At 36.2% G+C, this 117493-nt stretch overlaps 5 protein-coding genes and 1 pseudogene across 8 annotated transcripts; 4 read left to right on the forward strand and 2 right to left on the reverse strand.

Moving 5' to 3' along the window:
* Window positions 1-1958: 1958 nt before the first annotated feature.
* LOC306864059 (developmentally-regulated GTP-binding protein 1-like) lies at window positions 1959-7846 on the reverse strand. The gene is made up of 9 exons (XM_079407761.1): window positions 7640-7846; window positions 7291-7414; window positions 6973-7148; window positions 6718-6787; window positions 6049-6218; window positions 5341-5471; window positions 5092-5259; window positions 4645-4767; window positions 1959-2333 (listed from the first exon to the last, which is right to left on the reverse strand). The coding sequence occupies exons 1-9, from the start codon at window positions 7676-7678 to the stop codon at window positions 2234-2236; spliced, it is 1101 nt and encodes a 366-aa protein (XP_079263887.1). The 5' UTR covers window positions 7679-7846; the 3' UTR covers window positions 1959-2233.
* Window positions 7847-11710: 3864 nt separating this feature from the next.
* LOC306864229 (small conductance calcium-activated potassium channel protein 2-like) lies at window positions 11711-54591 on the reverse strand. Of its 2 annotated transcripts, XM_079408077.1 has the most exons (8): window positions 53732-54591; window positions 52361-52456; window positions 40618-41036; window positions 39092-39233; window positions 38907-39017; window positions 36488-36615; window positions 16043-16112; window positions 12070-13713 (listed from the first exon to the last, which is right to left on the reverse strand). In XM_079408077.1, the coding sequence occupies exons 1-8, from the start codon at window positions 54476-54478 to the stop codon at window positions 13438-13440; spliced, it is 1989 nt and encodes a 662-aa protein (XP_079264203.1). In that variant the 5' UTR covers window positions 54479-54591; the 3' UTR covers window positions 12070-13437. The 2 variants fall into 2 exon arrangements, with proteins under 2 accessions (XP_079264202.1, XP_079264203.1); XM_079408076.1 differs by lacking the exon at window positions 16043-16112 and having other exon boundaries at window positions 11711-13713.
* A 3721-nt stretch (window positions 54592-58312) lies between these two features.
* On the forward strand, window positions 58313-74414 carry smarcad1b (SNF2 related chromatin remodeling ATPase with DExD box 1b). The gene is made up of 23 exons (XM_079407620.1): window positions 58313-58733; window positions 59168-59288; window positions 60399-60555; window positions 60654-60702; window positions 60873-60970; window positions 63416-63514; window positions 63616-63694; window positions 64466-64881; window positions 64975-65171; window positions 65264-65354; window positions 65443-65542; window positions 66078-66137; window positions 66813-66888; window positions 67250-67385; window positions 67596-67727; window positions 68995-69090; window positions 69294-69411; window positions 69497-69612; window positions 70823-71011; window positions 71337-71455; window positions 73440-73622; window positions 73727-73836; window positions 73920-74414. The coding sequence occupies exons 1-23, from the start codon at window positions 58685-58687 to the stop codon at window positions 73979-73981; spliced, it is 2853 nt and encodes a 950-aa protein (XP_079263746.1). The 5' UTR covers window positions 58313-58684; the 3' UTR covers window positions 73982-74414.
* Window positions 74415-75106: 692 nt separating this feature from the next.
* On the forward strand, window positions 75107-79851 carry LOC306863775 (SKA complex subunit 1-like). The gene is made up of 7 exons (XM_079407330.1): window positions 75107-75188; window positions 75778-75867; window positions 76695-76819; window positions 77094-77197; window positions 77356-77496; window positions 79116-79285; window positions 79535-79851. The coding sequence occupies exons 2-7, from the start codon at window positions 75780-75782 to the stop codon at window positions 79681-79683; spliced, it is 777 nt and encodes a 258-aa protein (XP_079263456.1). The 5' UTR covers window positions 75107-75188; window positions 75778-75779; the 3' UTR covers window positions 79684-79851.
* A 1021-nt stretch (window positions 79852-80872) lies between these two features.
* Window positions 80873-84488, forward strand: LOC306863783 (solute carrier family 2, facilitated glucose transporter member 11-like; annotated as a pseudogene). The gene is made up of 8 exons: window positions 80873-80896; window positions 80968-81066; window positions 81303-81463; window positions 82928-83052; window positions 83139-83262; window positions 83316-83469; window positions 84144-84218; window positions 84316-84488. The product of its transcript is annotated as a solute carrier family 2, facilitated glucose transporter member 11-like (transcript).
* Window positions 84489-91031: 6543 nt separating this feature from the next.
* Window positions 91032-105553, forward strand: LOC306864207 (cytosolic purine 5'-nucleotidase-like). Of its 2 annotated transcripts, none has more exons than XM_079408033.1 (18): window positions 91032-91294; window positions 93503-93576; window positions 93663-93780; window positions 95843-95938; window positions 98879-98970; window positions 99043-99100; window positions 100785-100878; window positions 101474-101527; window positions 101657-101740; window positions 101869-101910; window positions 102031-102132; window positions 103324-103390; window positions 103488-103658; window positions 103742-103793; window positions 104100-104160; window positions 104328-104504; window positions 104666-104752; window positions 104935-105553. In XM_079408033.1, the coding sequence occupies exons 1-18, from the start codon at window positions 91257-91259 to the stop codon at window positions 105016-105018; spliced, it is 1551 nt and encodes a 516-aa protein (XP_079264159.1). In that variant the 5' UTR covers window positions 91032-91256; the 3' UTR covers window positions 105019-105553. The 2 variants fall into 2 exon arrangements, 1 of the variants encoding a protein (XP_079264159.1); XR_013783759.1 differs by having other exon boundaries at window positions 91115-91294; window positions 104033-104160.
* The last annotated feature ends 11940 nt before the right edge of the window (window positions 105554-117493 follow it).

Genomic DNA, 117493 nt, shown 5'->3' on the forward strand with positions numbered 1-117493 from the left:
GAGCAAATACTACATCTTACCCAGTTCGTTGTGCATTTTGTCCCCCTCTTGCACAATACTCTTGGAAAATCTGCTACCTTGAAGGAGATTTGTCCAAAAGGTACAAAAGAAAATTCTAGTGTGCACTGAAACTGTTCTAAGGAGTTCTGTGAGAAGAAAAGAAGAACGGTTAAGACAATAATCAACTTACGCATTTAGGACTCTCACCTCAATCTTGAAGAGGACCATCTACAAGAGGTCTCGCTGAGGACCTTCCAACAGGTTCCCAGAGGGATGGATGTCTTCAAGGTAAATCTTCAAGCCTAGACCAATGCCTCTCGCTTCATCGGTGACTAAGATCATCTGAGAGAGCTGCTGTTCTGAGCTCGGCTTCTGGACTGGACCTGTTAGCCGAACTGAAGGCAAACTGTCCAGGATGTCTCTCCTCCAACACCCCCATACTCCGCCCATCCCTCCGCCCCGCGGGGGGAGGGGGGTCGCACAATATCACCCAGGATAGGTGGTTTGTCGAAGAGAAGTTGCGTGGTGTGGGCCAGGGTACGTGTTATTGCGAGGGGGTAGAGGGTCCAGTTCCGCAATTCATAAATATTAATACAGAGTCCTCCCTCTTGAGGAGGGGGCAAATTCTTTAATTTTGTTAGAGGGGGAAGCGCTTTATTCACTTAATGGCTTTTATTAGTGCCCGGACTTCAACTCTTTCATTAGCTAAAGTGCTGCTATAATTTACAGGGGAAAGTGCAGCAGGGGAAGATGGGTGGGGGAAGGGCGGAGCTTGATGGGTGAGCACTGGCTCCTCTGCCACAGGCATACGTCCCAACCATCTTAAAAAATAGACTCAGATCAATGCCTGAATCTGCCTCCATTTCATCCCCACGAACCCAATAACCCCACCAGAAGAAACGAACAACGGACTTTACGCTTTTGCTGATGCTGCACTTTGAATTCTCATTGATAACTTTCTGCATCTTTCAGTTATGCTTTCTTTCAGACAATTATTTACTGTATTGTCCACATTAGCTATTGTTTTGTGAAAAGGGTGACTAGTAAGAGGCTTTTTAATCTATCATTCTGAATAAGACCAGAACCTTTTTTTCCTTTCAAAAACGAGAACACCAAAGTAGTACCCAGTGCATTGCCTTTTCTAGATGTTTTGAAAAGGTAGATCATTTTGCTGTATAATCTCAACTGAATTATTTGAGAAAAGGTTTGGCACTGCCGCAGCTGCTGAAAGTAGATTGCCCAATAACTAAAAAGAAATTGCAGTCTGAAACAGATGTAAAAAGTCATCACAAATGATCTTTAAGATTTCAACAGCTTCTGACGAATTAATTTCCATGTTGTTTGTGATTATTCAAAAAGTCATTTTAAGTCTTATAGAGATTTTCACATGATTAATTACTGGTCAAGGAATAGCGTAACACTGCTTGAAATACACATATCAACTATACTATTTTATACATTTTAACGAGTATTCCAGGTCTGAAAAAAAAAAATTCTAAATGTCTAGGTTTTCCATGACTGTGGGAAATGCATTTTCCCAAGGTACTTGCACTAGAAATGTTAATTTTTTTAATTGTAGTGTTTTTATATAAACTGAAATGCAAATGCTTTTTGGTTGATTAACCTTTGGAGCAGCTTGCACCCATTGCACATTCATAATGTCAAATGTCCCTAGTGAGTGGGGCAATTTAAGGGCATCAGTGCTTCTGATTGGGTGTGTATCATTCCTTGTCCGATTCATCCACTAAGTGGCCTGGTTATCCTGAGTGATAGATCGTCACAGAGGGGGAGGGTATAATATCCAGCCACTAGACTACTGGATTAAATTATGTGAAGTGCTGGTTACTGACTAGACATCTCAGTTAATTTTGTTCATCAGGTTAACAATGCTAACAATTCAACAAAAAGACCTGATCAAATGTTTGTGTCAAGCATCAGAGTCACATTTAGACAACCATGGATTTGTATTTTAGGTTTTTATTGAAGTTCACTTTGTTTTGCAGCCCACAGATGCACTTAATCTATAACTGCATTCAAGCCGTTGTGATACCGATCCAAGCAAGAGAAGACATTTAATATGCCGAATGAATCTGCGATTTCAATCATACTTTGTCCGAGTCCAAAAATAAAAACAAAGAAACAACAATGGTGCCATGGGAACCTTTGGGGCATTTAGAAATGTTTTATCACTTCTTATGTGAAGTGTAATGATCATGCAAACATCAGAGTTCTTTTATTTCTTGACCAGCTGGATTACATCCTCATCGTCTAGCACATGGTCTTTGCCAACTTTCTGCGGGTTATGCTTCACTGACGACCCCCACACCAATGCACTGCAGAGAGAAGGGAGATATAACGCTAGGCACGTTTCAACACAGGAGTATTGTACTAAAGATTTTACACACATGGTTTAAAATCTCTCTTTACTGACAAGGTATATTTAAAAAAAATCTGCACCAAATTTATTGAGACATGTAATAAACACTTTGGTAGTTTGGTTTAAGTCACTTGAAATAAAAAAAAAAAAATTATTATTATAAAACAGTGTTTCTTTCCATACCACAGTAACAGTTTCTGCCAAAATACTGTAACTACTACAGTCACTAAGAATTAAAAACTGTTGCTAAGACTTTAGACTACATAGAAAATAATGAAATATATAAATGTAAAATATGCTAATTAATTAAACCATACATTAGGGAAACACCATTAAACAGTGACAGATGGAGGCGAGTTGTACAATAACCACAGTAACTATAGCATTTTGGCAGAAACTAGTTACCATAATACATTTTTTAAAGGCATCTTAAATTTGACAGTGTTGATTGGATGTCTGTCCCTTTACAAATCAGTGCTGTTATTGTTAACTAAAACTACTCAAATTAATTTTAACTGAAATAATGTTTAAAATAAAATGCAAATACCAAACAAAACCTTGAATGAAAATTAGAAATGACTTGGTTATTTAGTTATTAAATAACTAAGTTGAAGTAAACTAAATAAATAAAACTAAACTAAATATTAAAAAATGATAACAGGACATAAAATTACTAGGGAAAAACATTTTTTTTTTAAGTGAAAATATAAAAAAGCTAATTCAAAATATTAATAGTATAAAAGCATATGAATGCTTCTATAACAACAGCGTGAAAATTTAATTAATAAAAGACTAAATTTAAGAACAAATCTAAAAGAAATATCAAATATCAATTGATCAAGGTAAGTAAAATGCAATTTCAAGGCTATTTTTAAAATTAAGGCCTCACAGGTTGAATTTAGGAACAAGGCCTTCTCAAAAGAAGGGAACAACACACTGTAACCTTAGAAGGGAGTTGAGAAGTTTAGTGAGTTTACTGTGCTCATGTGAGAAATAAAGATAAATAGTGCTGCAATTACATCAGAGCCTTTCACTATCAGGAATTTAAAGCTGCAGTCCATAAGTTTGGCCTCTTTGTCGCCACCTGTTTGAAAACCTGGAATTGCAGCTCTGCAGAATTATCTTCCGTGCCTGGGGTTGTGAGTTGGCAAGGCTCCAGCGCGGATTAATCTAATGTTTTGAGGAGTCAGTCACCGCACCGGTATGAATATTTACTGTACTTCGCAATCACAGATTCTAGCCTACGTCTTGGAATATGACCCAAATAAGAATTTTAACCATATATTGTCATCTAAACAAGTAACAAGTCTGCCATGCTTGTTCTGCCCAATTGAGGAAAAAAACTACCATAAATCGCGCTACCAATGGTGATTAAATCTAACGATCGGTTAGCTCATATAACATCAAACTATGCAAACTATTATTGTTATACTTTATTCTCAAATTATTAATGTTAACAACATCAGCATTGCGAGACTATGAGTATAGTGTGTATTAGTGTGTAATTTCAATTTCTGTACAGTCTAATCTCACTGTCATGCCATTCGAATTTCATATTAAGAAATTCTTTTAACCCAAAAAGAAAATTATACTAATTTCAAACTGGTTTTCTTTAAAATACAAATCTTTTGTAAGGCTATCCGTAATCAGAAGCACATTTAAAACTGGAATATAATTTAATTTCATTCACATATGTTTCATAAACACAATTCTTTTTGGCTCAATCCGCCATCAAAATGATAAATTTAATTATTCCAGCTGCTGTGAGAGAAGGCTAAACGATCCGGCACCTGCAGGATTCTCACAAGCGATAGCCTACTAGCCGGGAGAACTTCTTTATGTTTACAGACGTGAGGTAATGATGCAGTGCCATGCTCGAATCTCCCGCGAAAACCATACCACTCAAATTAGAAAACATTATTATAAGCTAACCGTTGTGAATCGGGCTAAAGTAAGGCGATAGTTTTGAACACTGGCTGGTTATGTACTTGCTCAAATATTGATTTCGGATCATTTTTAACAAAACAAAAAAGTTATGGACTGCAGCTTTAAATCAGATCTTATTATCTGGATCTCAACACAAATGAACAATGACATACGGCAGAAAGGGAAATCCATAATCACTTTACATTCTAAATGTCTTATGGCTTCAATGCAACCTTTACTAAGTGAAAAGAAATCAATGACATTAACCGTCTCAGTCCATAAGTAAAAAATAAACGTTTAAAAAATACACAGGTCTCCTTGAATGTTTTAAAGTCACTTACTATTTTAATTCTTTGATGAGGTTTTTGTGAATCTTTAAGCAGAAGTCCTCAACAGATGTCTTCCCATCTGGAAGTACTACAGGTGATGTGTAATCAGGAAGCTGTCCTTTTGGCTTTGTGTAGCTGTGAATCATCAGTAAGAGTTATTATACATTCTGCTCTGACTTTATGATACATCTGAAGACGGGCAGTGAGCACTAGACAGCAGAGCATTATGATCTTTTATGGTATATTACGTTTCTGTAAGCTTCACACAGGAGACATTTTCACTCAAAGTGACATTTCAGTATACACCGAGTACAGCAAATCACTTTTTTTTTAAAATTACATTCCTGAAAGCTCTTCCAGAAAGTATGCAACTCAATCATGCTGCATACAAAGATACGATTCACTGACAAAATTCTAACCATGCCATCCCAGAATGCATTGCAGGTACATTTGACTCACATGCGCACTAGATGCAGGTAGTCCCAGAGCTTTTCCAACAGGTCGTCAAAGTTCCAGCGGTGGTGAGCTGAGATCGGCACGCAGTGAGGGATTTTGTAGATAACGTCCAGCTCCTCAATGGAGATCTGGTCGATTTTGTTGAGTACATAGATGCAAGGGATGTAAACTCTGGAGAGGAGAGTAAGAACCATGTGAAAAATCTCTTCTAAATGGTAATGACTGAGTATGGAGGACGTGAAGATGTCCTACCGGTTTCCCTCGACCACATCAATAAGGTCATCGGCTGTAGCATCGCTTCGTATGGTTATATCCGCATTGTGGATCTTGTACTCGGAAAGGATGCTTTTCACAGTCTCACCATCTAGCTCACTTTGAGCACACTAAAACAAAAGCATGATGAAAACTTTCAACATGATTGATCTGATTCATAACACTAAGAAATGAAATTAGCATTCTCCTGCAGGCCTAAGACGTAAATAAAATGGTTTGTAATGAAGAAATGACTTGAACAAGTAAAAAGCTGATCTGCTGTTCCATGTCAACTTCAAATTTCAAATGTTTTTGATTAAATATTTCAAAGACATTTAGCATTTACTTAAATTTTTACCATTTATTATTTAATTAATATAGGAACATAGTCTATTAGATTTTGCCAATTAGTAGTTAGTGCTAGACTAATGCAAATTATAATCAACTGCTTTAATAGAAATATGGTCACTGAAATAAAGTCACTCAATTTCAAAAATATTCCAATAAATTAACACCTCTTGGATTAATTTTAAATTTACTGTTAAATTTCTATGTTCAGACATCTCCAGCTAATATATCATATCAAATCATATTTTTACATTTTATATATGTTCATTTTATGCAAGAAAAGTGACCCAAACTTTAACAATACTTTTTATAAAATTATAAATTTATGCAATAGAGGCTAATAGCACTCTGAAGTCGTACAGTTGCGGTGAAGTTGATTCCGCCCTTGTCTTTCTTCTTGAAGCCAATATTTGGTGGTTGCTTGTTGAGTCGGATGCCAAAACCTTCCAACTCGTGTTCAATGAGCTTCTTGTGTCCGAGAGGCTTCAGAACGTCTAAGACGATCAGGATAAGGTTGCAAGTGCGAGCAACTGTTGGAAGGAGACAAGGTCAGGGAAAGTGAATGTGACTGGTAATACAGCACACTAAAAACATAGCAAATGTGCTAAAAGTATCTTTAACTAACAGTCTGCAAGGAATAGTTGCTGCAAGTAATAATTTGCTGAAAATTTACACACCCTCAGGCCATCAAGATTCCTTCATCAGAACAGATTTGGATAAAGATAAAACAATAGTTTAAAGATAATATCGCCTTAATGATGGATTTGTTTCTAACAAACAAGAAGCTTTTCAATTCACAAGATGTTTATTGATGGACTGGAGTGGTGTGGATTATTGTGATGTTTATATCAGCTGTTTGGACTCTCATTCTGACGGCACCCATTCACTGCAGAGGATCCACTGGTGAGCAAGTGATGTAATGATAAATTTCTCCAAATTTGTTCTGATTAAGAAACAAAATCTGCATCCTGGATGGTCTGAGGGTGAGCAAATTTAATTTTTTTGATTAACTATTCCTTTAATAGTTACCAGCAATGACTTGTCGTCCTCTTCCCTTGCCATCTTTCGCCCCCTCAATGATACCTGGGAGATCCAGAAGCTAATAAAACATAAGAATAATGACATTAAAAATGGTCAAATCTCACCGACTCATTTCCTAAAAATGGTGAAGTCAGGATGTTTAACCAGGAGGAAACACCCTCAACAACCCAATTTTACAGAAAACGCTGCATTCAGTACCATCACTTTGCATGGTATATGATGAACTAGTGCAAAGAGTTTCACCTGAATTTTGGCTCCTTTATAACGGATCACACCCGGTACAGTTGTCAGTGTGGTAAACTCATAGGCAGCTACCTCAGAGTACACACCAGCCAAGTTACTCAGAAGAGTGGATTTGCCCACTGACGGGAAGCCCACAAATCCGATTCGAGCATCACCAGTTTTTGCAACATCAAAACCTGCAAGAAAAACAGGTCGGTGAAAAAACAACGCAGTAACAGACCAATTTAATCACTCAGGACCTCCTCATAATAACAGGAGCATGAAGCTCCAGAGGTGAGATATTGTAGCATCTGTATGTGATGATGGTACAGTACCAACCCTCTCCAGTGCCTCCTCCACTGCCTCCTTTAGGAGTGATGAGCTCTCTCCTCAGTTTGGCCAATCTAGCCTTCAGCAAACCCAGATGATGAGCTGTGGCCTTATTCTTCTGAGTACGAGCCATCTGCAGGACACAAACAATTCAGAAATCCGCATATTTACTATGACAATGTCAAGTCAACAATAGATTTTCACAGCTTTCATTATTATGTAACATTTAAAAGCTCAGTTTATTGAATCTCGAAGTCATTTTTCTGTAATCCAGATGGGTTCACTGTTGAATGGGCTTGGCGCTAAAGTGCTAACGGCTAGTTTTCATATAACGTTATTGGTATTCACGTCAACCCACCTCGTTCTCGATTTCGGCTATTTTGGCGAGTAAACTCATTTTGGCGTTGGTCCTTTCAAAGTCGTCACTTGAAAAAATAAAAACTTGATGTTAATAATCAGTTATAGCTTGTTGGCTCAAAAGCACACCGTTGTCATGCTTTGCCATGAGTTCACGCCACGCTCAGTTCTCGCGATGTTTTCCTCTTCCCGTGTCTGACAAAAGGGCTCCGCCTACTGGTAAGGAGTGAGTACTTACAGTTCTTCTTTTCCAGAGATGTTTCGGAATATCAAGCTTAAAATGTCAAAACAGACAGATACTGAAAAAGTATTCTGATTTTAAAAAAACAACAACAACAAAAAAACTTTTTTCAACAAGGCTATTTTGCTGCATTATGTGCATTGGACATGTGACGCATTTTAAGTAGGAAACTTATAATTGCATTGTGGCTGGACTATCTGGTTAGCAGCAGAGCCGTCGAGAAACCTGTTTGTGTCTGCAAGCTAAAAATGCTGCTTTATCAGGCTTATCAAAAAATTTGAAATAATTATTTAGTCACTATGTGATCTCAAAACCAACCTGGTGTGGATGAATAATGTCCTCATTTGGATAAAAGCGTCTGCTAAATGACTAAATGTAATATAATGTAAACGAATCACAAAAATGTAGGCCTACTATAATATAATTAATATAATGTCAAATGTTTTATACTTATCGAGCGTAAGACAATGTAAAATATAAATACTACATCTTCCAAGTAAATAGCCTACTGTGTTAAGCAAAAATAATTTTGATTGGACAAAAAAAAAAAAAAAGTATCCACCCCTGATTACAATGTGAGTAGGCTAGTCAATTTTATTTATTTATTTTTTCTGTTTTCCAGAAAACCGTACATTTTACAGCCTATGTGACCCTGGATCACAAAACCAGTCTTAAGTCGCTGGGGTATATTTGTAGCAACAGACAAAAATACATGGTATGGGTCAAAATTATAGATTTTTCTTTTATGCCAAAAATCATTAGGATATTAAATAAAGATCATGTTCCATGAGGAAGAATAAATTTCCTGCCGTAAATATATCAAAACTTAATTTTTGATTAGTAATATGCATTGTTAACTTCATTTGGACAACTTTAAAGGCAATTTTCTCAATGTTTAGATTTTTTTTGCACCCTCAAGATTTTCAAATAGTTGTATCTCAGCCAAATATTGTCCTATCCTAACAAACCATACAACCAATGGAAAGCTTCTAAATTCAGCTTTCAGATGATCTGTTATGACTGGTTTTGTGGTCCATGGTCACATACAGTGGATATAAAAGGTGTTTATATCCACCCCTGTTGAAATGCCAGGTTTCTGTGGTGTAAAAAAATGAGACCAAGATAAATCATTTCAGAACTTTTTCAACCTTTAATGTAAACTATAACCTGTATAACTCAATCAACAAACTACAAACTACAACAAACTGAAATCTTTTAGGAAAGGGGCAGTAAAAATAAAAAAATTAAATAATGTGCATAAGTGTGTACACCCTCTTATAACTAAGGATATGGCTGTGTTCAGAATTAAGCAATCACATTCAAACTCATGTTAAATAGGAGTCAGTACACACCTGCCATCATTTAAAGTGCCTCTGATTGAACCCAAATAAAGTTTAGCTGTTCTAGTAGGCTTTTCCTGACATTTTCTTAGTCGCATCTTAAAGCAAAAGCCATGGTCCGCAGAGAGCTTCCAAAGCATCAGAGGGATCTCATTGTTGAAATGTATCAGTCAGGAGAAGGGTACAAAAGAATTTCCAAGTGAAGGCAGCCATCATCAAGTGGAGAAAATCTGGCGCAAAAGTGATATTACCAAGCAATGGATGTCCCTCCAAAACTGATGATAAGATGAGAAGAAAACTGGTCAGGGAGTCTTCCAAGAGGCAGGAACATTAAAGGAGCTGCAGGAATTTCTGGCAAGTACTGGCTGTGTAGTATATGTGACAACAATCTCCCGTATTCTTCATACACCGAACAAAATTATAAATGCAACACTTTTGTTTTTGCCCCCATTTTTCATGAGCTGAACTCAAAGATCTAAGACTTTTTCTATGTACACAAAAGGCCTATTTCTCTCAAATATTGTTCACAAATGTGTCTAAATCTGTGTTAGTGAGCAGTTTGCCTTTGCCGAGATAATCTATCCACCTCACAGGTGTGGCATATCAAGCTGATTAGACAGCATGATTATTGCACAGGTGTGCCTTAGTCTGGCCACAATAAAAGGCCACTCTAAAATGTGCAGTTTTATCACACAGCACAATGCCACAGATGTCGCAAGTTTTGAGGGAGTGTGCAATTGGCATGCTGACTACAGGAATGTTCACCAGAGCTGTTGCCCGTGAATTGAATGTCATTTCTCTACCAGTCTCCAAAGGCATTTCAGAGAATTTGGCTGTACATCCAACCGGTCTCACAACCGCAGACTATGTGTAACCACACCAGCCCAGGACCTCCAAATCCAGCATCTTCACCTCCAAGATCGCCTGAGACCAGCCACCCGGACAGCTGCTGCAACAATCGGTTTGCATAACCAAAGAATTTCTGCACAAACTGTCAGAAACCGTCTCAGGGAAGATCATCTGCATGCTCGTCGTCCTCATCGGGGTCTCGACCTGACTGCAGTTCATCATCGTAACCGAATTGAGTGGGCAAATGCTCAAATTGGATGGCTTCTGGTACTTTGGAGGTGTTCTCTTCACGGATGAATCCCGGTTTTCACTGTACAGGGCAGATGGCAGACAGCGTGTATGGCGTTGTGTGGGTGAGCGGTTTGCTGATGTCAACGTTGTGGATTGAGTGGCCCATGGTGGCGGTGGGATTATGGTATGGGCAGGCGTATGTTATGGACAACGAACACAGGTGCATTTTATTGATGTCATTTTGAATGCACAGAAATACCGTGACGAGATCCTGAGGCCCATTGTTGTGCCATTCATCCACGACCATCACCTCACGTCGCAGCATGATAATGCACGGCCCCATGTTGCAAGGATCTGCACACAATTCCTGGAAGCTGAAAACATCCCAGTTCTTGCATGGCCAGCATACTCACCGGACATGTCACCCATTGAGCATGTTTGGGATGCTCTGGATCGGTGGCAAGAAAAACTTCCAAGCCCGGCTAAATTTAGCAAAAACACGTTTTAAGTTTCCCAAAAAGCATGTAGGAAAATTTGTCATGGTCTGATGAAACCAAGGTTTAACTTTTTGGTCATAATTCTAAAAGGTATGTTTGGCAAAAAAACAACACTGAACATCACCAAAGGAACACCATATCCACAGTGAAGCATGGTGGTGGGTGGCAGCATCATGCTTTGTGGCAGTTTTTCTTCAGCTGGAACTGGGGCCTTAGTCAAGGTGGAGGGAATTATGAACAGTTCTAAATACCAGTCAATATTGGCACAAAACCTTCAGGCTTCTGCTAGGAAGCTGAAGATGAAGAGGAACTTCATCTTTCAGCATGACAACGACCCAAAGCACACATCCAAATCAACAAAAGAATGGCTTCACCAGAAGAAGATTGAAGTTTTGGAATGGCCCAGCCAGAGCCCAGACCTGAAACCTACTGAAAATCTGTGGGGTGATCTGAAGAGGGCTGTGCACAGGAGATGCCCTCGCAATCTGACAGATTTGGAGCATTTTTGCAAGAGGGCAAATATTGCTAAGTCAAGATGCGTCATGCTGATAGACTCATACCCAAAAAGACTGAGTGGTGTAATAAAATCAAAAGGTGCTTCAACAAAGTATTAGTTTAAGGGCGTGCAACCACATTACGTTTTTTATTTTTACTCCCCCTTAAAAGATTTCTGTTTGTTTTTTAATTGAGTTTTACAGGTTATAGTTTACATTAAAGGTGGAAAAAGTTCTGAAATTATTTATTTTCGTCTAATTTTTTACACCACAGAAACCTGGCATTTTAACAGGGGTGTGTAGACTTTTTATATCCACTGTATCTGCTAACTGTTCTATAGATAACCTCAAAGCTAACACAACTCAATACTGCATTAAACAAATAAAACATCAATGTTCAAACAACACACACTTAATTTTATGTTAAATAGTTTCATTTTATTGTTTATATTCATTTTGCATACAGTATTTAATCACTCATAGTTTCTATGTTGGTGAAATAGCTGGATCCACCATTGTTCTGTTGACATTACACCCTGGGATGTGTTGTTGCTGGGCCAGGTCATGAAATGCACCAATATATCCAACATGAACCCATCATATATCTTTAGAATCTAAAGTGCACAGATCTATCAATAACATGCTATCAATAAATGATAGTAAATTATGGTGAACCGGTCATAATCTCACCTACAATAAATAGTCTTATGGTAATCAATTCTTTGCATCAGACAGACATTTGTGTTTATATTATGAAAGACGTGAGACCGATTGATCGGAAAATAAGCATGAGACTTCTTTATTTTGATTTGTGCTGTGGAGTTGTTTGACCTTTAACACCAGAAAACAGGCTGAATTCACAGGGCCATCCCAGAGAAATACATTACAGTACAATAGTACGGCTTACTGGGAAATCTTAAGATCTTCCACGGTACCATCCGTTTCCCTACTTTCTACCCATTTTGAAAGCTTTGGTTCTACATTCCACGTCCACACTCAAATACAGTTCTTTACCACACATCCTTTGAGAAAGACATCCGCATTTGGAGATGTGCTTGTCCTCGTTGAAATACAAAAATAGGCATTTCCAAACATATACAAGATAGTTGCTGCTCTTAAACAGATCTACATCTATAAATAGCATCCGTTAGATCTCGTCTCGTCTTGAAGACCGTTTAAGCATAAAGCACACAGTGAACCGAGAGAGTTTCCCCTCAGCTACTCCATAAAGATACATCAATCGCTGTTGGAACTAATGGAGACGTTGGTGCAATAACAGCAGCGATCTAACATCTACATTGTAAGCACAGTCATTTCAGTTGAGGTCTCATTTGCTGCCCTTGCCTTAGCCTACACAATCATTATCGTTGTACATTCTGGCCATTATCCTATGACTAAAGGTGTCTTTCTATTTGAATGAGCAACTTAAATTCATATTATAGTCAGTAAGCGTTGAAGTGCATTGATAAAAAGTGCAAGTATAGATTCAGATGCATTCATTTCGAGAGGAGTAAATTGTTTGCAACATGGCCCCCGGAATAGTCACTTTTAGAGGGCTTATAACAGAAGATCACTACAGGTGATGCTGTTTCCCAACCTAAAAGATATATGCTTTCCTTTGAGAGTGTAAATCTAGGGTTTTTGCTATTTGGACAGGAAGGGGAGGCATTCCTCATCTGCCCCTGTCTTGGGTTCAGACATGCTATTCGTTCCTCAATAAAGAGTTATTAATGCCTGTTGATTCAAAGAACAGGTCAGATCTCATTCACATATGCAGAGACAGACATTTCGGTAGGAAGCACTAGTCTGGCACTATTCGGTGCCGTTTGAGGTCGTCACATTGCTTTCCTGAATTAAGTCCCCCGGGAGGACTTGCTCACCTGATATCTTTCCATCATTAGTTACTGAGAAAAGTCTCTCTGTGATCCTGTCAACAGAGAAACAGCATCATTTATTGAGGTGTAAAAAAAAATTGACAAGATATGTGTGGAAGTTTCCATTTCAACCGCATTATCCCCGGTAACCTCTGATGTTGTCATCAGAATTTGGATAATACTTTATTGAAACCATAAGGCTTTACAGTAAAATGCAACTTGGCCATATGATGGCGAAAGTCTTCTCCGGAGATGCTGGCTGGGTTGGTAGCTCTAGCTGCTCTCAGAGGAAGTGGGCGGCGCGGTGGAAGACGATCGGCGCCGGGAGACGGACTGCGAGCGGTCGTGGCTGTGTTTGTCATAGGGCTGGAGTTGCACCTCCAGGAAGTCCCGGTGTTGCTGGCTGATCACCTGACTGATGAGGGCTGGAAGTGCCTGTAAGTTGCTGAGCAACGTTTCCAGTTTGGTCTCCAGCAGCGCAATCCTCTTTTCCATGTCCTCGCCCCGCTCGTTCAGGTCCGAGACCAGGTCGTACATGATGTTTTGAGTCTGAGGTGAAGCGAGGGAGAGGTTAAAATTAACAGAGATTCATAAATAATCGGGTGTTGTAAGTCTAGTGCTGCTTGATCAGGTTTTATTAAACATCTTTTAAAAGATGACAAAATCTGTCATGTCACAAAGGACATGTCGAACCCAGCTGCATGTGACAGGTGCTCTAAAAACCACTTGGGTGATGGGAAATGCCCTGATGAGAAATGTACCGTCCATATTTTTAGACATCTCAATTCCCCCTACCAACGACATAAAAGGTCTTTCATGACATTGCATCATGCGCACAAATTTCAAACTCAGACATCTTGTTACAAGCAACTCAGTGTAGGCCTACATAACAAACATTAAAAGACACTAGAAACTTTTATTTTAGCATTGTTATCAACTGAAAATTCACTTTCAACTGCGAGACAATGCTTGCTATTCACTCAGAATTTCTAAGGTGTTGCTATGCATTGCTAAGGTGTAGCGACAGACTGATGATCAGTTTGACCGATACTTCTTTTTACCAATATTCATAATTTTGTCTAAAAGTTTCACCGATATTCAGATTATTGTTAATATTGGTAAAATACAGGTCAAACTGATAATTGGCACTGAATATTACTATAATACTTTTTTGAATATTGGTAAAACCAATATTTTTTAACAATATTAACAAAATTCTGAATATCGGTTAAGTTCAAAGTAAAAATATCACAAAAGTGGAATATCCATAAAAATATCAGTCAAACCATTTTTTGGGCCCTGAACCTTAGCAATGCATAATGCTTAATCTTTTTTTAATATCGAGTCTAGTGATAAATAGCACTATTTGGTGGGGGGAACACTAGAAATAATATTTCTTTACAGATTACTTTACAGATAAAGTAGCTTATTTATTGTGCTATCAGAATATGTTTTCCAAATTATAAATTAGAAATGTGTAGCTTACTAATAACATATTAATAATGATCAATTTATACAGCATTTCAGCGGTCACTCAATCTCTTGTAAGGTGTACTAAGAGTTTTATATTTTTAGCAGATTATTGTGTGGCTGCTTACTTATTTAAATCAAAAAGATAATCACACTTATATTCCGGTCTCTAGAAATGGCTCAGCTTCCTCCTACTACACATCTTCCCTTAACAAGTCACATGATTTGAAACATAATTCATGCCTGTAGTCGGTAACGGTGTGGGATGAGTTATGCAATGTAGTTTAATACTTTGGCTTAGAGGTTTGTTCAAATCTCTCACCATAAGTATGAGCAATAGTGACACTTGTCTTAGCAAACACTACTAAAAATGAAGAAACTGTCTTTAAATAATATCATTATTCTAAAAAGTAACAAAACAACTTGAAAAATGAACAGATCACAGGTGTGGAAACAAAAGTTGCAGACGCACCATATCAGGGACCGCAGGCTTTCTGAAGGTTGCAGAAGCACTGCAGCTGCATTAGTTATTTTAAGCTGCATTATAGGATTCATTGCCACTGGGAGAAGCTGCAACCATGATTAATGTTATACCGCCCTCTGATGGTGAGAGGCAATTACGGCAATGATAAAAGGAGACAGAAACCTGTATGAGTCATATCACATCATGCTCCGCCTCAATGTCATCCTCTCTGGTTTCTTTGGGAGGCGCTGGACAGGAGGGTAATTGGGTAACACTAACTAATGACTCTCACGGCAAAGCCCCGACAGAGGTTGCTGGAATATGACCACTGCAGATGTTTGAATGTCACAGCTCGGGCGTGAGAGCAAGTGTGCGCTCGTGCGAGATGCTGTTCCAGCTGACTCATCAGATCTCAAGTATATTCCTTTCCCAGGTTGCTGTGGGTTTTACAGAGTCAGGCTGGCAGCATGCCTGGTGTTCCCCAAGGCTCGCTCTTTAGTCCGTCTAAAAAATGGCCGTGAGGGAAGTGCAAATGCAGGGTTTCAAATTTATCAGGCTATTTTAACATCTCAGGTATCCCATCAGTTATTCTTTTTTTCTAAGGAGATGAAAGCTTTTCCAGACCATTAAGCAGCATGATGAATTGTTCATAGCAAGAGGGAAATAAATAGCAAAAGTGAACATGAGGACGTTTCGTAAAGGAAATATAATAAATTAACTGACATCAACCATATGCTTAGTTGCTCTTTGCAAGGAAACAAATTATCATTACCACATACTGAAACCATATTGTAGACAAAGAAAAAAAACAAATCAAATGATAAAATCTTGTCTGTTCATTTGACACCTGTAGACTTACAATATATTAAAATTCACACTAAAACACAAACAGACCTCCAAAATTCCGTCATGCATTAGTTAAACATTCACTCAAAGGTATCTTACCTTTGCAAGGTCCACTAGAGAGTTTGCTTGGTCATTCAGCTTGCGTTGCTCCATTTTTACACTTCTTAATCTGAACACAAGACCATTCAGAGTCCAATAGCGGCAAGCGGTCAGTACAAAAATCTTTTGACAGGTTCTCCATTCACAAGCCACACATTTCGGAAGCACTCCTAGGACATGCACAAGACATGAGGAGAGAATGCAGGGATTGAAGGAGGACTGAGGCGCATGCAAGTTAAAACTTCAGTGGGAAGAGGCTGTGGACGAGGAACGTCGCTTCTTTTCTGAAGGATATTCTTTTCCACACCTCTTACAGGAACAAAGCAATGCTTTATCAACATCTGATGGAAATTATGAAAATATAATGACCTTATTGATGCATACAAAAGTACACCTGAAGCTCTGATGAGAGATTTTCTACACTCTCAGAAATAAAGGTATAAAAGCTGTCACTGGAGCGGTACCTTTGCTTGCACCTAAACGGTCCATTTTGGTACCTTAAAGGTACATATTAGTACTTAAAGTGTACATATTAGAACCTAATAGATATAAAAGTGTACCTTTTAGTAGGTACTGCCCCAGTGACAGCATTTGTACCTTTATTTCTGAGAGTGTAGTTATTAGTGAGGAATTGATGATATATTAGAAAACTTCCAAAAATAAATAAATAAAAACCTACAGAGTGTACTTCATATTTATAGTACTTTACAAAATTTAAATGATAGGTCAGTCTCTTCTGGTTATTTTATTACATCAAAATGACTACATCAAGAGGATATTTAGAGTTTATTTTCATATTTAGGGGGGAAATCATGATTGTGTTTACAGTAATATGCTTATCATAGACGTCTATGGGGCCAGGCTTCAAATGTTAAAATATACATTGCACACATAAAATATGTTTTTTACAATTCTTTACAGTGACACTAGTAAAACTGTGTACTAACCTTGTCTGTACGCAGTTATATCCGATATTTCATGACTATGTACAACCACTGAACCCAGTAATGTTCAAATTATATTTGTAAGGGTATGAAATGTGCCATTTAAATATTTTACATTGATTTTTTATGTGACTTACAAATAAGGACATTATCTTTTGTTAAATTACACAAATAAAAATGTACACATAAACCCACAGGGATTTAGACATAAATAAAAATACATAATAAAAAGATCTGCTTGTATCAGTTATTATAGTAAAAATTACATACTATTATATTTTATATATATTTTTGTATTTCCTTTCATTTTAATTTTAATAAAAGTTTTATTAATTTCGTTGCATTTTTTTTTGTGTCTATATAGTTTTTCTTTTTAATTTTCTGCTTTTTATTTTTTATTTTTAAGTAACAAATTGTTTTATGCTTTTAGTTTAATATAGTGAAGTACATACTCGGAATTCGTGCTCTGCATTTAACCCATCCAACATGCACACACAGCAGTGAACACACACCCGGAGCAGTGGGCAGCCATTTATGCTGCGGTGCCCGGGGAGCAGTTGGGGGTTCGGTCCCTTGCTCAAGGTCCCTTGCTCAAGGGCACCTCAGTCGTGGTATTGAGGGTGGAGAGAGCGCTGGACATTCACTCCCCCCACCTACAATCCCTGCCGGCCCAAGACTCGAACCCGCAACCTTTGGATTACGAGTCCGACTCTCTAACCATTAGGCCACGACTTCCCGCGGCATAATATAATAACCCTGGTTAGTCCAGGTGATATGTGAAAATAATGTTCACTTTTTCATAAAAGCATGAAACTTGATACACTTAGTTTGCAGCCCTAAACATTTTCAGAAATGGAGGCATTGTAAAAACACCTTGTGGTTGCCATGGCGACCATTTTACTTTCCGCCACAACCAAATGATGTATTTTGTGTCAAATCTCCTGAACCAAACATGATAACACGGAAAAGGTGATGTCTACCCCTATGTTCTGATGGTCAAGGATTACAATGATACCATATACAGCAACATAAACTGTTCAGATGAAGAGTTAATGGTGAAATCAGCAATGTAAGAAGGAAATAACAGTATCACAGCATTTACAAAAGTCCATAGTATGGCTATTAATTTTTTCTTTCTTTGATAATTAACTAAAATTGTATTCAATAATACATTAAAAGATTGTTTTCAAGAATACTATCATATATTTCAGAGATAGCCCTATTAAAAAATCATTTCAGGTAAGTGTATTTTTCCTTACCTCTCAGGCAGAGTAAGGTAGGCGGTAGTATATTTCCAATACATTCTTGTTCTCTCTCAACAACACTCTTAAGATCACACGCAGACGGCAACACAATCAGGTGAACAGTTAATGGTTAATTTAGTGACTTTATGAGAAGGATTACAATGAAATCTCAGAAGATGCATTATGAAATTTCAGACATATTTCATGTAAACTTAATTTAGAATCACTCTTTGGGGCCAGAGTTGTCTATTATGTTGTCCACAAGGGGGAAGCCAGAGTCCTGCATGCGGGCGAGTATCGCAGGTGAATGGCTAATATTTAATGTAACGGGTGGAATAATATTTATGTGTAGGGTGTGGTGTGGGTGCGGGCCGGACGGTGACAAGCATGAGTGGGTTACGGGTCCAATAACCAAGACTATTTCGATTCAGTCCAGTACGCGCTGAGCAATGGAGCCAATTACGCTGCCACTGATTGACAGTTGTAGTGATTATATTAAAGGGGGCGCGCTTTGCTTTATTTCTGTATTTAATGTATTCATAATTTGAATAAAAATTTTAATAAATGAGTTTTTTCTACCTCATGTAGGAGATTTAATGCAGGGGCGGTTCGGGTCCCAGTTTTTATGTCAAATGGGTCAGGTATAGGATTAAATTAGTGCTGCTGTCAGATAAAGTGTCGGGTGTTCTGTTAATTACTGCAAGTGTTGGATGATCATTTCACCAGCCAGGAAAGGTGAACGAAAATGCCTCTCTGTGATGTTACCACGACGCATCACTTACTTACAGATCTCAGGCTTCTGGAGGGGATGTAGATTGGTAAGAGTGAGGAGGAAGTAGGAGGGTGCTGAGCCTGTGGCTGTTATGTAAACAAAAATCAATGTCTTGAACTTGATGCGAGCTGCAACCGGTAGACAGTGCAGGGAGATAAAGAGTGGTGTGATGTGGGCCCTTTTGGGCTCATGAAGACCAGTCGTGTCACTGCATTCTGAAACATTTGTCGAGGTTTGATTGCGCATGATGGAAGTCCAGCTAGAAGAACACTGCAATAGTCCAACCTTAAAATGACAAGGGTCTGGGCAAGAAGTTGTTCAGCATGCTCTGTTTGGAAGGGCCTGATCCTCCTGATGTTGTGCAATGCAAACATGATCGAGCTCTTTACAATATTGTCCTTGGAGGTCAGCTGGTCACCAAAGAATAATTTTTGATGAACCTAGCAGGATGATGAAATGAATGATGAAGTAGAGTCGGCGTGGCAAGGAAAACGAAAAGCTCAATCGTTGCCAGGTTGAACTGCAGGTGATGTTCCTTCATCCATGCCGAGATGTTTGCCAGGCAGCTTGAGATCCATGCAGCTACTATTGGATTGTCTGGTTGAAACGAATGATAGAGCTGTATGTCATCAATGGTCAAATTTGGTAGGAGAAACCATGTGCTTGTATAATGGGTCCCAGTGATGTAGTGTATATGGTGAAGAACTGATCCCCAAGGAAGCCCTGTGGCCAATTGATGTTCTTTGGATACCGCTCCTCCCCAGGAAACCCTGAAAGACCTACCTGTGAGATAGGATTCAAACCAGAGGAGTGCAGATCCGGTGATGGTAGACAGGATAATCTGATGATTCACAGTATCAAAAGTGGCAGATATAAAAACAGAATAAGAACTGATGTTTTGGAATCAGCTTTCTCTATCTGCAGGGCAACAGTGACCGACAGCAAAGCAGTCTCAGTTGAACAGCCGCTGCTGAAACCTGATTGGTTAACGTTCATTTGGTCATTCCGTGAAAGAAATAGTGTAACTGTGTCTATAAAGGTGTAAACCAAATGGTCCATTCCATTAGAATAACAAAGGAACGGCATTCCTCAGGAACGTCTTGTAGATTGCAGGATCTCCAGCGGGAAGGTTCTAACAGTATTGTTACTAGCCCTTTTGTCTTCAGGTATAAAATTATATCCCACAGTCAGAACTTTGGGAGAAGCTAGGATTCATTCAAGGGTTAAGATTGTTTGAAGGAAGACACGCTAACATCGCTATTGTAGAACTGCTACACAATCAATAAATTCTTCTCCCCACTAAAATTTTGGTCAAGCCTACTTTATTTTTTATATTAGAGAAATCCATTACATTGGTGAGCCACCCAAAAGACTGCTCAGCAAAAATACAGTAAAGATGATGATACATGGGGCAACTTTTTAGGTTAGAACGGGTAGTATGCACTGGCCTGTCTAGACAGATATTGTCTTGACATGAAGTTAAAGTGGACTAATTGAAAAAGAACAACTGCACACTCACTTAAGGATAATAAATAGCCTATGCTTAAGTGAGTGTGCAGTTGTTCAATTAGATCATATTTTTTCCGTCAACTTGCACCTCTATAGGTGTGCGTTTGCTTTGCCTCACTTGCTTAATGAAGTTAAAGTGGATCATAAAGTGTACCCAGTACCCAGAAAAAGCACTATACAAATGTAACGAATTAATAATTAATTAATTAAAATGTTTTATTGTACTACTGAATAAAATATTAGTTAAAGAAAGAAAAAAATTAATACCCATAATATGAACTTTTGTAAATGCTGTGATACTGTTATTTCCTTCTTACATTGCTGATTTCACCATTAACTCTTCATCTGAACAGTTTATATTGCTGTATATGGTATCATTGTAACCCTTGACCATCAAAACATAGGGGTAGACATCACCTTGTCTGTGTTATCATGTTTGGTTCAGGAGATATGACACAAAATACATAATTTGGTTATGGCGGAAAGTAAAATGGTCGCCATGGCAACCACAAGGTGTTTTTGCAGGGGCTCCATTTCTGAAAATGTTTAGGGTCGCAAACTATATACAGTTGGGCAAAAAAGGATTTAGTCAGCCACCAATTGTGCAAGTTCTCCCACTTAAAAAGATGAGAGAGGCCTGTAATTTTCATCATAGGTACACTTCAACTATGAGAGACAGAATGGGGGGAAAGAATCCAGGAAATCACATTGTAGGATTTTTAAAGAATTTATTGGTAAATTCCTCTGTAAAATAAGTATTTGGTCACCTACAAACAAGCAAGATTTCTGGCTCTCACAGACCTGTAACTTCTTCTTTAAGAGGCTCCTCTGTCCTCCACTCATTACCTGTATTAATGGCACCTGTTTGAACTCGTTATCAGTATAAAAGACACCTGGCCACAACCTCAAACAGTCACACTCCAAACTCCACTATGGCCAAGACCAAAGAGCTGTCGAAGGACACCAGAAACAAAATTGTAGACCTGCACCAGGCTGAGAAGACTGAATCTGCAATAGGCAAGCAGCTTGGTGTGAAGAAATCAACTGAGGGAGCAATTATTAGAAAATGGAAGACATACAAGGCCACTGATAATCTCCCTCGATCTGGGGCTCCACGCAAGATCTCACCCCGTGGGGTCAAAATGATCACAAGAACGGTGAGCAAAAAGAACCACACGGGGAGACCTAGTGAATGACCTGCAGAGAGCTGGGACCAAAGTAACAAAGGCTACCATCAGTAACACACTACGCCGCCAGGGACTCAAATCCGTGTCCCCCTGCTTAAGCCAGTACATGTCCAGGCCCGTCTGAAGTTTGCTAGAGAGCATTTGGATGATCCAGAAGAGGATTGGGAGAATGTCATATGGTCAGATGAAACCAAAATATAACTTTTTGGTAAAAACTCAACTCGTCGTGTTTGGAGGAGAAAGAATGCTGAGTTGCATCCAAAGAACACCATACCTACTGTGAAGCATGGGGGTGGAAACATCATGCTTTGGGGCTGTTTTTCTGCAAAGGGACCAGGACGACTGATCCGTGTAAAGGAAAGAATGAATGGGGCCATGTATTGTGAGATTTTGAGTGAAAACCTCCTTCCATCAGCAAGGGCATTGAAGATGAAACGTGGCTGGGTCTTTCAGCATGACAATGATCCCAAACACACCGCCCGGGCAACGAAGGAGCGGCTTCGTAAGAAGCATTTCAAGGTCCTGGAGTGGCCTAGCCAGTCTCCAGATCTCAACCCCATAGAAAATCTTTGGAGGGAGTTGAAAGTCCGTGTTGCCCAGCGACAGCCCCAAAACATCACTGCTCTAGAGGAGATCTGCATGGAGGAATGGGCCAAAATACCAGCAACAGTGTGTGAAAACCTTGTGAAGACTTACAGAAAACGTTTGACCTCTGTCATTGCTAACAAAGGGTATATAACAAACTATTGAGATGAATTTTTGTTTTTGACCAAATACTTATTTTCCACCATAATTTGCAAATAAATTCATTAAAAATCCTACAATGTGATTTCCTGGATTCTTTCCCCCCATTCTGTCTCTCATAGTTGAAGTGTACCTATGATGAAAATTACAGGCCTCTCTCATCTTTTTAAATGGGAGAACTTGCACAACTGGTGGCTGACTAAATACTTTTGCGCCCAACTGTTAGTGCACCAAACTTCATGCTTTTATGAAAAAGTGAACTTATCACCTCAAATTTTGCACATATCATCTGGACTAGGTTCAAATAAGTTATTTTTACAGATGAATTTAGTGCTTTAGCAAAAATATGAGCTTCACATTTTGCTTTTAAACCCTCCTGAATGATTTGCCCCATAGACTTCCATTGTAAGTGTACTGCTGTAAATAGGACAGGCTAATTTATTTTTTTTGGTGGTACTTCACAGCTTGTCCCATAAGAGTCTAATTTGTGTTGAACCTGGAACATTATTTTAAAATAACGACTATGAAATCCGTTTCATATTGGTTTTGTTGTATTTTAAACTGATCACTGTTTACTGTAAGGAAGCTGAGATAAATGGCCTCTGAGAACTGAATACTACATCACACAGCTTTGTAAACCAACCCTCTCACTCAAATCCATACTGTTAGCATTAATTATTCATCTGCTCCATTTAATTAGGTTTCTCAGGAGCTACTTATCTTCACTATACATTAAGTGTTCTCTTCTCTCATTCTCAAGGGCACTGCAAACAGCACTCCTGCGAGACATGTGCAGGTAACAAACATAAATTGCGATTTGCATTCAGTATGCTATGTTTCCTGACTCACAAGGGAGAAACACAAGAAAGCTGTACTCTGTTCTGGGGGAAAGGGATTGAATGACAGCCAGAGATATTTGTAATCATTGCTGAGAAAGAGCACCATTTAGCAATTCATTGTGTGGAGACCGATGAATTAAACGTCGAGTTAAGTTCCCTAATTGAACTCTGAGAGTTTGATGACACAGATAGAGAACAGACAATATGGGCGGCCTCCGGGGACTGGACGGTGATTGGCCCAGATGTAGCAATTTCCGTCTGGGAGAGCTGCATGGAGTGTAGCACATGGATACAAAAGCTGAAATTCGGCTACCAACCACCGGAGTGCGCAAAAAAGCACCACAGAGCAGAATAGAAAAACGAGTGCAGAGTCTGTCCAGAGACTATTGGATGAATAACACACAAACATGTTTAGGTCAGATTTGATTACTAAGCCAGAAACAATAAGCAATTATATTTTGTATACAGAAAATTAACTGTTTTAGGACCATTAAGATTGTTTGGACTGATATTTTCATAACAATTAAGCACGTTTTACCCTCCAGTTCTCATTACTGTAAAACCCTTTATTTCATTTCAACTATAAAGCTTTTTTAAAATTGTTGTATTATATGAAATATATAGTTTTTAAATGTATATTAGATATTTTATAACATAACTTGTGTAAATAAAATAAGTTACAGTAACAGCGATTCTGTTAGAATAATTGTGTTGCCTTTATGCTTATGTTTAATTTATATGGCATTAAAGTATTTTTCACAGTATAAAATTTGTGTGAAGAAAAAATTACTGTAATACATTCCATTGTCTACTTTCTTATAATTCATATTATTCTCAGATATAAATAGCTTTAAATATAATAGTTTAGTTTATATGAATATTTAAATATATATCTATATATTATAATGTAAACTAGCTTATGTAAACAAAGTAGAATGTACATTATAAACAATTATATTTTTGCTTAGTTTGTTGCATTAAAACATTTTATAATATAAAAATAATTAGTTTGAAGATAATTCGAAGCTCTTCAATAAATATCGTGTTTTTTGTTTTGTTTTTTTTGTTTACGTTAAATTCTTTAAGTCATTATTTTTATCCCATTATAGTTATGAGAATCACAGAAGAAAATGTGTTGAATTTTCATTGGGGGGGGGGTTGTCCAAATCTTTATGGTCCTTCAGAATTTTCTTGGAGGTGAAATATGACCAGGAAATCCCCACAGCAAATGCCAGGTACTTCATGTAGACAGATAAAATTGCTTTTTAATTCCTGATGTTGAAATATTGTTTTACAATAAGTATGTCCTAAGAGAATGGCTCCATTAAATTCATATTACAGTTGGATGACCGATAGCGTTTAGAGAGAGGAACTATATCTGATCATTAAAGACAAGAAAAGCTTTTCAAAGCATAGCTAAATTGAATTTATCTGGGGAGCCTCGCATCACATTTCTTCATCTATTGTGCCAATGCTAAAGCAGAGCCGTGCATTTGGCAAGCATCCGGTTTTCACATCAAAGGTCTATTATAGAAAAACTCTAGCCTACACGCTCTACATTAACCGAGCTTCATTCTTAATGCTCCTTCTGTTCCCCGAGATGTGTGTGGTGAACATTAGCTCCTGCTGGGGCAAAGGGAGCAATGCATTTTGGGATAAAAGTTGTCCAGAGGCTCCCTCAGGCACCTGCTGACCTTAGTGTCTGAGAGCTTTTGCTCGCTCGTACAATCCCACTCCAAGGCATCGAGCTGTTTGGGTTTCTTTCTTTCTCACTGCGTGCGTTTTCTTGCAGTCAGCCTGATTCACCACATGCTGGTCTGGGCTGCAGTGAAACAATGTAATTGTTCCTAGCAGCTGAAGCAAACGTTTGCCTCACTGCATAAGCTTCAGGAAATCATTCAGCATGCTGAGCTGAAGATGTGGGGAAACGTCCATTACGACTGGCAAAATTCAGTGGCTGGGCGATTCACATTATGACTAAGGGCTTCATTTGCACCGTTACCGGTCATCCAAGTGGGAAATGAAGGGGTAGTGGTGGGGGAGGGTGGGATATACAGAGACAAATGTTGTTTCAGGAACAACTCGGATTCCATGAGCCCAAAGATGCAAAGATGAAATAGAGCTGAGAATCTGGTCGTAAATGAAAGAGTTCAGGAACGGTCATCGTTTGACTCATGGAAGCAAAGTAAAGTTTTTAATCAGTGGCTGTCTGATTAAACATCCCAAATAATCACATTCATGCAATAATGGAAAGAAAACACCCTCTATCATTGATAACTGAAATTCATTGGATAAAATGGTCATATATAGTTGGTTCAGTTTGTTTGTGTCAGCGCTGGTTTTAGGACGGTGCAGCTGAGAAATGGCTAAAATGCTAATTGAGTGAATTTCACAAAATCTCCAGGTCACATTTCAGCTCAAAATCAAAAGAAAAAAAAAACATTATAAATAATTAAAACAATTTATTAAAATGAAAATTATTATAATTAAAATAAATTAAATATTATTTATCTCATTAAATATCTTATTTAGCTTTTGTCGGACTATGATATGCAGTGCGACATTATTTTCATAATATATTAGCATTTATCTTATTTTATTTTTTATTTATTTTTAAAATTCTCATTATTACTTTAAAATCAAAAGTTGTCATCATATAGACACTTTACATATTAAAACATTTAAATAGTTTGTACATAAGTTTTTAAAATGTTACATATTTAATCGTGTTGTCAAACGATTAATCGCATCCAAAATAAAAGATTTTTGTTTACATAATAGATGTGTGTGTACTGTGTATATTTAAATACACACATGCATGTATATATTTTAGAAAAATATTTTATGTTTATATATTAAATATAATTATACATAATGTAAACAATGTAATTTAAAATAAAATAAAAAAAGCAATTAAAACAATATAAATTCTAATTTATTTATTTTGATTTTGGGGTGATAAACCTGGATGTTTTTGAAAGGTTTAATGAGATTCAGCTAATTAGCAACTGTGTTAAGTTAAAAAGCAACATTTAATGTCCTTGATTGTGTCTAATACTCCATTTGCAAGGTAATTAATTGTAATGAAAAAATAATCTTAAGTATGTGTAAACTTTAAATCATGCTTCGTATTTTACAAAAATATTAATATATAAGTTTTTTAAAGAATGAATTTCACTTTTCAAATAAGGGCGTGTACATTTTTCTGCTCATTAGATAGAAATACAAGCTCTCATTTGCATGCACACAACAGATCTGTATCTAAAGGTGAGGCGAAGACTTACTTTCGAGCTCTATTGCATTGTGTTGACACAAACAGGAAAAAAAGGAAACATAAAATAGACAAATGAATTATCACAACAGATAAAATGTGGCATGATCATTCTGTTCAGATCTCCCTGAAAACTCCATTGACACACAGTCATCAGGTGAAGATTCCGGAAACATTCCAATCTGCTCCACCCACTGACCACCATTGTTAGGCTTGCCAAACTACATGCTACTCATAATTCACAGCTACCACATCTGGCATTCACACATACAGCAGTTTTCCATTTTTAATCCATACTGCTACACCACACTGCTGTTAAAACTCAATTCCATTCATTTAACAAATAAATTTACTCTACAAACAAAAAAACTCAGAATTGATATAAGTGATTCATAACAAACATTCATCACAAAAATTACATTGTGACAAAAATAGCAATGTCACATTACAATGATAAAGTAGCTTGTTACTGAAAAAGCGAAGCTATTTTGAAAACGATTTTGCAATACTGAAAAATATTAAGTTTGTATTGTCGCTGTTCACCTCGCGCAAGTAAAAAGTACTTCAACTTTTTATAAATGTGTCTCTAGACCTTGTGTTTTTCATTACACTGCCCTTGTCTTGTGTTTTTAAAACCCAAAAACATGTTCTTTGTTAATAACCCCTTAAGGTCTGTTCACACCAAAGACAATAACTATTAACAATAATGTTTCAAAAATTGTTCTAATTATATGAAAATGGGTAAGTTCACACCATACCTATAATGATAAGGACACACAGAAACGATATTGTTGGAATCGCTTTTAGAAATTTTTTCCCATCTGATGAACGATAAAAACATTGACAACCAATCAGAATCCATCCAGCTTTAAAGAGCATTTAGGCCCGGTTTCACAGACAGGGCTTTGACCAGGGGTCACCACACTCGGTCCTGGAGGGCCGGTGACCTGCAGAGTTTAGCTCCAACTTGCCTCAACACACCTGCTTTGAGGTTTCAAGTATACCAAGCAAGACCTTGATTAGCTGGTTAAGGTGTATTTGATAAGGGTTGGAGCTAAACTCTGCAGAACACCGGCCCTCCAGGAACAAGTTTGGTGACCCCTGGCTTAGATTAAAGGCCTATCCACACTGAGTGCAAGGTGAAAAAGCTAGGCGAATCGTCGAGGAACGGTGCTTTGACACAGAGCGCGAAACGATTGTTCGTCTTCTGCTAATTCACGCCTGCACGCTAGGTGGCGCCGACCAACAATGCATTTTTCCTGATATGCATCTAGTATATGGATTTAACATCATCCGTTCCACAATATACAGAATTAAATTAAGATAAACAAAGTTTGGTTCTACACCAGAAACACAAACTATGTATAATGCTTACAAGAATAGGCTACATCCTAAAATATAATCATAAGTACAATTAGCATCAAGCTACACTTGAATATGTATGTAATCATTAATGAATTTGCTTACCCACTTTAAACCATCATCGAGTGCTTGTAATAACTTCCGATTGTGATCTATAGTTGATTTTGATTTTATAATAAACAGACACATGCACTCTGTTTAGTAACGCTACACTGCTAATATTTGTGATAAACATCCTTTATTGCTATAAAAATACCATGAGCTGCAAACAAAACACATACAGAAAATATATCGTCATAATCATATGTCTATTTGCTTTCATATTTCATGTGTAGAAAAAGAGTGAACGCGCTCTGACTCATAACACTCGCTCACGTGGAAGAAAATGGACAGTGCTCTACAGATCACATAACTCAGTGGAGAATTAATAGAAATGTTCTTCTGTATAAAGAACATGTGAAAAATAAATCTGTTCTCAAGCACCAATGATAACAAGAACTCAGCATCCACCTTTATCGGTTGTGGCTAGAAGGGATACAGCAAAAACCGGAAGCTAACAATAAATTAAAATTTCTACCTATTAGATTGTGTTTTATTAACGTCTACACCTACCGCAACCCTAAACCTACCCCTTACAATAATGCAAAAATAGTCATTATTGTTGTGTACAGTGTGAGAAAGATTACTTTATATTGATGTGCGCATACCCAGTAGTTTTTGCTGTATGCCTTCTAGCCTTAACCACCTCTATCCGGGATACTCTTCTTCTGTGTTTGTTTACACTGGTTTTCGAAACAGTGCCACCACACTCACCCTTTTGTGCAAAAGCAGCTGCTCCAGTCACAGTCTATGTGGAAGCATCCATAGAAATCTATTGTTTATTCCAGCGTGTCATCAAGTCCAATATTCGTTTAGCTTTTTCGCACTAAGTGTGGAAAGGCCTTGAGCCAGGATTAGGCCATAGTTCAATTAGGACATTTAAGTAATTTTTATAAATGTACTTTACATTACTGGTGTGTGTCTTGAGACAAAACAAAGGCACTGATATCTTTTATGATCAGTCAGTGCAAGTTTCTTTCAGCTGAAACAGCTCAGACTTACATTTTAGTCTAGGATTAGTCTTAAGACTGGTCTGTGAAACCGGGGGTTAAAGCGACAGACAACAAAACAGCAGTGTGCGCTAATAGTAAACAGAGCATTATTATGCATTGATGTGGATGCTAATATAGTTATCGTTATTAGTAATAGTAAGATGTCACAAGGTGGTTGCGGTACTCTCGTGAACACACATGGAGGAAAAACACAGAAGAGAATTTTCTGTTCATTTCTGGCCTTTCCACACTTAGTGCGAAAAAGCTAAACGAATATTGGACTTGATGAAAATGTCTACAATTTTCTGAAGGTTTCCAACAAACCCTGGAAAGTTTCCGGGAAATTTTCCACCCCTTTGCAACCCTAACGCTAATAGTTATTATTTACAGTTAGTTAGATGTTGCAAGGTGGTTTCTACAGCATATCTGTGGTTACAACGATGTTGCTGGATGGTTGCTAGGACGTTCTGAGTGGTTGCTAGAATTTTCAATGTAATTGACCATTTGCAAAACCCGCCCACCCTTATTTACTGTTGCCATGACCGACAATGCCGCTCTCACACTAGTCATGTTCTCACTCAGTGAAAAATACATCGCAGAGCAAAGAGGAAACTGACAAAACACCGACAGAGCAGGTTACTGCTGATATGAAACAAGGTCTCAGGAGCCTCATCTTTTAAATAGAGTCATTTTTTAAAGAAATTCAAACAATAAATACCGTTTTGTGGCTCTTCAATGTGCCGTGACAGATCCCTGTATTGCCTCAGTTTAAACACGTGAACCGATCGTCTTTTTATATATACTTAATGCACGTAATGAACATGAATAAACAAAAGAAAGTGTTTTATTTCAAAAGGACCTGTCATAGTTTAATGAGTGGGAAGATTACATGAAGCGACGCGAGGTTAGCTGCATTGAAAACAGATGAGCGCACGTATATATATATATATATATATATATATATATATATATATATATATATATATATATATATATATATATATATATATATATATATATATATATATATATATATATATATATATACAGCTCCCGATCGGGGCTAAATTCACAGGATATTGTCCACAGAAAGATAAGAGCATACGTTTTAACATTTTATTATTATTTAACACTCAGCATTTAATTTTAGCGCTGCAAACAATGCAAACAGCGCCATTTTCGACCCCTACCAAATTATTACCCCCTCTCGTTGTAATCGCTACCTGATTGCCTAATCCTAACCCCACCCCTAATCTTTACCCCTCCCACACACCTAACCTTAAACCTACCAATACTAGGGGGGTAATAATCTGGCGGGGGTCAGAATTGGGCACAACACCGGACATGACAGGTTTTCTGGTCCACAAAACAAGTACTTTAAAGGAATACCTAATCTTATTGCCGTTACCATGGAAGCCAACAGCAACACAGCTTAACCCTCCGCACATTTTTATATTTAGTTATGTTGAAAAAGTTTCAATTCAGTCGATCATTTTTAACACGTTTTAACATGTATTTCTATGGAGACCGGCCGTAGCTGTCGGGCAAGATGATGGAAAGCAGCGGCGGCGCATAATCTCTGCGTTCTGATTGGTCAGATCTCCTGTCAATCAAGATCTTTGCGAACGGTCAATTGCTAGGGTTTTGTCTGGTTTCTAGAGCATTCTAGGGTTTGCTAGGTGGGTTCTAAGATATTTTAAGTAATTGTAGTTATCTTTATAATTGTTGTCTTTGGTGTGAACAGGCCTTTACTAAAACATGAAGCTCCGCCTCAAACTCACGCCATTGGCTGATGCAGAAGATAACATACTGGACCAGTTTATAAAACCAGCTGTTTTGGGAGCACCACAAATCCGCAATGTTTGCACTCTTTGGATTCTCTACCTTTATGCTAAAAAAAGAGCAACTTCTTACAGAGCACATCAGATTGTGTCTCTTTCTGACCTTCATTAACATGCCAGATGCGCTGTGTGTCAGTCTTGCGCCGTTCGTTTAGCCAATGACACTCTGACCCAAGAGTGCCGATCCTATGGGGTTGGTGGCACAGCAGGTGGTGCATGGGATGCTGCATACAGGCTTGAGTTACAGCTGGCACCACCCACGCAAACCCCACACCCCCTCCTCCCGTTCTGCATGAGCAAACCACGGATGTTCTCTCCCCATCCCCAAAGCCACCATGCGCAACCTTGGTCGTGACGTGCCATCATCATCATCGCCCTGTCAACAGCGCATTTGCTTATCGCAGCCCAGCACCAGAGGACAAACAGACCTCCAAAAACAAGATGTGTTCCTTATTTCCTGTGTGGCCTCGGCATGCGTGTAGGACATCTAAAACATACCTTGGCCTGAAGATGGCCTGTAGATAATTTCAGGCAATTCGCTATTCCAGAACTAATGCATGATAAGAACGGCCTCGATCAGTGGAAATCGATCCTAGTTGTCCTCATTATGCAAAACGGCATGCATTCAGTGTTAAAGGACACACGCCGAAGCCATTAATGAAGACTGAACCAACTGGGAAGTTTCAGATTTGGCCTGCGACGGCAGTTTCCTGTCTTTATGGGTTTGGAATGGAGCCAAGTGCTCTTTAAACATAAAGGACATTGAACAGAATCAGGGGGAGCAAATTAAAGTAGAAGATAGAAAACCACAGGCCTGTTAAGACAGGCACCGGCCGTATCGACGCTCACATATAGTCTTAATGAAGGCATGCGAACACATATACAACCATAAAAACACCAGAACACACACTAATGGTTTTACACAGAGCCGGGAGCGATTTGACCATTAATCTGTGGTGTCGTGTGTGAGCAGTAGCCTGTGGTTTATGCGTCCTGACTGAACATTAGCCTGCTCGCCTGTAGTACCAACATTGCTGCTGCAAGCAATCTCAGACTGTTTTCTTTCAGCTATGTGCCTATAAAAAGAGCCAGGACATTGTGTGACGTTACCCTCAGCATTATTAGCTGTGATGTATCACGCAAACTGCAGCCCGACGGCATCTGATTCCATTTTGGGCAAGAGTGAAATCAGAGGCTTGAATACATTGTCTCGATCGCTATCAACTTTACATAATGAATCAACGTGATTGAGTGGTGAGGAAAAACAGGTTTTTACTTCTTCTGAACAAAAGTTTTCACTACCGTGATGCAAGGGTGTTTGGAGTGGTTGCTAGGGGTTTCAGTGTGATTGCAAGGGGATTGCCGAGTGGTGTAGTTTGGTTTCTAGGGTCCACCTGGTGGTCGCTAGGCTCTAAATGGAAGTTATCTGGGCATTCTGGGGGTTGTTAGGACATTCTAGGTGGTTGCTAGGTAGTTCTGAGTGGTTACTAGGGTTTATCGAGTGGTCGTTAGGAGTTCTAGGGGTTGCTAGGAGGTTCTGAGTGATTGCTAGAGTCTATCCAGCGGTTGCTAGGAGTTTTAGGGATTGCTAGGTGGTGCTGTTGCTAGGCTGTACATGGTGGTTGCTAGTGGTTCTTGGTGGTTACTAGGGTCTATCTAATGGTCACTAGGAGTTCTAGGGGTTTGCTAGGTGGTTCTGAGTGGTTGCTAGGGTCTATCAAGCGGTTGTTAGAGGAGTTCTAGGGGTTTCTAGGTTGTATATGGTGGTTGCTAATGGTTCTGGGTGGTTTCTAGGTGGATGGTGCTGTTCTGTGAAGTTGTTATAGGTCTAAATGGTAGTTGGGGTTGTTTGGGGGTTGATAGGAAATTTTAGGTGTTTGCAAATGGAGGTTGTCTGGGCATTCTGGGGTCGTTAGGATATTCTAGTTTGTTGCTTGGTGGTTCTGAGTGGTTGCTAGGGTCTATCTAGTGGTCGTTAGGAGTTCTAGGGGTTACTAGGTGGTTCTGAGTGGTTGCTGAGTAGTGCTGTGTGGTTGCTAGGTTCTACATGGTGGTTGCTTGTGGTTCTGTGTGGTTTCTAGGGTCTGTCTAGTGGCCGCTATAAATTCTAGGGGTTGCTAAGTGGTTCTGAGTGGATGCTAGGTGGTTAGTGGGTGTGTTCTGTGTGGTGGTTATGGTCTAAATTGTAGTTGCTATGGGGTTTATGGGGGTTGCTAGGACATTCTAGGTGTTTGCTTGGCTTGTTCTGTGTGGTTGCTAAAGATAAAGAGAAGTTGTTAGGACATTGCGAAGTCCAAGAGTTAGTAAGACATTGTAAAGTGATTGCTATGAAATTCTGGGTAGTTAGAATGATGTTGCTAGGTGGCTGGTAGGACATTCTGAGTGGCTGCTAGGGTATTCTGGTGTTTGCTACGATATACTAAGTGACTGGTGGGTGGTTCTACTTGGTGGTTGCTAGGCCGTTGCTAAGTAGAAGGTAGGATGTTGCTAGGGTGTTCTGCATTGTTGCAACAACATTAAGGTGGTTGCTTAGTGGTTTGTCTTAGCAAACACCACCATAGATGCAGAACAAAATGAGGAAAATGAGGTAAATGTTGTCTGCAATTGCGTGTGCAAATTTTTTTTTTGATTTAGCTAATTATGCCGAAAGTACATCTTTCAATAATGAATGTCTTTACGAGCATTGGTTGATTTAGCTAATTATAAAAGAGCAGTGCGAGACACCAAACACAAGGCATTCAATACTCTCATCTAAATGCGTGAAGCAGGACAAATAAATCTTATCGCTGAAAAATTATTTAATGTTTGCTTTATAGCTAGCATTAAACCGGACACAACACTATTGTTATAGAGCAGATGAAAAGTGGGGCAGAGTGATGAATAAACTTCAAATGAGGAGAGAAAAGAGAGAAAGGAAGAGAGAGTCCAACAGAAAGGCGGTGAAACTCGTCCCCTGACACCTTCATGAATAGTGAAACAGGAGTAAAGTACGATAGGATGTGCTCTCCACATCCGTCATGGTTTCCAGTTGCTTTAGAGATGCTCCTTATTCAATATTAGCTTACACGGCCCACAATTACAGCGTCAGCCGTGGACTTCAAATCCACTTCACTGCTTTGATACGGTTGTTCTGAGAGATACACACTACCTGAATTCAGCTCAGTTTAATTACAGTATTTCCTTAGGTCTTGTTGAAGATCATTTTAACCTTTTGGTAGAACGCTTTTTGAATTATGATATACTTTTGAAAACAGTTTTGTATTTAACTCAACAATTAAAAGGCATAGACACTCAAAAATTAAAATTCTGTCATCGTTTACTCAACCTCAAGTTGTGTCAAACCTGCATAAGTTTCTTTCCTCTGCTGAACACAAAAGAAGATATTTTGAAGAATGTGGGTAAAAGATGACAATTTTCATTTTTGGGTGAACTATCCCTTTACGACATTTCTACTACTTTTTTACAATTACAATTATTGTGATATGATATTGATGAGACATTGAAATTCTGTCTAATACAGCAAAGGTAATAATTTCATGGTCGATAACCAGGGGTGCACATAAGTGCTGCGCAGGTGTGCATGCCTGACCAGTGCTGTGTAAATAAGTTCAGAGAGCTGTTAATGTGTTAATTAATCACAGTTTTATATTGACTAACTGTAATGCTGTATAAGATTTCCATTTGAACTGAAAGTATAAATCTAGGCTATAAACGTACATTTCATTCACTGACATGCTTCACTCAGCAGCGCTAAGCCTGGCAGCGCATATGTTTACTTGCCGGCAATCCGCAAAAAATAAAATCTTACTGATTTTAGGTTTGAAAATGATGCTAAATTCATATTAAAAATTAATAAATAAATAAATAAAAAGAAAAAAATAATGTAAATATTAGCATTTTTATACTATAAAGTATTTTTTTTTATTTAATACTCACTTTTATTTTATTAAAGTATTATCACATTTTATTTTATATAAAAAAATAAAGTGCAATTATATTACTATTATTAATCTATTTTTATAGTTATATTTAATGGGTCACACGACATGCAGTATGAGCACCAAACCAAATCACCAGGTGCTCTCATAAGAACCAGACTGAAAAACTGCACCCTGTCGATAGACTGATACATGGCTGATATTAAAAATTGCATACTATTTTGTCTAAACAGATTAAACAAAACACTAAAAACTAGTATCATTTTTTAAACGAGGAATTTCAACATTACAACATACAATATATAAATTAGATATACATTTTGAGATTTATTATGATATTCAACAGTGTTATTAAATCATTACTGAGTTTTAAAGAGTAACATTGAAGTAAGAGTATTTTTCTCTAAATTTAAAACAATCTCCAATAACAGAAGATAACCTGATACAGTTTTTTATAAGTATTAAATATATGCATTAAACTGCTCAAAAAGTGACAGTAAAGACATAAAAAATGTAGCAAAAGATTTATATTTCAAATAAATTTCAAATACATTTTTTTAAATAAATTCACATAAAAGTTATTTTGAACTTTTCATTAAAAACAATCCTGAAAAAAAAATGTATCACGGTTTCCCCAGAAATGATTTCTGAAGGATCATGTGACACTAAAGACTGGAGTAATGATGCTGAAAATTCAGCTTTGATCATTGATTTTAAACTTATTCTATATTTAGAATAATATTTTGTGTAATAATAATATTTCACAATATTACAGCTTTTACTGTATTTTTTTATCAAATTAATGCAGTCTTTGGTGCAAGAGGCAACATTAAAAATATGAATAGGAATAAGAATATCCTGAATGAATAAGAAATCCTACCAACCCCAGACTTTTAAAAGGTAATGTATATAGTCCTGAAGTATTGTACACTTGATACACTAATGTGCTTTACAAACATAAAATGCAGTTTTATATGATTTAGAAGTTTAACACACAACTTATTCTCATTAAAAGACAAAAGATAGTAGAAGATAAACTCTGTTAGGTGGAGAAAAAAAAAAAACTTAAAAAGAAAGTTTTTTTTTTTTTTTTACCATTAATGGGCATCTCAACCATTTAGTGGAGGCTCATAATACAAGGTTTGAAGTGTTTCCTGTAATGTTCTACATTGTATTGCTGAGAAAAGAGTGTTTTGTCTGTGGTAAAGACTCATGGTAAAGTGCTTTATAACCCAACAATAAATAGCCACAATTTCGAGCTAGTATCTCTGAGAGTGGCTGAAAATAAAACATAGTGAAGAATGGTTTATAACCATTTTGCCTTATGGGTTTCCCAGATAATCAGTCACTGGAAGAGAGTGACATTTACAGGGCACTTACGTCCCCTTTTAGATGGCCCATAAATATCAAAAGTGAGACTGATGGGGAAAAAGCAAGTGTCCTGACTTTTCTGAGGGCTGAATTAACTCTATAATGGAAGAACAGAGCATCAATACAACAAATGATACTAAATATCTCAGATCAACAAAACAAATATGGTACAAACTGATTTACCACACAAATGAATCCGTCATCAGCGACTCCTATCCTGGGCTACAGGTGTCAAACAATTCAGAGCTCAAACCGTTTAAGTCTCACTGAAAAACAGGCACACACATAAAGGGCACGAGAAGTCCTCACGGGTCTCCAGAGGTCTGACTTACTGGTGAATGGCTTGAAGGAACTTGCGTTGATGTTTCCTGACTTTGGAGTGGTCCATCTTCCTCACCAGCTTGGTGTTTTTATAAATGAGCCACGTCTCCCTGAGAACATTAGCAGCTGTGTTTTTCACCTGTGGGAGAGTTAGCATTGTAGCATTTAGCTCTCGGTCCTGCTGAGGCTTCCTGGGCCCCGATGTTTGAATATGGCTTACTTGGTTTGCATAATAAGTTTCAATATAGCATAAACTTAGGATATCTACTGGAATAGTAGGTCTAAGATATGTTGTTCTCTTAACTCTCAATGTGATTTAGCTGTGCATTTCAATGCAATAAGTAAGTGGGACAGGGGCTCAGGGACGGGTGCTCCAAAAATGTCAAAACATTACATAATAAACGTTTGACCAAAACATAGCAGATGGGACACTGTTTGGGAAACCTGTTTGAAAAAAATTATAATTTTGGTAACACTGTAGAGATTAAAATTTGGGTTCTGGAAGTAAAAATCCCATTTATTTTCTCATTAGCAACTGATTTTCAGCGATAACTTATAAACCTTTAAAGACAGACCAACTATGAGTTATGAGGTTGTTGATCGATGGTATATGCTTCTGCTGAAGCCATCAGCCCACATTATTCAACTTGTTTTTTTAATAGTGTTCATCAATGTGAAAAACTACATTACCCTTAATTCTGCAAAGAAATCCAACAGAGAATCGTGACAAATGAACTCTCTCTATATGTAACTTATACAGTGCCATTCAAAAGTTTGGGATCAGTAAGATATTAATTTTTTTTTTTTTTAATGGAGTCTCTTCTGCTCATCAAGGCTGTATTTATATGATCAAAAAACAGAAAAAGAAGGAATATTGTGAAATATTATTGGTTTCCTATTTTAATATACTTTAAAATGTAATTTATTCTGCAAAGCTGAATTTTCAGCACCATTACTCTAGTCTTCAGTGTTACATGATCCTTCAGAAATTATTCTAATATGATGATTTATTATCAGTGTTGAAACTGTTGTGCTGCTTAATATTTTTTTTTTGTGATACTTTTTTCTTTGATTCTTTGATGAATAAAAAGTTTAAAAGAAAAGCATTTATTCAAAATAGAAATCTTTTCTAACAATTTAAGTCTTTACTATCACTTTTTATCCATTTAACACATCCCTCCTGAATAAAAGTATTAATTTCTTTAAAAAAAAAGAAAACAAAAAAATTTACTGACCCCAAACTTTTGAATACATTTTTTATGAATATTTAGTTTAACACAAAATTACTATTTTGAATAAAACACTGTTCTTTTTAGCTTTTTATTTATCAAAGAATCCTGAAAAAAGTATCACAGGCCAAAAAACATATTAAGCAGCACAACTGTTTCCAACAATAATTACAAATCAGCATATCAGAATGATTTCTGAAGGATCATGTGACACTGAAGACTGGAGTAATGATGCTGAATATTCAGCTTTGCTCACAGGAATAAATTATATTTTAAAGTAACCTATATTAAAATAGAAAACTGTTATTTTAAATCGCAATAATAGATTTTACAATATTACAGTTTTTTCTGTATTTCCGATCAAATAGATACAGCCTTGATGAGCGTAAGAAACTTCTGTAAAAAAAACATTAAAAAAAACAACAACTTTTGAACGGTATTGTGTATAAAATCAACACCTTCAAGTCAATAGTTTTTTATTTATCTTTTATTTATCGTTATTTAACATTTTTAATTTATGATGTTCGCAATGGTTCATGGGATTGTACTTGTTTCCTTCGCAGTTACCGTACACAGTCTCGTACCTTTGTAAAAATGTTTTGCTTCAAATCAGTTTGTAATGTTGTGGTTCACCTCATAGCTAGTTGGTTCGGTTCATGGCTTACAATCTGTATCTTTGATAAAGACTTTTATAAAGTCCCTATGGAAAAAAGAATGGCAAATATACTTCCAAAACACTAGCACTATATAGAGTTTGGTGTTAGCTTGTTGCAGAGCATTAGCATTAGCATTAAGCCTAAGTTAACGTAATCAGCTAATCGTAAAAGAATATACTTTGTTTATGTGACAAAGCTTATCTGGCTAACCAAGTAAGCCATGCTTGTAGAATGAAAGCCTATTTTTTGACATTTCCAGCCTATTTCACACATTTCTGACAATGTCATAGTTGTTTTTAACATCATTGTTAGTAATCTTCCTCTCAAAAAGCTGAATTTTGTGTATTTTGAAAATCAGGTTTCAAAATACTGTTTTGTAAGCAGCGTGTCACCTTAATACATTCAAACATTTTGTTTATATTTAATAAATGCAACTTATTTTCCTCTTTGCATAAGATGGATATTATTTTCACAGGTTTGCAGACATTAAGAATAAACGGTGACATAAGATGCCAAAAGGCTCATGTTTAGGAGTTCAGACTTACCCTTTTTGTCAGCTGGGTGTCCATCATAAAGTTATGTACATGTTTTTCGGCTTTGGTTAATTCCAGTTTTTTTGCGACCACAGCGACCACCAAAGCAGTGCATCCGGCTCCCTGACAAAATAAACAGCCGCCTTAAGCTTTGAGTCTAAAACAAACCCTACTTTAAGCTGAGATAAAGCACTTACCATAATGCCGGTGAGGAGACAGACTCCTTTCCCACAGTATGTATTGGGGACCATATCCCCATATCCAATGGTTAGAAAAGTTATTGAGATCAACCACATGGCTCCAAGGAAATTGCTGGTTACATCCATGTTGTCATGGTATCTGGTAAGGGTAAAATGGCATTAGAAAAACAACTACAATTACTTTACACCCACCTATGACAGACTTAATTGTAAGTTAATCAATCAGCCGTGAAAATTGTGCTAATTTGTCTCGCATTATACATTTAAGTAGTGCTCGCTCCACCGCAGAAGTTGGACATGCTGTTGTTGCTGTAAGCTAATACTTAATTGGCTAATTGAGGGATCTAGCTGAGTTGGGACACAATTGACTCGGTTTCCAAACCTATTTAACTGCTGTTTAAAAGGTTACACAGCTCACAGAGGCTCTCCAGGTCTGCAACGTGAGAGATTTGATACTCTATAGGGTTTAACAGGTTGAGAGAAAGGCACAGTATCTTTTTTTTCTGAAATTATGCATGTTTGATGCTAATAGCTCAGTTTCTAGAAAATGTGAATATTTTACTTCTATACAATTGTATATAATTGAGAATACATATATATACACAATATCTAATTGTATGCTGTAACCGCGTCGCACCCAACAAAAGAATTGTGTGTCGATCTTATTTTCTAAATTAAATCACCTAGTAAAGTGTGAATTACCACAAAATGAATTTATGAATTTAAATTTGTATAACTAAAATCATATCAAAATAATAAAATATAATAATAATATAATATAATATACATTCTAAAATGTATCTTAACATTTTCTAAAAAAACAAACTCACCTAGTAACTGTAAGTTACCAAAACATGAATAAATGATAACTGTATAATGTAAAAAATATATAAAATATAATATAAAATGTATATATACACATTTTCTAAAATACTCACCTAATAGCTGTGAGTTACCATGCATTTATGACAACTGTACAATTAAAAAAAAAATATATATATAATATAAACTCTATATATATATATAAACTCTATATATATATATATATATATATATATATATATATATACTAAAATATATATATACATATTCAGAAAAAAAAAATCACCTAGTAACGTAAATTGCCAAAACACAAATTAATAATAATCATATAATTAAAAAAAATATATAATCTATTAACAGAATATAATAGAATAGATGTTTTACATTATATAATCTAAAATACATATTCTAAAATGTATATATACATTTTCTTAAAAAAGTAAATGACCAAAACATGAATTCATGATAATTGTATGATGTAAAAAAAAAAAAATCTAATCTATTAAAATTATACATATATTTTTATATAATATAAGTCATGTAGTAACTGTGAATTACCAAAATAACATTACTACTTCTGTGTAATTATTGGTATATATGAATAGTGTAGTTATATTCATACAATGTGTCTTAAAGACCTAAAGATCTCTCCATCAAACCAAACTTCCATAATCTACTGTCAGAGCAACAAAGTGGGCCACCTTTCGCACGCCCTCACAGTCCAGGCGGCGATGATCCACAGAGAAATGGTGAACACCAGCAACACTGTGCCGGGACAGATAGTCATGAGGGTCTTCATGACAAAGCGTGTGTTGAAGTTTATCTTGTTGAGGGCACCGATACTGCGCGACGACGCATCGGTGAAGAGTTTGCTATGCAGCAGCATGACGCGAGCAATGAGGTACAGACGGAGAAACATGGGAATGGACAGAATGATATCCACGTCGGCGTCCGTCTTGGACGGTGCGTAGGAAAAGGCGAGCCGCGCTGTCCAAGTGAAGGTGTAGTTGCCCGGGATGGGGTGTATGGCACACACCAAGATCTCCAGACAGATGAAGAAGATGCGCTCGTAGGTCATGGCTATCCTCCAGTCGTCTGCAGCGTTGTCCACCATGAACAGCTATCAGGAGGGGGAAAAAAAGCACAGGAAAATTAAGCTGTAGAAGCAGGGGGAAAAAAGTCAATTTTATCTTCCAGAAATGCAAAAAATAAATAAATAAATTAGTGCTGTCAAACGATTAATCTTGATTAATTACATCCAAAATACAAAAAAATGTTTACATAATATGTGTGTGTGTACGGTGTATAACTAATATATATATATATATATATATATATATATATATATATATATATATATATATATATATATATATATAAAAAAAAAATACACACACATGCATGTGTATATTTTTGAAAAATTTATATTTTTGAAAGAAGTCTCTTTTGCTTACCAAGGCTGCTTTTATTTTATATAATATATATATACATTTTACATTTACATTTAGTCATTTGGCAGACGCTTTTATCCAAAGCGACTTACAATTGGGGGGATATATATACACATGTAAATATTTTCAAAATATACACTGTGTGTGTATTTACATAATAAATATATACAGTACACACACATATATTATGTAAACAAAACAAAAAAATCGTTTAACAGCACTAAAATAAATAAATAAATATTTTCTAATTAAATGTAAAGAATAAAACAGAAGTAGATTCATTCTTAATTGATAAATTATAACAAATAATATAAAAAATAAAAAAGTTATTTTCTTAAATAATATTTTTGCACCTAAAGTTTTTTTCCTCCCCAAGTGAGAATTTATTCTGTTCACTTTATTCTCCTCACTAACTGTAATTTCAACCTCGGCCTGTCAGCTTCTGCCAAGGTGCACTGCTCACAGGCTTCTCTCACGTGCCAGATACAGCCAGGGTTCTCTCCAATTGACCAGCAGGCTCTGGAACCGCATTGCTTTTTTTCTACTTTTGCTACATAGAAAATCTCCCTCTTTCCCCTTTTCCCTGATCCTATATATATTTCCACACAGTATGGATCTGGTTCGCTTCATAACAGTACAACCGTTACTGTTCACTTTTTCAGCGCCCTTGTTATCCCTTTCAATTTCTCAGCAGGTTTTTCATTTTTACATTCATTTCACATTTTTCTCAAGGAAGAAAACACTGAACTAATGCTGTAACTAAGAAACTCTCTCCCTTGATACATTACTGTAATATTAAAAGTTAAAATTAATATCAGAACCCAAACTATGCAACTGAAATTAATTCAATTTCTATTTATTTTCAGATAAGATAAACACTCAAATAAAACTATGTGGTGTTCAAGCATTTAATATATAAAAATGCATAATTTTGCAGTTTTTAACTTTTATTATATAGGAGGTGCGCTACAAATAATGTTTAGTGAAGTTGTGTTTGCGTCGACAGATCTTGTGATTTAAGAATCAATATCTGTTTATAAAATGAGGATTGATTAAAACATTTCAACCCAGCACTTGAATGAACTACTCATCCCATAACTCATGTGAATCCCATAAATCATGTAAATTAATAAATACAATAGTAAAACATCAATATTCACTTAGTCAATGATTTTTTTCTATAAAAACAAAACATTTAAAGTTTATCGCAAAATATTCAGATATAGCCTATACAAAAATGTAAGCGGTTTGAGGATGTAGGGAAACTCTTTTCATTTGCAATGCTGCTAAGTGCTTTTAAATTGCTTTCTGTTTCCATAGCAACAGCGACTTCTCTGATTGGCCGAGGCCTCTTCAGCATCATGGGTAGTGTAGTTCTTCACTAATAGGGCCCTACGATTTCCGCAATGCAGAAAACGCGGACGGAATCGCAGAAGCCAGACATAAAAATGGAATTTACTGTATAACTCGGAATTTCACGGAATTTGCCAAATTTTGGATGGATACAACAAAAGTAGGTCAGTACACTTAAATCAAAACGGGCTTTAAAAATGTAACTTTTGTTCAACTTTTAATGAATTGCTGTTTAATATTGTTAGTTTCAGGATTTCAATTAATTAGACATGCTTTTTGATTAATAAATTCAATTTAACCATTAAAACAGAGTCTAGAAAAATTCAAATGGAAAAAAATAGAATTCGGAAAGGCCCTACACAAGGAATTCTTAAAAAAGTTGAAATGACACTGATTTTGATACAGCAGCTTCATTTTGCGACATGAAAGGTTTCTGTTAAAAATTGACTTCTCTGTAGAAATAATCAATGGGATTTAACCTCCGGAAGCCGTCTGTTGCGCTCAAGCGTCAGATCTGTTCCTTCCATAACGCTCTGTGCCGATCAGCTGCGGTTTCTTCCTGTGCTTTCAATCACCTCAAGGTACCGACTGCCAACATCAGCGTGAGATATTTCACCAGAGCGGTGCAGTCAGCACAATTCAGAGGCTTCTGCAGACAGACTTTATCCAACGAGACTGTGGCGATCTGATATGAGAAAAGGTGCAAATGATAAACCCCTGATCCAATATGTGCAAACGGCTTTCCTGCCTTCTTACAGCACCGGGCTATTTCACGAGTAATGGGTTTATGCGGCACATAACCGAATTATTCTTTAATATGACTCTTGCTTGAGGCTTTGAGATGCTGCTTCAGTGCTGTCCTGTGGTTTTCCCCTCATGTAGTAGCACACGTATAAAACCTCAACATTTGGACAGTTTAATAGCATTTATGGTCACTTATTTACTCTGCTGGGTCCACCGAATATTGATCATGGGGAAGATGTTTGAATAAATCAAATGACGTGAAACCTGGCAGAGGATAAATGCAAATGTTAGAATATAAACTGACACGCTGCCAAATAACCTTGATTTAGACTGAATTCCTAATCTCTAAATTCATCATTAAGAAAAACTGCTCCACTTCTGGAGGCAAATGAGATTAATAACCCATAATGCATTAAAACATTAAGTAAATCTGAGTGCTGCTTGACCATACAAAAACGTGTTGAGGTGACTTCCAGCACAGTGCTATGCTGATGCTAATAATTCTGAGCAGCACATTGTTATGCTGTTGCTACCATAGATACCACATTCGACGGCACTAGACATGTCGACACATCAACCTCGGAACAGTCAATGTGTCTTCACTCACAGTATAAATCAATGAGTTTTCCAAGATCCCACAACACTGCACAGCCTCTGGTTGTAAAAACCTCTGAGATTTAAACTCTGAAGAAACAGACTAACCATTCATACAAACGGTTTTGTGGTTTTATATGTTCAAACTGTCCATTTCAATCAATGCATCACATCAGATCTCAACTAAAATCAATGATTTGCTTATGTTGTCACTCAAAAATGTTCATATTATATTATATGTCATATTAGTTCTTCAAGGGCCTAAATGGAAAATAAAGATGAATTATCATTCTTTATTAATGAAAAACATTTACAGTTTTACATTAAACTTTTCACACTAAATATACTAAATGCACTTGGCTACAATTTGTTGATGATGTTTACATGACTGAATATTATAGTCATTTTTCAAATCCTTAGTATGAGCAACAATAATTGATGGTATAGTAATGCTTGCTTTGAAATCATCACTAAAAATTTATTTAAAAGTTTTTTTCTTCTTTTTTTTTCTGAGCACTAAATTTCTTCAATGGCAATAATTTTAAGGTTACAATTGTTCAAATTATTTTTTTTCTGAATTTTTATATAATATTTATTTTTATATTTTTAAAGTAATTAAATTTACCATTAAATGTGTGAAGTTTGATTCATCAGTTCATCATCAAAACTATATTAGCGCATAAAGAGATTAAAATAATTAAATATCATTCTTCATTATTCAACTACATTTTTAATAGTATTTTACTTTTTACATTAAAAATATTAAAAGTACTTCATTACAAGTTGAATGTAAAAAAAAAAAAAAACATTTTATAGAAAATACATAAAAATGGAGTTACTGATAGGCCCACTGAAATATTGAGTTATTTTCCCCAAGCTTAATTGAACAATAATAATTTATGATAATAGTAATGATTCCTTTAGCCACCCTCACTATAAATCTTGAAGCATTCGGACAGAAAATAAATCCTTCATGCCTCAAAACTTTGAGTTTTTTTTTTTTTTTTATTTTGCCAAAAGACTGTATGATAAAATTTCCCTTTTAGACTCATGTAGTACCACCTACACATGCTAATCACATGAATCACACAGCCTCAAAATACGAAACTAATCCCTCGCACATGTGAACACAAAACACACACTCCTATAACATATCCTAATTCAAACACAGCAAAAATACATCAAAAACACAGGATTCTACCAAAAATAAAATCAGGCCTCGCGGGTCTAATCACGTTTGGATGTTCCTGTCTACACCGACTCATGACAGAAATCGTAAGATCAGAAGAAAGGGAGATTTTAGACCAGATAAGACACGTCAAGTGTCCTAAAAGGCCTGACAATTGCCAGAGATGCTGTAACATTAACCAGCCTGTCTGTTAGTTTAGGCTGTTGTTCGACTTTCCGTGCAAGTGTAACTTAGACAGCGAAACACAAGCTGCCTTTCCGGACGGTGACAGGCGCTATCTTACTCAAAGCTTAGCAACAACAACAACTACCAACAAACCACATAGCCTGCACAAAGGATGATAAGCGTGAAGCTTTAATTTTGTTTATATGAGGAAAACATGTCACAAAGCCACCGCTGTCAACTTACTAGCTTCAAAACGGAGCAATTAAACATTTAAAGTTATGTAAGGAAACCTACTTGGTAGGTAAAACCAATTATGGTAATGGACGACCTGCAATACAATACTCAAGGGTGCTTCACCTTCAAGCATCCAATATTCCTACCGAGTGCTTGAGCGGGTAGTTCTTGAAAAATGCTGGATTTGACAACAGAGGGGAAGGTGCACATGTAATGGCCTGGTTACGACAGCTAAGGGTCGTACCTGATAATCTCAACAAGTCCGAGAGCATGACTGCGGTGACTCGCTCAACCAAGACGAAACAGATGTGCGAAATATAGATCAAAATAATTCTAAAAATAATAACTGACCAAATATTTAAATTGTATTTTCTTTGAATCCCTCTTTTAAGTAATATATGACAATTATTTAAAGAAATTTGAATATCTGAAATATTGGAATGTTCTGTTTAAAATTATAACACCTTAGAATTTTCTATGGATAAATTACAGTATAGCTGAACGATTTAATCTTTAAAATGATTATTAATAGATTTGGTTTAGTTGAAGATTTTTGACTCATCAATATTCAGCATTTTTCTCAAGTCTATTGACGTCACAGCTTGGTGCATATAAATTGCAATATCATAGAGTGCAGGTAGATTTGCAGTAGTAGCTCCATCACCCCCGGCCTCGTCTAATACAGTTGCAGTAAGTCCTATGAGATACAGCGCTCAGCCCGAATGATGGATGCAAGGCTGACTTTGGCAGAGCATGTGGATTAATGAAAACCGCAATAAAAAACGACCTAAACTGATCAGCGCAACACAAGGTCGATGGCTCTTCTGAAGCAGCCGCACTCAGTGTTGCTTTACCAGACCTGGACTCTGTTAAAACACAGCAACGACACGCTAAACTATCAAACACGTGTCCATACAGGGGGCTTGCTTCTTTTGCTCCTGTTTTCACCTTGCGTCGCCTTGACAAGGGCACAGACAAAGGTTGTCTGTCTTTCTGCTCTTCATCTGTCTAGTAGGCAGCAGGGGTTGGTTACTGGTTTCATAAGAGCTCAATATAACTAATGGAGCATAGCTCAATATTTAATCTGTGTAATGTAGAGAATAGGAACATATATCTTGTCGCTAAGAAAAGAAATCGCTCAATCTCATTAGAGAATTAGGTAGAGAGGTTCAGCACAATTACAAATGAATGCAATGGTTAATTTATGATATCAAAGTGGGTCCTAAGAGGCCACTTTGCTAAGTAAATCCTCAGTTGTAGGTTGCTTTCAGCTTTCAAGTTTCTTTGAAGGAGGACCCGCATGCTTTCAGAGTTTGCATTTGTGTAATTGAAGGCTGCCAGAAAAGGATGACAGCTATTGTATTATTAAATTAACTGTAACCTAATTTAATTATTTTCTCTAGTGGTTTAAATTAAACATACGCAAAATAAAATAATAAAACAAAAGCCACCGTTTCATATGAAATTAATTCCAGCAGTAAAATTGATCAATTTAATTTTAAAACATCTATACTGTAAAGAAAAACTGACCACTTCAAGTCTCTTCTCTAGCGATTTAAATGCAAAATTAAATTAAATTAAATTTAACATTAAGAAACTGTAGAGCCTATTCCTTCTACTAAAACGTTACGCAGAATAGTAGCAAAATGTTTTGGTAAACGAGTGAAGTTGAAATTGAAAAACTTAAATTATTTTTATAATGTTCTGTCTGAAATTATAATCCTTTTTCTACGGACTAAATTACAGTGTAGATGCTCTAGAAATGAAAAGAAATGAAATTGAATTAAATTTTTGCATGCTAAATTTCTTTAAATGATATTTGAAATTATGTAAAATGACTTTATAATGTTTTGCCTAAAATTATAACACCTCAGAATTTTCTAAGAAATAAATTACTGTATAGATGCTGCAACAATTCAAATTATTCATGATATATATTATTATATTTAAATTTTAAATACAATTTTTAAGGAATAGTAGATCCTACTTCTACTAAAACATTGCGAAGAATAGTAATAACATGTTTCAGTATATCAGACAAGAGTGGAGAGATTTGTTTGGGGTTTTTTGCATTTTTTTGTGCACTAAATTTCTTCAAATGACAAATAGTTTAATATATTTAAAATATTGAAAATTATAGATTTTTTTATAATGTTCTGTTGAAAATTACAACACCTTAAAAATTTATCTGAGCTAAATTAAAATATAGATGCTCCGGTAAATTAAACAATTAAATTAGGTTAAATTAAATATTCAATTAAAGTCAAAGCCAGCAGACATCTCAGATTAACTTTATTTAAATGAACATCTTTTACTTTAATTTTATAATCTCTATACTGTAATCCAGCTCAGTGAAAACTCAGGGGTCAGTGGTGAAGGATGGATACGTGACACTCGGCAGTCGTCTCAGGTAGAGTTAGTGGTCACAGAAAAAGGCAGTGCACATCCTCTATAGTGCATCAGCGCTGCTCACGTGCACTCATCACCTGACTCTGCCCTATACATGCACTGACGGTACAAGTGTTAGACATCCCGATTTGTGGTTCAACTGCAGCTAACCATCATATTTCATTGATAAACTGCTGATACAAATGAAGGTCATTGGATAAAAAAAATCGTATCAATATGGCCATGATGTGCATGTATTTATAATGCGTAGAGCCCCCGTCTGGTCCCTTCAGAGAGAAACACATCTCTGGTAAAGCATTCCCATGATTGATGTCCCTCAGAGACTTGTGGGCCCTAAATATTACAGAGAGCACAACTGGCTCATGAATACACGCCGTTATAATTCAACAGTGTGAAAAGTAATAAAACTTCTCAGGCATTTATGGTTGCAGAGCCAGGGCTCTTAATGGCTTTTTGGGGGGAAAAAATTTGCATGCATATTACAAAACAGTGATGTTGTTTCATGCACATGCAGTACAAACACACCCATGTATGTTTCCGTGTACTGTAACAATTTTATGTTGCAATTTGATTGGATTTCAAAAACAAATTGCATGCTTATTTTTTACGCAGAGCAGAAGCATTATTGTATTAAAGGAAGAGTAGGCTACACCCAAAAACGACACTTTTGTCATAATTGATGTTGTTTCAAATCCATACTTTAAATTCAAGTTTTATCTGTGCATGCATTTCCTGGGAGCTGAACTCATGAGCTTGGTGTTGCACTTTTTGAGGAGACTTTTGTGGAGTTTGGCAGAAGCTGGCTGTGGAAATCATTATCTAAATCCATTGTATGGAAACGAGCAGCTTGAACATTCTATCAAACATCTCCTTTTGTGTTTTACAGAAAAATTATATGGGAACAGAACATAATCATTTTATAGATAAAGTGCATAAAAGTGGTTTTTATTCAATTTTTCAGTCCCACTTTATATTAAGTTGCCTTATATGATGTACTTCCATTTAAATTAATCATCTGATACAATGCACTTACATACATGTTTTTACATTGTACTTATATTTTAAAAAATACCTGCATGTAATTGCGTAATTAATTTCTAATTACAGTTATAATTACACTGTTGATCCGTCCCTTACAACTTAACCCACCTTTAACCTACCCATACGAACAAACCTGTCCCTAACCTTACCTGTATCCCACCTCAATAGCAGCAAAAGTGTTTTGCAATACAATATGAACACAATAAGTACATTGTACTTGTACATTGTTGTTAAGGCCACTTAATATAAAGTGGAACCAATTTTACATTTATGGTTTAATTAATTTGAATTTGAATGAATTGATTTTAATTATTTTATTATTTTCCAAGGACTGCCAATCACAATTTTCTGACCATTAGAGCCCTGAAAGAATGAATATGACAGAAAGAAGTGGCATAAATCAATAAATCTTTGATGCTGCATTTCTCCAGCTCTAGTAAATAACAGAATTTTAATTTCTGTGGACTTTTTCTTTTTTAACACTGAGATACAAGAGCCTATCTAGTGAGTTGAAAGGGTGCACTTTCTATACCCTCCTTCTTTTTCATCAGTGCACCAGAATGTTTTATATCTAAGGTAGTTTGTCTGGTTTTGTTGTCATCAGATTGCACGGTTTCTCGTTCCTAATTGACCTAATTGCCTTCACCTCAATGGCCACACTGAGGAAATCTCAACATGGCTCTTTGACATCTCAGTTGGATGGCTGTTCATCACCTGCGGTCTTGGCAAGTACCTAAATTTCTTCTATCCCTGTTGAAGGTCATTTTTTTCGTCTTCTCGTTTTGTCTAACAGTGCATCAAAAACCCTGGAGTCATACTAGATCACAATGCAGAAACCACCTGATTGAGCAACTTCAAAAGTCAAATTTAAGCATGATTCATAATTCATGCAGCCTTCTGCAGCTTTAGTCATTGTCAACGACATTATGGCAAATGACTCACTATTGCTTTGACTTTACCGCAACTTTTTACAAGAATAATTCACTCTGTGGAATACACAAGATGATATTTTGAAGAACGTTAATGCTGCTCTTTTCCAATTAAAGTAAATGGGGATGGATGATGTGAAAAGAGCCAATAAAACACCACAAAAGTAGTCTATGTGAATTCTGTCAAGTCTTATGATGTCAAACCTGGTGTGATGTGTATTGATGCACAATTTTCCAGTAGATACACATAACTAAACTTTGAGAGTAAATGTATTCAGTTTATTGCATGTTCTGAAGTTCTGGTTTTGGAGTTCATGGAGAGGAGCTGCGTGAACATTCTTCAAAATATCTTCTTTTATGTTCTACAGAAGAAAAAAATCATATAGGTTTGGAAGTATATGAAGGTTTGAAAATGATGACAAAATTGTCATTTTCGGGTCCAAAATACTGCTTTCTGGTCACTAACTGAAATCCTGTGTTACAGGATACTATGTATTTACACAGGTGACTAAGAACTAATTTTATTTCCCCTTCACTCTGACCATACACACTATTAACTAATAACACTGTCTCTGTTCTGCCAAAAGCACTATGATCTTGTTGGCACTATGTACTTACTGGCAGTACAAGCTTATTGGTGCTCCTTGGCCTTGTGCTTGATTTATATATTTTGCTATTAACGCAAATATTCGTCAAACCCAGAATATCCACTTTGGTATGATTGCTTCAGCCAAGAAAACTAATTTTCTCATTAGCTGGTCCTTTGATTTTGCCTACAGCTGTCCAAAGCAAATTCCTTTAACCTTTGACAAGGTGCAAAAATCTGATTTTTCATTTGGTCAAAATATAAATGGCGAAAACAGTACATTGGACCACGAAAATGTGTTTTTTGTTAAATTACACCGGTGTGTAAAATGTGCAAACATGCATAATTATTTTTAAGAAGAAAAAAAAGCATTATTTTAAGTAAAAAATAAAATTATGAAATTAGGCTTTTACAGCCATGAAATTCAAAACCCAGGCAACAAACTTGATTCCTGAAATGCATGCAACTCAATGTGAAATTGACACGTCCCTCTGTGATAAAATCCTTTGGACTAATCTGTCCATCCCACAAGAAATTAACAGTGATTTTTCCCTATTGGACAAGCCACACATGGTTTCACTTCATAATAAGCCTGTCTGATTCAATTTGAATTACATATTTGTGTCTATTTGCAAGTTAAATGAAAAAAATAAATGAAAAAATTTCTACAGGATTCCCATACTTTTTGACAACTGGATTAGACTTTATAAAATTATTTTATACATGATGCACATAAAAATGATTTCTGTAATATGAATTACTATTCAATTTTATTACTTTCTATTAGTTATTTTGCTCATTAATTTAATAAGGCCTGCGAATCACAGTTCGTTGAAATTTGCTGGTTTTCCATGACCATGGGAACCCTGAAAGAATGAACATGAAAGATGGAATAAGAAAGAAGTGGAATAAATCAAATAAATCTTTGATGCTACATTTCTCTGGCTGCAGAGTATTTTAAGAAACATCTTGAAGACACATCTTGAAATTTACAGGATTTCATCTTTGCCAACACCAGCTAAAATTCTTAATCTTTTTTGTTAATGCATTACTTAATGCAAAAAAATGCATTACAATGGAGATATAGATGCTGAAATGTATAAAATTCACCAGTAATACAACAATCCACTGATGTAAGGTCACAGGACTGAGTGCTTTCCAAGTACTATAACCATCAAGTCAAGTTCTTTCTCAAATATGGGCAAAAACTGCCTTAAGTGCAGATTTGGACACTTACTATTACCAATATGAAGACATTGTACAGAAAGCCTCCATACTTAATCTATAAACTACATTTCTGTTGAGAGATCACAAGTGCAAGTCCATAGTCAACACAGTTAATAGACTACGAATCTCAGGTTATGCTCAAGTAGATTTCTGTATGATGATATTTTTATGAAGATTAATAAGCGCTTTATTAGGAAAAATGTCCATTCAACCTGGCCTTTTCTATCCAACTAGCTAATAAACTGTGAACGGCTACTGTTAAACAAGGTCAACGAGCCACTGACAGGATTTCATGGCATGATTCGATTAAGACGTGAGAAATGGAGAGGATGCGGTGCTATTGAAGATAATCTGATTGTAATTCTATGGTAATGGGTATCATTTCAAGCACAATGTGTTTAGCATTAGTCTGGAGGGGAGAATGTGTTAAAAAAAACTGCAGAACCGAAAAAGCACCAAAATTAACATGACAGTAAAGTGAAAACACAGTAAACAGCTCTTACTTATTTTTAAAAGCGTTACCTGGATTTCCCTGGCATGATATATGATAATCAACCCAAGAAGAATGATTGTAGAAAGGCTTATCAGGCATTTTAGGGCTAAAGAATACAGTGACTCCTGAAAAAAAGAGAAGAAAAGGACAAATTCAACTCATTTGGATTAGTTGGTTTAAACATACTCTACAATTGCATATTGATTAAACCTGTAAAAATATTACTGAAATACATTAGACTTTTGTGAGGGTTACTCCTTCCTGAAAATACCAAAACATAAGCACTAATCTGAGACCATTATGTAATTTAACTGAAATTTGACTTTAACCTTCCACGTGACGACATAATTTCCTTCATTTTCAACATACTGTATTGACAAAACAATACTATGTCATTTTTAAGACACACTATGATTGATTTTCCTGGTGTTACTCTTACAGGGGAGACACGTGTGGGGATGTGTTCCTCGGAGTGCCCTATTAAAGTCATTCTGATGCAGATAAATAGCTTTTTTGTTCACAGATCAACCATCTAATATAATTTAACAATAAATCGAGAAAATATGAATGCTGTCATTAGGAATCCCTGTGGCAAATTGAATTGCAGTAATGCATATCATCTTTGGGACTTTTATAGATAGAGGTATCAATTATATTACTGTAATTATCTAATTATTTTAAAGTACTTATATAAATAATATAAATGCATTTTACACAAAATAACACAAATATTATTTATTTTTCCAGTAATGTTCCACAAAAAGTAGAAGAAGAAGAGTGCACAATTGACAATAAAAGTAATGACAGGTTAGAATTATTCCAGCAAAAGTTAAGTAATAACTCAATTTGAGTTTCAACTTGATTAAAGTATAACAGCTTGTTCCGGTAATTTGATTGGTCGAGCTTCCCAATAGTGCTGCTAACATTAGGAAGTTTCACTGTTTGCATCATTCCAGTGTTTTCTTTCACGAAAAGAAGCTTGTGTAATTTTTGCATTCATTAATATTAATCGTGTTTATTGAGCTGTTTAAATGCGGCCAAATAAATCACAGCACAAAGACAGCACTCCTGTTTGAGTGATACTGCTTGAATGTGTCGTTCATAAAGAACACGAATTTTAAAGTTATAAAAAAAGTTTTTTTTGTTTTTTTTTTTATATTTGAACAATTTTAGGTAGCTAAACGATTCCATAGGGAAACCCGACGAAGCAAAGCGTCTTCCAGTAAACGTGACCTTGCCACAGCTCTTCATCCATCCATCCAACCGCTCCCCGCACTTTCCAAACTTGTAGTTTTTCCCCTCTCTCTCTCTCTCTCACTCGCCAGCAGGCAGACCGGACTTAATTAATTCTGACCTAGATGGGGGGACCTGCAGGATTTGGGGACTATTAAGTTACGCACCTTTCCGTAGGCTCCCCACGAGAGTTCAGTTTCAATGACCATCACCACGATGCCAAACATCCCAAAGATGAGCGCGTAGTCGCTCAGGCGCTTTCTTTTCTCAAACAGGGCCCTCCTGTGCCCGAGCTTCTGTCCGATGTTCTGGTTCTTCTTTTTGCCCGATTTGCCGCCGTTGTGGCTACATCCACCCCCTCCGCCTCCCCCGTCCCCCGCCGAGTAAGGCATGAGGGTGGTGGAGTTGTTCTCCGTCTTGGAGGCGAGCGAGTCGGATGCGTCCGCCGCAGAGACGGGCTGCAGCGGCTGGGACTCTGAATCAAACTCGTGCAGGTTTCTGCGGGACGAGCTGAGCGGTCGCATCACGCCGCCGTTGTATCTGCAGCTGCTCATGGCTATTTGGGTGTAAGAGTTACTCTCTCTGTGGCTGCTGGTCGGACTGCCCCGAATTTGCTGCCGGTTGTGATCGCGATGAGGATGATGATGGTGTCTGGATGAACTACCATGACTAGAGGGCGTGAACTCGCTGTACTGAGCGCCTTGCCTGGTTGAAGATGAGACGGACGGTGTCCTTAAAGTTCCCAGCGGCGTCCCGTGCAAAGGCTGGCTTTTTCTGGCATCCTCGCAGGTGGAGGAGTTGTTGCAGGTGCAGTGCCTGATGGAGCGCTCTTCCTCCCGTCCGCAGTAGTGCTGCTTATAGTGCTGCTGCTGCTCTGGATAGAAATCGTTCTGCAACTGCAATGGGGTTTCCATCTCAGAGCTGCCGTTTAAAGCAGAGCCCCGTGCAAGCACCCTACCGAGGGGGCGTTGTGATGAGTTACGGGGGATAAAAGCTGGCGCGAGGTTGGACCCACCTCGGCTTCTGTAGAAGTGCGAGCGCGCTTCCGATTGGCCGAGCGACCCAAAACAACTGGGCTGACGTCACGCGGGGAAGGTGGCAACATGCGGTTCAAATGTGCAGGCATTCACAACTCAGTTTACTCTAAATCTTATAGGTCTTTGACTCATAAGGTGGAATATTTTTGAATGTGTGTTTCATAATCTGATGTCATTTTAAATGTAAATTAAATGTATATAGAAATTGTAAATGTTTTTAAAGGTTTTTGTTAATTAAAAAATAAACATTATCAACATGTCAATAATCAAGCAATCATTAAAAAAAAAAAAAAAAAAACAATCACCGAGCTGATCTGACATATGCATACCTTAATTTCGATTCTTTACTGTTCTGTTTCTATTTCTTCACTTGAATTTTAAATATGCACAATTTATATAGTCAAATTGGTGCATAATTAGCTTCATTAATTCAATACTATATGAACTTAATTTTAAATACATACTGTATATACAGTCTGAATGAAACACCAGTCAGTCTTGTTCGCAAGAAGAGAAATAAGGAAGAAGAATTATAAATGTGCTCAAATAAATGACCATACACAATTAAATTTACGCAAAATTACGTTAGCTATTGGAGCTCAGTTCATTCATTTTGGATATGTTCTTTGTTTTCTCTTTGGAGGAATAAATTAAATCTCTCTCGTTGTTATTTGTGGAAAAAAAAATTACACTCTTTCTGGAGGCTGTAGGCATGCCAATTTTAAAGGATCAAATAAAAAGTGAATAATTCAATAACTCACTCATAATACACAAAAGACTTCCACTTGTAATGATGTTACCTGCAGAAAGTACCGAACGCATTTGAATGGATTGTTTTAGTGAACCGATTCAAACGATCCGATTCAGTTAGATGAATCTAAATCGCCACTAGTCACAGTACACGTGCACCTGACTACATGGTTTACTCGCGAGACGAACTGGCTGACTTTAAACAACAGCATAGCACAAAATTATGGAAAACAAACTAGTTAATTTCACAAACTGGTAATTGTCATTTATTAAACACTGCGTTCCTTTTCAATGAAAAGCCTACCATTTACATTGCTGTATGCTATATGCGATATTATTGTACTGTTCGTCTGCTGATGCACTGATAATCAGCCCGTTTCTAGCCATATCCTTATGTAAAGGCATGATTTGAATACAGCACGTGTGAAACAGTCTGCGGTATTACTGCAGTCGCAGCACGTCACCTCGCAGCGTCAGCAGCATCTGAAAACCCTTGTTTTTATTGTTGTCTCGCCTCTTGCCAGCTCGCATCCTTATGAAGCATGATCAAGCGCTCCGGTGCACAGGAATGTTGTCAATCAAATAACCAAGCGCTCACACTCGGGCAAGGAAAATGACTGGATTTATGTGTTGCGATTCGGAAACTAGACACATGAACACAGGGCAGGTTGCATTCAAAGACATGTTTGATGGTTTTATACTGCTGCATTTTTCAGTAGGAAACTAGTTTCTTACATATTTTGTTCAGTTGATATGTCTTCACATGAGTCTTTTGTTTTCATGTAAAACGTAAAAAAAAAAAGAGAGAGAAAGAAAGAAAAACAAGATTTTGGGTTAACTATTAGTCTATTTTATTGTGTATATACATGTGTATATACACTGTATTTATATATATATATATATATATATATATATATATATATATATATATATATGGGCCATTCTACAGAATTGGTCCAAAGTCAGAGTTGGAAATGTCTGCAAATTGTAATATGCAAGGTACACATTTCTAGTACTAATTGTGCAGTTAATTCTCATTTTCAGAAAGTTTTGAAATATTTGTCCTGGTAATTTGCATACTAAAACATACTAAAATACAAAATAATTTGCATAACTGTACTAAAATTTAGTTTATTTCTCCCAAATATGAGATACCTTATGTCAGTACCGAAACCATGAAGACAGGTTTCGGTCGTGACTATTCTGTGGGATAACTCCTAAAAAAACAAAGATGTCACTATACCGAGACGCCACCAAATGTTTCGGAATGACTGTTTCGGTGACAATTTTAGATACTCTTGAACCTAGCTCAAGGATGCTAATCAGCATTAATCAACACAGTTCTGAACAGTGGAACACAAAAAATAAATGTTATGGAATAATTCCCATGTGCTTATTTGCAGAAAAAAAGGTGTTTGGTAGTGACGTTCCTTAAAGTGACACGCAGATTTTTCCGATTTTTAACACATTTACCTCAAAATGATGGGGTCTATCTATATCATGTAGTTATGAGAGAAAGTGACAAATATTTCCTGATCATAAATTTAGGGGTGTAGTTAAAACTAATCTCAGCCAATGGACTGCACTGCTTCAGTAAGGACTTGAAAAATTAGGGACACGTTTAAAAAAAAATAAAAAAATCATAATTTCCAAGGAAAATATAAAATATATTTTAACAACTTTAAAGAATCAAAAAGATACTTTTAAAAAATTGGAAAAAAAATACAAAATTTATTTCAATCTCATTTTCATAAGTTAAAATTTAGGGGTTTGGGACAGCCACCTCCCAATTGAAAGTAAATGATGATTTTATATTGTAACGGGGTGAGGAATCACACGACAGGGAATGCAGGTTAAAGGCCCCGAAGGGTGGCTTTATTTAGGAGTGATGGGCAACAACGGGGGAAAAGGGTCCTTGTGGGTGCTCCAGTGCGGTGAATCAGTGAAGTGTTCCAGTGGGGCTGGTCGGTCACACGCTGCTGTCTGTGGGCGAAATGAGAGGGCGCGTTAGTGCTTGGTCTCATGGAGTAGTCTCCTTGTGTGTGTGGCTTACGTGGCTTGTGTAGCCTCCGCCTGATGAGCCGCAGCAGTGACCGATCAGCCTGTGATGAGGATGGGCAGGTGTTCCTCGCTTGTTTCCAGGGCGACGCTGATGACACTTCGGGACGCTCGTCACAATATATATATATATATATATATATATATATATATATATATATATATATATATATATATATATATATATATGAAGAGTTTATTTGCGAAAACAGATAACTCTTTTCAAAAATCACGTTTTTTATTATGTTATCATGTTTTTATTGTTTTATTGTGTTAGTTAGCTGTTTTTTTGTTTTTGTTTTTGTAACCCAGTCAAAATAACCCAACTGCAGTTTGAGATTAATTGGAATGCACAAGCAAAAAAAAACATGATTTCTGAGAATTGTTAAAACCGTTAAAAAAGTTATCTGTTTTTGCAAATGAACTCCTCATATATATATATATATATATATATATATATATATATATATATATATATATATATATATATATATATGATGAATAGAAGAACACCATTTATTTGACATTATACATGTTTTACTGTCATTTTTGATCAATTTAATACATATTTGATGGATAAAAACATGCATTTCTAATAAAAACAAGCATATACACACATACCCCAAACATCCGAATGGAAGAATATCACGGTTTCTGCATAAATATAAAGTAGCACAACTGTTTTCAACATTAATATTAATAATAAATGTTTATTGAGCAGCAAATCAGCATATTAGAATGATTTCTGAAGGATTGTGTGACACCGAAGACTGGAGTAGTGATGCTGAAAATTTGCATCACTAGAATAAATTACATAATAATAATTAAAATAGAATAATAAAATCGTAATATAGCCTATCGTATCTCTCGCTCGGTCCCCTGTGACTACACGTACGTACCTTCACGGCCACCGTAGTTACAGATGTTACAACCGGCTAGCGTGATTACACTGTTTTCATTCACTAAAAACGTTAGGTAACGTTACAATACAACCGGTAATATATCCCGAAGACTCATAACGTGCAGAGAAATGGTCCGGGATAAACAGGGTTATCTGGTATTTACCGATGGCCGAAGCAATCATTTATTAGCTCGCCGGTGAGACAATTCTTTGTTTGAGAGAAATGCTATTCTTGGCCAAAAATCGGCTCATAACAGTTGATAGATAGTAGATTCGGGGAAGCACGAGTCATTTGTCGACGATTGTATCGATTGAAATGCATGACATGGCGCGTAAAGCTGGATTGAGCTGTTGATAACGCATAAAACTGAACAATGAGGAGAAAGAAAGGAACAACATCCTCAAATCATGTGGATCCCGCGGGTAGGCTGTGATGAGTTTGAAAGTATGAACTTGAGACGAGACCCTGTTCTTGAAATTGATTTAATATTGTTTTATTTAATGTTTTATGTAGCCATCTCACAATGGTTCATGAACAAAAAGCATTAATTGCATCATTGCAAACCAGGTCCCAATTAAGTAGCTATGCAAATATTATAAAAACGCCATCGCTGTTGATTATATTTATATTGATTTACATTTATATTCTATTAATGTCATTTGGAGATTAAAAAAAAAGAAATATGTTGGTTCCTTTTGTCATTATTTACAGTGAAATAAAATTTGTCATCTAAAATATCTGACAGTCACCAACTAGAATATCTGAGGAATATCAGTACAGTGTTGCCAATGCAAATAGTGTAATATGCCTTGTGTTTTTGCCTGATGGGCTCCTGTGCTTTATTGCTTTATTCCAGCAGAGTCAGACACTATCATTCCAGAGACTCCTGAATCCCACCGTCCATCAGGATCAGCTCTCTCCACTGCCCTTTCTGACTCTGATATTGAGATATTAGGCAGTTCCATGATGCCAGTCAGGTCAGTAATCAACTGTAGTGTTTGTGCTTCAGCCCGAGGCGCTGTGAATATAAAATGCTCCCACAATGTAAAAATGTTTATAATCTTAAAAGAAAATGCTATAGTAAAACCAATTAATTGTTTAACTGTGAGTTTATGGTTTAACATTGCATTGAATAATTTTACTGTATGTGTTTTAAAAGGAAAAACTAAGAACTGCCATATAATTTACAGTAAAAAAACAGTAAAAACAAATTACCAGAAATCCCGGTGTCAAATGAAAATATTTTATTTAAATATTTTTGTTATTATCAGTAATGTACATTAGGGTGTTTTGTGTTACATTTTCTGTTATTTAGCTAATGTCGTCCCATTATTTTACATGTCACGTGTTACTCTGATGTTATATTGTGTTTGTGCATATGAGCACTGTCTATATCCGTGTATTGGCCATTTTTTATCAATAGGCTATTTATGATGTACTTGATCATTCATAGTGTGGCTTTTTTTTAACCACCTAGAGTGGTTATCAGTACATTTTAAAGTAAAATGCAGATTTTATTATATAAACATTATATCACTTAAGAGATATATAATAAAATATAAAAATATACAGGCACCAATATGCCATCCTGTAATAGATGAAACACTGTCACTGTATTTTTTACAGTGAATTTCTGGCTTTATTTTTAACCGTAAATTTAACAGGTTATTTAATATTTTTTAAATTGAAATTTAGGATTTTTTTTTTTTTTGGTAAATTTAAAAGGATATTTACGGGGATACAGTGCATGCTTTGAACAACTTGCATTGTATAGTTGTTTTTTTAGTGTTTTTTTAGTGCTGTAAACTGACACTCTAGCTGACAAATCAATAATGTTATTGACTATTTTCATTACCAGTTATTTATTGATTTGATCAAATATATGCAGCCCTGCAAAATTATACAATGCAGAGTGCAAAAACGTCTGCAGGTTCTGTGCATCTGCTTTATTTTAATTTTATTTTTTCTGCCATAAACTGACATTACTGATACTTGTTCTTAGAATTGATAATGAAAAGGTATTTATTTTATCATAGTTACAGCCCTACAAAGTAGTTCAATGGTATGTTTTATACTTTGATATCAAGGCAAGAAGAGCCTGAGAAAATAGTGTTGTCATCTGATGAGATATCACTCTCTGATAAAGAAGTAACTGTGGTGAAGATTGAGAGGATGCCGAAGCACAGCAGAACAACAAGATCTACCTCAAAAGCTCAAAAAACACGACAGAAAGGATCACGTATGGTAAAAGCAAGCGCTTTCTACACCCACTGTGACAATTTTGGGTGCATTCCAGCCATCATTTGGGCTGCATGTCAATAATCATCTCATTGACGTTTTAGGTGACCAATAGTGCGCGCCCCTCACTCCTGAAGACGTCTGGGATGGCAGGTACAGATAAGCAGAGCCACTCCATCAATCTAAACAGCTCCCATGATAAAAGCTCATTGATCGCTTGAATGGCTTCAGTATTGCTGAATCTAGCTGAGTTTGAGGTGAAGATGCATTTGCTGCATTGATTCGTGTGTTGCTGAGCCTTGTTGACGTGCTCTCATTTTCAGCGTCTGATTTGGTCCACGAGAGGAGACAGCAGCAGATGTGTGGCGCTTCCCAGGAGAGCGACAGCTCCCATCGCAGGAGAAAGAGGCGGGCTTCTGCGGTGAGCTCAGGCCCAGTGATTGGATTAACATGGGACGCTCCTTCTCTGATCCTCTCAATACTGACAGCAAGGCATTTTATGCCGCTGCAAATCCACCGAGGCTAAATTGAAAAGAGTGTCCCGATCAAGGACACTAACAGTATGTCTTTCTACCTGGGATATCAAGTGCCAGGTTACCGGTTAATCCCTTTTCGAGATGATTTATTGGGCTATTCGTCATTTGTCATTGGCGAGAGTGTGTGCATCCGCACTTTAGTGCTGCAATGATGACATATTTTTGTAGGGCAACCCATAAGTTACCATTACTTAGGTTACCTCCACAAGCTTTTCAATTATTGCAGAAAATAAGCTTTTTGACCAGTAAAAGTTCATGATTCTTACCCATTTTATTCATTGTGATAATCTTCACAAATGAACACAATTGACCCTTCGCAACATACCACTCTCATGCCACACATCATGTTCTCATTCAGTGAAAAATACATCACGGAGCATAGAGGAAACTAACAACAGACAAGACAGAGCAGGTTTCTTTTGGTATGAAATAAAGTCTCATCTTTCAAATTTTGTCATTTTTTAAGAAATTCAGAAATATATATATTGTTTTGTGGCTTTTAATGTGTTGTGACAGATCGCTGTAGTGCCTCAGTTCAAGTGGCACATTAACTGATCTTCTCTTCTTTACTAGTTAAAGCACGAAATAAACATGAATGAACATCAGAAGGTATCTTGCTTCAAGCGTGAAAAGACATCAATATTTACCATTTTTCAAGTTCAAGGCCTCCAAAGTAAATCTATTCTCCTGTCTGGATTGTTCGTTGGACAAAATGACAGATTCAGCGTTATGATTGGTCAGATTGCCTGTCAATCAAACTCCCAGCGAAGGGTCAATTGGTTTTTGAAGTCAAAGCTAAACCTAGGCTATAAAACAATTACATCACGGTCACATGACTCAAACGTCATTCTTTCAGTCTTTATTTAAAAAACATTTTCAACGTAAGTTTGAGTTAGAACAGTTTGCAAAAACGCGATTATTATCACATTTACATTTACATTTAGTCATTTGGCAGACGCTTTTATCCAAAGCGACTTACAATTGGGGAATACAAAAAGCGATTCATCTTGAAGAGGCAATCAGACAGAGGAAGTGCTCGTAACACCAAGTCTCAGTCTTTGTTCAAATAAGTACAAGCTAGTAGGTGGAGAGAAAGATAGAGGGAAAGTTTTTTTTTTTTTTTTTTTTTTTTGAGTTTAGGATGAAGTCAAGTACTGCGGAAAGAGATGAGTTTTCAGTTGTTGCTTGAAGGTTGCCAGAGATCCGGCGTTCCGGATAGGGGTGGGAAGATTATTCCAATTATCACAATTATTATCACAATTTCCTGTTCGATATGATGATGACGTTTAATGTCCTCGATAACCTCTATTTAGCTAGTTGTCAGTAACCGACCTGACAAGTGAAAGGTTTAAAAAAAAAAAAAAACACACAAGGAGGTATTTTCTGATAAAACGTAAAAATATCACAATCTTGTGTTAACCACAGACTTTATTTCAGACATTAAAAGGATTAGTTCACTCCAGAATTGAAATTTCCTGATAATTTATTCACCCCCGTGTCATTCAAGATGTTCATGTTTTTCTTTCTTCAGTCGTAAAGAAATAAAGGTTTTTGAGGAAAACATTCCAGGATTTTTCTCTATATAGTGGACTTCAGTGGCAGCCAAAGGGTTGAAGGTCCAAACTGCAGCTTCAAAGGGCTCGATCCCAGCCGAGGAATAAGGGTCTTATCTACCTTTCCACATGACTACGTAATGCGTGAAGTCGTGGACGCGTATTGCAGAGCTAGTGCAAGATGAGCATTTGTGCTTAAAAGTATATCAATTTTAATTTTATTTTAGAAAATGACTGATCGTTTCGCTAGATAAGATCCTTATTCCTCAGCTGGGATCGTGTAGAGCCCTTTGAAGCTGCACTGAATCTGCAAATTGGACCTTCAACCCATTGGTCCCTGCTGAAGTCCACTATATGGAGAAAAATCCTGGAATGTTTTCTTCAAAAATCTTAATTTCTTTTTGACGAAAGAAAGAAAGACATGAACATCTTAGATGACATGGGGGTGAGTAAACTATCAGGAAATGCTAATCCTTTAACCCAAAATCCATTCTAAAATAATCCTAAAAAGTATTGAAAAATCCTGGAATGTTTTCTTAAAAATCTTAATTTCTGAACATCTTAGATGACATGGGGGTGAGTAAACTATCAGGAAATTTTAATTCTGGAGTGAACTAATCCTTTAACCAAAAATCCATTCTAAAATACCCTATTTACTTCAGGACGGTGGAACCAGAATGCTAAAATGCAAACTCGTTTCCAGGTTTCGACCTACAAAAATACGTCATCCCTGCAGCACTGGGACGTGGGTCACAACAGTATTTTGTGTGTCATTAGGTGGATGATTCAGAGGAGGAGGGGCCTGAGCCGAGATCTAAAGATCAGGAACGTATGCTGAGAAAACTTCAGAGGAAGTTTCCCCATCTTAACAAGAATGTGAGTCATTACCGACTGACGTTGGTCATCTTCGTACAGTACGTGAATAAAATATTTGTTTGAGATTGGGGGATAATGTTGAAGTGTGTGAAATCCCACAGGAACTCAGGGATGTGCTTCAGGAACATAGCTGGCTAATTGACGATGCCTTGGAAACACTACGAATGTTCTCTGACCTTGGTGAGATTTGATGGGAGATTTGTTATGTATAACTTTAAAGCACACTAGACTCATGTATGAATATGTGTACTTTACTGTAGTAGTAGTAAGTAATAATGCATAAACCAGTGGACACTTTACTATCCCATGAGGCAGGGAATGATGTTACAACTGACATCGAAGGTCAGGACAATGACCACTTAATAACAGATAACTGGGTTCAAGAACTGAAACTGTGGTGCCCCTATTAAAAATATTTATGGTATATTATAGTAAAACCAAACATATTTTTTGTGCAAATCTTTCACAGGTGAAGGTTGTTTTAAATAAAAAATTGGGGTGATTTTTTTTTTTTGGGTGCCTCTAGTGACAATATATATTTTTATTGATTGACTGATTCATTCATTCATTTGTTTTTGTTTTGTTTTTATTTATTTATTGTATTAAATTTATTTATTATTTAAGAAATTAAATTAAATGTTTATTTATATTACAGTCTGTTTCTGACTCTTATTCAATTTCTTACGCAACAGATACAGCTGTGGCCTTGAACTTTATGGTGACATCTACTGGCGTGGAGCTATATTAAATTAAATTACTTAAAATGGCCAAGTTTTTCCCCCATTCATAAAAAGATTCTTATGTAAACTTTTGTCTCAGCTGTGCTCAACCATATATACCATATATACTTCTATAAGTAAGCTATTTAAATTTAGATAGAACCATGAGAACAAAGATGCAACATAATCATGTCATAATTGTCCTTATTCTTACTTTCTGTACATTTTGTAGTTGAGTCTGAGGATGACGCCTCGCAAATTTCCACTGCTGCCAAACGCCCCAGACGGGTTGCAAGTACCCGTCAACAAGCTCAGGTTGTCCAGTTTCCCAGCCCACATCAACCAAAACCACACAGACCTCTTGACAGGACCAAAACATCTCAGAGGAGTGCAAAGCAGTCGGTAGTGACCAAAACCATATATGTGAGCTCAGAGGAGGAGTGCAGTGACTCCGAGACCTCTTTGGTGAATGTATTACTGGACTCTGACTCTGACCAATCAGGTGAAACCCTATCCAAACTCAAATCTGAGATCCTCAGCTTCTTTCAGACTGCGTCTGTGGATGAGCTCACACTCATTGCAGGATGCTCTTTGAAGAAGGCTCAGAAAATCACTGAGCTGAGGCCCTTTAAAACGTGGAAAGATCTGGTGAGAGAACTGTGCATTTTGCTTTCTGCTGATAACTGGCAGAACATTTAGGTCATGATCAAAGAGCAGCTCTTTTTCTAATTTCTTTCTCAGGATGACGCCATGCACAGAGGAAATGGTCTTTCCACTGAGCTGCTGGCAGGATGTCGGGAGGTTCTAAAGGAAAGGGAAGTTGTAAAAGGTCTCATGAGCAAGTGTGAGGAGATATCAGTAAAACTGATCCAAGACGTGACCCAAGTGATGAACAAGGGCCCAGGCTCTATGAGCCAACCCCAGATCCTCACTAGCACGTAAGATTTAACATCATAGATTTCGGGGGAAAAAATTGCATTTTCATTGTAGAGTGATCATTTTATTTTCATATTTCTTTGGGTTTTTCTAGATTCCATCTGAAACCGTACCAGCTGATTGGACTGAACTGGCTGGCTTTACTACATCAGAACAAACTTAGTGGAATCCTGGCAGATGAGATGGTCTGTTTTTATGATGGTTGTGTCTGAATGTTCATTTCCATTGTGATGATCCCACATTTAATCACAAGGATGTGTTTTCTTCTTTTAGGGTTTGGGGAAGACAATTCAGACCATCTCGTTTCTGGCCTATCTTTATCAGGAAGGGAACCATGGGCCTCATCTCATCACCGTTCCTGCTTCTACACTTGGTGAAAAGAGCAATTAGCATCTAAATAACTAGGGCTGTAAAATTGATTAATCGTGATTAATTGCTTCCAAAATCAAAGTATGTACTTACATAATATATGCATGTGTACTGTGTATAGTTAAGATGTACAACATATATATATTAGCGATGTTAAACACTTAATCGCGATTAATCACATTCAAAATAAGTTTTTGTTTACATCATATGTGTGTGTCTACTTTATATTTATATATAAATACTCACACATGCACGTATATATTTTGAAAATGTTTACATGTATTTACATGCATATCTATATTTATATAATTTATATTATATATAAACATATTTATTATATAAACATAGCATTCTTCTGAAATATATACGTGCGTGTGTGTATTTATACTGTATATACATAATAAATATACACATTACACCCACATATATTATGTAAACAAAAACTTATTTTGGATGCGGATTTAACAGCCCTATTAATAATCATCACCATACAATACCAAAACAGTCTGAATCATCTAAGCTTGTTGTTTCTTTTACAGATAATTGGGTTCGGGAACTGAAACTTTGGTGCCCCAGTTTCAAAGTACTGGTTTATTATGGTAAAACCAAGCTTTTTTTATTTTATTTTATTTAATCTTGTACAGGAGAAGTTCATTCATTTATTCATTTATTTATTGTCTCTCTCTCTCTCTCTCTCTCTCTCTCTCTCTAATCTATAATGTTTGATTAATTATATATGTATATAATAATATATATAACTATTTAAAATTTTAAAATGCATATTACACTGTTTTTTATGTATGTATGTATTTATTTTTATAATTATATACATTATATATAATAAGTAATATATTATTCTTGTTTTCAATTATTTTATTATATATAATTGTTATATATAAAATATTACTTTATATAATAATATATATACAAATGTTATATCTAATTATATTATTATATAATTATTACACATAAAAATGTTATTTATTTATTTTATTTGATCTTCTTTTATTTCTCCCAAACTCCTCCAAACAAAGTAATATTTCCGCCTCAAACTCACATGATAGTTTGAGCCAGTGCTGTTAGGATATCTCGTTAGGATGCAGAAAATAAACTAATGTTTTAATTGCACTCCACTTTTTGGGGAGAAACCAACCTACAAAAGGTTTACTTTTACACATTAACCTGGAAAAGGAAATGTTTTAGCATGAAAAAAAATATATATATAACATATAAAAGAAAATGTTGATGTCAATCTAATTGAGTTATTTCGGTAGGGTCTGCTGAGGATCGCAAGTATATGCGCTATGAGATTCTGAATCAAATAGTGGATTACAACATCATTGTCTCCACGTGAGTATCGAAGTTCAAGCTCTCAAATACACACATGGTTCTTGCCCTGAACCCTCGAAGTAAGAGTCAAGGTGTCATATCCTTCATAGACCACCTGCATGCAAATCCGAGAAGGCGCCTGGGGAAATATGTATCTTTTGAACTATGCCACACACGGAGCCACAAGCCGTGAAGTTAGTATAGAAAAAAGCACCCTTGTTAAAGACATAATAATGATGAAATACTCAGCGTTTGAGTGGACGTGAAAAGGTCCAAGTAAAATGACCCTGTCCCATTCATTATTTATGGTAATGAAACATGGCTGTGCCTCATGTCCTGTTGCTTAATACCTCAGCTCATTAAGATGGTCTCTTGTGCACAGTTACAACCTGGCTATTGGAAATAGCAATGACCGCAGCCTGTTCTGCAAGCTCAAGCTGGAGTATGCTGTGTTCGACGAAGGCCACTTACTGAAGAACATGAACTCGCTGCGCTACCGACACCTCATGGCCATCAACGTAAGCTCACCATAAGCTGCATGTATAGCTGTCATCCATAGCAACGCATCAGTGGTCATTAAGAATAAATGCCTTGAGCTCTATTACAGCCACATGGGCTGTTTGTGTAAAAGCAGGAGTGTGTGCTGCCCCGATGGGGTTAACCACTGGGGTTTAACTGCCTTTGCCCCCTCAGGCACTCAGGTTTCTCCTCCATTTGTGTCCCCTCAGGCTAAATATCGTCTTCTGCTCACTGGAACCCCGCTGCAAAACAATCTACTGGAGCTCATGTCTCTGCTCAACTTCATCATGCCCAATATGTTCTCCAGCAGCACTTCACAGATCTCCAAGATGTTTTCCATGGTAGAACCTGTCCATCTCTAATAGGGTTGACCTTATTAGTAGTGGTTGTTAAGGCGGTCATTACACAAATGATAATTATTGATAATTAAATAAAAAAAATTAACATACGAAACAATGAAAACTAAAACTAGTCATTTTAAATACTGCATGTGATTTATTTATTTTTTTAGTTATATTAAGAGAATATTGATAAATTTAAAGGGAAAATGGGCATGCAAAATTAGATACACAATAACTTAATTTATATTAAATATCAACCTATACAGATAGATTAAAAATCAATAAAATATTGGCTGATAAGCAATATTGCACCGATATTGTGCAGTTTTATCACTATTGCTCATAATAAGCAACATAAAGCTGGGAGCATGCTGTTCAATTTTTGCCACGATTTTAACATCCAAGATTTTATGGGAGCGTAAAATTTCAGTTTTCATTGGGGCATTACTTTAGCAAAGTATTTTTCTTTCTTTCTAAAACATTAGCTTAAGGGTTTACTTGAGTCACATGGTATCACCTCAATCAATCAACCAGCTGGTAATTTTCTATAAAGGACCCAGAACGAACACCTTAGCAACACCCTAGTCATGCCCTAGAAAGCATCACAAAACACCTTAACAACACCCTAGTAACCACCTGACCAGCCCAATGCCCTAGAAAGCACCCAGAACACCCTAGCAACCACCTAGTCATATTGTAGAAACCACCCAGAGTACCTTAGCAACACCCTAACAACCATTTGGCCAGTCCAATGCCTAAAGGCCAGCCTAATGCCCTAGAAAGCACCCAGACCACCTTTACAACACCCTAACAACCACCTGACCAGCCTAATGCCAATAGAAAGAACCTTGAACACCTTAGCACCACCCTAGCACCCATCTGGCCAGCCTGATGCCCTAGAAAGCACCCAAAACACCTTAGCAACACCCTAGTAATGACCTGACCAGCCTAATGCCAATAGAAAGAACCTTGAACACCTTAGCACCACCCTAGCACCCATCTGGCCAGCCTGATGCCCTAGAAAGCACCCAGAACACCTTAGCAACACCCTAGTAACCACCTGGCCAACCTAATACCTAAAGGCCAGCCTAATGCCCTCTGAAAGCAGCCAGAACACCTTAACAACACCCTAGCAACCACCTTGCCATGCTTGTAGAAAGTACCCAGTACTTTCTCTATAGCAACCACCCAGAAGACCCTACCATCAGGTCAAGCAGCACTATTATTTTCTTCAATAACTAATATTTATTTTGTCTGTTTCCACCAGAAATCTTCAGAGGAGCAGAGCAGCTTCGAGAGGGACAGGATCACCCACGCCAAGCTCATCATGAAACCCTTCATCCTCAGACGTGTGAAGAGCGAGGTGCATCTGCATGCAGAGTCCATAAGCATTCTGCATAATGCATGTGGTCTCAAAATGCATGCCAATGTGAAAATCTGTTGGACAACATCTCAAATGCATTATTCAGTCTCACGAGCAGATGAGGCACTTTGCTTGTCTTGTTGACCCTCTGTGGCTCTAGGGCACTCCAGCGATTCACTGACAGATGATGATGTGCCCGGCAGGTCCTGAAGCAGCTGCCTGCCAAAGAGGAGCAGGTTGAATTTTGTGCCATGTCCGAGAAGCAGCAGGAACTCTACAACGCTCTTTTCCACAAACTGAGGCACTCCAGTAATGGGGAAAGTATGTATTTGAAGGAGATGTTGTTATAAATGGTACTGGCTTCAGTATATGTGAATCATAGTTTATTAACCATGTCTTTCTGCAGAACGCGAGCTGACCAATGTGATGATGCAGCTGAGGAAGATGTCCAACCATCCGCTTCTTCACCGGCAGTATTATACCACAGAAAAACTCAAAGCTATGAGCAGACTCATGCTCAAGGTCTGAGATATTTTTATATGAAGTGATACATTTTGATTAACTCCGCAGGAAGTTTAGATCTTAGCAGGCTCTGATGGAATCAGTGGGCTTCTTACATTTTCTCTACTGATTTTAAGTAGGTCAGCAGAGCTCATGTAGCCAGACTTTTGACTATCAGCATTACGTCTGATACTGTTTTTGTCTTATTCTGTCAAAGAGCTATCCATTTATACATGAAGAGACAGTCTGATTGGCATGAAAAAGTTCATTTTTTAATTGTTGTTTAGGGAAAGGTTTATGTAAAATAGATTATAGGGTGCTGTGAAAAATAACCATTTAATACATTTCAGAACACTGTTGGTCTGAAAATAACAGCTGTACAGAAAATATATAATAATAATAATATTAATTTTATTTATGAATCTTTATGAATACTATATTACAATAAAACAGTTATTGGACATAAATATAAATAATAATAATAACATTATTATTATTAGGCCACTGTGGAAAATAAACTTAATCAATTTCAGTGTTTTTTTAAATAAACAGCTGTGTGTATGGATAATAATAATAATAAATGTATGAATGTTATATAATGCCAATGTTAAGCAATAAAATATTTTTTATGAATATATTATTATTGTTTTTTTAAGTTATTATTATTATTATCATCATTACTTGTCACAATGGTCTGTGAACAGCTGTACAGAAAATAATAATAATAGGATAATAGTTATGATTACAATATTATTGTTATTTTTTATAATTAATAATAATAATTATTATTATTATTATTAATAGGTTGCTGTGGAAAATAGTTATGCTATCAATTTTAGAGCAGTGTTAGTCCACGAACAGCTGTGTGGGGGAACAATAAATAAATTAATAAATACAATAATAATAAAAATAATAATCATAAAACAATAATAACAACATCCATAAAGATGTATTTTTAGTTATTGTGTCAAAAATATGAAATAAAACAAATTAAAAATCGGTTTGGCATTTCGGTCATACACTTAATAAACATAATCTATGTTAATATCACGTTATAGGTAATCTAAGTCATAAAACAACAGTATTGGTCAATCTTGAAGTGCTTCATATAGAACTGCAGCAGGGAATGAGCATAATTAGGGCAGATATTTATTACGAGTGTAGTTTGTTACCTGTTTTGTTATATGTGTATCTTATGTGAAGAGTCTGTACATGTTATCGTTAATTCCAGGAGCCAAGCCACCGTGACGCAGATCCCGCTCTCATTAAAGAAGACATGGAGGTGCTCTCAGACTTTGAGTTGCACCGCCTCTGTCAGCAGTATTCTGCACTGCAGGAATACCAACTCAACACAGACATACTGCTGGACTCGGGGAAGCTCAGCTTCCTCACACAGCTGCTGAACTCCCTGAAGGAGAAGGTTGGGGAAAACAGATTCCTGTAATGTTCGGCAGACTAAATTACATTTTCAACAACCCCTTGGAGTATAATGAAAGTTATTTAACTGTGCAGAGAAATACACTGTCCCAAATGACACCATACTGCATACTGTCACCTATAGATGTAGTATATACCGCACACAGTAGACGACAGTCATTCCAAACCCATGGCTTACTTTCTTCTGTAGAACACAAAAAGCAGACGTTTAGCAGATTGTTCATGCTGCTATTTTACATACAATGAATTTGATCATGTTGTCCTCTCATTTCCATCAGCATAGTTAATATCTATTTTTTTCCTCGCAGGGTGATCGAGTGGTGCTGTTTAGCCAGTTCACAATGATGCTTGACATTTTGGAGGTGTTCCTGAGACACCATAAGCACAGATACAACCGACTGGACGGTTCAACCCCCATGAGTGACAGGTAAACACACTTAGATGTCAAATGTTGCTGAGTAAAGGCATTGAGGACAGTCTCGGATCATCATCTTTGTCCTTCTATCGTCGGCTCATGTCCAGACTCATGACAGGAGCGAGTGAGAGAGGTAATCTTGGCAGCTCGTTTTGAGGCGGATATGATGCTTATTGTGTCTCATCACAGCTGTCGTAAATCACGGATCGTGTCTCCTTCAGTGACACAGTGTTCTCCATCCTTGTACTTGAAGACTTTGTCTGTCTTAGTTTCATAGAAACAGAGTACTGGCTTCATGTTCTGGCCAAGAACCAGACAGGAAGAGATTGCTTCGTCCTGTGAAAATTATTGGTCTCGTTTTGTGTTCTGTGCCGTTATTGTTTTGGTAGGTGTGGATGAGTTTTTGTTTTGGGTTTTGTTTGCTAGGAGCTGTTTTGTTTTAATAATTTGACCTGTGGACAACCTAATGTAGTTATATATTATAAAAAAAAACAACTATTTATTAATTTATAAATGTATATTATTAAAAATCTTATTTTTATTATTATTATATTATATTGTTATTATATTATATTGTTATTTTTATTTATTTATTTATTGTAAGATAAAAAAGTAGTGGTCGACCAAGACCAATATATCGGCCGATATTTGGCATTTTTCAAATATCAGCATTTTAATATGTTCCGAGACTTTTATATTGGCTTTTATTTTATTTTATCATTCACAATGCACACAAACTTCTCCGAATACTGAGAGTCCTGTTGGTTAAAGTGTTTACTTACTTTTTTAAATGTATTTTAAATATTTCTATATTTGTGAAAAATACTATAATAGGATTACTGAATCAAGAAGTTGTCATCTGAAGTATGTTTATTTTACACATTTATTTTTTTAACTCATTTTCAAATTATTTCAAATTTCTTAAATATGAATTAAAATAAATTATTCTTAAAAATTATTTTATTATTAAAATATACATATAAATGTATATCGGCTTTATATCGGCCATCCTGCTTTCTAAGATATCTGCATCAGCATCGCCTGTCCAAAAAAACAATAATAAAAAAGTATATTTTTCTCACCGAAGCAGAATTTATTTGATCAATAGGCCTAAATGCCATTAAATCAGTATTATTGTGGAATATTACTACAATTAAAAATATATCTGTTAATATTATTAATAATAATATTAATAATTTGTTAAAGTTTTAAAATATAATTTATTCCTGTGATGAAAAGCTAAATTTTTAGCATCATTACTCTAATCTTCAGTGTCCACATGATCCTTCAGAAATCAATCTAATATACTGATTTGCTGCTCAAACATTTATTATTATTATTATCAGTGTTATAAACAGTTGTGCTGCTTCAAACGTGGAAACCATGATAGATTTTTGTCAGGATTTTTTGATAAATTGAAAGTTCAGCATTTATATTTCAAAATAGATTTTTTTTGTAAGATTTATACGTCTTTACTGTCGAATCAATACATGCTTGCTTGCAGAAGTATTAACTTCTTTCAAAAAAAAAAAATCTCACTGATACCAAACTTATGTTTACCAAACAATGGTTGTGTACATGTGCTCTTCAAGAGATAATTTACTGCTATGCATTTAAATTAGTAATGACCTAATTCTCAAAATAGATAATTAAATGTCCAGATAATTAAAAAAGCACAGATATAAGCCAATAACTAATATGGCATAACTGATATAGTGTGCATATTGTTGATGTCCACCAAAATTGAACTATTTTGTTAACGACATAAAGAGGAATTACAACCAAAATGTAAATTAAATAGCTACACTTCATTCTGTTTCATTCATGTAGGTCACCAGCCTGTTCTCCCACTGTTGTTTTCTTGGCCGAAGCACTTAACCCCATGATCCACAGGGACTTTTGCTTCTGTTAGCGTACTGTAAATCACGTCAGATAGACTTCTTAATGCCAATTAAGTAATTGGACAGTAATTGTAAATCTCACTGGGCTTTTACAGAATTGGGCTGATTGACCAGTTCAACACAGACCAGGATATATTTGTGTTCCTGCTGTCCACCAGAGCCGGAGGACTAGGCATTAACCTGACTTCAGCCAATGTGGTCATCCTTCACGATATCGACTGCAACCCTTACAATGACAAACAGGCAGAGGGACGCTGCCACCGGGTGGGACAAACCAGGTTAGAGAACACTGGACATGTCTGTCCCACAGTAGGCTTTCCTTTGTTTCACTAGCGTCTGTCCTAATGCTTTATAATATCTGAATGCATTTGTCCCATTTAAGGACAGTGAAGGTGATCAAGCTGATAAGTAAGGACTCCATAGAGGACGCCATGCTCCGCATTGGAGAAAGAAAACTCAAACTGGAGCAGGACATGACTGCAACTCAGGAGGGTGAGAACACTTTAATAAAGCTCACAGGGATTTTCACCTGTGTTTTTTTGTAAAATGAATACAAATCTGCTTGGTTCTTCCAGGTGAAGAGGACACATTACCTGATGATATAACCTCGCTGCTCAAAGCTTCTCTTGGACTCTGAAAGCTGGCTCAGGCTCAAAGCGTACTGTGATATGGTGACACTTGACTGAATCTGAAAGAAAAAAAAAGTACTGTAGAGCACTGGAATTTGATTTTTCTATACTGCTTGCAAAAAAATATGAGGTTTAAAGGAGCAGATATGTTTACATTTCTACCGTTCTTGGCAAAAAATACTGTAATATTGTGGTGATGTTGGTGTTTGTTTGATTGTTTTTGTATTCATGGAGGTTTAAAACCTCAGTTGTTTGATTAAAAAAAGTGTATGTTGTTGAAGGAATTTTTTGTTATTAGCTCATTACCTGAGTTGGTCTTGATTTTGTGGTTTTGGTCTGGATCTGGGTCTCATCTTAGTATCTCAGATAAGGAAACAGTCAGTTTCCAGCAGCTGTACAATGTGACCCAGTGCCTGAAATAAATTCTTCAATAAATTCAGCATTTTCTGTTTCAGTTTATTAAAATAGACAGCATGGGTCTTGGCTCGACAATCGCATCTAAACACTGAATCTTGCAAACATTATTCATAGTTATTCACCTATACTCTTAAAAATACAGATTCTTTAGCATTTATGGCTCCATAAAGAACATTTATGGAATTTTTCCAAGGGCTCTTTAAAATGGAAAAGGGGTTTTCAGACGATTAAACGTTCTTCACACCAATAATAATAAAACAAATATTCTTTTAAGAACTGTTCACTGAAAGGTTCTTTAGGGAACCCAAGATTGTTCTTCTATGGCGTTGCTTTATTTTTAAGATATCTTATGATATGGAAAAATGTAAATATGTTACACCCATTTTGGGTCAGTTTAAGTTATAAAAATTCTTTAAAATGTATGTGACCCAGTTGACATCATGTTTATTACTCAGAAAAGCCCATTTACTTCAAATAAAAAGTTAATACATAAATAAAAACACATACCAGCGCATCTGTTCAACATTAACAAACTTAGAAAAAGATTTCATAAATACATATTAAATCAAGATAGAGTCAGTGTTACAAACAATACATAATATTTAGAATTGTCTAATCAGAAAGTAAGTTATAACCGTTAAATACCTGAGAAATGCTGAAGAGTCTCTGTGACGAAAGTGCGTGGACGAATCACATGGTGTGTTTTGCGCGTGCTCGTGTTTGAACATTGGCGCGATCTGACTTCACATCCCTTTCTGAAACACTCGAATCAACTCCATAAACAAATCCATAAGACAGGCGAGTATTATTAATTGTATTTGTATGTTTTTCTTAACTTATAATGTTGCCGAATTTTTCAAAACAGTGTCGTTAGTTTGAGACCGATGCAAAAAGTATTTTAAACGCGACTATGAACAGTCGTTGTACTAACGTTACAGTAATGAAGAGTTTGTGGAGCGTGTTTTGTGCCAGTGACAGATCGTTTAGAGAGCAGGACAACTATTAAACCGTGTTTTCCGTGTGTAACCTATTGTATTTGCGTTCTGCGTGGTTGCTAAGTTGGCGATGCTAAGCTGTTGCTAAGGTGTTATGAGTGTGTGCCACTGATCTATAGATTAAGTTACAGTGGTGTGTCCATTAATGTGCAGTGAGTGGTAGCTAAATTATTGGGAATCAATTTCAAAGGTGTCCAGAGTGGACACGGTTGCTTTGCTAGGGTGTTGCCAAGGTGTTCTAGGTGGTTGCTAGGATGTTGGCAAGGTGTTCTGTGTGGTTGCTGGGGCGTTGCTAAGTATGCAGGGCTTGTTCCTAGGCTGTTGGTAGTAGTGTTTTGTTCTTTGAATATGAGCTTTTGTTGACCCCTAATCTTTTTATCTTCTCTTTAAAGAAATGAATCACTGTGAGCTTGAAGAAGTGACGCAATATATTAACGACAAAATATCCATGATTAAAAGACTCCTGGAGCTTCGAGCTGTTGGTATGCTGCATTTCTATATCCATTTCTAGTGATGTACCCAAAATAATTTTCTGACGAAATTAAAGTTTGCATTTAGCCGAAAATAAAATTTTGCTCATTAATTTGGAGTGATTCAGTAAAGTCCCATTCACAGCTAGAACGTTAACGATATAAATGTAGTTGTAAAAAACTCTTCTAAATTTAAAACAATAGCAGAGTCCACACTACAACTATAACGATAACTGCACAAAAGAGCCAAATTGAAATCACTTCCTTTTTTTTCCAGTTGATAAATGATAAAAGCATTGAGAGCCAATCAGAATGCATTCCTGCTTCAAAGAGCCTGAGCATTTAAAGCGGCAAATGAACATTACTATAGTAAACTGAACATTATTCTGCGGTAATGTGCACGCTAATATAGTTTACATGTACTTGGTGTGAATGGGCCTTAACTGAACTAATTTAATAAATTAAACCTATCAGAGTAAGGTTCTGCCCCATTGAGCCACCTGTTGATCTAGCCAAACTAATTTTTACATATTGCTATTCTAGCATAATTTTTTTTGCGGTGGTCTGCGTCCAAATTGCTGATGCTTACTAGTCAAAAAAAGCATTGGAGAAGGTCTAATTAAACATCACTATTTTTTGACACTCCAAAACTATTTTGACCAAAATCGAATTTTGTTTTGCTGTTTCTGCCGAATATTTTGGTACATCAAACCTGGTTTTGTAAAATAATGAATGAGTTCATCAATCGACTTATATTTTATCATTTTAAATTGTGTTCCTTGGTGTTGGTATGTCTCATGTGAATTATTATTATTATTATTATTTTTTTTTTTCTTTAGCAAAAGATCCAGACAAACGTGGGACTCTTCTCAAAATTGAGCAAGAAGTCTCTGCCATCAACAAGCTTCTGGATCGCTTTGAGAGATATGTGGGTGAGCAGAGAGGCTTGCTTAAGCATTTGAAGGTGTGATATTTTCATTCATATTTACTTTATTTTATAGATAATATCTGTAATTGTAACATTAAGTAATGGAAGCTTTTTGAAAACTCTGAATCAGTTGAACCCATTGCTTCACAAAATGATTCACTCTTTCGAAGTTTAATATGCTCTGTGCTCTGGAGGTTTTGAAGCTATATGAAGCAGTGTTTCAAAGGCGCCCATCACTAGTAACACTTTATCACATATGATCAAAAGCTATATTTTTACTTTGGTTCTCTTTTATTGATCTTGTCAACAGGATCTAGAAGGTTTTTTCCAGGAGGACGAGCAGGATGCCCTTCACCTCAAGAACAACATCCCTCCACATATGCCCAAAAGAGGCCAGCAAGCAGCTCCGCAAGGGTATTTCCTGTTTTTGTGTTTCTTTCCCAACTGTACCACAGGGGAATGGTACCTTATTCAGTTTGCTTCATCATTAGGATGCACAAAAACCATGAACTACTTCAACCAGCTTCTGTTTGACTGAAACTGATGAATTTGGCTTTTTGTGTTGTCTTCAGAGGAGGACAGGTGGCAGTTCAGAGCAGGCAGACAGATGCACCACCCGCCGCTCAGGAACAGGGGCCACCCAGGAAACATCAGCGCAACCAGATCAAAGAGATGGAGTTCATTACCGTCCCAGAGTTTGACAGCATACCACCGTGAGTCCTTCCTCATCTGTCTAAACAAACTCTGTGAGCAAATATAGTAAAGGACTGTAAACAATAGCTGTATTCCAAAATCTAGTGAGCCGCCTACCTAGACAGCATTGTAGGTGCGATGCTGTTTTGAACGGTGTGCTACCGTCTCGGATACCGTCTCTTGGCAATCCCAAAATACACTGTGATGAGCTTTTTGTTCAGTAACAAAAACATGGAACATTTATTTACTAATGGGCAGATTACCTAATATTTATGTGCTATACATTTTTGATTATAGGCTAGCATGCTGTTAGTTAGTGATATGTTAACATCCAACTTCAGTGTGTAACAGTGCACCTCCACTGTGTTTTACTCATTCATTTTTCCATAGGGATTCAAAAAATTCTTTGTTAAAGAGTTTAAGCCATGAACCAAACCAACCAACTACAAGGTGAAACGCAACATAAATTTATTTGAAGCAAAAAAAAAAAAGTTTCTGTTAAAAAACGAGGAAAAAGAACTGCTAGATACTGTGTACTTTAGTGAGGGAAAGAACTAAAATCCCATGAAGCATTGCAAATCACATAATCAAATTGAAAATGATAGTGAAATATATTCCTTTAAAGTTGTTGATTATATCTATAGAAGCAAGCTATATATATATATATATATATAGTTTAGTATTATAATATTTATTTAGTAGTATAATATTTATTTATTCCATGGTCATGATTATCCCTTAACTTAATTTATTATATAAATATTTAAGTATTTTGAGGGTATAGCCAGACCAACTGAAACTCTATTACTTTATTTGCAGTGCTTCATGGAATTGAACTCTCTTGTTGGTGCGATTTTATTTACAGCGTCATGGGTCCTGTAGATTTCACCATGAATTTTACAGTTAAACATGATTATATCATATTAAAAATAATTGTTGAAAAAATGCAAACTGATGGCTACAATTTTAACAAAATTATATACAAACTAAAATTATGTATTTTTGCTTGTATATAATTTTAAGATTTTACAAAAATTGTTGTAAAATAACAGAACTATATACCATGGATTAACAATCTCAGAGCTCATAGGAGGTCTGTCTATAACAAGTATTTGTTAAAAATAAAAAAATAAAAATTTGGAACTGTATTCTCTGATTGGTGGACATTTCTTTGCAGAATTGTGGGTGATGTAGGTTTCACTGTTTAATGTGATTTTTAAAAAAATTGTTGAAATAATGTGACCTGATGTCTTCAACAAAAGCATAAACAATTGATTAATAACCTCGTAATTCCTCTATGGAGAAATTCAGATTTTTACTCCCAGAATTCTACAGTTGCACTGTATAGAAATCAATGGTGAGTCAGGTACAGAGTGCTTTTGTGTTGCCACAGTGCATTAGTAGAATGTCTCAAATTGGTTACTTATGATGCTCCATTTTGGTTTGAAAAGTATTGAAAAGTAGTTAATAATGTAGACAGCAGAAAGGAAGAGAGCTCACTAGGTTTTGGAACAGGAATTCTATGATTAACCAGTCATGGAAGAGTTGTAATGCAGTTCTATTATAATTCAGCATCTTTCAAATTATTACTGCAAGTCACATGAAGTCCATTTCTTCCTCTTCACTTGTGCTGTCACAGGTACATGAAAGGCCGTGTGACGTACGGCCAGCTGAATGCAGCGGTGCAAAGCATCAACACAGCTGTGACGTCAAAATATAAGATCCTCCATCAGCCACCCAAAACCCTGAACAATGTGTCCCGCACGCTCCACCAGCGCTTTAAAGACCAAGAAACAAAGGACACCAAGGGTATCACCATTTTATCTGTCTGTCTCTTCCAGAGCTGCTGGTCAAAGACTTATTTGACCTCGTTTAGCACTGCAGTCCATCATGTATTAACAGTCTTGTCATATCGAGAATTGAAAGTCTACTGTTTGCTCCGGAAAGCTATTAACGCCACCGGCGCATGAACTGGTATAAGTGCTCTGATAACTAAGGTAATTTATCCTGGTCTGGTATTTAATAAGTTCTTCTATCAACTCCTTCTGTGTCCTGCAGGTCAGTTTTTCATCGTGGAGCAAGACATCAGAGAGTTCGCCCAGCTGAAGGTGGACAAACGGTTTGTGGGCATGTTGAACATGCTACGCCACTGCCAGCGTCTGAAGGAAGTCCGAGGGGGCGGTCTCACACGCTTCATCCTGCTCTAAGACTCAGAGACGCCCACGTCATCATCACATCGCTTTGAATGGAGTCACTCTGCACTAAATGATACGTTTGCCGTGGAATGAACTTCAGTGTCTACTTTATTAAAAATTAATGCTGTTAAATGATTAATCTCTATCAATCACATCCAAAATAAAAGTTTTTGTGTACATAGTGTGTGTACTGTTTATATTTATGTACATATAAATACACACACATGCATGTATATATTTAAGAAAAATATGTAAAGTTTAGACATGTACAATATTTACAAATACAATATCAATTATATTAATAAAAATATATACATGGAAATATTTTCAAAATATATGTATATGTGTGTTTGTATTTATTTATATATATATATATATATATATATATATATATACATATACACATATTATGTAAAAACAAAATCTTATTTTGGATGCAATTAAACACGATTACTTGTTTGACAGCACTATTAAAACGAACGGTCAAATCATCCTGATTTGCATCTGTTCAGTTTAAGGCCTAAAACCTGGCAGAGAACTGGATTTATGGGTAAACATAACAGTCAAACATCAAATGTTGAATCCTTTGTGTGCTTGAAAAATGACTGACATTAGAGGTTTTAGAACTTTGTGTAATTTATGTTGAAGAACAAAAACTCATTATTTTGCTGAAATGTCTTTTCAATTAATGTCAATATTAGACTTAATGTACTCATAAATCCAAAAGTGTTGTTCAAAAAAAACACATTAGAAATTCCCAGGGGCGCCCCATGGTGAATTAGCATTCCGGGTCGGCCTACAAATTGACGTCGTGAATTAAAAATTGGGCCACTTTATCTGTGATGATGAAATTATAAATCGATTGCTATATTATTTATATTGGTAGAAAGTGGACAAATTTTGAAGCTTAAATAAAATTGCAGTCTTTGTAACCTCATCTCAAATGCCAGTGTCATTTCAAAAGTTGGCGAGATTGCTGTATTGACGTTTTAGTTTCATTAATTTTTGAGACAAAAGAAACCACTACCCGAGAGACGTGTGAAGATGAATCTGACTCGTCAACTTTAACCTGCTTTTCTCACCCAAAACTCAACCAAGCATGAAAAGTTACACATCAACAGTAAGTTAGACATTTCTGTTACTTTGTCATCTTCACTTGTTATAAAGACTCCATGTAGAGGACGCTGCATTTGCACATACAATGACGGGGGCTTTAAGAGAACTGGTAGGCCAGCTCTTTACTTTACATCATAGTTTGATTGTCCAGTTTTCACAAAAAAAATTTCCTTTTTGCAGGCGAGAAGCGCTGTGCTTGTTGCAGCTATTTTCGTAGCTGGAATAGGAGGAACCTTTCAATATGGCTTCCATATATCTGTCCTTAACTGGCCATCACTTGTAAGTACCCACGTTCGGTTATAAAGTGTCTCTTTTAAGCTGCAAATAGGGGGGTTGGAGGTAATCAGCATTAATCAAATGCATTCCTGCTGCTGTCTTAAGATGTGGCATCCCCAAAGGATCAAAGAATCAATACATAGCAGAGCTTATGAGTTGGTGCTAACCTGTGAAACGCTGTGGTTCAATAAAATGAAATGAATGACACAACCAACTGAGACTTGTGCTTACATTGCAAGTTTATTAAGGAGCTGGTGAACAGCACCTGCCAGCAGCGTTATGGCCACTCTCTTGAGCCCTGGGAGCTGTCTCTCATCTGGTCCTTCATTGTGTCCATATATTGCATGGGAGGGTTGGCTGGAACCCTGTATGCTGGACATCTGGCAGGCATGTATGGAAGGTACTGGAAGTGCATCCATATAGCAGACATCCTAGTCAGGTCATAGGCTGATGCTGAAGAATGTTACAAGGATAGTTCGCCCAAAAATTAAAGATATTATCTATGCTGTTTTGAATTCCATTGACTTGAAGTGATATAGTTAAAAACAAATTAAATATAGAAGAAAGAAAGTCATACATGTTTGAAATTACATGAGGATGAGTAAATGATGAGAGAATACATTTTTGGGTGAACTGTCCCTTTAATGCCATTTATACAGCACCATTCAAAGTTTTGGTGTCAGTACACATTTTTGTATTCTGCATATGTTTTATACAGTAAAAACAATATTCTGAAATATTACAATTTTTAAATATGTTTTCTATTTGAATTTATTATAAATATATCTGTGATGCAAAGCAGTCTTCAGTGTCACATGATCCTTCAGAAATGAGTCTAATATGCTGACTTGCAGCTCAAGAAACATTTCATACAATTAGTGTTGAAAACATTTATTTCTGAAAAATGTTATTTAATATTTTAAATATATTTTGTGTAACATTATAATTGTCTTTACTGTTAGGTTTGATCAATTTAATGCATTCTTATAAAGTATTAATTTCTTTAACAACAATTGCAGAAAACCTTGTTGTAACTAGGTTGATTTTCAGGTGCTAACATGGATCCTTCCATATTTCTGCATTTTCAGAAGCATCTGTGGTATCGAGCATTCTTAAACCCTATTCGCACGGGATTAGTATTATCTGGGGACCATGTGTGATTTTTGAAATTACCCCCCCCCCCCCCCACACACACACACACACACACACACACACACACACACACATCTGAATTTCGTGTGGTGCATTCATGTGGTGCATTACTGATTTATCTCCTGGATACCCGGATGTCAATGCTTTGAGAGTCCCATTCTATGGTCCAATTAGATTAAATTTAATTAGGTCCAATTTAATAAAAAAAAAAAAAAAACTAATATAGTTTTGTGCCCCGTGTCATTTTGTCACCAGGTTAAAATAATATCTCAAGCTTTATGCTTTATTTATTTGTGACGCATTAAACCTTTTCAGCTTTCTCTTTCTGCAAATTGTATGGTGTAGCGATATGACAGCACCATTCGCACAGGAAACAAAAACCTTGAAAAATGATATACGACCCGCCAAATGCTGGCCAAATCACAGAGATGTCGATTCGCACGGGATTAAGATCACAGACAACCTCCGCAATTATTACAAATGACTGGAGGTCACCAGGTAATACTAATCCCGAATACAATCAGAGTTATATTTATAAAATAAATATATATATATATATTTATATAAAATGTCCTAGCTTTTCCAAGCTTTATAATGGCAGTGAATGGCTGCTGAGATTTTGAAGCCTGAAAAAGCTAATTTTCTTTCTTATACAAGGAGCAGCATTGTAGTGCAGTGTGTTTGTAAAGTATGTGTTTTTAACTTTCGATAGGAAGACGACTCTGCTTTTGAACAATGTGGTGGCAATCTGTGGAGCTGTCCTTATGTTGTTGAGTAAAACCGCCCTCTCGTTTGAGATTATCATGGTGGCACGTGTCCTATACGTCATCAACGCTTGTGTGTTGGTAAATCTGTAAATGCATGGTCGTTTTTTTATTCTGTGCTATTTTTCTATTTTAGCTGTTTGAGTGCTGTCTGTGCAGGTGTGAGTTTGACTGTCCACACCATGTTGGAGTGCGCCCCCAAGAGTCTGTGTGGGATGATTGGTGTGTCTGTGGCCTCTTTTGTCTCAACCGGGAAGCAGCCACAGAGTGTGTGTGTGTGTGTGTGTGTGTCAGTGTGTGTGTGTGTGTGTGTGTGTGTGTGTGTGTGTGTGTCAGTGAGGTTTTAGGGACTAAGGAGCGCTGGCCTGGATCTGGCTGCTGGCCTTCAGCGGGGCGGCTGGTCTCCTGCAGCTAGTAACTCTGCCCTTTCTCCCAGAGTGCCCGCGGTACCTCCTGCTGGAGAAGGTAGACAAACACGGCTGTGAGACAGGTCTGAACCACAGACAACTCCTTTGACATTTACACATACATTGATGTTTCTTGCAAAATTCATCTGAAATCATTTGTTCAAAATGTGGGGCCAGTGTTCTTTTGAAATATAATACAGAAAAAGTTTTGAGCACTATATTCCATGTCTTTTGAAGTCAAACTATGGTTTTGTGTGAGGAACAGACTAAAATTTAAATAGTTATTCACTGAAAATCTTTGCCACAGATTTCAAGTCTCAGGTTGTGCTTATTATATAATGAAAGTGAATGGGGACTGGAGCTGTCAAGCTGACAAAATGCATCATAAAAGTACAGTAAAAGTAGTTTATATGAATCACATGCTATATTCCACATCATCTTCAGTCATATGATTTATTATGAGAGAAATTATGAGAGAAACAGACTGATAATTAGGTCATTTTTCAAATCTTCTCCACAGCTTTCACATCTCATTCACTTATTGTATAATGAAAGTGAATGGGGACTAGAGATGATGAGCTTCAGAAGTGACAAAAAATGCATTGTAGTAGAGTAAAAGTAGTTTATATTAATCGTGCTTTATCCCATGTCCTCTGCATTAAGCATTAAATAAACTGATATTATTTTTGTGACTAACAAGCTACTGTTCATACTATATGAAACTATTCCTGAGATTATATTTGTCTGGCTGTTATAGGACTTTGTATCCTGATGCCATACTGCAGCATGGTCCTTATTTTCACCTACATCATCTTCTTCTCTAGCTGGCCAGGTACATCCACACATTTTTATCCTGCAGTGAGCTGTTTAGATGCTTATTTGTAGCCTTGTTGTCTTAACAATACTCTTGTGAATTCTCTCTTCCACAGCCGGGGTGACAGCACCACTTCCTGGTGAGATTTTCACACAGTCCTATAAACCTCCAGCGTTCATGGTAGCCTGCATCCTTAACCTGACGGGACTCTTCCTGGTGGGCATGTTGTTTCCGCTCATAGTGGTGAGCCTTTATCCTTTTATGGCTTTATGCCCTGTTTTTTGCTGAAAAATAAAAGGTGCAGAAAGATTTTACACAGAGAAATAGTATGTTTTAAAAATGTTTAAAAGATGTACACACACGAGATGAAGTTTTAGTTCATACGAGTAGCCTAATAAAACATGGGGTGTGTGATATTGCCAAAAAAAAAAAAAGATATCTTGATTTTTTTGATAACAGTAATTGAACGAGATTTTGCTTAGTGTGTTTTTATGCTTGGACCTTTGCTGGATAAATAACTAGGACACTAAAACCACCATAGTCTAAACAATTAATTTGAAACAGCTGATTCATTTACAAGTGAACCAAATGGCTGTATTTCAGAATGGATCATTGAATCACTGACTCAGATGATTCATTTAAAAACACTCATTCAGAAACGAAACACTGCTGTGTGTTGCTCTGAGACGTGTACATTTTCTGCTCCAGTGAGTGGCAAAACAGAAAAAACAACTTTTTTGAACTGTTGCACAAACTTTTCATCACAAGCACATGCTAATATTCAGGAAAATAGCACTCTTGCTTGAGTGATATTACTTAACTATTTCATATCTTTTGAATGTAAAAAACAGACTAATACTGGGATTTTTTTTGCTTTTTATAACTTGAATTATAGGGGCATATTAAATGAATTCTAATAGGCTTGTGAATGCTTTTGAACTCAAGACATGTTTTAGTTTTTTCAGTGACACACTTGATAATGTCAGCTCGCATATTGTTAAAAGAACAATTACGATTTTATCGCAGACGAAACATATCGCACACCCCAACATGGAGTAGCCTCTTTATTGAGGCTACCATTTTTACATCATGATCAACTGAATACTACTCAATTTATTTGGCTACTCCTCTTATGCCACACTTTCACTTAATAAATTAATCATGGCTTAATGTAAATAGTGCATTTCTACATTGGAATCTGAAAACTTGCTTTTACATACATCCACACCACTAGGGGCAGTATAAAGGCCCGGGTATACTTCACTTTCCGCGTTCCGTTCCGTCTCGCGCATAGCCGCGTCCGCACAGCTTTCAAAAGGCCAAAGTATACTTCGGACAGCCGCGCACCCCGTCCGCGAGCAGGCCATTTTTTGAGACCGTGCGGACGGTGCGCGTACAAAAGCGCATGCGCGAGGTGAATGATGAGAGAGCGCGAGTCAAATTGGTGGTACAGCGCATGTGTCGAGCTCGTCCGTCCGCATTCATTCGCGGCGACTATACTTTGAAAGCTGCGCGGACGCAGCTGTGCGCGAGATGGAACGGAACGGATACTAGGCTACTAATTTTGTGATGCTAAACATACAGCCTGTAAAAAATATGATTAGAATTTAATTTTCAACTAATATTAGCAGGTGTGGCAAAAAGCTGATTTTGGACCCTGTTTGTTATACATGTTTTGAAAGGCAATAATTTATTTCCATTATGTTTGTCTTCTGAATCAAACCAGTTTGAAAAGATTTAACAAATTTAGGAGGGTTTGAATTTTTTCACAGCAAAAAGAAACATTAAAAATATAAGAGTTATTGATATATATAAAGCAATGTGCCACCTGGCGTAGTTTTGGCGCAATAAATGGCACAAAAGATGCCTGCAGACGCTGTGAAAGACTACTTAAAGTCTCTTAAGCTCATCCATAAGTACAATATCTGAATCCTGAGAGATTTTTAGCACAGTCAGCCCTTCATCTCTCAAAGATATTTGATAAGGACACGGAGTGAGGAACTCATAATATTCCATTAACCCCGAGCCATCATATTAACCGTGCGCCTGCCTTCCTGTGAGTGGCCAAGGGTTACAAACAAGATTATGGGTTGTACGGGGTGGATGAGACGATGAGAGGCTGAACTGTGCCCAAGTCTTCTGGAAGTTTACGGTCAGGGATTTATGCACTAACCCTGCGCAATCAAATAACGGAACGAAACGCGGCAAGTGAAGTATACCCGGGCCTAAAGTATACTCAACCACGGATGAGTGGTGCGGACGGACAGTACCACCTACTTGACGCGCTGTCTCAAATTTTTTTTTGGTGTTTGGCTTAGTGTTATGTTAGAATCATTATTATACTCATACCTTTTGTTCTTTAATATTTTGAATTGTGTTTTAGCTTTATTTTTTGTTTTTCATTTAAATGTTAGGTTTTGAAATTGTTGTATTCATTTGTCATTTTTATTTAATTTCTTTATTTTTAAAATGTGTATAGGTAGTATTTATAAAGTTTTAGCTTTTAGTTTTGGATCTTTTTTTTAGTTGTTTTAATACTACAATTGGGGTAATATGATCATATTTTCTTGACCTGGTAAGAACTCTAGCCGCTGCATTTTGGACTATCTGTAGCTTGTTTATTGAAGATGCAGGACAACCAGATAGCAGTGCATTACAATAGTCCAGTCTAGAGGTCATGAATGCATAAACTAGCTTTTCTGCATCAGAAACAGGTAGCATGTTTCGAAGCTTGGCAATGTTTCTAATATGGAAGAATGCTATTTTTGTAACATGGGAAATATGATTTTCAAAGGACAAGTTGCTGTCTAATGTAACACCCAGATTTTTGACTTTAGAGGACGTAACAGTGCATCCGTCTAGTTGCAAATTGTAATCCAAGAGATTCTGTGTACTGTTTTTTGGTCTAATAAGTAATATCTCTGTCTTATCTGAATTTAATAGGAGGAAATTATTGGTCATCCAATCTTTTAAATTTTTTACACATTCTATTAGCTTAGATAGTTGAGAAGTTTCATCTGGTCTTGTTGAGATATATAGTTGAGTATATCGTCAGCATAACAATGAAAACTAATCCCGTATTTTCTAATAATATTACCAAGGGGCAACATGTATATTGAAAATAGCAGAGGACCTAGGACAGATGCTGGTGGTACTCCATACTTTACTGGTGATAATTGAGATGACTCCCCATTTAAATGAACAAAGTGGTAGCGATCGGACAAGTAGGATCTAAACCATCTTAAAGCCTGCCCTTGAATACCAGTATAGTTTTGTAATCGATCTATGAGTGTGTCATGGTCTATAGTGTCGAACGCAGCACTAAAATCAAGTAAAACTAGCAATGAAATGCAGCCTTGGTCTGAAGCAAGAAGCAAGTCATTTGTAATTTTAACAAAGTGCAGTTTCTGTGCTATGGTGAGGCCTGAAACCTGACTGAAATTCTTCATAGAGATCATTTTTTTTGCTAGTAGGAACACAATTGAGCAGACAACATTTTCTAAAATTTTAGACATAATCGGAAGATTTGAAATGGGTCTGTAATTTGCCAGTTCATTAGAATCTAGTTGTGGTTTCTTAATAAGAGGCTTAATAACCGCCACCTTGAATGGTTTTGGGACGTGACCTAAATATAACGATGAGTTAATAATATTGAGAAGCGGTTTTTCTGCTACGGGTAACAACTCTTTCAGTAATTTAGTAGGTACAGGATCTAATGAACACGTTGTTGGTTTAGATGCACTGATAAGTTTATTTAGCTCTTCCTGTCCTATAGTTGTAAAGCACTGCAGTTTTTCTTTGGGTGCAATGAATGAAGCTGAAATACTAGACGCAGTAGAATCTACATTTGTTATTGTATTTCTGATGTTATCTATTTTATCAGTAAAGAAATTCATAAAGTCACTACTATTAAACTGTGAGGGAATATTTAGATCGGGTGGCGTGTGTTTATTTGTTAATCTAGCCACTAAATAAGAACCTTGGATTGAGTTTGCAGATATGCTCTGCCCTGGCAGCTTTTAGAGCCTGTCTATAGCTGGACATACTGTTTTTCCACACAATTCTAAAAACTTCTAAGTTAGTTTTTCTCCATTTGTGCTGAAGATTACGAGTTTCTTTCTTGAGAGAATGGGTATAACTGTTGTACCATGTTTTTCTCTAACCTTTTTCAATTTGAGGGGGGCAACAGCTTCTAGTGTATTAGAGAAGATAGTGCCCACGTTGCTAGTCATTTCGTCTAGTTCATGTGTATTTATGGGTACACAGAGCAGTTGAGATAAATCAGGCAGGTTATTTGTGAATCTGTCTTTGGTGGCTGGAACAAGAGTTCTGCCCGGACGATAACGCGGAGCCATACAATTAATATCAGTAATACGCAGCATGCACGATACAAGGAAATGATCAGTAACATCATCACTTTGAGGTACGATATCTATATATCTATATCTATATCGGACGTGCCGGGCGATGGAGTCTCCGACGATCACAGCGTCGTGTTCTGTCTCGCGGAGGGGAGCGAAGCGGTTCCGGGTGGAGATCTCGAAGACCGGAGGGGGAGAGGTCGTCGCCCGGGGCCCTGCTTGCATCTTCCGCTGCTGGTGCACCCAGGGTCCGTGGCGTCCCGGCGCCGCAGTGAAGGACATCTGGGAAGATCACGTCCTGGGTGCACAGGGTCTGTGCAGAGAAACACACGAAGTAGAGGTGGTGGGAGTGTTAGCAGCGTGCTGTATACTTACCCCGGACTTGTGAGCGTCAGCCCGGGATGTTTCCAGCGTGGCTCTCCGCTCTCTCAGCTGGGCCTGCTTCTCTATCAGGTCACGGATCTGCTTCTCCATGGCCTCCAGCTCCAGCTGCACCGAATGCAGCTCGAATGTGTCCTCACCTGCACTAAAAGGTAGACACAAATCCACCATTTAAGCAAGTAACAGTGAAACAATGGTAATGTGTGTGAATAGAGTATTAGCAATCTAAGCGAGATTAGCGGCAGCCACGCTGCCGATGCTAACGGGCTATAAGCTAATAGCAGACTCGAGAAATCAAAATAAAACTAGTGATAACAAGGCGCTCTGATTGGTTTTGTTTTAGAATGCTATAGGGGATATATTCACACGTTATAGAAACGAAAATTATAGTGTATAAAATTGTTTTTAAGATAGAAAATGGACGATAAAGAATCAACTTGATGAAGCTCAAACTCAAAACACGCAGTCACAAATCAGCGCATGCGTGTCTTCTCTGGTGTTTACGTGTGGTTCCACGTGTGTGAGACAAAGAATAAAACTGTTCTGAAGATCACAGAGGATTTTAAGAGAATGCACCAGAAACGCAGACACTCACTACAGTCCAAACTGAGCTCAATACACATAAACAACATCCAGAGCACCATATCTACCAAGCTTTAGCACCAGTTCAGAAAGTCATGTAGTCAAATCAGAAGCTGACCAATAAAAAGTAATTTTACACCAAATATTCGTTCTCTGTTTTGATGGCTGCTGACTGTGTGGAATGTTTGGCTATTCTGTTGTTGACGTCAAGTGTGTTAAACTATAAGCCACATCCCATTTGTAAACTCAAAATCCAATTTCAATTAGAGAGGCGAACTGAATGTTGAATCAATATATTTGTACTTTGTCACGCCAAGGGACACCGATGCAGGTTTGGCCTGATACAGCGGCTGTGGTGCAGTGACTTTATTGACACTGTTTCTTGGATGGCTCTGTAGAGTGATTAGTAAGGCTTGAGTATCTATTGAATCCTCAGAGGTGTGTTGACTTCTTACCACACCAAATGACTAAGTAATGTGGCATCTCTTGTAAATCATATTTATGAGGCTTACCAAAATTGCTCAGAAAATTGCCTTAATGTTACCAAGTGGCTGTTTTTCTTTTATTCAAATACAATAAATGTTTTAAAATGTTGTTCCTGTGGTCTTTAAAATACATATCACATTATCCATTCAACAAACTAACACCCATTAAAAATGGAAGGCATCTTTCTTCTGATGAAATCAAAAAGATATTTTGACATTTTTTTTATGATCAACCAGTTATGTTTACCATTGACTACCACTGCACGGACAAACACACACACACACACACACACACACACAAAGCACAATTTAAATTGGTTTTGTTAACTGAAATCTAAAATAAAATAAAATGCAAATATTAGGTGAAAACTTAAATAAAAATTAGAAATGTTGCTTTGGAAACTAAATAAAATAAAATGAATTCAAGTACTAAAATGACTAAAACTGATATAAAAATGAAAGTTAAATGAAAACAACAATTTGAGCTCATAAAATTAAAATTAAAAACAGAAAATATAAAGAAGAAAAGCAGATTCAAAATATTTATAAATAATAATATATAATACTAAAATATCACTGCTAAAAGTTTCATTTTGGGGTGATCTATCCCTTTAGTTTGTCAGAAGAGGAATATATATATATATATATATATATTAAATAAAAAGTAAATAAATGTGTCTTCATTATGTAGGCCTGATAATAGAAATAAAATAATAATGTAATCATAATAATAGCTAATAATAATAAAATGTATACATTTGCAACATTTAAAACACACTTGACAACTTCTGTCCCTACTAGTTACTGAGGTAGCCTACAGCCACAGTGACAACTTGCCCCGGTGTAAGGGACATACTCTTTCCTCGTGAATGTGAATGAAGGGAGGAAGGCAGCGCTAAATGAAATATTGATGCGAGGTTAATTGTAAATGCTCATGAATGTGGTGAGCTCGGCAGTGTCGATTGTCAAGAGTTTGAGCGCTGAACGAGACCTGTGCGTCGCGAGGAGAGCGCGTGCGGCGCTCTGATAACACAATCTTGCGCCTGTCGACATCAAACTTCACTCATGCTCGCGTGCATCCCACATACGCCCTAATTACGTACATAGGGTTCCTGTTTACAAGCCAAACCCAAAGAAAACTTACACTGGGGATGTCAACATCATGGTACGATTTAAAGCGCAAAGAGGAGTTTGGTGACAGCTTCACACTGCTGATTATAGAGTGATTCTGGGAGCGCGCTCTCGCGATGGAACCGCGCGCCGCCAAAAAAGAGCTGCATCAGAGGTAAGAACGGGGGCATTCACACACTCACAGGTGAAAACCACAGAAACACAGGTCTTAGTATGCAGGTATTTCTTCATATATTTAGTTTGTTTTTATTTAAATAATTTTTTGTTAGTAGTTTTCGCTCTTCTTTGCGGTTAGGCTATTCTTAGCAAGCGTCTTCATTCAGTATTCTTTATAATAGGCCTATCAGGCTCAGTAATGGGATGTTTTTAGTGGGAATTAAGCCTCTGTTTATCACAATGGCATTTCATATCGATTGATAATATACTTTAGCTCGACTGACAGACTTTAGGTTTCTTGCCTCAGAATGGCTTAAAAAGCATCACCCACTTTCACATTCACCTGGACCAATGTCCCAGATATTAATATATGATATTAAAACACAATGTAACTTACAAACAATAACAACACTATGAATCATTCATAAAACAACAACTCCTTAATTTTAAAGGAATATATTTATTTTGAGGCATTGCAGTGTAATACAGAAGTAGGCTACTGAGCAATATTAATCAACAGCATGTGGTCACACTTGATTTTAAAGACCAATTCTCGCTATTAACAAACCATTAACTATGACTTTTACCTCAGTGAACTACTAATCTGCTGTTTATTAATAGTTGTAAGGTAGTTGTTAAGTTTAGGTATTGGGTAGGATTAGGGATGTAGTATATGTTCATGCACAATATGTGGTTAATAAGTGCTAATAAACAGCCAATATATTATTAATAGGTATGCTAATAAGCAACTAGAATTGGTCCCTAAAGTGTACTTATAGGGTTAGGGTTCGGTTGGTTGATTGTAATTACATATAATTTACTCATACTGTTATGCATGTAACATATAACAGGAACAATGTAAGAAGTGTTATTTATTTATTCATTCACTGAGTTAGCTGGTCCTGATTGTTTGATTTACTCTTATCTATGTAAAGATAATAGACTGATTGTTTCTGTTCTTTTTGAATAGTTTGAATCATTACCAGTCACACATCTGTTTTAGATAATTAACTGTGTTTGGTCATCATTAAGGCCTTGGACATAGACTTACTTAATAGATGACCCATAATTATAATTTTATTCTTCACTTCATTCCAAATCTGTATGACTTTAGTTCTTCTGTGGAACACTAATGACTAAGTAAATGTAATTTTCATTTTTGAACGATTTATCAATGAAATTATGTTTGTCAACAAACATTTAAAACAAGAAAGTTGCATGATGTTGCAAACACATGACTAATGGCACCACCTGTTTTACACCTTCAGTTTTTAAGAGATTTTAAGACTTCAAAAACAATATTCAACAGTCCACTAGATTTATTTTTCAAAAAATTTAAAATATTCAATTAGTACCACAATAAACTGATCTATATTGATATATCTAAATTGATACATATGTGTATGTTTGTGTGTGTGTCGACACTTAATAGGGGATTTTACATACACACAAACATTAATGGTGCTTAATGTAAAATGTGTCTTATCAAAAGTGTCTTAATATCACATGACAACAAATTTGTTCAAACAACTGTATTTAACCAGTTGGGACAAGACTTGGAGGAATTCTGTTAGTCTAATATGGACTTCACATTTCTTATCATTTGTGACTCAAACGGTCTAGTAAAAACTATCAAATGTAGTTGATTTTTATTTTTAAAAAAAATGTTTTTACAGTTCATATTCAGTTTAATTGGCTGTTAAGGTGGTTACGTTTAAAATTTCTTTGGATTCAATCAAATTGCATTGTCTTACTATTTTTAGATTTCTTAGTCAGTACTTTCCACCCTAAATATAAAAACGTGACTGGCCAAACTGCCAAGGAGAGAGAGTGCCAGTTGGCTGTTCCTTCACTCTACGTCTTTGCGTCTTTTAAGCGGCAATTACCTCACACCAGCTGGACTGATGTCATATGTGAGGGACCTGATAAGAACAGACCTAAACTGTGCTGACTTGATACATAGGACCATGTGATAAGCACAGCACATGTTAGAATACAAACTCTTTGGCTACTTTTTGGCGGTATAACGTGTTCTAGTAAATCAGCTGATAAAGCATGGCAATAACAACACTGAGGTTGTGGGTTTAATTTTAACTCGAATGCAGTGTAAGTTACTGTGGATAAAAGCAAAATCGATAACTGAGAGAAAGGTAGAGTTGACCAACCAATCAAAATAACGAAAACAACCTGCTGTCTTTCCCTTCAGGGTGTTTGTGAACCGGAGTTTGACGCTTGAAAACATCAAGTGCTATGGCTTCGACATGGATTACACTCTGGCAGGTGAGAGCGTTTATAGCGCCGTTGGGAAAAGCTGTCAGACTTTGTGTGAAGTGCTTCGTTCACATCCACTCTCTTGTTTTGAACAGTGTACAAGTCTCCAGAGTATGAGAGTCTGGGCTTTGAGCTGCTCAGGGACAGGTTGGTGTCAATCGGATACCCACACGAGCTGCTGGGCTACACGTATGACCCCACCTTCCCCACGCGGTAAGTGTTGTTCCCTTAATGGCTCTGGATTAGGCTATATCGGGTCTGTGAGCTCATGGTTAAGGCTTTTGAGGCTTGCTGTGTGTGTCCACACAACATGTTTACATGAACATTGTTTCCTATTATCCATATTCCGGTTAAAGGGACAGTTCACCCAAAAATGAAAATTGTGTCTGTCAAGATGTTCCAAACCTGTGAGTTTCTCTCTTCTGTTGAGCATAAAAGAAGACATTATGAAGAATGTGGGTATTCATACTGTTGACGGTAGCCATTGACTTTCATATTATGTAAAAAAAAAAAAAAATGATGCAAGTCATGAGTCAAATGACTGTCAAAAATTTGGTCACCAACATTCTTCAAAATACATTATTTTGTGTTCGACAGAATAAAGAAAGATTTGAAACAATTGGAGGGTGAGTAAATCATGACAGTTTTAATTTTGGCCACTAGAGGTATGTTGCATCACAAAACACTGTGATTCTATTGAATTCAATGAGAATAGTACATCACAAGAAGCAAAAAAAAAAAATTTAACAAAAGTATAGAATAATGCAATGAATTCGAAAATGTAGGTCATGGGAATCTTTTAGTCCTTCAGAAAAAAAGGTACATAACTGTGGTACCCTTTCTAAAGGTACTAATAAGTATACTTTAGGTACTAATATGTACTTTTAAAGTATGTTTATGCTCCTTTAAGGTACTAATATGTGCTGTTTAGGGGTAAATATGGTACATGTAGATGTATCTTTTGGCTTTTGTACCTTACGGTAATGCTACATTAACAGGAGTGTATTGATTTATGTTCATTTGCTTTTAAGTCAATATGAAATACCATTCATAACTCAAAATCCAATCATTTCTATCAGGAATTGATTGGATTTTTGGAAAATAAGCATGTGTTTGGAGGTACACAGAAGGGAGGGATTTGTGAAATAAAGTTGTATTAGAAATGGAGAAAGTTATTTAAATTTTAATAGAACTATAATAGAACATAATAGAACATAGTTTTAATAAACTATGAACTCACGGATTTGTAAAATGGAATAATGTGCAGTTATGAACTAGAAATGTGTATTAAGAAGTTAAAGGATTAGTTTTGATTTATGTTGACTTTATTATTTGGACAGAAGTTTATTTCGTCTTGTCCTTCAAAAGACACATTAACACATTTTTCATGATACACTACTGTTCAAAGGTTTGGGGTCTATAAGATTTTTTTTATGTATTTAAAATAAATCTATGTTATGCTCTTAAGGCAACTTTAATAAAAATACAGTAAATGAAAATTAAATCATGAATTATGAGAAATAAATATTGTGAAATATCACAATTATCTATTTTAATATATTTTAAAATAAAATGTATTTCTGTGATGCAAAGCTGAATTTTCAGCATCATTACATCAGTCTTTAGTGTCACATGATCCTTCAGAAATAATTCTAATATGCTCATTTACTGCTCAAGAAACATTTAATATTATTATCAGTGTTGAAAACAGTTATGCTGCTAAATATTTTATGGAAAATTTCGTTTTTTCGATTTTGTTATCCTTTTTTCAGGATACTTCAATAAATAGAAAGGTCAAAAGAACAACATTTATTTGAAATGGAAATTTGTCTTTACTGTTATGTTTGGTCAATTATAGCAAAAAATTTGAACTGAAAATTGAATCAGTCCAATATGAACTGATTTATTTAGTATAAGACAGTATAAGTGTAAGTGGACTTCATTTTCATTTGGAAATCAGTCAGATTGTAGTTGCTTTTGAGACTATTATAAACCATTCATGAGAGACTTTGTGGGCAACCATACAAATAGAAACGTCCTACGTTACACCAGTCTCATAAAGCAGAAGGTCGCTTGAGGTCATCATTAAAAGTGGCTGAATACCAAACTCAGACTCTCTGCTCAATGATACTGCTGGGGGAAAATACAAAATATGAATGAACTCTTGTTTTAACTCCTTAGAGGGCCATATTTTGCTATAAATTATTCACTTGTCTGAATGCTCCCAGACGCTAGTTCTTTCAAACGTTCTCTCTCTTTCTCCTCTTCTCGCCAGAGGTCTGGTGTATGATACCACGTATGGGAACCTGTTGAAAATAGACTCCAATGGAAACATCCTGGTGTGCACTCACGGCTTTGAGTACCTGAGAGGGTGAGTGAGGGTCAGTGGTGTATTGAGTGAGAGTTTGCTTGCAAATGCCCCCTCAACCTTTCTCTGACAACAGATTTGTCAGGCTGAAAGGCAATAAACCCAGTGTGAAGAAACAGCAGGGTCAAGAGCTGTTAAAAACAGATCAAGAGAGACTAGCACCGGAGAGCGAGGCATTTAGTCTTTAACATCGCAAGTTAATGCACTCAAGGTCTTATTATTGCTTATTATTAAACTTAATATCTTAATCACTCTGATTCATGAACAAATCATGCAGATCAGTTTTGTGAACCAGATAAACGGATTCCTTAAAAATGAATCAGCAATCAACAATACAAGCTTACAGATGTGCTCACTAAGCCATAATTGGAAACAAGTTCTTTTGGATGTGCTGACTCATCTGCAAACAAAGAGGGAAAAACCTAGAAACATTTGTGTGATCATAAACTAAATGAGAAAACAAAACCTGTTTATGTGAAAAGCCGGTTTGACACCATTTTGGCAACAATTAAATGTTCAGAAGTTGTGAAGAGCTGGAAATTAAACTGAAGTTAATGCTCTCTGTTTTTATGCAAATTCATCAAGCTGCAACATTTAACCTTGTTATCTAAGTTCCTGTAATTATATCTTTTTAATATGTTTTATATCTGTAATTATATATTTTTATATTTTTTAATATTTTATATTTAATTATACATATATAATAAAAACAAGCCAATATTTGGTTCCAAATTAGATAGTCTGTTCAGTGATGGCTTAAATACTTAAATAGACTAAATCACAACTATATATATATATATATATATATATATATATAGGGTAGTTGACAAATAGGCAATAAAAAATGCTTTTGAAAAAGAAATGCATATTTATGTAGTGTGAAGTCTGATCTTTGAGAAAATATAAAGGGTCACTATCTTTGTCAATTTTAGATCAATGACAGGGGGAGCTGGGCAATAGATAGTAAATATGACCTAATAACAGGATGTTATTATTATTTTATATTAATAATACAATTGCTATATAGGCGCATTTCAGATGTTTATGAGGAATCTGGGAGTATTATTGCTCTAAGCCTACTTTATGACAATCCTTTTTATTTATTTATTTTTTCCTGCGGAAAGAGCTTATACTCCCTAATTTTTGCCAAGCTTTAAGCATGCGTTTGAGCGCGTTTCATACACCTAAATGGCTATATTAAAGGATGTTTAGTTAATAGATTATTATACTAATCAATTTAATATAAACGTGCGACTAGTTGACTAAAAAAATCTTTAATCGGGGGCAGGCATACCTGGCACAAGGAACCGATCCATTTTTTAAATAAAATGCTGGATGACCAACAGGATTAAGAAGAAACTATTTTAACTGCAGCAACATTGAAGACAACATGGCGATCACTATAAAGCTATTTAAGGACATTTTGAAGGCTGAATTAGCTGCAATGAGCACCGAATTCGCCTCTCACATGACTACAATCCAGAATAGGCTTTATGCTCTAAAGTTGACTTTTTAATCGGGGAACAGAGAGAGCAGAGAAAAGTGATCGGCGAACACACTGGCCATCTGGATGCCATACTTTTTTTTTTTTTTTTTTTTTACCCCACTTTATCACTCGTGTGAATTAGAAGTTATTTTGTTCTGATTAAGACAGGGGAGGGTGGCAGCCTGGGGTTTTTACCCCAGTCTGTAAAAGTTTTAAGCTAATGGGTTTTTAAAGGCAGACTTGAGTTAATTCAATTGCAGTGGTATAACTTTCTCTCATTTGTTTGAAAGTAATGACTGAAATTAATATAATACGTTGTAATGTCAATGGTTTAAACGGCCCCCATAAACGTACAAGTTTTTTTTACAACTACTGCAATGAAAAAAGGTTGACATTGCTTTGATCCAGAAAGCTCATTTGTGGATGGATGATGTTCATAGATGCAATAATAAATATTACAAGGTGGTCTCTTTTGCTGCGACTGACAAACTAAAGGTGTTTTGATAACTGTTTGAATAAATTAAAATATTTCCATACAGAATTGCCTGTACATCCCTTTATGAAAAGTAATTCTCCCGGATCCTAACTGATAATTCTGTTGTTTCTGCTTCAGTTCTTTGCTCTTTTCTCTTCGTACAATCATGCAGTCCATTGTTTTTGTATTCATGTATGTTATTTTTTTTTGTTTCTTTTCATGTTCAGTTTGCCTTTTAAATAAAATATTAAATTGTTCACAAAAAAAGAAGAAAAAAGTTTGAACCCCTATTTTGTACTCTTTTTGTGGAAAATGTCTTGTCTGAGACCCAACTACCCAACCATGACGAACTCATATTAGTAGTGTATTTATATCCAACACCTGCCATTGAAGACAGTTATGGAGTGTAGATTTTGTTGTTTAATTCCTAGTATGGGTTTCTCAGACTGATGAAAGATGTTGAGGACAGGTATAACTGGACCATTCACTTTGTCATTCACCATTCGCTTTACACCTACATATTTCAGGATTTGAGTTCTGGCACTTCTTTAAAAAATACACAACCATATTTACACGTTCATATTCACACAGATTTAAAAACGGCATCAGGACAAAAAATATTTTTAGTTTTTGTCATTATTCTCACACTTGAGACAAAGAGAGCATGGATCAGCACTGTGAGTTTCCTCATGTATAAGACAGCATAATAAAGGGTGTTTCATCAGATGCCACCCGACATGGGGTATTGTGGGCACGGTTTTATTTAGAAAGGGATCAGTTGTTTGAGAACAGTAGTTGTTAGCGCTTTCTCAACGATGGCTGCTGTGAGCTCAGTGATAAACTGTTATTGTTCTGTCACAAGCTTTCGGACGTATTTCGAATGCTTTTATATATACATACACCATATATATATATATATATATGGTGTATCAGGAAGCGTATTTACCTGCTGTTATTCTCATTAACGTGTGTCTGTTTGCAGTGGACATGTCGAGGAGTATTATCCAAACAAGTTCATCCAGAGAGACGACACTGAACGTTTTTACGTCCTCAACACGCTCTTCAACCTAACAGGTACAGCGACACATTTACATGTGAAAGGATCATTTATTTTGTTAATATGATTTGTCCCTCTTCTTTTCTCAGAGACGTATCTTTATGCATGCCTGGTTGACTTCTTCACCAAAAGCACCAGATACAAAAAGTGAGACAATTATTCTTTATAATTGCAGGAGTTATGGCTCGTTTACAGCTTCACTGTCCCTCCGTCATGTGAATGATATTCATAATTAGCAATGTTTGCTAAAGCAAGCATCACTATTAATCTTGCTTATGCTTACAGCTAGGGATAGCAATAAACCTTTATGATTTCAGAAGGTTCACACGGCGCACATTAAAACCCAGAACAAATTAGCAACCAGATAACAAAGCCTTAGCAGGCCAAAAATGATTAAAATAAATATAAAAAATAATTTAATATAAAAATCTCTTAAATTAATATATTTTTAACTCTGTAAAGCGTGACATATGAAATAATAGACATATATATATATATATACAGTTGAAGTCAAAACTTTACATATGTAAATATATTTAAAGGTGTATGTAAAGTTGGAACAGTTTTTTAAAACCTTCAGACAACTTAATTTAATCTTTTGTTGAGTATCATATTTGATACATCAGGCTTTTAGGCTCATTTAATGTGATATAAGAGAATATGGAGCTCATAAGGATGAAAAACACCTAAATGTTATTTAGAGGCACAAACTGTGCAAAAATATGTAATTTGGTGCAGATGTTGTTATTTATATGGGCAAAAAGTATAGATAAAATTCTACTTTGTAATGTAAATCATATCTTTATAACAGTATAGCAGACTGCTTACATAAAATGCTTATATATATCAGTTGTCACACCGTTTGTTCCAATAATATTTATTAGTAAGATGATATTTCATTGCTTAGCTTTATGATCAAAGCTCTGTAGGTCTTATTGCAAAATATAGTGCTGTGCAATACAATGATGACTGGGAGATGAACAAATAAACATTCCTCAAAAGCTTGATATATGTGACCCTGGAGCACAAAACCAGTCTTAAGTCGCTGGGGTATGTTTGTAGCAGTAACCAAAAATACATTGTATGGGTCAAAATGATTGATTTTTCTTTTATGCCAAAAATCATTAGGAAATTAAGTAAAGATCATGTTCCATGAAGATATTTTGCAAATTTCCTGCTGTAAATATATCAAATTTTTATTTTTGATTAGTAATATGTATTGCTAAGATTAAGAACAACTTTAAAGGAAATTTTCTCAATATTTAGATTTTTTTGCACCCTCAGATTCCAGATTTTCAAATAGTTGTAATCTCTAATAATCTCGGCCAAATATTGTCTTATCATGACAAACCATGCATCAATGGAAAGCATATTTATTCAGCTTTCAGATGAGGTGTAAATCCCTGTGGTCCAGGGCCACATATAGCTTGATATATGACTGTTCTCGGTCGATCCCACGTGCCACGATTGGCCAATTATAAACAATGCCTGCATGTTATTGGTCAAACTACTTTAAGATCATTACCTTCAACAAGTATGAAAACAGGAAAACAAAGCCAAAACCTGGATATTTTAGGCAATATAGAAATCCTGGCCAGAACGTGTCCTGTAAAATGGCACGTATGGTCACCCTATAAAAAAGTATAAACTACCAATCAGACGACAGGAGGTATGTAATAGATTATGAACAACCTTTTTTTTTTTTTCAGCCAAAATTTGATCATGTTGAGTCCTTAAAAAACTGCTATCCCTGATGGGTTTATTTGGACACTTAAACTATGCCCAATAAGTGTCAACAGTCTGTTCCACTCACTGTTTTTCTCCCACTTAGTTGCCAGAAAGGGTTCAAACATGGTGACTTGTTCATGTCACACAGAAGCATGTTTCAGGACGTGAGGGACGCCATGGATCACCTTCACGACACGGTAACCAATTTTATATTGACTTAATTCATGATTTTACTTACGCTCTCATGAAAGAATTTACTTACAAAGTTAGTTCCAATTAAAATATGTCTTTAAAGGTAGGGCAGGCGATTTCGGAAAGGCTAGCATTAGCAAGCTAGCTTTGAAAGCATAAGATCCCACCCTCCCTTCTAAATCACTCTCCAAAGCCACGCCTCCTCCAAAACACATGACCGCACTCCAGCAGACCAGAGACTTACCTGAACATTACAGTACAAAGTGCATAATAATTACAATATTAACGCCTTCCATTCTCGCTCAGTGTAAGGGAACATGCTGATGATGTATTTATGCGTGAAGAGGTGTGCAGAGGTATGCAAATTCATACGTAGACAGGCAGGTAGGACAATATAAAAACAGACTTTAATTACATTTAGACCACTTAACTTAGTGATTGCCATCAGGATGTGAAAAGACTTTTAACCAGCATTACAAACAATGTTTTTGAACCAAATCACCTACCCTGCCTTAAAGAGCCAAATATAATCATTCGGTACAATGTGAGTGTTTCACACTACTGTGTTTTTAATCAGTCATTGTTATTTTTGTCCTATAGGGCACTCTGAAGGAAAGAACACTGAAGAACCTGGACAAGTATGTGATTAAAGATGTAAGTGGTAATTACATGTGTGTGTATATATGTTTTTTTTTCTCAGATCGCTCAAATTATTATTGCTATATGATTATAGATATTTGTATGTGGCAAAAGACTCATTCATATATGTATCATTTTGTCTAGCCTCGTCTTCCCGTGTTACTGAGCCGTATCAAAGAGGTTGCCAAAGTGTTTCTGGCAACCAACAGCGACTTCAATTACACTGAGGTAAGGAGAGCGCCAGACCCCTAGAAATAATTTAAACTGCCACTGACAGGCTGCATATCATTGCACGCTGTCATTAATATTCATAATTCCATTTTAATGACACTGTATTATATATTTTCTCAAATTAGGCTATTATGAAATACTTACTGGATTTTCCGTCTGGCTCTAAGGTGAGCAGCATGATCACTCTGTAAACCAGTGTTTAGTGTTGATTCTGAGAAACTGCTTATGACTCTTCTTGATCACACACATTAAGATATTCAGATTCTGAAATGACTTGTGTTGTCTAGAACCCCAAGAAACCGTGGCGCTCATACTTTGATCTGGTGGTGGTAGACACGAGGAAGCCCATGTTCTTTGCAGGGGGGACAGTGATACGACAAGTAGACACGGTGAGTTCATGCTGTGCACTGCTACCTATATACAGAATAAGCTTTACTCTCTTTTAAATAAAGCATTTATTCAGGAAAAAAAACAGGTGTTTTTGATCATTTTTAATGTAAATAAGGTTTTATTTACATTAAAATTATTATTTTAATTATTTATCATGAGAATATGAATCTGAAGCCTGTCAAGAACATATCTAAACCCAAATGTGTTTTACAAAACATTTGCAAACATTACAAATAAACTACAAATGCAAACATTACACTTTTAATAAAGTACATTTCCTCTCATTGCAGTGAATTGAAGTGTTTTGCTCTCAATAACATAAATCCTACCATTATGTTAAAAATATGACCTAATATTATTACAAATGTTTATTAAATATGATTATAATTGCATTTTGTTCATCAAGAAAAGATTATATAGTTGATATATGCCATAATAATGGTCTAAATATGATCTAATATTATATAATATTATAAAATGTTATTCTATTATAAAATAATAGAAATCTTTGTGGGGTGACAAACCTAGACATTTAACAGTTTTTGCAGCTTATTTTTATGGCTTATTTTTGTGATACATTACCATTCAAAAGTTTGAGGAAAGTAAAATAGTTAGAATTAAAAAAAAAAAACAATTCAACAAGGAGGCATTAAATTGTTCTAAAATGACAGTAAATACATTTAGAATGTTACGAAAGTTTCCATTTCTGTTAATCAATACTGTTATTTCTCTTCATCGAGAATCCAAAAAGGTGTAGCACAGTTTCCACAAAAATATGAAGCAGCGCAATCATTTATAACATTAATAATAATATTAATAATAAAAGTGACTCTTGAACATCAAATCAGCATATTAGAATGATTTCTGAAGTATCATGTGACACTGAAGACTGGAGTAATGATGTTAAAAAATTCAGCTTTACATCACAGGAATAAATTACAAGTTAAAACATATTCACATAAAAAGCTGTTATTTTCAATTGAAATAATATTTAACAATATTACAGTATTTTTAATCATATAATGCAGCCTTAGTTCAAAAAACAACCCCAAAAGTTGAACGTTAGTAGATAAGTAACATTGTACACTGTATTGTTTCAGAAACATTGAGACACTGAGTTTAGTGAAATATCAGTAAACATCTAGTTTAAGTTTGGACTGCACTCAGATCTCCTCCTCCTCCTGTTGTAGGACACTGGGAAGCTACGTATCGGCACATACACAGGAGAGCTTCAGCATGGGACAGTGTATTCAGGAGGTACTCAGATATTCTCCTCATCCTGATCTGTTCGCTAGGCTTGCATGAAGGCACTCGTTTGGCTTATGTCAGTTATCCTTGTTCATCCCTTTCTTAGGATCTTCTGATATTGTGTGTGATTTGCTGGATGTAAGGGGGAAAGACATCCTCTATGTGGGGGATCACATCTTTGGCGATATCCTCAAGTCAAAGAAACGTCAAGGCTGGAAGACTTTCCTGGTGGTTCCTGAGCTTGTGAAGGAGCTGCACGTGTGGGCCGACAAAGCCAGTGAGTGTGCGCTCATCTAATAAAAGAATATTTCCTTATTTAGTAAAGAATGGATAAAAACACTGCCTTGTGTCTTTTTATAGGTATGTTTGAGGAGTTAAAACATCTTGACATCTTCCTTGCAGAATTATATCTGTGAGTATGACTTCATCTCACACTGCAGCGTTATCACAGTCACCAAGTGCAATACTTGACATGATCGATAGATGGCGCTAGATCACTGTTCTTAGTTGACAGTAGATTTTTATTGTGGGAAATGTATAATATTGTCTTTTTTATTTTATAATATTCATGTTTATATTTCTAATTTTATATTTCTAGACTTAACGTATTTTGTCTTTTTATGAATTTTTTTTCTGGGTATTTATGGACAGAAAAAACCTGAAACGCACACAAACATCAAATGAACGTCTCAGCTGGCCTCTCATTCTATCCCATCAGGCATTTAGACAGTGGAAATCAAGAGTGCCCGGATATTAGTGCGATTCAGAACAGGATAAAGGTGAGCTCTGAGGATCTTCTCATACTTTACGGTGACGTTTTCATGTTTTCACATCGGACTTGTTCTTCATGCAAAATATGCAGAATTGTGTGTTTATACCAGAGAAACTCTATAATCATCTCAAAGTGCTAAAACTGATATTTTAAAGTTGTTTATTTGTGGTTCAGATGGTGACGTACGGCATGGATCTGTGCTATGGGAAAATGGGCAGTCTTTTACGCTGTGGTTCCACAAAAACCCTCTTTGCCAGTCAGTTACTGCGCTATGCAGATATATACTCTACGTCCTGCCTCAACCTCCTAAACTACCCCTTCAGCTACCTCTTCAGAGCCCCTCTTGTCCTGGTAAGTTTGTCCTGGCTAAGTAGACTGGAATATAATTGTTTTGTCTTATTAATTATAAATATTCATATTTAACATGTATGTGTGTGTGTATATATTTATTTCAAATCTGTATCATGAATAGGTGCTGGTGCTTTATGAATGTTTTTTGCTTTAATTTGCAGCTGCCACATGAGGCCGCTGTACAGTCTAAGACTAAAGAGCAGATCGCAGAGCTGTCGGAGCACATGCTCAAAACCACCAACATCAAGGTTTGAATTGCACACTCACTTTCATTCTAATCATTCAGTTATATATTTTGACCTTTTTTTTACTTAATATATTACACCTAAGCATCAATTGTTACAATATTAATTTACTAAGTTTTGTTTAAAATTAATTTTTTTCTAAATATTAAATTGATTTACATTATCATTATATCTTTCTCACACAGCGGGAATGTGAGTGTGGTGACGGTAACTGTGGACGAGATGATAATTGTGCCCGAAATAACCCGGCTACATCTACAGAGACATGAGGACTGATTTTTTTTTCCTTAACTTTTGTAAATATGAACTTTTTATTTAGTATGTTTCACTTTTACAGTTTCCATTCCTGCCTTAAAGCTGTGTATTGATGCACAGGCTTGTGTGGTTGATTTGCAGTATTAGTAAGATTACACTTCTGGCAGATAATTGTGACAGAATTTGCCAAGTTTTTTGTGATGCCATGTTAAGTTAAAAGCTCTTGTGTTGTTATTTGTAAAGCAAGAGTACAATGTTTATTTAACCATTTTACAACTTTTATATTCTGTGTATTTAATTAAAACCTTTGATGGAAGGCATTTAGTCTTTTGCATGTCAACCAACTTGATTTGCAGGAGGTCTCATTGGTCAAATGTTTTTGTTTATCATATCTCCTCATATGTGACTGATTCCTATGCAATAATGCATGAATGTGCATATAATAGGCTAACTTAAATTAGTAACTTTAAAACTTTCTATGTTATGCTATTTATTTACTATTTTTCATAAGCATATAAATGAAATATTAAAGTGCTTTATTTTAGACGACTTCTGTTATTTATTTCTAACTTAAAACTCATAATACTAGCACGTGTAAAGGCTGTTGTATTCAGTTAAACCATAGTTGGTTCCTGCATGGGAGCCTTTTAAAAGCAGTTTGATTCACAAGAGGACCATATAGAGGATAAGGAACTGTGTTCATTTTGACGTAAGACAAATTTACATATGTATAAAAAACGGTGATAAAATAGGCAAGGAAAAAAAAAAACTTTTAACGTGAATTAATCAACAAACGGACATCTTCAGGAAAATGTGCATGGTGTCCGTGAGATGGCGGCAAAGACTACAGTGTGTGCACTTCACTTGAATGGAAACCTTTCCTTTTATGATAATCAGCTTCTGTTGGAGCATAATTGGAAAATTAGACCATTAATCTTGACTTTGCATAAAAGGGTAAACGGCTTCTTTATAATATACCGCTAACGTTACTGTGTTCGTAGGGTAAGATCTCACGCTAATTTCTAATTTGTCTTTATTTCCAATTTATTGCGCCAACCAATTTTAACCTGAGGGAGAGGAACGATAACCTGCCTAAAATTCTTTTTTTTCTTCTTCTAAGGACCATAAAACAACATTTAGTACCACAGATATCGATACGTATATGTACAATGATTATCATAAAAGGCATCCCATGTAAAGCGGTGTAAATCCAGCGGTAGAGCAAGGAATAGCGTGCTGTTTACACTCAAAACGATTAAAACAGAAAGAAAAAGAGGCCTGTGTGTAAATCAGGAAAATAAAAGCCTTTGGCACTTTCAGCACAGCACGTGAGACATTAGAGAAACAATTATGTGATTTTGTTAATCATTAAGAATAATTTTTATTTATATTGTTTGTTAAGCTATTATTGCTTAACCTTACAGACAAAGCTGTAGCCTGTCTTGACCTTCATGAATGAATGTAACATTAACATCATAAAACAAACATCGCCCGGACAATGAATTCATTACAGTACAGTTCTACAGTACATTCTTTTGAAATGTAGCATTCAACCCCATTACTGGATTATTTAACTTACAAAAATAACTTCTTAATGAAGTAACATTATAGCATGCAGTAGGCTAAATTATATCTAAATTCAGTGTGGACTGCATTTGTCAAGCTCAAACATTCAGCCCTATTATTTTTCTTTCAAATTTAAGTCAGTCATTACCTACAAAGCAACATTGGTAGACTATTGCAAGAAGACTTTAAATTTAGCTTGACATGAGGCTAATAATCAATATTTACACTTTATTTTTAAAGAATTTCTCGCCCTATTTTGAACCATATTCTTGGAAAGTGTCTGATGAAATCAACTAGGTTCTCCAATAGAAGATTTGACACTGAAAAATGAAACGGGTTTTCTCTAAATAAATCCCAATGTGTTAAGTGTGAAGTCTTGTGTACACTTGCTTTTCATGTGCTAAACCCTTAGTATGGATTGATTGTCCTTTGACTTTAACTGGATCCAAGTGTTACACAGACTCAATTTCAAACAGATCCAGCAAACCACATTGGAGTTTGCTTTAAAATTAAGTTACTACATCAAGAATAACAATGTAGTGGTTTTAAGACACCAGACCTCCTTTGGACAGTTTCACATCCGCATTCTGGCAGCTTGACAATCCTGAGGCCTATAAGACTATTTGAGTCGATTAAAGCTTTAATAACAATTTGAACTGTTTAACTCAATTGGACTTTGACCATTTTTGAGTGACCTTCAAATGCAACTTGATAAGCACAAACACTAGAGTACAATTCAGTGGTAATTAACTTGTTGCATCATGTCTAACAGTTCAATCATCAAGCCAAAACAAGGTGTAACTGATATTAAAACCAAACACGCACACAAATTAGTTTTTTCTCCATAACCAAAAAAGCAGATGTGACATCAAATTAAAGTATACAGATTATTGAGCAAGTTAAATGAAGTGGTCTTTAGGAGAGGCAGTCTATCAGCGGAAGTTTAAAATCAGCTCGTTATTATACCGCGGCAGCGGTCGCGGCAGTCGTCGTGTGAAGCCCTCTTAGTGTGAAGACCAAAGAGTGTAAAGACCATCGACTCTACCGTGCGACTCCACCGGGCAGGGACACCGGCAAGGGATAGTAGTAGCTTTTTATTTAATTTTTTCATTGATATGTTTATTATTGAAATGTTGTTGTTATATGCATGTGTTAATTTTATTTAATTTCTTTATTTTCTTAAATATGTGGGTAGATAGTATTTATAGAGTTGTAACTTTTTAGTTTTAGTTACTTTTTCTTATTTGTAAGTCGCTTTGGACAAAAGCGTCTGCTAAATGACAAAAGTAAAGTAAAGTAAGTAAGTAAAGCATCCTGTTTTTCACTCTTAAACATAAGAAAGGGGGGGTTCGCAGTGAGAAGAGCCAGTTTTGGTTCTTATGTAGAACATTTGATCAATCTGAAGTACCTTTTTATAAAAACATTCTGTCCCATGAAAAGATTCCATGGATGTTGAAGGCTCTTCATGACACCATATAGATGCCAATAAAACCTTTATTTTTTATGCGTGTTGATCAGAATTTATGGTTCCATGAGGAACTTTCACCATCCATGGATTCTTTCCATTCCACTAACAATTCTTTTTATTTTTTTATAAATAAAGGTTCGTTGGTTTAGATGGAACCCCATGAAGAACCTTTCACATTCATGTAGCCTTTCTATTGGACAAAATGTTCTTTAAAGTAGAAAAAGTTTCTTTAGATTATTAAAACGTTCTTCACGATATAAGAAAAAAATGGTTCATGTAAGAACTGTTCACAGAAAGGTTCTTTAGGGAACTAAAAATGGTTCTTCTATGTGGCATTGTTGCCAAACCTCCTTTTTGAAACTTTTAACAGTGGCAGTGGAAAAACATTCTTTAAACGAAGTTAAACATGGTTCTTTTAAAAAGTTTTTCACCCATCTGAAAACCCCTTTAGGAAGTTTTATTTTAAAGAGTGTGATGATGTGTCCCGTATGATAGCACCGCAGACACATATAATCTCCCATTCCTCACATTCCACTATTTCCCAGCAAGCTTTGCAAACGTGCCCCGACAAGTCACAGTCATTACTAGCGTGGTTGAGGTGCTCCGCTTGTTTTGAGTTTCCAACCTCAATGGATAAACAGGGTTAAGGTTTAACCCCAGGCTTATTTCTAAAATTGCACCAATGCCTCGGTGTAAAAACCGACTTTGATGAACAAATTTCATTGCAGAGACAATTTTTATCATTTAAGAGCTGATAACGACACAGCCTTCACGTGTAGTGTTTCTTGTGAAGTTGTGATAATAGAGTAACCTATGCTTCTTCAACTTCATAAAGTCAACAACAGTATTCATATAGTTATGGGGCAAGTACAGACACCTTGTGTAGCGACTTGCCTCGCTCATATAGGCCCGGTATGCATGATTCAGAGCCTATAGGCTTGATTCACGCAGTTATGTTAAGAACGGTCTCAGCAATGCCGAGAGACACGTTAAGCAGGCCTGGGCCCCTCTCCTGACCATCCCCCACCCCTGGACTTGCCTCCCTGCATTCCACCGAAAACATTCCCTTCCCCCTGCTAACCTGCGACAAGGGAGGGTCCGACCCGTGCACCTTTATTCGGCCTTTAGCTCCATACGAAGCCTAGCGCCAGATAACTGAGGGAAATGGCAAGGCCGCCAAAACAAATGAGGCCTGAACTCAGCTTGAAGTCCAAAAAGAAGTGATTTTATTTCTCAAACACATGCGTTACACCGGTTACAGTTGGAGGTTAATCTACGTAAGGGGACAACCTGAGCGATCAGGCACTTATTTCCCAGGGTTCCCTTGAGTGTTGAGCATATCAGAGGCTAAATGCTATGACAATACTATTGCACTGCTAGAATGGATGGTACAGTAGTGCAACATCGTCAGAGCAGCTGACCTCAGCACATCAGCACGTGGACAGAGGGACAGCCATCTTCTCTGACCAATGACTGCTTGCCCTCAACTCATCATTTTTACTTCTACTGGCACCTTCCACCTTATCAGAAACAATATATATATATATATATATATATATATATATATATATATGCAAAATTAAAACAACTTAAAACAATATAACAACATTATTAATACAGCAATACTACTAATAATTATTTTTTCCAAATAAACCATTTAAAAATTATTTACACTGTTCATTTTAAATTTAAATTGGCAGTTAGTTAAATCAAAATGCAAGCAGAACAACTAAAAACAATATAATATTAATGTGACAACAACATTAATAATATTGTTTACATTATATGTTCAGGTTTAGGGTTACTGCATGTAATTATTTATAATTTACTGTTATTACTATAGTAAATACATGTAAGGTGTAATAAGGCCATTGAAAAATAAAGTGTCACAGTGTTAGAATATAGTATTATTAATATAGTAATCAAATGCTTAAATATCATTTACAATTAAATATATGGTCTTTTTACAATAAGTGAAGTGTTAATAATAATAAATGCAAAAATAATACTCTCTGGAAACTGATTTGAAGCAAGTTTGTCAAACATTTACAGTCTGCAGTAAATTTGTACAGTGTGTCAGCTTCCCTGGTTTTCCAGGTCTCCACATGTTAAATAATGTCAGAGCAGGAGAGGGGTGAGAGGTGAAGGCAATAGAGGGAGGTGGAGGGCTCTGTTCTATCAGCCAATGCCCTTTTAATATTGCACTGCTCTTCTGATTGGCCAGTAGTACAACAGAAAAAGGGCAATGGACAAAACATAGTTAATATCACTATACAATCATTCCCCTCGTTACATTTGACCAGTTGCATTGCATTTAGATTTATGTATATTTGATTTCATACAGTTCATGCACAGTTGGTTGGAAAATCAAAGGAAAGTGCAGATGACAATTCATTAAAGTATTACTCACAACCAAATAATAATTCTACAAACTATGACTAAATGATGGCAACATTTAAAAAGAAGGCTTGGCAAAAATTAAAACCACATCTTACAAATATAAGCACATCTTTACGGTTTGTCTCAGTGGGGCTCTGCTTTATGCAATGACAATTTTTAGAGCTTGAAAATAACTTGTTTCAGTTTTAATAGTGCAATTAAATAAAAAACGTTTTAAATGGATGACTCTCTGATTCAACTTAACTTTCTCCAGGAGTGAGTTGGCACTTCTGACAGAATCACAGTATTCCTAAAACAACTGCAACATTTGTTTTTTAAGACCTTGATAGTTATGTAAGATTAAGTCAAATCGAAACAAACTTTACAAAAAGAAAACAAAAACAGAGAGAGGCAGTTGTTTTGCTTTTTTATATGTGCAAAACACCAATGACAATTTTAATTCAGGGTGCCCACATTTCTCATGATTTGTTCATGACTTTTCCAGCGTTTTATAAAGACTAAATTATGATTTTAAAAATACAAACACTACACCTTGAAATAGCTTTTTACAACTGAGCATAATTAAAACTTACACTGACTACAAAAATTTCCAAGACTTTTCCAGGCCTGGAAATCACTTTTGAAATTCCCTAATATTTAGTTTTCCAGGACAGTGGGAAGCCTGTGAGGTTTAGGAAATTATGCGACTTTATAAACCGTTTTTAAAACTCAAAAGCACATTTAAACACGTTGATTTAGTGGTCAGAGCTATAAAACGCTTTAACAAGTTGCTTAATTTGCATTAGCATTTTCAAAAACCTGTTGATAATCATAATAAACTTTACGAATTACTGTCTAACCCTAATTCATTCTCCAACAATTTACAATCGCATTAGATGCATTCTGATACAGTTAATACTAGAATTAGTTCGAATTAAACGCGCGCGCCACTTTCGCGTGTTTGTTTTTATTCGGATTAAATGTAAAGCATCGCTAGCCTCACTAAAGTTCAATTAACAGTTAATAACGGTGAGGTGTTTAACTTACCTCAAATTCACACCGTTTAAAAAAGGTAAATCGTACCTGATCACACGATCAGAGCGTGCATTTAAACAGAGCATCAGATCAGAGCGTGCATTTAAACAGTAGCATTTCGTCTAAGCCTTCTCTATTTCCTCAGACAGCAAACATTGCGCACATAAACGCTGCTCACTACAGAAGGGTTTGATGGCACACGGTCCTGATGCGCATGAAAATGAGGCGAGTGGATTGGTCCCATCCATGCAAACTCTCCTTTACGCCCAACAGCTCCCGCCATTTCCATCCAATCATCCCAAATGCATGAAGAGCACATAGTGAACCCCAAACTCATGAATGGCAGCGAACCAAGGGAGGGACGCTCCCGTCAGTGAGGAAAAAAAAGGAAGAGGGAGAGTGAGAGAAGAGGAAAAGTTGAGTAAAAGGTGCAAAACCTGAACGCCTTCGTCTTCGGTCCTTTTTCAAATGGTAAACGCATTAAGACTCTCCGTTTGCGAGCGCGCAAAGTTAAAACCTCGTCGCGCGGCTCTGCAAAATAAACGAGCAAACGGCGGCGTCACGGCCTTCCAGCGTCAGACTCCATCTTTGACTAGTTGACATTCAGATCTAGCCGGAGCAAATGCCTCATTTGCATACGCGCCGCTGATTGGCCCGCTGCTGCGCTAGTCTCTGCCACGCGACCAGCCATTGGTTGAATCCTCAGCTCCTCGGCGCTGTGACTCGTGCTGTGATTGGACGCTAAACTGAGACCGCCGCTGCATACTTTAATTGAACAACAAATGCGCGACGCACTGTGTCTCATTCACAAAATCCCGGATGATACTACTGCTCAAATACATGCATTAGAAGCACTTACGATGACAATCACTTCTCATTTCATTATGTTATAGTATTTCTTGATTATATGCAGTTTTAATGCAAAACTCAATACTTTACAAGGGTCTGAAATGGTGTAGGATTTTACACAGATGTGAACTAAATGAAAGTTCAGAGTCAGACTCTTGGCTCTCTATGAATATTTTTACGTAATTGATGTAGCCTAAATAGTCACATGAACAGAGATGTTTCATTAAAAAGCGCAATAAAGCATCTCATACAGTTATGAGGTACATAATATTTCATATTTAAGCCTGTTTATTCATTTTTGATTAATCACGCATGTAGACATGTCAGTGAAAACACTGATTCACATTATAAAATTAAAGTATTTTAACATTAAATGAAACAAAAAGAAAAATGCATTTAAAATGAAATAAAAAGAAAAATGCATTTATGCATTGGCTTATATATTTCATCAATAACTCTGTGTCACTAAAACTTTTAAGATCTGTTTAGGAAATGTATGAGGAAAATCTTATTCAAATGCACATTTTACATTTATTTATTTATTTTTCTTTAACTTACATTGCTACAAGGCTGTTGTTTATTTATTAATAATATTTTATACATTTTATTTAGAGCTTTACAAAAACGAAAATGCACTGATCTCTAAAAAGTAGGCCTACATTTGAACTAAAAACATTATTTTTAATAGTTCAGATGACACAAATAGAAATATTCACCTATCTCTCATTGAGATTTTGTGGGCCGAACCAGGACTGGTTCTGGGTGGCGCTTGAGTCCCCAGTGAGCTTTGATTGACATCTGGAGGAGGGTAGTGGGCTGTGAAATGTGGCATTCTTGGCCAAGGGAGCTGAAATAATGGTATTGTTTAGTGAGTAAGCCCCCCCCCCCCCATCTCTTTCCCTCTCTCTGTCCCCCAATCTGAAGGGATCTGATTGTGCAGTTACTCTGTTAAAAGTGTTTGATGTGGGCAATGCATTCAACAGTCTGCGAGAAAAAACTACAAGGGATGTTCTGCCTCTGTCTTTCGTTCTGTGGGCCATTTAAAATCATAACTGACTCCAGAGATACACCTTGCTTCTTTGATTTATCATGCATTAAAAGATAAAAAATGATCAGAGGCTTTTCAATTGTTTTTTAATCCAAATTTATACATTTATAAACAATAAACGTGTTTTCAAACCATTAATAACTCATTTCTGCTGTTATGTTGCATTCTATAAATGATTTGAATTCATATAAACTCTGGTATGTTCTGTAAGTGGATGTGCAGCTCAAAAACATGCACAGAAAATCTCAACAGTAAGGCTTGTTGCTTCGTTTTTAATATATTCACAGAGAAAATGTACAATTTTAACACTACATTAATCGAAATATAATTTATTTTTTGTTACATATCTGTAAAAGTGCTTATTAAAAGTAGCTATTTTGTTTTAATGATAAGAAAGGTGAGTGGAAATATATTTAGTATTTAATTAATTTGGGAAGCATAGTTAGAAGAAATCATTATTCTAATTCCAGAATAATGTTTGGAGCTAAATATTTGTATTTTTCTTATATTTGTATTGAGTAACAACATGTTTGAAAACCATCAAATGAATGCAATCAAACACAAATAATAGGAAAACTAATTTTGTGGAGGAAATAAATTTGTGTAGATATTTCTAAAACACTTTAATAAACATGCCTGTTATTTACTGTTTTTGTTGAATATTCTGAGAATTATCAACAGAATTACAGCTGATGTAATGATTCAGAAATGTTTGTTTAAATTATTCAGAAAAACAGATCTAATTGTATTTAATGGATTTCATCACAAATCATTTCACCTTAAATTTCACAGTCCAAAAGACAGGCTTTTCAGCTTCTTGGGGTATAAATTTGATAAGAATTATAGTAATAATTATTTGTGAAACTATAGGAAAATGATCAAGAAAAATTAGTAACAGAAAAACAGATTTACACAGACAGGATGGAATCATATTTATATAAAATAAAACACATGTAATTGACTACACCGCTTCGAATAAAAACAGTAAATCAGATATTTTAATGAAATAACAGTTTTAAAAAGATTTCCTCTGCAGAAATGATTTTTCATTTCTATGTGGTCAAACTGTAATTTTCCATTTAAGATGGTGTCATCACATGTCTCTCTTCAGGGTTTTGATTTAATAAATAAGCTGAAAATATATAGATTAACTGCAGAAGGCAGCTGTGGTTTCAGCATTTAAAATATATTTTTTAGGGTTTAATTCTTGCTTTTTAAAAATGATACCTGATTTAAAACTAGTTTTGTTGTTATAAGTTCATCTATTTAGTCAGATTCAACAACTTCAAGTAATATTTTTGACTTAAAACGCATTCATTTGCATGTTACCAGTTACTTTAGGTGTTTTTTTACTTCACACTATTTTTTCAGTATTCAATTCGTTTTATAAAATGTTATGCTCAGTGAGTTAAAGTTCAGATTCAGTCCTTGAAAAACAAACTAAAATACTTCAGTTTTCTTGTTTTTCAACAAGTAATTCTGTTTTTTAAAAAGAATAAATGATGTTAGCCAAAACTGTTACTTTTCAAAAAAATCAATCAAATCAAATATTTGGACTTTTCCAACACATATTTTTCTTTTTCACCTTTGAATTCATTTGAAATGCTTCCTGTTTGATCTCCAGCAGTCATACCTGAGCAGTGCTCCTGTTCCGAACGAGAACAGGAAACCTTTCAAACATGGGAGGTAGAGTTTTGTTATTGTTCTTCCTTTCCCCCAATTCCCTTCCTCCAAAAATGTTCCTCCCCTCTTCCTCTGCCCTTTCACCTTTCCCTGCCTCCCCTCTTCTTCTCCATCCCATGCCTCCCTCCCTCATGGATCACCCAAGAGGGAAAAGCAGAGCTGATAGACAGTCATTGATCATTTCCCCGATCCGAGCAGAAGGTTAATGGATGAGCATCTTCTATCGCCGTCACAGCGGGTGGTGACACGAGTCCCTTTGAGATTCACCGCTCATTTTTTGGAGTGGAGACCCCACCTCCAGTTTACCAGCACTCTTCTCCCCCCTTGTTTTGCCTTAAGAAGTGCTGTCTACCCTTTCCAGCCCAAAGCGGGTGTGTGGAGCGCATTCCAGCTGTGTGGGTGGTGGTCCGGGGTTCTCAAGCTGAACGTGACACCAGACATCACACGTTTCTGTAGGGGGTTTCCAGCCGTATTCCGAGCTTACACATGCTCGGGGTGTCAACATTCACGCCAAGAACCTTTCTGCTCATGTTGCCTTCATACAGCACCTTCACACCCCGTCCTTCAGTCCTAAAGCCATTTGTTTGGCGTAACATTTCAGTACTAAACTGACAAGGAATTGTCCGAAAAAAAATCAATGCAATAATAAATGAGAGAATAACTGATGGTTGTGGAATTAGATGGAATTTATTTTATTATTTCACAAACAATCAACTGGTCTTTAGTAATCTAAATGTATATTTAGCCGACATGAAATTCTTTTTGTCCTGACATGTGACATGTCTCCGTCTAAAACAGTTTTGTGTGTTTTTTATGTTTTTGAAAGAAGTCTCTAATGCTTACCAAAGCTGCGTTTAGTTGATCAGAAATGAAAATATTGCCAGGTGTTATTACAGTTTAAAATAACTCGTGTGTTATAATTTTGATGGCAAAGCTGAATTTGTGTTGCACAATCCTTCAGGAAGCACTCTAATATGCTGATTTGCTTCTGAAAAATATTTATTATTAATAATTTTTGTGGAAATGTTTACAGGAATCTTTGATGACTAGAAAGCTGAAAAGAAAATCTATTTAAAATAAAAATAGAAATATTTTGTAACATAATAAATGTCTTTACTATCACTTTCGGTCAATTTAATTCAACCTTGCTGAATTAGTATTAATTAGTAATTAATAATAAGTATTAATTGGTATTTTTTAAAGCTTACTGACCCCAAAGTTTTGATTAGTAAATAAAAATTATTAAGTTAATGAATCTTAAATTATACAATTTCTTTAAGATTAACTGGAGAACGCAGTTGTGGTTTTTAGGGTTTAATTTTTGGTGTTTAAAAATGATTTAAAAGATTAAAAAAATATTTAAAATACGTTTTAACTACCTGATTAATTTATAAAATTTCTTTCATTTTTGTCAAGATTTTTAATCACTCTTTAACCTTAGGTCATTTTAAGTGCAGCGTAAAATACTTATATAAATTTAATAAAAATACTACACTATATTATATTAAATTATATTGTATTATGTTATATTCCTGGAATATTTGTATTTAATATGTATAATATTTTAATCAATATAAACTATATATATATATATATATATATATATATAAACATCATACACTCTAAAAGGTTGTTTTCACAGTAATGCCATAGGAAAAAACTAAAATGTTGGTTTCCCAACAGTTCTTAAAAGAACTGTTTTCTCCTTATTGTAAAGAACATTTTTAATAATCTGAAGAAACTTTTTCAATTATAAAGAACCTTTTGTGGATTGGAAATGTTCCGTGGATGTTAGTTTCTTCATGAAACCAAAAATGCCAAAGAAAGAAAGAAAGAAAGAAAGAAAGAACCCTTATAAAGTTCAAAATGCCAAAAGTGATATATATATATATATATATATATATATATATATATATATATATATATATATATTTAATTCAATCAATTGTTACAACCACCCAAGAAAGTTCATAGCCTACTTGTGATTTAGTCTTTTTAGTAGCCTATTAAAATGTTACGCCAACTTTTGAAATGATCATACACAGCACCTAAAATACATATCCTTTAAATTAGTCCATGTCTACATAATGCATTAACTTCCCAAACGTATTCGGCTTCTCCGATCATTTTCAACACTGCCGGTGTGCTCTGTGAGAGCCAGAGGTCCAAAGTATACTTTTCCAACCCATGTGTTCCTCAGTAGCTCCTCCAATCCATTAACAAAACTTCAGAGGAATTCCTCACTTCATTTCATAGAATACATGCGGAATGTACACAGGGGTCAAAGGGCACAGGGGTAGAGGAGCCCACCCCACACAGGGGCACGCAGACCTTATTCAAACAAGCCCTGAGGGTCGGGGGGAGGAGCGCTGGACGTTTCTTTAAAGATAACCTATAATCAAAGCATCTACCTACAGCCGCCCTTAATAAGTAACTCTACACCCGTTTTATGAAGTGTGCT

The sequence above is a fragment of the Barbus barbus genome (assembly GCF_936440315.1).
Source record: "Barbus barbus genome assembly, chromosome: 45".
NCBI lineage: Eukaryota > Metazoa > Chordata > Actinopteri > Cypriniformes > Cyprinidae > Barbus > Barbus barbus.

Bases quoted from the DNA above. Each gene is read 5' to 3' on its own strand.
- LOC306864059 (XM_079407761.1), bottom strand. From the start codon at position 7,678: ATGAGTTTACTCGCCAAAATAGCCGAAATCGAGAACGAG. The intron at 7,415-7,639 runs GTGGGTTGACGT...TGTGTCCTGCAG, and splicing joins TAGCCGAAATCGAGAACGAG to ATGGCTCGTACTCAGAAGAA. The intron at 5,472-6,048 runs GTACGACTTCAG...CTTTTGTTTTAG, and splicing joins GAATCAACTTCACCGCAACT to TGTGCTCAAAGTGAGCTAGA.
- LOC306864229 (XM_079408077.1), bottom strand. From the start codon at position 54,478: ATGGAAACCCCATTGCAGTTGCAGAACGATTTCTATCCAGAGCAGCAG. The intron at 39,018-39,091 runs GTAAGTGCTTTA...TTATTTTGTCAG, and splicing joins GTCTCCTCACCGGCATTATG to GGAGCCGGATGCACTGCTTT. The intron at 36,616-38,906 runs GTAAGTCTGAAC...ACTCTCCCACAG, and splicing joins ACACCCAGCTGACAAAAAGG to GTGAAAAACACAGCTGCTAA.
- smarcad1b (XM_079407620.1), top strand. From the start codon at position 58,685: ATGAGGAGAAAGAAAGGAACAACATCCTCAAATCATGTGGATCCCGCG. The intron at 63,515-63,615 runs GTGAGTCATTAC...GAAATCCCACAG, and splicing joins TTCCCCATCTTAACAAGAAT to GAACTCAGGGATGTGCTTCA. The intron at 73,837-73,919 runs GTGAGAACACTT...TGGTTCTTCCAG, and splicing joins CATGACTGCAACTCAGGAGG to GTGAAGAGGACACATTACCT.
- LOC306863775 (XM_079407330.1), top strand. From the start codon at position 75,780: ATGAATCACTGTGAGCTTGAAGAAGTGACGCAATATATTAACGACAAA. The intron at 77,198-77,355 runs GTATTTCCTGTT...TGTTGTCTTCAG, and splicing joins CAGCAAGCAGCTCCGCAAGG to AGGAGGACAGGTGGCAGTTC. The intron at 77,497-79,115 runs GTGAGTCCTTCC...GTGCTGTCACAG, and splicing joins GAGTTTGACAGCATACCACC to GTACATGAAAGGCCGTGTGA.
- LOC306864207 (XM_079408033.1), top strand. From the start codon at position 91,257: ATGGAACCGCGCGCCGCCAAAAAAGAGCTGCATCAGAG. The intron at 91,295-93,502 runs GTAAGAACGGGG...CTTTCCCTTCAG, and splicing joins AAAAAAGAGCTGCATCAGAG to GGTGTTTGTGAACCGGAGTT. The intron at 95,939-98,878 runs GTGAGTGAGGGT...GTCTGTTTGCAG, and splicing joins GGCTTTGAGTACCTGAGAGG to TGGACATGTCGAGGAGTATT.